This window comes from Lygodium microphyllum, chromosome 20 (genome assembly GCF_053477565.2).
Source record: "Lygodium microphyllum isolate KBCC chromosome 20, Lygodium_microphyllum_v1.1.10, whole genome shotgun sequence".
In the NCBI taxonomy this organism is placed as follows: domain Eukaryota; kingdom Viridiplantae; phylum Streptophyta; class Polypodiopsida; order Schizaeales; family Lygodiaceae; genus Lygodium; species Lygodium microphyllum.
The window spans coordinates 57,969,938-58,114,116 of NC_141154.1; the positions used below are offsets into that span (position 1 = coordinate 57,969,938).

Below are 144,179 nucleotides of genomic sequence, written 5' to 3' on the forward strand. Positions count from 1 at the left end.
TACGTCTTAGAAAGAATAAAAGATAACCATCAAATGCATGACCGACTGAGCAAGGGTAATGAAGCTCAATACATAGCCAAGTAGTGTGTATACATCACTAACATCACACTAATAGAGATAAGTGCGAGTGTTCAAGACATGAATCAAATCAACCCACTAAAAGGTAACTACATCCAATAAGCATAAAGAGAGCATGCACATATGCTATAGACTCCCACTATCTCAATGGACTAAGCTCAACAATCACATCAAAACCCAAAGCTTTTCTCGAATGTAAAATATCCAAGTAACCCAAGTCACTCCCATTGGAACAAAACTGAATGCCAACTAAGCAATACAAGCTCAATACATGAAGTACATAAGCATCCAGAAGCTAAGATACATCAAGACCATACATTTGGGAGCAATACATATAGTAAATCCTCAAGCATGTGAGTGTAGAAGCATTATGTCAAGTAGCCACAGTCAATACAAATATAACCAAGATTAAAGTCAAAGCTCAAAAGATTTTAATAGCATATTTGGGTGTAGACTATCAGTGGCATATGCCAATACATTGAATGAAGTACATGAATGGCATCCAATAGCAATAGACATATACTTCCCTATGCATTTAAATGCTTGTTGCCATGTTTATTAAAATAGTAAATATCTATGTATAAACCTGAGTTCTTTTAGCTCAAAACAACCCATAAAGCATTTGAAGATGTCATATAAGCATATTTGAATAATCCTAGCATCAAATAGGCATCAAACTGAGCATGAATGGGTGTTAAACACTGAGAGTATGTTGTCCTAGACCTATGAACGGTAGATTTTCCATATATTACAACAAACATAGAGGTTGGGGAGATAAAAAATAATGCTTCGGAGCCAATGCCAATGTTGAGGAGTTGCTATAGTGATTGCCAAGGTTGTTCAGGAGCTTGAGGAGGAGGAAGACTCATGGGGCATCAGTATAGCAGATGCAAATCAAGCAATTGGGATTTCCCTTTCCAAATCTTGTATAGATAGGATCTCCTTTCCCCATTGAAGTTTTTTAATCCCATTTTTAAGTTTGAAAATTTGAAGAGACTACTAGAGAATATGGAAGTAACAATACATTAGGTTGCTCAAAATGGACCAAAAGCCTATGCAAGTTGGAAGAGGTCAAAATGGACCTTCAAGAAATGCGACATGGTCTTCTAGAGAGTTCAACCCAAGAAGAGTTCACTAACCCTTGGAAAGTTAAAAATGCTAAGACTAATATGTTGCATAACTTATTGAATGAATAAAAGCTTATGAAACATGCTTATAAGCTAGAACTTCATGCTCATCTGAAAGTTGATTATGTATTTCATGTAAGCATGTCAAGTCTCATGTACCCAATCCAAGTCATATATTAGACGATGAACAAATTATATGTCTTTCAAAGGAATTATTGAAATACAACTTGAAAGGGTACTTGATGTCAAGATAAAAGATATTAGAAACATAACTCTTTAGGAATATCCAACTAACTGGAATGATTTCTTGAAGGATGATGCAACTTGGGTCATAACATTTCCCTCTTAAGAGAGGATGCCCCAACTTTCTCTTGAGATGAGGACATCTCAAGTTGTCTAAGGAGGAGAGGATGTAATGTATCCAAATTCTTCATAGCACCTTTTAAGTTCATCTACACATTCCCCTAAGCTAAGTTTAGTTGCAATGATTTCTATACTATGAATATGAGTTCATTTTGTTAGTCAAACCAACGAGAAAAAGGGGATGCAAATATTTTTGTAGTAAGAATAAGTCATGGTAAGTTTAGTACCTATGTCATGGAAAGTACTTTATTGGAAGTTGAGTATAATGACAAAAATACTACCCTTGGAAAAAAGAATGCACTAGCCCTTCCAAGGAAAAAGAATGAACATATGATTTCATTTGGAAATTTTGGACTTCTAAATTTCACATGTGAAGATTGTCTTGTTGAATGTAATTCTTCTCATAAGAAGATCCTAAGGGGAGGCAGAGCTAATTTGATTCTCTCCTAACGAAGAAAAGTTCGCTTATAATATGGACCCCCCTAGATAAAAGAAATGAGAAGGGATCAAATCCCCAATAGGAACAACCCTATAGATACCCTTGCCTTATCTTGAAAAAGAAAATGCACATGAGAACTTGCTTGAAGTTGGCAACTCCACAATGATGAAGTGGGGGAGGGAGGGAAGAGACTTGCATGATGCAACCACCATCTATCACCTCTCCCCCATGCAAACTATGGGCTAAGATAGAGGCAGAAGATATATACATTAATGAAAGTGGAGAGATGGGTTGATGGTTTAATCTAGCCACCCAAATGCCTATGCCAATGGTGGAGAGAGAGAGAGAGAGAGAGAGAGAGAGAGAGAGAGAGAGAGAGAGAGAGAGAGAGAGAGAGAGAGAGAGAGAGAGAGAGAGAGAGAGAGAGAGAGAGAGAGAGAGAGTTTTGGAAAATTGAGTGCCAACTACTAGCCCATTAGTACTCTAACTAAGATCCACCTAGTAGTTGAGTTAGTGTTGTTGTTAGATTCTAGCTAGGTAGGCCCTTGTCATCATATCCATTTGCATGGAGATTTCAATAGGCCCATTATCCATGACAAATGGTACTTTGATCGTTCAACAAGAACCACCCATGTTAGATTTTGTCCTTAGATAAAATATAATTTGAATTATTGAAAAAGTGAGGATGTTTAAGTACATACTAAGTAATTAAGAAACCCATATGTAGGTCATGGTTATTCTTAAGGATATGATCCATGTTAGATTTTGTTGTCCTTAAATAAAGCATAACCTAAAATATTTAAAAAGTGAGGATATGGAAGTAAAGATTAGGTATTTGAGAAACCAGTAGGTAAATCATGGTTATTCTCAACAACGATCTTCAATATGCAATGTTGATCCAGGTTAGATTTTGTTGTCACTAAATAAATGATAATCCTAATTATCAAAGAAGTGATGATGTTTAAGTAAAGATTAAGTAATTAAAAAACCACAACTTAGATCATGATGATTATTAAGCATCCTTAGTATGAAGTGTCAAGAGTGCATTTATGGGGAGATTCAAATTAAGATAGTAAAATTCAAGAATACCCATGCTCTAGGATATGATAGAAAATTGTCAAACCTTGGTGATTGGATTGAATTGATTGAAAAAAAGAAACAAAGTCAAACCTGACTTAGTTAACATTTAAAGTACGATAAGTACAAATGTATAAACTACCTTGAATTGGTGTAAAGTAGTATTATAGCAAATGGATCTGATCGAGCCATGCATCTAATGTGAATAAATTATGGCCGTTGATAATATGATCGAGTAAATGTCAACCATAAAAGCTTTCAAAATCCATATTTTTTGGCTAAAAAATGTTGATGTTGGAGGTAAAGGCACCTGTGCCTATGCTACCCATGTATTACTATGTTAATAGTACCCACATACCTGTACACTACAAGTGGCAAGCACCCATCACTATTACTTCATTCTTTATTATTTTAGTGACATTTGAATAAGGGAAGGTCGATCATACATTGTGACTGTTGGAGATCCCGCATTTTGAGTCTATCTCTCTCTTGCTCTCTTGCTCTATCTGTTGTAACTCACTCCTCCATTGCTTCTGCTTCCTTGTACTCTCACTCAGGATTCTCCCTTCAACTGGTATCAGAGCATTGGTTTGAGGAGCTTCTCTTCAATGTGCTTTAGCCTAGATTTGAAACCTAGATCTCAAGGTTTAATGGTTGCCCCTCAAGAGGGTATGCATCAATCCTATGCTTCATAGGCCTCTTCCCTAATTTTGTGGGCTCCTTCTTAGCTAGACTTGACTAGGCTTCAACAAGTGCTCCAGTGTGGCTAGCAATAGCAACAAATAGGATAGACATACTATTTATTCTATGTAGGATATACTTGATGTTTACTATTTTGTGCATGATAGACTTGCTATTTACTATGTGCAAGACAGACGGGTTGTTTACTCTGCACATGAGAGACCTACTATTCATTGTATTGTAGACAAACTTGTTGTTCACTACATTGAGGACAAGACCTACTATTTTTTGTGTGCAAGACAGACTTGCTACTATTAACTAGTGTATAGGACATACCTCCTTTTAACTAGTGTTCAAGACATACATGCTATATACTATCACATCAAGCTAATTGATTATGAAAGTCTATGCCTATTGCCATGTCATGATATTTAGGTACTTCAATGGATGTATTAATATATGACATTGATGCTATTCACCCAAATATGCTTATGGAATAACTTGAGCTTTATATTTGAGCTCGGTTACATGTATTGTAACTTTGGCCAATTGCTACATTGATAATTGACACTATGGGCTTGAAGATTCTCTTGGGTTTTATGCTTCTCGTTCTATGCTTGATGTATTGGGGTTTTGGATGGCCATGTACTAGATATTTTGAGCTTGCATTGTTCATTTGGCATTTGGTTTTGTTCCAGTGGAAGTCACTTGAGCTACTTAGCTATTTTACATTTGAGCTTAGCTTTGGGTTTATGAAATTGAGTTTACTTCAATGAGACTGTGGGACTCAGTTGAGTTATGTCTATACTCTCTTGAACCTATTTGGATGCATTTTTTGCCTACTAGACTAATTTGATTCATGCTTTGAGCCAATATCTATCTCTATTAGAGGTTGTTGTCTGCGATATATTCATCCAGCTTGGCTATGTATTGAGCTTCTTTACACTTAGTCAGTTGTGTATCTTGCAATTCTCTCTAGTTAACTTGAGACCTACTATATGCATGACAATTATGCCTATTGGATGTATCCCACTCTGACACATTGAGTTTGATAGTTCTCGGTACTAGTTGCATACTCAGTGACTACTAGTGGTTTGTGCATATCCCACTTCATATAGGATATACCTGAAAATTATAGATTGGATTCTATTAGTTGATTGCTCACACTTGACTTTGGATTTACTACTATCATTAGTTTAGCTTATTGTAATTGCAAGTTTATGCACCATTTATGAGGGCAAATGCTTTCACTTGATCACCATTCTTTGGCAACTAGTGGACAACCCTATTCTTTGCAGCTTTTCCTTTGTCAAGCACTATTTTGGATGTGAATTTGACCTATTTTGCTATCATTTACAATAACCAGTTTGTCTTGGACTATACTTTCATTCATTGCACTTTGGGTGGTGGGTCGAATGATAGTGCTATCTTCAACATTGACAAGTTGGATGACACAAATTACAACTATTGAAAAGCACAAATCTGGTAGGTTCTAGTGTAGAAATTATAGATTGAGTCATCGAGACATGAGGGTGTAAGGCTCGAATGCTTTAATGCAAAGGATTGGGGTAAACTAGATGAGTTATATAAATCTATGATCATTTTGTTACTCTCTGAGCAATTTTTCTATAATGTTGACTTAGAAGGGTCCCCAAAAAAAGGTTAAATGACAATGACAATGTTTGGCAAGTGTAGGTAAACTGTGGAAAGCAATCACTAGCCTAGAAATGCACACATGAAGTTGAAAAATAAAGACAATTCACCTAAATTGCCAGAGCTCCTATGACTCTGTTAGACTTTGATAGGATCTCACAACCAGGAAGATGATAGACTAACATAGATAGGCTAACACCCCCTCTCAGATCTTGGGAGTGTCAGAAGACCCAACTATCTCATGTGATGAAGCATAGAAGCCTTGGGCAAAGGGTTTATGAAGAGATATGCTGCATTGTCGTTTGTGTGACAATAGGCCACTCCTAACTAGGAATCCAAGATCTACTTGCAAACATAGTGGCACTAAACCTTGATGTGCTTTGGTTGTCCACATGTAGCTCCATAGGTCTAGGCTAAGAAAAGCAAATCTCCATCAACATGCAGCAAAGTCAAACTGACTCCATAGCTGTAGAACATAATACATGATATTTGGCCTTTGTAGAAGAAAGAGCCATAATAGGTTGCTTCTTGCTGCTCCACGAGATAACTCTTGATCCAAGGGGGAAGGCATAACTTGTAGTGGACCATCTCGAATCCATATCACTTGCCCAATCACAATCACTGCAACCAAAGAGAGTAAACCCCTCTCCATATATGATCCTGTAGGATTGAGTCCCTTGAAAATAACAAAGAACATGCAAGGCTGCTCTCCAATCCTCCTGAGTTGGAGTCTTCATGGAAGAAGACAACAATGCCACAACTAAAGAAACATCCAGACAAGTGTGAAGAAGCTAGATGAGGAAACCAACAAGACACCTATTTCTTGCCCCATGGACCCGAAGTCCAAGCTTTTGGTAGCGTGAGTTCCCTTAGGTACCACTTGTTTACAAGATGAGCAAAACACACCTCACCCTATTTGTTTACAACTTGCAAGCCATGGTGGAAAATACAAATAAGGAATCCATTAAGTATGGGGATGACATAGATGGGATTTCTCATTATGAGATTGGAAATTATTAATGGTGGTTAAACATGCCTCCACCTAATGTGTTGCCAAGTGAAAGGCAAAACTTTGATGAGATCAAAAGGCTTGGAGATAGTGTTCATTCACAAGCACAAGGTGAGATGAAGTATAGGTTGGAGTGATGAGTTGATCAATGGAAGCCACTCTGTAGAAAGAACCAATCAATCCTCTGGTATTGTTAACCCCAACACGAAGAAAGCAAAAGGAAATAAAAAAGACGCAGGGCAAAGGCCGAAAAAATGTAGCCTGACAGAAGAAAGAAGAGGAGAAAAGGCCAAAAGAGCAGGGGCAACCTTAAAAAGCCCAAGGCAAATGCAAAAGGGAAAATGTGCATTTTAAAATACAAAGGCGCACCCTGAAATCTTGTAGAAGAGTGCCAGGCGGTGGAAAATCCGGAAAGCTAAAACAGAAGACAAAGACACAGGCTAAGGCAAAGAGAAACGGAAGACAAAGGCGCACAAGGAAAAGCGCAAGTCAAAACTTTTGTAAAAGAGCGCAAGCGCATCATGGTTTAATTCAAGGAGCGTTGGGCTCTCACCCGTGCAATTTGTAAATGTAGATGGGCAGTGGAAAGGAAGCTAGGAAGATAGAGGGACAATGGAAAAAGGGCCTAGGCCACGGTCGGCCATGTAAAAAAGGGGAAAAGGGGATGACCGCCCCAAAAGGGATTTAGGGTTTTGTATATAAAGTTGAAAAGTGAATGAGAAGCTCATTCTTGTCTATGGCAAAAAGTGGCTCTCCTCTTCTTCTTCTTCTTCTTGTTCTTGCTTGCTTGAGCTTATGCTTGAGAGAGAGTGTGTGAGAGTGTGAGGGAGTGGGTGTGTGAGGGTGAGGGACCGAGGAGGAGAAGCTCTTCATCTTCTCCTCTCTTCTTCTCTTCTCTTCTCTTCTCTTCTCTTCTCTTCTCTTCTCTTCTCTTGCTCGCGGTGATGGAGCTTGGAGCGTGGAGTTTGAGGATGGAGCTTGCTTGAAGCTTGCACTTGGATCGTGGAGCTACCGGAGTGCGCAGGAGAGGAGGTAACTCGAACTGCATGGAGGTAAGCTCACTACACTCGTAGATATGGATGGCACGTCGGCTATGTGAGAGGTAGCCATTAATGCTCGGCTTGGAACGCTTGAAACAATAAGCAGTCCGTGGGTCTTGGCGGTTGAGCGAAAGCTTCCACATTTTGGTTCTGTGCCGGGACCAACGGATTCAAGCCTTGAGCGCTTATGCGCTTCAAATCGAGCATTGAAGTAAGGGCTTTCCCCGAATCGGTGTTTGAGATAGGTAGGAAGTGAGGGGATTGAAGATGGTATTTGATCTCCTTGGCAAGTAGGTTTTTTACTTTTTTGAGATTTATGTTGTGAAATGAAGTAGTGTAGGTATTTACTTTGTGAATTGGACGCATTAGAGTAGGAGAAAACAAAGAAAAACAAAGAAAATAAGCATTAGGATTTACTATTGCAAAACAAGGTAAAACAGGGTAAAAATTGTGTAAAAAATGGCAAAAAGCTTGCTTGTGATGCCTAAGATCAGCAAGTGAGTGATTGGGGGCATCAACACCTTACCAGAGAAGGGGCATAAGAGCCAAGAGGCCAAGGGAGAGCTCATTTGTGACCATTTGAGAGAGAGAGAGAGAGGGGGAAAGAGAGAGAGCCATCGCACGATCCGCTTCGATCTCGCCATTGAAGAGCCTACCGTGCTAGTCAGGTACATGAATCCCTTCCCCTATCCCCCTAGATAGGATCTGGAGGTTTGTGAATGGTATGATTGGGTGAATCGCAAGAATTGAGTAAGATCGACATCGTGTTGTTGCCGTCGCGCCACATTTGGCCCATCCGAGTGGCCTTTTCTGGGCCGAGTCCCAGAATCGGCCCTCGGCCCCTTACCATTCGGCCCTTGGTCCAAGTGCCTCGGCCCAAAACCCTAATCGGCCCTCGGCCATCCGAGTCCATTGTTCGGCCTGTCCGAGTCAACCCGCCCGAGCCAACAATTCAGCCCTCGGCCCTTGTCCGAGTTTAACATTTAGCCCCCGGCCACATGTCACATTCGGCCCTCAATCCAAGTGCCTCGGCCCATTCGAGCAACCCCGTCTGAGTCTGCTCTGTCCGAGTCGAGAATTCGGCCCTCGGCCCTGTGCCTCGGGCCGTCTGAGTGACCCACTCGGACCCTACAATTCGGACCAGTTGGGCCGAGTGTAGATTTTTATCAAATTTTTAGAAATTTGACCTGACCCGGCTAGAACTCAGCAGCGCAAACTATCGAAAGCCCTTAAGATGCTCAGAACTTGATTCTGGCACACAGAATAGACGAAATCATAGGGAGCAACCGCTTAGCAGCTTGAATTAGGCAGCAGCAAGACCTAGAGACCTAGACGCAAAGCGCTGAGCAGTTAAAACCTGATTAGCAAAAAAAAAACACGGCAACATATTAGAAAGGCGTTGAACCCTGTCAGGGTGGCCAGAAAAGTGACCAACAAGCCTATCAGGCCCGAACAAAGCAGGAGTGCATAAGACGCTTCGAGTAGTTTGCTACACTCACTGCGAATTTCCGCACTTGAATGCACTTAAAGAAAGTGAAAGCTTGATTGAGCACCAGTGCACGAGGAGTGATACGCACACTGAGTGACCATAAAGTGAGGGTTGCATTCAATAATTGAAAGAACTCACTCAGATAAACCACTCAAGGACCCCACCAGTAGGAGAGGACCCCACAGAGGGGGTCTGCACCTTCACTAAGTAGGTTGGAGAGAAAACGCGCGCCATGACAGGTCCTCCAAGTTCGACCCTAGCGTAGTGATGGCTCTACACGAGTATGGATTTTCACTTGCAAGAGAGCAACCAAAAGCCCGTACCCGACTGGAGACAAACATAGACCCTAGAACCTCAATGGGCCCATCTAGCCGACAAGGGCAAAAAGGCCACACTGCAAAAACACATACGTGTTGCATTCGGACTGCATCTAGTCAAAGCGGAAAGCAAAAATATCAAGCTACAATAGTGAGAATGACTAGATATGACATTCCTGACAATGGATGCTCCTTGAATAGCACTGCACTGATGAGCCAAAACATCAGTGGAGAATCCACATCTGATCGTGCAGTTGGGGACTCAAGGGCGTTTGTCAGAAGGCTTAAATTTACAAGCCAAGACCCGGAAGATGAAGACATAGTACCACCTGCTTATCTTAGGGTCAAACTCACCGCAAAAAGAGAGCATACTATCGATGCTCTGATTGATGAAGGAGCATATTTTAATGTCTTGACCTATGAGGCATGGACCCTACTAGGCCAACCAGAGCTAACACCGACTATTGCAACTCTTAGCCCTTATGGGGGACCTCCACAAACACTCATAGGGAAATGCAATATCCTTGCAACAATTGAGACTAAAAGCTTGCCTATCCTATTTCATGTTCCTCCAAAGAGTGCTAAATATGGTAAGGAAACCCTCTTGGGAAGACCCTTCAAAAGGGCAACTAAATGTGAGGCTGACTATGTAGCACAGAGGATACACCTGACACTACCGAGTGTGAGGATAGTCACAATCTTTAGCAAGGGTGATCCCATCAAACCTCGAGGGAAAGGCAAGGAAGGTGCTGATGTAACAGTCAAGCCTGCTATCGAGAGCAAGGACTTATTGGAAGAGCTGATACAAGCACGGGTTGAACAACGAGAACCAGTGAGTAAGGCCATGCTTGAAACAAGAAGGTCAAGAGACAATGCCAAGGACGGGCTCTGGACTTACAAATATCGTAGAAGACCCCAAAAGAAGCCCAAGCCTTATAGACGAATGCATCGATGGAGGGTCAGTACAATGCCATGATGGATATCCAAAGCGTTGCTACGTGCTCAAGGGTATTACAAAGGTAACCGATGGATTTGGGTACCAAAATCCCCTGCTAAACCATCTCTATCAGCTTAAAGCAAGATTGCATCAAAAGCGACGAAGCACAGGAGGAAATGTAAGAGAAACTCTAGGTCCCAAGGCAAGAGACCGGACATGAGTGTTCAAAAGAAAGAGCCTCAGCCCAACATGCTTACTAAGCAGATGTCATGTGTGGCCATTGAGCGCGCACAAAGGCCATTAGTGCCCAAAGAGCCTTTGATTCTCCAAGAGGATAACAAGCATCATAGGCACGACATTGATCATGGCAAGGTTGATTGTTCAACAAAGCAAATGGCACCATCGTCTAATAGCCTTGAGCAAATCATTCAACCAATGCCAAGCCCACTAAGGAGTCCTAGATCTCCTACATCCCCTTTTTCCAAACGGGCACAGGAAGCACAACAGCGGTCGTCAATGGCGGCTGCTCACTCCCAATCTCTCTCTCCATCAAAGCTTCCAGATGCCCAAGAGGCAAGACACGACACCACCCTTAGCTCGCAACCTAAGGATATGCCTGTGCAATCCACTGTGGCTAGCTCAACTGGTGCTCGATCTACACAAGTGAAGGCTCTAAAGGCAACAAAAGACACAACCACCCTTAGCTCGCAACCTAAGGATATGCCTGTGCAATCCATCGTGGCTAGCTCAACTGGTGCTCGATCTACGCAAGTGAAGGCTCTAAAGGCAACAAAAGACACGACCACTTCCAATGGCCCTAAGGACTTGACACCGCAATCCACCAATAGTAGCAAGTCCACTGAAGTAGTTGCTAGTACTTCAAATCAGGAATCATAGCAGTCACAGCCCTTGGCCATGACAATACCCCTGGCGAAACGTGTCGTTAGTAGTGTACCGGTGGAGGAGGTGTCGCAACCAACTTCATTAACAACCCGAGCACTTCCAAAGCGCCTAAAGTCTAGACTGGAGGACTTAAATAGAAGGGGAAGAGCTAGACTCTCCAAAAAGGGAGACAGTTGTATCCTCACAACCTGGCAAGGCCATTCAGCAGGCCATGGCTATGCCCCATGAGGACACGCTAGAGAACGGAAGTGCTGAGGCCCAACCAAGCACATCAACGGTTGACCTAGTTCAGGGTCCTGAGTCATTGAGAGATGCACCTTCACGGACCAAGAAAAAGAGGAAGAAACAACGAAAACAACAGTTGCCGGCTGTTGTGGACCATAAGAACATTGGGACGCAGAGCGTCGAAGAGCTGATGAATAATGCATCGAGTCCATCCGCCAATGAACCCATTGACGCCTCTCCTAATAGTGGTGAAACCTCAGACGCATCCATGTGCTCTAAAAAATCAAGGCAGTCGTTGCCATCAATGGCTGCTTGCAACACTCAATCCACCGACAATAGAACTTGCATTGACCAATCAAGAGTGGATATAAACGCTGTCACAACAGGGTGTCAAATCTATATCAGTCACATTCAAGAAGGACCATGAAAAAATAGCAGCAAAACCTCAGGAAAAATGCACAATCCCCGAGAGCATAAGCAATCCTATCGTTGACCAATCTTGCTCATCTAGGCCTGAGCCCCCAGCTATGCTAATGCCCAGGCAAACTCCTAGAACCTTGCATGAGATAGCAACCGAGCAAGCCCTCGCGGAACATAGAAGTGTCGCAGAATGCTTAACTGAGTTGGATGCTAAGCTCAAGGTGTTTGCACGTGTCTATGTCCTTGCGGACATGGGGGCATTCCCTAAAGAGCAGCTCGAAGAACACTTTCCAATTCCCTTATCTTGAAAAGAGCAAGAACATCTTGACGAGTACTATAATAGGCTCCTGTATGAACGCATGCGACTCATCTTTGGTGAGGAAACCGACGAACTGCGCTTAACGGTCACATTCAATGATGCGCTCTGCCAACCAAGTCTCTTAAAGGTAGAGCAACTAAAGCGACTATCAGAGGGCCGAAGTCAGTTTGAACAGCGTTGGTGTGAACGCCGTGTTGCAATGGCCGAAGTAGGAGCCCAGATCATGACAGTCTCCGAGGAGCAATTGGCCAAATGGCGGTCTCAAAGAGACCCAACCTATGTGGCACCAACTTCCCTTCGAGTGTTGACTACCATTCGGGGTACAGACTTAGTTGAACCTAGCTAAGAGAACTCGTTGTTTGATAAGGTTCTCACTGAGGAGGAGTCACATGTTGCCAATAGACTTGGACAAGGTTCCATGCTACTCGATGTCGCAAAATATCTATCGGTATTGAGTAAGCTACCACAAGTACTGGGTGCATGTGCCACACTCCAGTACAATCCGAAGTTCTATAATTGGTTTTTATCCTCATGAAGCGACATGGATTCATGGATGTGTATATAAATAAACAATGACTTTTGTGACCCTGTATAGACACTATCAACACACACAAGCAATAATAGTCAAGTGCAGGCAGAAGAGTTAGGGTCAACAGGCTAAGCTCGTCTGGTCCCCCTCTCACCGCATATTTCGAAGTGGCATGACCATTTCCACCTCCGGGAGAAGGACATGCATCCTGCTTTGCCCTGCCCAAATCCATGACCACCAGCCAATGTAACTGGGCGTGAGCCAAGATCTGCTAATGGCGAGAGGCTCAGTCAACATCATCACGAGGGCCAACACTCTACAACGAGCATAGCACGTCCCACCCCCTCCCCTTTTAGTCATATGCGCTTGATAACCCACACTATAACCCCTCTCATGCGAATGGTTTTTTCTGTAGCAAGGCCTAACCCTTGGTTTGCATCTTGCAGGTCCCCCTACAAGAAAAACATGGAGAGCCTAGGGCAGCTGGCTTGCAAAGACGCTCTCCACGGACGAAGGGAACATGCAGCACACGCCCCTCCGCTGGTGCACTATGTACCCACTCTCAAAAGGTATGCAAAGAAACAAGGTCCTAAGCGACACCGCCCCGGACAAAGGCCGAAGAATCCCCGGGCCAAAAAAGTTGAAGCTCAAAGGAACGCGCAAGATGTGGCAACACCAGTTGCACAAACCCCCAATGTACGATCAAGCACCAGGTGCTTAAGGGCAGAAAGGGCAGCTCGGGACAGGGAGGAATTTAACGAATTATTCAAAGGCATTTTGGAAATGGTGGCGGCCCGAGACTACACCATTCATGTCCCGGCCGACATGTTCCCTGCCCAACCTCACGGGAGCCCCGCACCAGCAGAGCCCTAGTCGCCTAACCACTGGGACTCACCCCGCCTAGTGCAAATCGACTAAGCCCCTATGATGTACAAGTAGCTTGACAAGTCATCATGCCATAACTTTTGTCTTTTGATGAGTAAAGGGGCAAGCTTCCCACTTGTACACACTTCCTTTACCTATTGTTAATGTATGCGACCTTAACAAGCAATGGAATAGCATCGCAATAGACATCATAGCATTCTGCAAAATTATGTCTTAACATGATTGCATTTGTTTGATGTACTTAACGCAAGCGAGCATATACTCTCATGAAGTGACAAGTGGATGCAGGATGACACAGGTCTTCGTGCAAATGTGTTCAACGGCTAGGCCACCATAAGACCACAACCACACAAAGAACCGCAACAAAGCCACGCTGTTGAATATGAAAAATCACCCTTGCGAGTGTCCACATCGCATGAACCAAAGCATAGTCATGGGCTACACTCTCTTCTTGGGCCAAGCTCTACAGTGAGCTCACGACGGGTGTCACTGCAATCGCACCAATATCGCAACAACGGCTTCCCTAACAACGAGGCTAGGGCAAAATCATCACGGTCATATCCATTTCTTGAGCCTCCGAGGCTTGACAATTCCCGACCCATTGAAAGGCTCATAGCCTCCGCATATTGCAATGGTTGTACTGTGGCAAAAAAAAAAAAGAAAGGAAGAAGAAGAAGAAGAAAAGAGAAGAAAACAACAAAACAAAAAAAAAACACCCACGATCACAGCCCCGCACCTAGGGTCCTCAGATTAGGTGCGTCTAGTGCCCTTGGCCGGTTGGCTCCGCCCCTAGTCCCCTAACCCCCTAGCATCCCCCACAATAGTTCAAGGCACATCAAGGGCAGGACAGACCTACGGAGTTTGTCGCACCTATGGTTAGACCTATCACCTTGACCCCTTCACACAATTCCCTCTTACACTCTGCCTTAACAACATTGCAATCAATTGGGGCACGCACTGCACAAATGGCCATGAATAGTACACCGTCCTCATCGCACAGGCCCAATGTCTACCACCTAAGGATAGTACACTATCCCTGTGTTCTATCCTGCTACGTCGTGCAATCACAATGCATAAGATGTCACACCCACCTTCACATGTACTTCTTTCCATCATGGACCACTTTGCTTCATCCACATGACGTTATGAGAAACCAGCCCACGGTCTTCTACCTACATAATATCTAAGTATGCACGTGCACTCACATAATATCTGCATTGAAGTCTATACACAATTTGGGTCCTCAAGTACATGACAATACTCCAGGCTTGCTTAAGAGTTCGACCTGTCTCCCAAACTAATCAAAATATGTCTTGTGCACGCTAAGAAGACTAGCACTACTCCTTAGGGAGAGACCACCTGAGAGGTTTTCCAATTGCAGGTATTAAAAACTCCAACGAAAGCACCGTCAACTCTACATCAACACTCAACTCTGACCTCTTGTCCTTTACTTCATCATGCAAGACCATCAGAGAATCATCACGAGCAGAATTCACCATGAGTATCCCAAAAACACCAACACCCGTGCCAGCTATGAGTGACCATTCCCAACAAACAGTAGCCCTATCACCACCTACAACCATCATATCACCAGTCAATCTGAACAGCCAAGTGCCACTCACGACCTTTATCCGCACCAACATCAGAACTCCTCCAAGGCAAACCACAACAGTCCCTTCTACCCACGTCTTCGATGCAAGCTCCATATGCTACCTTCGACGAAGAGTGCCATGGGACTGGCACTTGTCTAAGGAGGGGGATAATCTTAACCCCAACACGAAGAAAGCAAAAGGAAATAAAAAAGACGCAGGGCAAAGGCTGAAAAAATGTAGCTTGACAGAAGAAAGAAGAGGAGAAAAGGCCAAAAGAGCAGGGGCAACCTTAAAAAACCCAAGGCAAATGCAAAAGGGAAAATGTGCATTTTAAAATACAAAGGCGTACCCTGAAATCTTGTAGAAGAGTGCCAGGCGGTGGAAAAACCAGAAAGCTAAAACAAAAGACAAAGACGAAGGCCAAGGCAAAGAGAAACGGAAGACAAAGGCACACAAGGAAAAGCGCAAGTCAAAACTTTTGTAAAAGAGCGCAAGCACATCATGGTTTAATTCAAGGAGCGCCGGGCTCTCACCCGTGCAATTTGTAAATGTAGACGGGCGGTGGAAAGGAAGCTAGGAAGATAGAGGGACAATGGGAAAAGGGCCTAGGCCACGGCCGGCCATGTAAAAAAGGGGAAAAGGGGATGACCGCCCCAAAAGGGATTTAGGGTTTTGTATATAAAGTTGAAAAGTGAATGAGAAGCTCATTCTTGTGTGTGGCAAAAAGTGGCTCTCCTCTTCTTCTTCTTCTTGTTCTTGCTTGAGCTTGTGCTTGAGAGAGAGTGTGTGAGGGAGTGAGTGTGTGAGGGTGAGGGACCGAGGAGGAGAAGCTCTTCATCTTCTCCTCTTTTCTTTTCTTCTCTTCTCTTCTCTTCTCTTACTCGTGGTGATGGAGCTTGGAGCTTGAGGATGGAGCTTGCTTGAAGCTTGCACTTGGATTGTGGAGCTACCGGAGTGCGCGAGAGAGGAGGTAACTCGAACGGCATGGAGGTAAGCTCACTACACCCGTAGATATGGATGGCACATCGGCTATGTGAGAGGTAGCCATTAGTGCTCGGCTTGGAACACTTGAAACAATAAGCAGTCGGTGGGCCTTGGCGGTTGAGCGAAAGCTCCCACATGTATTAAGCACCAGAAGCTTGCTTCAGGGCCATAGAGGGCATTTCACAATCTATAGACATGGTTCTCCTTCCCTTACACAAGAAAACTAGGAGGTTGTGAAACATAAATCTCTTCCTCAAGGACACCATTCAAGAAGGAAAACTTGGTATCCATATGATAAATAGGCTAGCGGCGGCCGAGTGGTGGGCTGCAAGAGCCAAAATAATCCGAATAATAGACATCCGAGCTGTAGGTGCAAAAGTCTCAAATTAGTCCAAACCTTCTCTCTGAGCAAAAGCTTTGGTAACAAGCCTAGCTTTGTGCTTGTCCAAGGATCTATCTTTTCCTACATGACCTGATACCGAATATCTTGTGCAAGAGTCTCCTCAACTATAATAGGATCATTGGCATGAAGAATTTGTGACATAAGAGCATAGTTCACACAAAGTGAACTATTCCACTAGGCCTGTAAGTGAGTTGATCTACGTGGACTTGAAGGAGTAGCAAGAATGTGAGAAACACTTGAATCGTGCATGAGCGATTGGGATCAATGAGAACCCAAATAGGCTCATCCTAGTCTCTGGTACTTGTAATGCATCAATTTGGGGTAGGGGCTCCCCCTTACTAAGGGAAGGTAAATGCTCCTCATCTGAAGAAGGCGATGGCTAATCAACCCTTGAAGACTTCGGAGGGGGGAAGATTGAAGGGGTGGAAGTATGAGATGAAGAAGAAGTGGTAGTCACATCCATCAAAGGTGGTACAAAAGCTGAAGTAGAGAATAGAGAAGGAGGAGGGGGAGGAGCCAAAGATGAGAAAGTGGTGTCTTCGGTTGCAAGACTTTCTCCCATGTTCCCAAGGACATGTCTAATGAGTTAGATCCTAAGTCCATGAAATGCATCTTTCTTGGTAATGGGGATGTAGGTAAGATGGGCTATTGCCTATGGGATCTGTAGGCTTAGAAGGTCATCTGGAGCCATGATGTTGTTTTCCATGAGAAGAAAATGCATAAGTAGCTTAAACAAGTTGTTAGGTACACATGGCGGTATTTTAGGAGCCTTTTGTTACTATATGGCCAACTAAACAGCCTATAGCAGCTAATGCTCCCGTGGTAGTGATCTTACATATGATGAGGCCATGTGCAAAGGTGATAGTCACTCTTAGGAGAGAGCCACAAAGTCAGAGTATGATTCATTGTAGAAAAATCGTACATGGGATTCGGTTCCTTGCCTAATGGAAAGCGTGCTTTGCTATGCAAGTGGGTGTACAAGTTGAAAAGTTTTCTGGATGCCCCAAGCTAGCCTATAAGGCCTAATTGGTAGCTAAGGGTTTTAAGTAGGAGCATGGTATTGACTTCGATGAATTCTTCTCTTATGTCATCAACCCTACACTTGGTTTTGGCTTTGGTTGCGCAACTAGATCTAGACCTCTATTAGATGGATGCCAAGATAGCTTTCTTACATGGAGACTTGTATGATGATATTTATATGCATCAGGCTAAGGGCTTTGAGAAGAAAGGCAAGGAGCACCTGGAGCACAAGTTGAGAAAGAGTCTTTATGGCCTTAACTAAGCACTTAAGGAATGATACCATAAGTTTAATACTTTCATACATTCACAAGGATATACACGCAATGATATAAATCTGTGTTTGTACATGAGGAGGGCTTGTGACGTTAGCCTTATGATTTTGGTACATTGTTGATGATACGTTGATTGCAAGAGCACTCATGGTAAGTTGGATGCCTTGAAAAGTCAGCCCAAGAATAGCTTTGAGATGAAAGACATGAGACATGCCTCACATATTCTTCGGATGCGCATCATGTGCTATCACTCTAAGGGGATTCTTTACTTGTCGTAGGAGTACATCTAGAAGGTCCTTGAGCAGTTTCATATGCAAGATGTTAAGCCTATTGGCTATCTTTTACCTTCTCATGTGAAGGTTAATTAGGCCAATTGTTCACACTTTGATGAGCAAAAGACCGAGATGGCCAATATGCATTCATAGTGGGCAATTTGATGTATGCTATTATGCCACTCGTCCTGACATAGCATTTGCAATGGGAGCTGTGAGGCATACTATATGGCTACACCTGGTAGGCGTCATTAGGATGCTATGAAGGGTATCATTAGGTATCTTAAGGGCATTGTAGATATATGCATATGCTATGGTGGCTAGGATACAAGAGTCATGGGGTACACTAACTCTGATTATGCAGGACATGCAGATAGTAGTAGGAAGTCCACCTGTGGAAATGTCTTCACCTTTGTTGGATGTACTATTTCTAGGATGTCTAGGGGATAGAAATGCATGGCCCTATCTACTACAAAGGTAGAGTATGTTGCAACCAACACTGAGGCTTGCAAGGAGGCTCTCTAGTTAGGTTGTCTGGCTATTACAAATGTGGTTCCTACATTGCATTCGCATTCTATGAGTGCTATTCATCAATTGGCCAAGAATCCAATCTTTCATGCGAAGACAAAGCACATTGAGGTGCATTATCACTTTATTAGAGTGATTGTTGAGAACAAGTCCCTTGAGCTTGTCAAGATCTCAAGTGACCAAAATATTATAGATTTGCTCACTAAAAGTCTCTTAGCGAAACGTTTTGCCTTCCTTAGGAAGCTAATGGTGGGCATTGAATGGGATGACATCTTTCCTTTCATCTTGTTGTACTTTATGTATATTTATACTTTGTCACTTTTTTCTTATTCTCTCCTCATTAGGGATATATTCGCCTTTAAGTGGAAGGTTGTTGGGGGTAAAGGTACATGTGCCAAGCCACCTATATATTACTACACTGATAGTACATTGTAGGTGATGAGTGCCCATCATTGTCACTTTATTCCTTATTCTTTCAGTGACATTTAAATAAGGGAAGACTAGTCACACATTGTGACAATTAGAGTTTCCACATTTTCAGTCTCTCTATCTTGCTCCCTTGATGTAGCTCACTCCATTGCTTTTGCTTGCTCGTGCTCTCACTCGAGCTTTTTCCTTTAGTTGAAAGGTTGATCTGCTATAGCTCACTCCATTGTTTTCGCTTACTTGTGCTCTCACTTGAGATTCTCCCTTCAACTGTTGAAAGGTTGATTGAAGGATACTCAAAGTGAATATAGACATAATCACAACTGAAGCCCTTCAACACTACTACAAATAAGCTCTATTTTATTAAAGGAGACAACAATGGTAGATAAAAAAATTTTCAATGGTGGAGGAGCCATGTTAAAGCAATTATCAAAATGTGAAAATTAAATGCAAATATTTGAGGGTATTAAAAATTGAGATAGATATTCCTAAGGTAGGGAGGCTATTAACTAATACTTGAAAAAAAAAGATAGGCCAATACAGTAGAAATATAGCACCCATTTCTCATCCAAAGGTGAGACACCGTGGACCTACCAATAGTGGGTTTGAAACCCATCAATAAATACTATAAAAGAGGCACAATAACTACATTACAAAAAGAAAAACAAATGATAAGTGAAACCTTATCATAAGACCTATCCATCCTCAAGAATATTCAAATAATTAACTCAAATTTTACAGGGATAATTACTATTAAGTCATTAGCAAAAACAACAAAACAGACAATTGAAAAAGAAACCTTTTGCAAATTGCAATTGACTAAGAATGGAAGGAGATAAAAATGGCAGTCTCATGGCATCCTTGTGTTAACATGGGGGAGATTAATCATTAGCAAAAACAACAAAACAGACAATTGAAAAAGAAACCTTTTGCAAATTGCAATTGACTAAGAATGGAAGGAGATAAAAATGGCAGTCTCATGGCATCCTTGTGTTAACATGGGGGAGATTTGTAAATGTTATTCAAACAACCAATGAAAATTCTCTAATTTTTTAAAGAATCTATTTAGATAAAATTCTTCAAACCCTACAACAATCAAATACTATAATAGATATAGCCTCTGGAGTCACGTGGGAGAAACAGGCCAAAAACGACATTAATATGAAAATAACCCATAGAATAAATGCAATAAATTTTAGACAATTTCCCATGTGGGAAAAGGGGTTCTCTTGCCTTGTTTTCCATATAATGTTTTGCACAAGAGGCATTGCATAATTAGCTAGGCGCAGTTGGGGGCAAGGGAATGCCGGCCTCCACCTATGCAGTGCCTCTTGAGGAGAAGCTGTGTGGTGTTGGGACAGCTCACAAGGTGGGAATTTGTCTAAAACTTCTTGCATGCCCACATGGCAGAATATAGTAAAATTAATTTAAAAATAGTACGGCAGGATATAGTTAAATAAAAAATAAAAAAATTTGAGATTAGTCGCTCATTCACGAGGCCCGAAAAGGCACAAGGGGATCTTTCTTCTTGGAAAGCAAATGTCTTCGAAATCCCGAAAAGAGAAAATGACTATGACCCTTTCGACTGGCTTAGCTCTACAAATTCACACAGACAGGCACGCCCGGGTCGAAATACCGTGACGATGCCCTGTTATTTCCCGCAGAAGGCGAGATGGGTCGTATCTCATCTGTGCTCTGCGACCCACCCGGGACTTCCCGTCGATAGATACGAAGGCCCCAAACAAAGATGGCATCGAAACGGGCATCATGTCACATCGTATTCCCCTTGTCACCATCTGGCTTGTCCCTTATCGCCGAAGCTACACTGTGTTTGGACATGGTTCTCCATTTGGAACAGGATTGCTTCATCCTTTGACAGCCTCCGATGAACCAAGACTCCATTTGGAACATAGATTGCTGCATCCTCTAGCAAATCCTGTTGAGCCAGACATACATCCTCCTTCCTTGAGCGTTTTTTAACTGTCTCTGATGAGCCCATACTACATTTGATTGCTTCATCATCTAGCAAATCCTGTTGAGCCAAACATACAGCATATATTTTGATTGCTTCAGCATTTCGATCGTTTCTGATTAGCCCATACTACATTTCATTGCTTCATCATTTTGACAATTTCTGATGAGCCAAGAATTTATCCACGAGTGGTTATCTGTTACCAAACACTACACATGCGTTCAGATGTAAGCTTGCACTGAAGGGGCTTTCTTTGCCTCTCTTAAATAATGGAACTGCATACATGATGCGTTGGTTCTTTTTGGCAAACCATTGTGTAAGAGTGATGCAGATTGGTAGCCACAGCTGAACAGAGGAGAGTTCAGCACTTTGAGCCTCATGCTATCGGTCCAAACATGCTGGGCCTGCTGGTATCCAAGACTAAGGACAGAGGGCATGCTGTTCACTTCTGCTTCCGAATTCGAGTGTCAGAGATCAGGCCTTGGCTAGCTTCCCAGGCCTCCAAGCTGTCAAGCCCCTTAGTATTGAAATGGCAGCGGGGAGACCGTCATTCAGGGACCACTAGGAGTGTCATGCCCCTGCCCCCCACAAGCTTTGGTGATGGAAAGATCGTGTTTAATGAGTCATTTGAGCTTCTTGCCACTCTCTACTGCAGTCCCACAAATAAAGGGGGCTCTGGAATCACCCCATTCCAAGAGAAATTGCTTGTTTTCAGTCTTGCAGAGACCAATAATACCACCCCCCAAACTCTGGCACGTGCAACCGTGGATTTAGCTGGCTATGCTGCAATTGAAGAGCCAAAAAGTATAAGTATTCCCCTCGTTCTATCCAAGAATGTACCTGTTGGAGCAGCACTTCCCAATCTGCTCATTGTCATTGGATCATATATGCATACTGGAGCCTGCTTTGGTCAAGGAAACTGGCACAAAGCTCCAATTGCCAGCTATTTGCCAATGCTTTCTACAGCAAGAGTGCAATCGTGTAAGTCCTCATCTTCATCTGGCTTGGATGGCCAGACACGTGAAGCACTGGAAGCAGCATTGCTGGATGAAGATGAGTTGGAGATTACATCCTTTACTGATGAAGAGAGCCCTGAAGGTCCAGGCACACCGCAGCATGATAAAAGTTTGAAAGAGAGCAAAGAGGTGAGACATTTGTTATCACAAAGCCACACCAAATGTATGCATTTGCATGCTTTGGAGAGGCTTGCATTGGAATGCCATGTTTTATCCTAAAAAAGGAGGAGTCCAGCAGCGGACATCCTACCAGAGTTTCTTCCACAAGTTTCTGCTATGTGCACTATACTTCTGATACAGGAGACTGTTGTTGGTTGCAGGGCAAAGCAGAACATGCAGCTCTATCTTCAAACTTATCCTTTGTTGATTCAGTCCTGGATGCAAGGCACTCTGATTCAGAGCTTTCTATATCAGAGATTTCAACCTCAGGCAAGGATGCTTATCTCACTTGTCTTTGTGTCATGGGAGAGACCAAAATCTCATCTCACATTGCATCCTGTAATGCAGGCACACAAACACCAAGGGATACAAATGTACTGGAGGCCCCACATATTGATCCATTGTGGAGCATTGAAAATGATGGAAGTATGTGGGAGGAGAAAGTGCCAAGTTCTGATGTAGATGAAAGAAAGTTCCTCAAGAAGTTTCAAGAAAAGGCTGATGCCACTGCTGAGGGCAGAAAGTTACAGCAGGAGAGTGTTTTAGAAACACAACATACTTACCTAGTAAGCAATGGGAAACTGGCAGAAATTGTGAGAATGAAGGAGTTGGTGCAAATAAGCAAGCCTATGATTCAGAGCTCCCTCATGGGTATGGATGACAGGGAGACACAAACAATGCAGACCCCATGGAGGAGCCTCGGCTCCAAGCAACTGACTCAACTCGGATCCAAGTTTTGGAGGTTTGATGATCTGGATACAGAAGATATTGAAGAATTTGATGGCGATCTTTCATCTGAACAGGAAGGATTTAGTGTTTTGGAAGAAGCCCGTCTCAAGTTTGCGCAAGGTGCTGAGAAGAGAAATGAAAAGATAGGAAAGAGAGCTTTGGAAGATGCCAAGGTTAAGCTAGCAGAGGCAGAAGCAGAGTATAGTGCAGCTTCTGAAAAAATATCACAGTTGCAATTCTATATTAGCTCACTTACAGGAGAGCTTCAAGATGTGGCTGCTGTAGAAGCCATTATACACAGCGCTACCGCTGAACATGGGGGTGCTCCAGAGGCATTACTAGTTCCTGCTTGTCTCTTATTCAAACTTCATAACTTTGTTAGCACCAACTGGAGCACAGAAAGAAGAGCAAGTTTTATGGATAATCTGGTTGCAGGTTTCATACTTGTTACCAGAGCCTGTGGTCAGGATATATCCAGGTGTTTTAACAAACTGCCCAGTAGAAGTTTGTAAGATTGATTTGTTGAGTTCAAACTGATACTATGAATGGACTTTTAACTAGTTTCAGGCAAAATGCTGATGTATACCTCCTCTTCTAACTTTCGTTTGCTTAGGTTTATGTAGGCTTGCATTCTGGTGGTCGAATGTAGTAGCGCTGAGGCATGCCATGATGTTGAGTCAGGATTCTTTACAAAATAACAAGTTAAAACCTGGAGATCCTAGCAAAGTAGCTCATAGTGATGGTTTCAATGTAAGAAGTACTTCAGAGCTCTCTGCACTACATCAAAGCTCAAGTGCTGATCCTAGTGGTTGTAATTTCGAAGGCCACTGGGAAATATTGGAAAGAGTGGAGGCTTGGATTTATTCAAGAATAGTAGAACTGTTATGGGGGCAGGTTAGTTTCCTGGTTTGGTTGCTTGTTTACCAATTTTGTAACTGACTGGTATAGTTGCAAAACACAATGACGTTCTAGGGTCTTCTTTTCGAGCATCAAAGTCATGCATTCAGTGTTATTCAATGAAATAGAACAAGTCATGTCTGACTGATAGAAATGTTATGCTTGCAATTTTTGTGTGCTGTTTGAGCTCTAGCCTTCTGAGCAAAAAGCCTGACAGGCATGCACTACAATAACCTCATTAATCTGACTCTGCCACAAGGACTGCACACTTTAAAATCTGCCGTTTACTAAAATGACCTCATTATTCTTCCATAGGAAGTGCACATTCAAAAACCTACTATTCACACCATATCACACGAGCTGCAGCTGTTGAATCAGAGCTCAAACACAATCATTCCATGCTACATCTGGCATATACCACCGCCACCTCATAATCTGACTCCACCATAAGAACTGCAGCAACATTATTCCATTTACATTATCCTGTGCCTCATAAAATTGCAACTTTGACAAAGGAAAACAAAACACCAGAAAATGCTGATTAGAGTCGGATCACTTTAGACCAGCCATATTATTGCACAGTGTGTATATAACCGGTTTCAGTACATCTAAAATTCCGCAACAAATGCCCTTTTCTAGAATCACAGAATCCCTGTTCAGTTAAACAAAATCATCCTCAAGAACTCTACAACAGCTAATTATGCAATCATACATTCCAGTAGGATGAGGTACAGCTGGATTCATTCAAATCTACCTTTTCCTTGCCTTGCCTAGAGACAAACTTTTGCAACCCCCTAGGTTGAATTGTAGAGTACAGACTTTCAAGAGAGTTCTTGGAGCTTGAGCATTGCATCATGTGAGGTGCTTGGGGAGGTGGAGGGGAGCTAGGTGGTGCAAATAATGCCTCAAACCTCCACACTCGAGGAAATGAACCTTACATGTTACCTGTTTGGGCCCATAAAACTGACTTTCCACCTGATCATATGGCAAAGTTGAGACTTGTCCATCTCAGGAGGCAAATGCCACATATGCAAATGGAACTATATCAGTACTGCTGTATAATCTTTGGTCATCACTAAGGAAGCATACGCACCATGTGCCTATCATACAACAAAAACAGCACTCTCTTATGCTTTTGCCCTTGCACGCCATCACAAAAAAGATGGTTTGCCATAGTTACGTGCTAAACCATTGGCTATTTTGTTTCCAACCATGTTCTTACAGGCTAACCTGTGACGACAGACCCCCCCTTTTGAAATGAAGCCTCAGATGGCCTTATCTCATCTGCAGGTTTCAAGACATGAATGGTCAGGTCTTTGTTTGGTTTGGATCACGAAGTAAAAGTCTCAGAAGCCTCAGCCTACAGTCAAAGTCCAATCTACAAGCTTTCCAGGACTTTTTCAAATGCATTGCCTTGTAACGTTGTAATGTGAGTATGATGTGATTCTCATGGTCTTGTCCAAACTCATGCTTACAGATAATACCCGCCAGGATAGGAAGAAGCAGAGAATTGACGTGGATAAGGCACAAAGACACTCTGCATGCACATTCATAGATTTTTTGGGTTGGAAATGTTTCAATCTGGGGTGATTCATATGATAGCAATCAGAAAGAGGGTCAAAACAAATCGTGTTGTTGGGGCTCAAGCTGCTTTAGCTCCATACTATCACCCAAAAAGAATGGCAAAAAAGTGGGTATTTGTCAATGTGCTGGGAGCAAAACTTGGCTTTTTCTTGTAGGAAACAGCGTACATATGGCATCCAAGTGAAAAGCAAACATTATTGTTCAAAGTGAGTGCTGTTTGCCAAAGAGCTTATCACAAAAATGTCTCTTGGGGATCCAAGTGAAAAGCAAACATTATTGTTCAAGGTGAGTGCTATTTGCCAAAGAGCTTGTCACAACAATGTTCCCAAGAAACGATTTGTCAGTTTGGAGTTAAACTGACTAATAATTTCTTTGTATCCACCAGTCCTACGATGGATCATGCATAGTTACCAAAGATGAAGTACATGGGGGATGATAATATGTGCTACTTGTCTTCCAATAAGCAATACCCTCGTAGATATGATCCCAAGCATGAATGTGACAAAACTGCTCTTTGCTCGGGTTGGAGTGAGCTTTCCAAAGTCTTGAAAAGTTTGGTTGAACCAAGCCAAATATATTTGCATCAGCATATGGTACTCTCCATTTACTGTGCTAATCTAGTGGGAGGGGATAATGAGATGATACATAATGGTTGCCATGAGATTGGACAAGGTAACCTTGGCTGAATTTCAAAAAATCGTTCCTTTGTAGAACTTGTGATCTTGTGGATTTGATGTGATGAAATGGCTGAAGCATTTGAACTTTCATGACACCAAACCCATGCTTGAACCAAGAAGAGCACTCGCTCATCCTACCCAACCACATCCTAACAGGATTGACAAGAGGGGGAACGGTGGAAGCAAACAAGGTGTAAATGAGCTGAAAACAAAGTTGGATACAAGATAGGAGAGTGCAGAAGTCAAATCAGGGACCCAAACAACTGCCTACAGAGGGCAGCATCTGCCAACTTATTAAGTTTGCTCAGATAATCTGGACTTGGATACATTGATGATCAACCACACAGAGCTGAAAGTAAGACCAAGATACACAGCTGCTGTGAATGAAGGTCCCTTGACGTATCTAAGATACTTCTAGACGTAGAAAGAAGTACAGGAGACCCAAATTTGTCATCTGAGTCTGTGCAAGAACTCCTTTGTATGAGGTACCTGCTCACATCGAGTCTTCTATGACAATCAAATTACAAGTATAGAGAATATTGAAAATAACCAACCCACCATCTCAGTAGGTAGAGGTTGAGGATCACAACAAGACCTCTTGAAATCATGCAAATAAAGAAACTATCAGTTGTGTGACACAAGTTGGATGCCTTTGCTTCAGTCCATAAAGAGCATTCCTCGATCAGTGTACATGATCCTCTGACCCTTGCACAAGAAAACTGACTAGTTGTTCCACATATACCTTCTTCTCAACTTGACATTCAGTTAGAAGCCAAGCTGCCAAAGCAATGACCATCCTAATGGTAATCATCCTTGTTGCAAAGGCAAAGGCTTCTATGCTTATCCAAGGTCCCATTAGCCTGTTAGTCTTGTAGAGCCATTTTACACCATGCACTGCATGTTTTGACTTATCATGTGTAGACACCTCTTGAAGAGAGTAGGCTTTCTATATCCCATAACACAATCCATAACTCCATTGTCCACTCCAAGTGAAATCAACATGATTTCTTGCTCAAAAATTTTAGCATAACCCACTTTTTTTCCCTCCAAAAAAAGGTGTATCTAATAACATTGCCTAGAAGAATTTCACAAATAAGTACATGTGCTCAACAGTCTAGTTGGAGCTATACTTGGCCATGGCCCAAGTGTAAACACATCAGCTCTTGCATGGGATCCTAAACCATGAAGGTATGTGAATTTGAGACTGTGAAGGGCTGCAAAGGTGTAATTGTGAGCAACCTCCTTATCTTCCCTGCCACCATTGAGGGAGACTTAGTGGTTGCTCCATAGATAGTAAGGGTTGGCAAAGATGGAGGCGATGATGAGGAAAGATGAAGCCTTTATAGTGTAGAAGGCAAAGGCAAGATGAAGGGAGAACCAACCCCTCTATCATGAGGACATATATTTTTGAAACCTCACTTCACATGTGGATTAATTTTTAATCACATGATTAAGTAAATGATGCACATGTGAGATGCAACTGAGGTTAAAGTAAATTTACGAGCTCGGGACCCGAATAAATCACGGGATGTCAAAGGCAAAGGTTGCCATAAGTTATGTGGCATAGGTAATTGGTAGTATCTGGTGCCAGTTGTTGGCTTAGGTCATTCATTTGGCCATAAGTGTCAATTGGTGACACTAGAGAAGCGGTGTTTAATGGTACTTAATGCCAATCTGATGGTCCAAGATGGCTCAAAGACACTCCGGAATGGAAGTTGCCTAGCCAGTTTAATTATTGGCTAGTCAGACTATTTTTCAGGGCACCAAAATAATTATTAGATTAATTTTCAATATTTTAAGGCTGAAAATTAATATTTAATTATAAAAAATGTTGAAAAAACCATTCGGAAAGGTTGCTACTTATCAAAAATGCCCATGCAAGACTGAAAAACGTCTTTAGAGGCTGGAGAGACATTTCTATAAATTCAGCTTGCAAGAGAGAGGGAGGAGAGTTCACTCGTCTAATTTGCAGCCAGGGAGGCAGGGTAGTAACAGTAAATGATTGATTTTCTTTAGTTCCTTGCATCTACATGCTGTTGTGGCAGGGCAGTAGCTGCACTTGACTGATTTTAAGTCATTCTTTGCGACAAAACTCTGAATTTTCTCTCTCCGTACCCCTTCATGAGCAAGTGGAAAAATATGTTTGTGGGCTGCCCAAAGGAATCAGGGATTTTTATATTAAATCCACCGTGTCTAGCATGTCTCAGGTTATAGAGCGTGCTGCTACAGCCGATGCGTGGAAAGGATTCGGACTTCCAAGAGAGTGGAGAGAAGCCGAATAAAAAGTTGTTTCAGACTGAGAAAAGGGGCAGATCTGAATATCAGCTTGAAAAGAGGCCAAAACAACAATGAAAGGGCTTGAAAACATTGGCACAACTTAGGGAATTGATAGCTGTAAATAAATGTTTTATTTGTGAACAAGAGGGTCACATTGCAAGGGACTGTCCCAATAGGTAGCAAGCTGAAAAATAAAAAAATTAGGGAGATTCTAAAGGAAAGAAGCCTAAAATATCAGTAGGATTGGTACTCGATGTTGTTAGTGATCAGCCCAATGATGATGCTACCTAGTTGTGCAAAGTATGGGGCAAAATTAGAGATCAACATACATTATTTTCTTTGATAATGGTGCACGAGCCAACTTCATCTCTGTTGACATGGTCGCCCGTCTAGGCATCAGAGAGGATGATATGGGATCCATGGGGAAAGTTGGAATGGCATGTAAAGGCCATGCAGAGCTTGTCACACCGCTCATTGGAAAGCTTCGGTTGCACATACAAGGATATGTGGACAATGAAGAGTTCTTCATTGCTCCACTTGAGGGTTGTGATGTATTGCTTGGTATGCCGTGGTGTCACCGTATGCATGCAGTGATTGATTCTTGTGCAAAAAAGATCACTATTCAACATAAGGAAAGGTACTCACACTTGATGTAAAGTTGAAAGGTAAATCTGTCCTTGTTATATCTGCAGCTGCCATTTCTAAAGTAACAAAAAATCATCTTTCAGCGTACTTGGTTTTTACTAGGGATAAAGATGATAGTGAGAATGTTGGGAACATGTCTAAGTTAGAGAAGGATCGCATGTCATTTCTGAAAATGTATGTTGATTGCTTCTCTCAGTTACTTCCAGGGCAGCTACCGCCTGAAAGGCCAGAAGATCATGGCATAGATCTTATCCTTGGAATTAGCCCACCTAATAAGCCACTCTACAAAGTCAGTGTAGCCCAATAGGAGGAGATTATGACTCACATAAATGAGCTGATAAAAAAATGGTTGATTCAACCCAACTCGTCTTCTTTTTGTTCTCCAGTGCTTTTGGTGTAAAAAAATGATGGTTCATGGTGTATGTGCATTGATTATCGTGCTTTGAACAAGATCATAATAAAGAATCGCTTTCTGATTCCTCGGATCGATGATGTTATGGATAGATTGCAAGGGATAACCATATTTAGCCGTATAGATTTGAAAAGTGGGTATCATCAGATACATATTAGACCAGAAGATGTGCCTAAGACAGCCTTTACGACATCTTTTGGATTGTATGAGTTTCTTGTTATGCCTTTTGGACTTACGAATGCTCCTGTCACTTTTAATCAGATGATGGATCGTATCTTCAGGCCACATAGAGGATTTGTGAGCACTTTCTTCGATGACATGATTGCCTATTCAAAGAACGAGGCAGAGCATAGAAAACACTTGGACATGGTATTCAATGAACTACGTGACCATAGGCTGGTTATCGATGATAAGAAAAGTGAATTCTTCTTGTATGAAATCCACTTTTTGGGGCACATTGTATCTGCTAATGGTATTCGCATGGACCTTGCAAAGGTGGAAGCAATACGATCATGGCCACCTTTGAGGAATGTGCATGAGATCCGCAGCTTCATGGGTTTATGTTCTTACCACAGGAAGTATATACGTGGGTTTGCTGAAATTGCATCTCCATTGCATGCCTTGTAGAAGAAGGATGTGCCATTTAGATGGACAATAGTGAAAGTTTCAGCATTTGAAAAGTTGAAGAAAAAGATGACTTCAGATCCTGTGCTTCTGTTGCCCGATCTAAGGAAGCCATTTATAGTTCAATGTGATGCATTTGGTAACAGCATTGGAGCTGTTCTTATGCAGGACAGCCGAGTTGTGGCTTATGAGAGCCAAATTCTCCATGGTGCAGAAAAGAATTTGCATGTCTATAAGAAATAGCTCTTGGCTGTAATTCATGCACTGTTTACGTGGAAACATTATTTATTGGGAGTTGATTTTATAGTGCAGACATACCATCAAACTTTGAGGTACTTTCTGACACAGACAAAGTTGTCAGAGAAGCATATGAGATGGGCAAATTTTCTCTCTATGTTTCATTTTCAAATTGTACATATTGATGGTAAAAGAATGTTGTGGCTGATGCACTATTACATAAGCCACAAATTTTAGTTGTTAGCATGGTTTATGTTGCTGATTCGGACTTTGCTAATGTTTATGATCAACTTTGCAATGGCCAAAGGCATAAACACTTTGTGCTAAGAGATGGATGTCTGATGATGCATAGACGACTATGTGTCACAAAGCAGTTAAGGCCTAGAGTTATCACTGAAAGTTATGTTCCTCCGTATGTAGGATACAGAGGTATTGATACCACGGTCAAGGCAGTGGAGCATTTCTTTTATTAGCCAGCTTTGAGGCATGATGTAGAACAGTTTGTTAAGACATGCATCGTATGTCAGAAGGCAAAGTACAATAGGCAAAAGATGTCGGGTTTATTGCAGCCATTGCCTATTCGAGATAGGCCTTGGCAGAACATTGCAATGGACTTTATTTTTTAGCTTCCTAAGACACCTACAGGGAATGATGGGATATGGACTATCATTTGCACGTTTATCAAACAAGCCCATTTCATTCCGGTGAGAAAGAAAATAAAGGCTGATTATATGGTACGATTGTTTTTGTAGCACATCTTTAAGTATCATGGTATGCCAGAGTCGATCATTAGTGATCGAGACCTCCGGATGACTAGTTTATTTTGGAAAGGGTTGTTTGAGAATATGTGTACTACACTGAAATTCTCATCATCCTTCCATCCGCAAACAGATGGTCAGTTTGAGGAAGCAAATTCCATAGTGTTAGATCTTTTAAGGTGCTATCTTTCAGACCACAAGACACAGTGGGAGCAGTATTTGCCCTTGGTTGAGTTTGCTTACAACAACACAGTGCATAGTTCTACGGGCAAAGCTCCATTAGAGGTGGTTGAGGGTGGCAAGAGGGTACCATCTATTCTGCAAACTAAGGATAAGATCTTTGAGGTTGGTCGTTATGTGAAAAACTTGGATGTAGCCTATGCAAAGATAAAATATGCACCTCAGAGATCGCAAGAAAAGCAAAAGAGGGCAGCTAATCGACATAGACGTGCTTTGCAGTTTGTAGAGGGTGATTATGTATTGCTGCGTTTTGAAAATGCAAGGCTGAAAAAGATGAAAGGAAGAGAAAGATTGTATCCGAAGTTGAGTATGAGACACTATGGGCCTTTCCAGGTGTTGGAGAAGATTAGCACAGTAGCTTATGATCAGTTCTCAGATTAGCAAGTGATCAGTTTATGATCAGATTATGCTCAGCTTTCAATGATTTACATCTAGTTCCATGGACAACAGCATATGTTATGATGCCATTGATGTTTTAGCCATGGTTTATGCTTGGTTGTGGTATGCTATGGTTTGGTTTTGCTATATGAGTTGAGCTCATGAGAAATAGACATGTCACATGATAATCTGGCAATGTTTTTGAGATTCTTTGCGAGTCTTATGCTATGTTAAATTGGCTGGTAATTTTCAGCATATGTTGGACATATGGAATGGTTGAACAGCAAGGCACAATGTTGTGTTGACTATGATGTCCAAATTCCAATGTAGTACTTTGGCTTTGATGCATTTGGCATTGCAATCGAGGACGATTGCAAGGATTTCAAGGGGGAGGGCTGTCATGAGGACATGTATTTTTGAAACCTGACTTAACATGTGGATTAATTTTTAATCACATGATTAAGTAAATGATTCACATGTGAGGTGCAACTGGGTTTAAAGTAAATTTACAAGCCCGGGACTCCAAGAAATCACGAGATGTCAAAGGCAAAGGTTGCTATAAGTTATACTGCACAAGTACTTGGCAGTATCTGGTGCCAGTTGTTGGCCTAGGTCATTCATTTGGCCATAAGTGTCAATTGATGACACTAGAGAAGTGGTGTTTAATGGTACTTAACACCAATGTGATGGTCAATGAGAAGCTCATTCTTTTGGTGTGTGGTAAAAAGTCTTCTTCTTCCTCTCTTCTTCTCTCCTTCTTGCTTGTGTGTGCTCTTGAGAGAGGGATTGTGAGTGTGAGGGAGTGAGTGTGAGTGGGAGTGAGGGATCAAGAGGGTGAAGCTCTTCACCATCTCCCCTTCTCTTCTTCTCTTCTCTTGTGCACGTGGCTATGGAGGATGGAGCTTGGAGATGGAGGAGGCTTGAGGATGCTTGAGCTAGCATCAAGAATCGTGGAGCTACCGGAGTGCAAGAGAGAGGAGGGTACTCGATCAAGCATCAAGATAAGCTCACTACACTTATAGGATCTCAGTATTTTAAGGCTGAAAATTAATATTTAATTATAAAAAATACTTAAAAAACCATTTGAAAAGGCTGCCACTTGTCAAAAATGTCCATGTAAGATTGCAAAATGTCTTTAGAGGCTAGAGAGACATTTCTATAAATTCAACCTGCAAGAGAGAAGGAGGAGAGACTGTTGGTCTGATTTGCAGCCATTGGAGGACCTTCTGAGGCAGCTAGGAGCAAAAGAAGACTCATCAACAGCAAGAGACAGCATCTACAGGCCGTTGAGGTAGAGCAACAACAATTAATGAGTGATTTTCTTCAATTCTTTGCATCTACATGCTGTTGTGGCAGGACAGTAGTTGCACTTGACTAATTTTCACTCATTCTTCGCGACAAAACTCTGGATTTTCTCTCTCTACAGCTGTCCCTCTCATCTCCAAGCCATTTCATAGCCTTGCTCTCCGAAGATCTCAACATTTGGACCCTTGGAGACTGAGAAATTGCAAATTTCTCTACTGTAAACCCTAATTTACAGCAGAAATTAAGATTTAGCAATAGCCTTGGGAAGCGTGCCAAAAATTGGAAGCTCCAAGACTTAGATTCAACAAGACTGAAGGTGAATTTCAGCTAAATTCAAGTGGAGGACTAGCTAGCCATTGAATTTGGGGCATTTCCATCGTCTATGAAGTGGGTGAAGGCCAATTGAGTGCCCGAATCAAGGGGCAAAATAGATTGAAGACTTACTGGTCACTTTGGACAAGGGGAGTTGAAATACCGAAAGGGATTGGGAGAACACTATTGTAAATCAACTTTTTCTTTAATAAAACTAAAGAAATACTGAAAGGGGCGCTAATTTGGGGCCAATCGGGTGTGCATTGTCGAAGATCAGTAGGTAAATTTGTATTTTCAGATTTGCATTTATTGTTTGCTGCTGTAATTAAGTTGTAATCAGGGATTTACCACCCTATTCAAGGAGGAAGGCTGGTTTCACCCTCTCAGCCCCAAAAAGGGGCCCCAAAAGGAAATGATATATCGATATATTTGGAGTTAAATAAGCCAAGGAGATAACCACCCTTAAGGCTATTGATGACAAGGGCATGTTGCCGTGAGTGAGTTGCTTGGGATTAAAGGTGGAATCTGCTTGATGAGAAGAAGTAAAAGGGAGAATGCTGTGAAATATGAAGGGGTTGCTAGATTATTTTTGACCAACCAAACACCCAAATCAGAAAATACAATGCTAATGCAAAGGGAAATGCTATTCGGGGAATGTGTACAATGGGTTTTCAGACAAGTAGTGCCCTCATCGTTTTACAAAGAACATATATGTATCATCAAGTACAAATGAGAAAATACGTCGATCTTCAAGACAATAGAAGACAAATAGATCTTGAATGTACAAAGAGGAAATGTGCCCCCTCTCAATATTAACGTGATGCAAAAGCTGGAAGAGGAGCAACCATGTCCATGTAGAAGGGGGAGTATGAACAAGGGTATAGGCTATGGTAAAGAGAAGCAATGCCGCTTGTTCCTTTAGCATTCCATTAAGGTACCGGCAGCATATTTCGAGAGCAAGCAGACTGTAGCAAACCTGCATTTTTAAGGGATTGGAGCAGTTGTGTGGCAGCAGCAGGACGTTCACTGTTTTGCAGCAGTGATGAAGCTCCTATCCTAAAGATGATCCCTGATGCAGCAGGCAACAACACGTATCTCTGGTGGTCAATCATTGACAGCTTGGGATGGCTATGAAGGCTGATGGCAGTGATGAGGGAGAATAATGATGGCAATAGATGCTGGGGCAATTCGATGTTGAAGATGACAGAGTTGGGATGTGATATGGCCAACTTGAGTTGTCTACCAAAATTTCTACTTTATTGATATTAATACAGGAGCGCATTGTTTTTTAAATTTTCTATCCCCCTTCCCCAAAAAATAGAGTTTTGATTTTTAAATTACATTTCTTTTTGGACTTAAAGAACTCACAGAAGGATAGAAAGACAGGAGCATAAAACCTACAACAGAGCCTATACCTACTTGACATGAAGGACAGACACCTTAACTTATATAAGGGGATGTGATGGAACCTAGATGCAAACAAAGAAAAGGTGAGGGGGTAGATTTTGAGATTGGTATGGGCATGGTTTTCTACATTGACTTGCAACCAATACCTACACATTAGTAGGTGTAACAAAGAATGGATACAATCCGTAGATGATCAAAATTCTAGGTGGAATCAAAGAGTGTAAAAAACATTTCATACTTACCTTTTTTTTTTGCGGGGGGCGGGAGGCGCGGCACGAGGGCGAATCACATGTAGTTATTGGTTTAGTTCCCCCCCAGGGAAAAAAAAGGGCATGCCTAATTATATTACTAAGAAGAACTTTACAAAGCTGTACAAGTGCTCAACAGTCTCACTGGACCTGCCTGTAAAGAAAAAAATCACACATATATACAAGCCTCTGAAATGGTCAAGGGGGATATAAACCATGGAGGGGGAATGCAACATCACTGAGGACAACCCATCTGTAATGTAAAAAACAGGCAATGGTTGCCCTAGTTGTGAATGAAATATTGCCAAAGCGCTGCTTGATGCCAAGAGTCATCTTCTAGTTGCTCCTAGCTGCCACGGAGTGAGTGGATGATGGACAGCCAAAACTCTACCAAAATAGTGCACACCAAAAGCCCTCACTGCTGAGGATCCTAATGATCTCCTAGACCTTTGATAGTGATGCCGTAGGCCCTATTACTTGGCAGTTGGGCAAAGCCTCTAGGCCTACCATGGTACATGAACTTGCCTCAATGATGAAGATTATATCATGCATCTCTAACATCTGTCTCGTACATTGAGTGAGGGCCCTGGATGGTTGACTGCTAGCAAAAGGTCCCCCATGAAATGCACCCCATACTTAGGTGCAACTAGACGGGGCAGTCAACAAATTCCTCTCTACACCAATTTGCATGACTATAGGCAATGCGTTGGGAGTCTCCAAAAACTATTTTGGGTAGCACTTGTAGACTCCATCCTGCTGCATTTGCGCAAGCGAACTCACAGCTACTAGGCATCAATGTGCTATAAGCCATATGAAGCAGGATACTCTCCTCAACCACCAATAATCCCAAAGGCATCACCGAAAGGTCCTACAAAGAGCATTTTTAATGCTATGCTTTACCCAATGTCTGTTGTGTCAGGAGGCCCAATCTACGTTAGCATCATCATCAAGTGTCTACCAATCTGGGTTGTTTAAGCAAAGAAACTAAGTGGCTGTTGGCCAGATACAATGATAGAATAGTAGAAAAAGGTGAAGACTAACTTAGAATGAAAGAACTCTGAACAAATCCCCAATATCAATGGGCAGCATACAACTAAGTTACCAACTGCTGTGAATGGTAGAAAGCAATTCTGCAACTTGCACTATCAAGAAAACGCAAGGTTGAACCTAGAGAAGACTGATACGATGAAGTATGTAGCAGTTCTTGAAACCAGACTTCCTCCTTGGATAGGGTGGTAAATAACCTGATTAAGTACTAATTACAACAAGCATAAAATTCACATAAACTGAAAATGCACACTTCACCACTTTAGTCTTAGACGTTGAACACCAAGTTTGTCCCCAAAACTAGAGGTCCTTGCGATATTTCTTTATCTTATATTGTGGGAGCTTTCGCTTAACCGCCAAGACCCACGGACCGCTTATTGTTTCAAGCATTCCAAGCCGAGCACTAATAACTACCTCTCACATAGCCGACGCGCTATCCATATCTACGGGTGTAGTGAGCTTACCTCCATGCCGATCGAGTTACCTCCTCTCCCGCGCACTCCGGTAGCTCCATGATCCAAGTGCAAGCTTCAAGCAAGCTCCATCCTCCAGCTCCACGCTTCAAGCTCCATTGTTGCGAGAAAGATAAGAGAAGAGAAGAGAAGAGAAGAAAAGAGAAGAAGATGGAGCGCTTCTCCTCCCGGGTCCCTTACCCTCACACTCTCACACTCCCTCTCTCAAGCACAAGCTCAAGCAAGCAAGAAGAAGAAGAAAAGAGCCACTTTTAGCTACATACAAGAATGAGCTTCTCATTCACTTTTCAACTTTATATACAAAACCCTAAATTCCTTTTGGGCGGTCATCCCCTTATCCCCTTTTTTACATGGCCGGCCATGGCCTAGGCCCTTTTTCCCATTGTCCTTCTATTTTTCTAGCTTCCTTTCCACTGCCCGTTTACATTTACAAATTGCACGGGTGAGAGCCGGGCGCTCCTTAAATTAAATCATGATGCGCTTGCGCTCTTTTACAAAAGTATTGACTTACGTTTTTTCTTGTGCACCTTTTCCCCTTATTTAGAAATTTTCTACGCTTCTTATGTTTCTAGATTTTTATTGGCGCGCCTTCGTCTTCCGTTTCACTTTGCCTTGGCCTTTGTCTTCTGCTTTAGCTTTTCCATATTTTCCACATTGTTCGTCTGACGGTTAACATATATTATAAATGGAAGGAGTAAAACTGAGATCCTCTGATCTCCTTTGCTAATCCAAGTGTCTCTTGCTCTCAAAACTGACTATCAAGCCTCCAAACCAATTTGCCCATTGGTTTGCTTGGGGATTGGCCTTCACCTTGCTTCTTAAAAGATAAATTCAACCCCAATCTAATATTGGCTGGCTGGCCTCTTGAGTCTTCCTGAAATTGCTCAAATTCAACCGTTGGAATTCAAGTCCTAGACCCTCAATTCTGAGCACATATCCCGAGGCGACTGTCAAAACTCTAATTTTTACAGAGATTGACTGAAATCTCTTCCTCAGATGGCTCAAACTACTAGAAAATGCTAAGATAACTTGAGAAAATGGCTGGAGAGAATTTTGTAGAGAGAATTTTCAGAGTTTCATCACAAGAAACATTGAAAAACTCTTGTTGCCCTGCTCAAACAGCCATGGAACCTATCGTCTAGAACTTAGGACTACCAGAAAGACTGTTGCCCTCTCCTGCATATTGTCACTTGCACCAAAAGGACCTTGGGCTGCTATCACTTATTCTTGAAGGGCTTCAAATTATTGTCACTTGCTGTATGACTGATCCCTAGTAGCTGCAAATCACATTAACCATCTCTACTTGCTCTCTACTAGTCTCCTTTTCTCTCATAATGGCTAGAATAGACTCCACGAATCCCTAAAAACGTTTTTCTCACTTACATAGGCAAGATTTGCCAAGTGACAGCCTTTTAATCCCATTTTCTAGCATTATCCAACTTATTAAATTATTTTTTAAAATACTAATTTTAAAATTTAATTTAATAATTATTCTAATGCTCAAAGACTTAATTCCACCATCCAATAATTAAATTGGCTAGACTAAAATGTCTTCAAAGTATCTCTAAGCAGTTATTGACCCTTAGATGGGCATTAATTATTTAATTAATACCTAGTCTCTATGTCACCACCGATATTAGTGGCCAATAAATTGGTCTAGGCTCATATCTGACATTGGGTACCACCTAGTATCCATCAGGCATAACTTATTATAACTTTTGCCTTTGACACCCACTGCATCCTCGGATCCTTAGTCCGTTACCATGAAATAATTGCCATATGCATCACATGTTATCGATAACCTTGTACATAGTAAGTACACAATTGACAGTTTGGAAGGTGATATCAGCAACTGTAAGGACAAGCTAGGCTAGAACTACAGCCCCAAAAGCTGTTGCCTAGTTTTAGACAATTCCAACTCCCAAGAAGGTTAAAAAGAGGTCGTGGGCAGCAAATGCAACTAGAGGAGATGGCTGATCATGACACTTGGGTGATGGATAGCACTACGAACTAAGATATCCACCAGAGCGGTGTGGACAACAATGGAACAAATCACAACTGATGACAGTGTATCACGAGCGGTGATCAAGGATAACCTCTCTCATAACCCAAGACACGAATGCAAAAGGAGCACCATTATAGGTAAGTGGCTTGGTGCTAAGGCTCTAATAATCCGAAAATACAGCTCCTTCAGTCCAAGTAGCAATTTTTGTTGTGCTTCGCCTAACACAAACATCCAGCCACCCATAAAAACTTCAAAAATTTTAAGAGCAATAGGATTGAAAAAACTCGAGTTTGGTTTTATCCACGATACACAAGGAAAAAATCAGAGCAATGCCTCTTGTAACTCAAAGAGAACATCAACACAACCAAGAGAAAAATATCTTCTCTTCCACAAGCTTTGCTTTCAATCTCAAATGAAGCTTGTAACAAATCAAATGTGCCTGCTTGTAGCCACCATAGTACTTGGTTTGCTTTTCATATCGCTCTTTCTATGCAGCCACATAAATGGTCACCGAAATCATAATTTAACGCTAGACCTCCACTACTCACCTACGTCGCTCAAAACTTGTTAAGTCGAGTCCTCGGTTCAAAACACGCGCCCCAAAACATATCTACTATCTTCTTTTACAATATACAATGGCCCCTAAACATGACAGCAGCACCCTAGCTCATATTGCCTTCCTCGAACACGCGGACATTGCCCCCAATTAGTGATGCAACCTTGTCTCCCCGAAACATGTGTCGTGAGCTTTTCTGCTAGTCGATTTTGCAATCGTGCCCATGATCAGCTCTCGTAAGCCTCCAGAAATATGCAAGCCGCCATGCATCATTCGTCATTCCCCCAAGGTCAGATCACAAATCTCCCACTGTCCAGAGACGGCCACCATAAAGCACCTTGCTTTGACAACCACCTTTTGTAATCATGTCCACACTCTTGGGGTATATCCTCTAATCACATCATAAAGAACTCCCCCATCACCACGTGAAATACGGATCAAACTCCTGTCGATTGTTGAGCCACAGCGAGTTCGTATGCAAATCCCATTCTCGAATTGTCGTGCCCGTCTCCATAAATGGCACCTCCCTCAAGAATGTTGATTTGTGCTGAAGTTCCTACCCCCATCTTCAGTTTTTCTGGCACAGAGATCATGGTCTTTATCCACAAGAAAGATCCTTGTCTTCATGGGCTTTCCTCCTGCTTCACCATCTTGTTCCCCTCCCCAATCACGTTCACCCGCATGCTATTATATCCTCCTCCAACCAAATGCCGCTTGCGATTTTAATATCAAAAGCTTAGCTTTTAAAGCTTTTCGTAAGTTTAAGAAGCTTTTCCTTTTAAAACGATTTTTTTGCACCCTTCAAGGCTTTTTTTTGGAAAAAACACCCCCTTCATCCCAAACACACATTTTTACCTCACTCATTTAAGAGTTGATAAACACATTTATCAAAGTGTTTTTCCTGCACATTTTCTTCTTCCTCGTGTCTAATAAACTTTGAAACATCTGCATACATCTTCGTTTCAGGACCAGTCAAAATATCCATCATCCAATATGGTCCGTGTAGTGTCACTATATTCCACACATTCCAAAATTAACCTCAAGACCATTTAAGTTGCTCAGGCCATGCCAATGCAAATGGTTGACTACCACGATAATGATTCTCTTAAACATCATTTGCACTCTTGCTTGTGCCAGCTTCACTTTACCCAGATGTATTTTCCAACTTTTTGGTCTAGACTGAGCTATCACGAAAATGTTTGACATATTTAGCCCTCCCCAAGTCCGCAAACATTTATGTGCAATGATCCACCTGGATCAAAGATTTAGATAATGCCACTCTCATCGTGATAACCAACAAGAAAAACCTTTCAGGTACCTAGATCGAATACAAAGATAATTCCACTCTCATCAATCTCTCCTGTAAAGCATACGGACTGAACTTCTGGATCAAACACATAGATTATATCCTCTTCGTCCCATGCAAGATACTTCTGTAGGCCTAAAGATAACATTAAAAAACCATATAATTCATATGCATATGAAGTCTCCAGCTTGCTATCCCAAGTATAATGCTCCATATGAAACGTGTCCACAAAAATTACTTCATCATCTTGCTATCTCCAATACTTGCCTCCAAACTTCATAACCACTTTCTCAAAACCTTCAAGCTTTGCAAACATATGTATGCATCTAAATACAAAATTCAAGAAGTCTTGAACAAGCTTTTGCATCCCTGTAGGCATATACATACCAATAAATACAATTGCTTCCCTTGATCTAGTCTCCACAAAACAATAGATACGATCACACCTCAAATCCCATATGACTTCCTCATCAAGTAGTAGTTTCCGTGGCTTCATCATGTAGTCTTCCTTGATACCTTGGACACCACACATTGCTGTATACATCCAATTAATACTTTGTCAAATACTAGGAATAGCCTTCTCTATCAACATACCTTGGTCCTCTTTTATAGACACATCCTGCGCTGCCTTTTCCAACAAGAACATAGTACCAGCATCTTTCTAAACATACTCATGAGCACCAGTAGATGAGAACCTCCACTAGAAATATCCATAGCAAGTTCTTTTCCAGAACTGCAATCTGTATAGTCATCTGAAAACATACCCTACAAGTACAAGTCATAAAACATATCTTCATCAAAAGTAGAGGAAAAGATAACAAGTGGAAATTTTGCTTCATGCATATCACTTTGCATCAGCTCTTGACATATAACAAGCTTATCATCATCATCACTTCCCAAATTATCCAAAAACATCTTTTCAACACAAGAAGCATCATCCAACTCCAAGGAGAACTCGTAAAAAATTCCCTCATCCTCTAACATACAAGACAGGTGCTCTAGTCTACTTCCTTCAACAACCAACTCATCACCATCAACACTAAATAAATCTCCACGACCATCATGGATACCTTCATCATGATGACTCAACATTACTCGACACATCACCATATCCAGAAGAAACATCAAAATCCTTCTTATAAACCAAGTAGTCCAAACCAAAGTTAGTAGATATAACACCTCTTGTATCACCACAAGATGTAGGGAACTCATCGATGCCCTCCCCCTCTTCTTTATTATTGCCACAAACTGTCATACTTGAAAAAACATGAGCATTTTCCATAGCTAATGAATAATCCACTGATGTACATCCTTCCCTCTCATCTTTATACATATATGCCTTCTCTTCAACATACTGAACACTGCTTTTCTGATATATCCCATATGCCAAATCTTGTACTATTTGTCAAATCGGATCCAATACATCCATGTAATCCTCATAATAGCATCCCATCTCTCTAATGTCATTGAATCAAAGCTGCTACAATCCCTGAAACTTCCTATACGTCTGATCACTCATGCCTAAACCTGCAAGTCGATTTCCAATAGTCGTTAGTACTCGGGAAGGTTTCACGGGCAGGGCAGTGCCACGTAGGCAGGCCATATTTATTGCAGCTGTTTAATTGGCCATTTTTGGTGGCTTACGACCAGATTTGGCAGGTCGGCCAAATCTAGCTGCAATCAGCCAGATTTGACTGGCTGACTTGCCTTATTTCTCCCTTTCTTTTTTAGCTATTTATAGCCCATTTTCAGCCTGCCCTCTTCAATTTGTCTTTGCAGGGATTGGTGGGAGAGATCTGGCTCGAGGAGATACGTTGACAGCCCTTGTATGTCTGCCCTCTTCATTTCAGCATTCATTCACTGCAGATTTCTGCATTCTTCTGTATCTTTTCTCTCTCCCTTTCTCTCGTGTTCATTTTCTTTTAGTCTTGTCCATACACTTCCGCATTCGTTGCACTTTGACACGGTATCAAAGTAGCATAGAAGGGATGATTTATTGTGGGGAGACCTAATCGGGAGGATTCTTCGCAACAAAAGTTTGAATTTTCAGCCATTGGAAGCTGCAATGAACAGGTTGTGCAGGGAGGAGCGAAGTTGCTGTTTTTTGTAGGTCCTTGCTGCTCATGAAGGAAAAAAGGCAGCGTTTTTCAACCTTTTGCTGCAGATTTGAGTTTTCATCCCCTACGGCAAGTGAAAATCTATGAGGAGCAAAGGAAGATGTAGCAGGCATCGACACCGTACACAGAGTCAGAGTACTTACAATGTGGACCAAAACTGATGCGGAGTTTCAGGCTACTATGGACCATAAGGTCCCTTGTTGCCGACTCTTCCTTCAAATCAAAAGCTTGATGGGGAGAATTACCACATATGGTGCGTAATGATGCTTGCCATCTTGGAGTCTTATGATTTGGTGGAGTTTCCATCCTATAGCTCGTGATGCCTCCAAGATTTTTTCTGATGAGAAAGCCAAGTTAATGAAGGTACAGGTGCATTGGGATAAACTAAATGCCCGTATCCGTTCTTTCCTCTTTCTCTTCTATACTCCAGCCATCATTGCTCACATCGAGCACTTGACCATGGTTCGCAACATATGGCTAGAGCTTGATCAGATGTACACTCGGATGACTGTGATGAAATGGGTGTCTCTGGAGATTCAGATGAGGACTTTGAGTCCTAATAAGTCTTTCTCTATGCAAGAGCATGTCAATAAGCTTCAGCAATTGCAAATAGAGGTCCAGAACATAGGGAAGGTGATTACCTCAAAGGACAAGGCAATAACTCGTCTTTCTTAGTTACCGCCCCGATTCAGTGCATTTTACTCCACCTTGATTGCTTCAAGGCGATCAAAGATTCTTCATTGGAAATAGTTGGTTCCTATGGTTTTGGACCAGGAGGAGCAATTGCTAGTATGCTTCCTAACCAAAGGCATTGACAAGTCAGTCCTCTCAAAAGAAGGAGGACAAATCGAAGGACAAAGAGAAGGATTCCACTTGTCACATCTGTGGCAAGACAGGTCACTGGAAGAAGAATTGTGCTAACAATGAGAAGAATGACAAGTCTTCAAAGGATTCAAGAGCGGTGGTTGCTCCCTCATCCACTAACTTCTTCCACTTGGAGATGATTGAAGAATTGGCCACTAGGGCTTTTGATGTTGCATTGATGGCCCCAAACCCTCATGAGTGGATTGTTGATAGTGGTGCCTCTCAACACAACATGACTCCTACTACATGTGTTACACATTTGCCGCCTTTGCATGGACAGATTCTCATCGAGACAGCTCTTCAATCCCTATTCAAAGGAGGGGTAATATACAGCTTATTCAAAATGGGTACGGTGGTGCTCATACTTTAGAGGTGCTTTATGTGCCAAGCTTGGGTTACCATTTGCTTTCGGTACACAAGATTTGTACCCTAGGCCTCTTGGTTGAGTTTGACAAAGATTCCTTTCAGATTCAAAAGAGCCGAAGTGTGATTGAGATGGCTCATACCATAATGGAGCATAGATAGACACCTCCGTGTCTTTGGGCCGAGGCTGTAGCTACTGCAATCCACATCCCTAATCAATCCCCCACTTTGGTCGTTATTTGTATGACACCTTATAAGGCGTATTTTGGGTCTAAGCCTAATGTTTCTTATTTCAAGGTTTTGGGGTGTGACGCCTATGTCCACATCCCAAAGGCATAACGTGATAAATTTGAAGCAGCATCTCAAAGATAGGTGTTTGTGGGCTACAACTCACAATCCCATGGTTACCAATTGTATGATCCTGCTAAGCAGGCTATCTACACGAGTTGAGATGTTCAATTCATGGAGATTCAAGCCTCAAAGGGGGGTGAGCACCCCGTGCTTGGAGATCCAAGAGATAGTTAAACTCCAGCAACTATACCTTTGGAGCCTGTGCCTCGTGGAGATGCTCCCTCTTCACATGAGGATATTACTTTTCCATCGGCTTCCCCAACTGAGCCGCCATCGGTGGATATTCTAGAGACTTCAGCAAATGGTGCGTGTCAAGGACAAATCTAGCCTCCTCCTCATTGGGTACAAGGCATACTCCATGATTCAAGAACCGAGAAAGTCCTTGAGGAGTGGTAGCCACACAATGGTCCACGGCAGTCTTGGAGGAACCAAACACATGCTACCAAGCTTGTTTGTACTAATTATTGTTTGATGACCCATGCCGTGTAGAATAGGGAGCCCACCTCTGTGAAGGAGACTTTGCAGTCACAACATTGGAAGAAGACTATGGAGCAAGAGTTGGATGCTATTGAGTGGAATGGCACTTGGGATCTTGTGCCTTGGCCCGTTCATAGGAAGGTGATTGGTGTAAAATGGGCCTTCAAGACCAAAGATCACAGTGATGGTACTTTGGATAAGCACAAGGGGCAGCTCGTTGCAAAGGGCTTCGCACAACAGTCAAGGGTGGATTTCCATGACACCTTTGCACCTACAACTCGAATGGCTACCATTAGAGCCATTCTTTTCTTAGAGAGCCATAGGAGATGGCCAGTTTATCAGCTTGATGTGATGTTTGCCTTTCTCGATATGGTGATTTGAAGGAGAAGATCTATGTTGAGTACCTTCCTAGTTCTTCCTCATCAAATGGACAAGGTATAAGTTAAAAGAAGGCCCTTTACGGCCTCAAATATGCTCCACGTGCTTGGAACAAGAAGATAGACTCATTCCTCCAAGGGAAGTTAGGGTATCGAAGTTCCTCTTCCAATCCCTGGTTGTATGTCCACATCTCAATTGGAGGACACGTGTTATTCATGCTTTATGTGGATGATCTTATTTTGACAGGTAAGCATACCCAGAAGGTCAAGGAGACTAAGACGACACTACACGAGATATTCGAGATGATGGATATGAGCCTTCTTCATTTGTTTTTAGACCATGAGATTTACCAGAATCCAAGGGGGATTTTCATCTCCTTGCAATGGTATGTGCAAGAACTTTTGGCCACGTTTGAGATGGAGGGATGTAAGGCCATTTCTACTCCTATGGATATGAACTGGAAGTCAATGGTCCATGCAACTCCTTCGATGGCGGATATTATCCACTACAAGCAGTCGATTGGGTCCTTGATTTGGCTTCTTAACACTTGGGTTGATTTGTGCTATCCTGTATGTCTATTGGTTGGATTCATGAGTGAACCCAAGATGGTACATTGGAAGGTTACTATGAGGATTTTGCGGTTCTTGCGTGGGACTCCTAATCTTGGTATTCATTATCCAACAAGTACTCGAGATTCACCTTTGGTTCTTACAAGCTAGATGGATTCAAATTGGACTGAAGATGATACCCACCAGAGGTCAACGATATGATATTGTTTTACTTTGGGTGTAGTTGTTATCTCATGGAGTAGCAAGAAGCATACATTGTTGCCCTTTCTTCCACTGAGGTGAAGTATCGAGCGGTATCTTCTATCACATGTGAGACAATATGGCTTGGGAGGTTACTTGGAGAGCTTGGTTGTTCTCGGACAGGTCATATGACACTTCATTGCGACAATGAGAGTTGCATTGCTTTGGCACAAAACCCAGTATTTCATGCTAGGTCGAAGCACATTAAGATTCAGTACCATTTCATTCGAGAGAAGATCTCGGATGAGACCATTGATGTGGTTTACTACAAGAGGGAGGATAATCTCACAAATTTGTTCACAAAGGCACTTCCTCAACTTCTTCTCTGACAATACTCCAAATCCCTGAGTCTTATGCCACATCCAAGATCTGAGAGGGAGTGTTAGAGATTAGTCATCCCTTGGACTAGCATTTCTCAAGTTACCATTGTGCAGTTCTCTCAGAGGTACTCATGGAGGGCATATTCATTATTCCTGTTAGTTTGGGAATTATTTCTCGAGGCAGGTTTCATGGGCAAGACATTGCCATGCAGGTTTAGTCGGTCATTTTTTGTGGCTTATGACCAGATTTTTGGTCAGCCAAATCTAGTTGCAATTGGCGGCCAAATTTGGTTGGCTGACTTGCCTTATTTCTCCCTTTCTTTTCTGGCTATTTATAGCCCATTGTCAGTTGGCCCTCTTCAGTTTGTCTTTGTAGGGATTGGTGGGAGAGATTTGGCTCAAGGAGATACACCAACGATAGCCCTTGTATATCCCCCCTCTTCATTTCAGTATTCATTTACTTTAGATTTCTACATTCTTCTGTCTCTTTTCTCTCTTCCTTTCTCTCATGTTCATTTTCTTTCAGTCTTGTTCATACGCTTCCACATTCGTTGCACTCTGACACAGAGAAGCATTGTTCACTTGCCCAAGTGTCCTTTTACAATCATAACAATCAAGATGCAAATGGATGATGATACAAAGTACAAATGTAACTAATAGAACACATTGTAGAACCTAGAGGGGTTAGTGCCAAACTAAAAATACACTGAGCAAAGTTTGACACATAAGACTAAAAAAGATACATACCTCAGTTTCAACAAAAGTGCTTTTAATATTGAGCAAAGGTTTTGGGTTTCTTTAATAAAGATAGTTCCATTACTAATAGATAGGGACACTAAAGATGTAGAAAAGTAAGAGGAGAAATGTGCAGCGGAAGACAGAATACAAGCTAGAGTAGGCCTTGCAAGAATCAAATGATATACAACTAGAAAGAATGGTAGGACTTTGGTTAGTATCAACAACTGAACTAGAGGAAGGCTCCAGGATGTGCTAGACCAAAGGATCCCTTGGGAAAGTGGGCTCAATCGCTTTTCACTACACTAGATTGAGATAGAAACTCAAAAATAGTAGTGAACACATCCAATGTATCCTAAAGGGAGACAAGGGGTCCAAGAGGACCAAAGTCCAAAGTAGTGGTAGCAAACCAATTAGATAACCCCTTGGGTGTAATGGGGGTGGCCTGGGAAGGTGGTCTAGAAGCCATGTGACTAGCAAGTCACCACTCATCAATGTGAATATCCTACTGGCACGGAGGATGATCCCCTCTCAGCTATGGAGGAGCAGATGTACTCTCACCTAATGTGCTTGAGTTTCTAGGTGGGGAAGAGAGTTGAGTCTTGGGCAATGAGTCTCGGGCAAACTGCCCTTGGCCTTTGAGCAACACTCGTTGTCAAAATGACCGGCCCTTTGGAAATGTTGACAGTACCTATTCCTCTTGGCAATATTTTACAAATCTAGTTTCAATTCTACATGGGAGTTACTTTGCTCCTCACTATCCAACACGATGTTGGTGTTGGTCTTTCCACCTCCCTGCTTCATCTTTTAGGAAGCCATGGCCCCTTTGAATATGGAAAATGGAATTTCTTATGAAATTGATCAAACAACCTTGAGAAATGCAAAAGTTACATTCGAACTCATAGAAGGTGGGTGGATAAGTGGGGCTATGAGATAATTTGTTGGATAAGATTAAAATATTTGTGGAGCCCATCCTTGTTGGAGCCTTTGACGGTCTTGCAAGATCTTCATATTTGTGCACATTATCTAAAGGGAAATGATCATTGTTACCTTTGAGATTTGTTGGACTCGGTGTGTGAAAATCAAGTTATATTTGGCGTGAGAGATTTCAAATGGTCGGTGTCCAAGTAGTTGTATCTCCACCTGTATTGGACTCTTTGGGAGCCAATTGTGAATACCACTCGTGTTCAATTCTTGGCATAGATTGACTTGGAGATTGAAATAGTGATGAAATGTTTTGAAGTCATCTTCACTTTGCGTCCTTGCTTCTCTCTATTGTCAAGCTTTTGGATCAAAGCTTAGGTTTGTTCAATGATCACCTAGCTCTCATATCATATAAAGAAATACTCGAGCATAGAAGATACACACAAAATGTACCACAAAACACAATGATAGAATAGTAGAACTCAAAGGTGAAGAGCACCTCAGAATGAAAGAGAATGAATGCTGAAAACATGAGTACAAAATCTCAACCTTCCATGTCTCAAAGTGGACTGGGACCGAGATGAATTGGAGATTGTCTAATACTCCAAATGGACCCCAAATCGCAGCAGGCAGCCTCCAGCCAAGTGAATAGCTGCTGTAAATGGCTGAAAGCAGTTGTGCAGCCTGCACTATCCTGAAAATGCAGGAGGGCTGAACCTGGAGAAGATTGATCTCACAAAGTATGTAGCAGTTCCAAGATAGGAAACAACTCCTACAGGATGTGGAGATGCTGGATGGTAGGTGCAGACAGCAAACACATGCAGTAAATGTGCAGCCGACAGTCAGGAAGGTGACATCAGCAGCTGTACAGACAGGCTGGGCTGAAAACGCAGCCCTAGATGATGTCACCTAGCTGCACATAGCTTTGAGAAGGCCAAAAACAGGTCGTGTGCAGAAAATGCAGCGGGAGATAGCTGATCATGACACTTGCCTAATAGGCAGCAGCTGATGATGAATCTACAAAACAAGGATAGAGCAAGTAGCTGGGAAGCCTCCTATTTATACATGTGGATCCTCCCAAAAGTTTGGGCGCTTGCTTATGGGACATAGAAACTTTAATTGCGAGTTTTTGGGCTGTTTTAAAAGAGCTAACTAAGGTCTAACTGGTAATTCACCTTATTTAACTAGTAATTGACCTTTTTGGGTTCACAAAGATAAGCTAGGGTTTGCACTAAGAAAACACAAAATGTACAAACACAACAGCTCGACGAAAAATGTAAAACCATAAAATAGGGTAGAAGAGAATATGATAAAACTGAATGAATGTCGAATGTAAATGAATATATATACACAATGCTCAAAGGTAGAGCTGTCCAATAGTTGATGGCTCTGGAGGGAGTGGGCTGAGGTACCTGTTGGAGTGTGTTGTCAAACAAAGAAAAACCTCGAGTGTGGAGGCCAGCAAACGGAGGTGAGGGATGATAGAGAAGCGGGCAGGCAGCATAGAAAACATAGCATTATGGAAAGGGCAGAACGGGGCCTTGGAACGCCAGAACATCTTCCCTAACAGGCAAGGATGGGAACCTATTCCACCAAACTGGAACATTCCGTACCTCCCATTCCACAACACTCCAAGCTGGCCATGCCATGTAGGGAATGGCCGTTCCAATGTTCCCTGCCCCCCATTCCACAATGTTCCAAACTGGCCATTCCATGTGGGGAATGGCCATTCCAGCGTAGGTTTTTTTTTGGGTGTGGTCCCTTTCTTTTGGTGTTGGTAGAGTATGATATATGATGTATTTTTTTGATGTACTAGAATCTAGTAGGATGTATCTTTTTCACAGTTTATTGAGTCCTCACTCCTCCGTACATTAGTTTGTATTCAATTTGAGTTCTCAGTTATGAGCCTTGAGTCTTGACTCTTGACTTTATTTTTTCATGTATTGTTGGCCTTGCCACTTGGGCCTTGGCTCTTTCATGATGCTTTAATATGTTACTCAACCTTCAAACGTTTATGAATTATGGCTCTTAAGTCTTTAAACTTTAATCACTAGAGTTTTAACTTTTTATGGTTTTGCACTCTATGTAAAGCTTTATTTGCAGCACTGATTGGTCCTAATATATCTTGCACCATCCATGCAATATGATGTTTAAAGTGTGCTTTACGAGTGCCTTTGAATACTTGTGAAGTTTTTTACTGCAAGTTATTTTTTAAATCCTAAATATTATCTATTTTTTAATTTCCCATTCCCCCTCTTCCCGAAATGGGGCCTTCCTGTTCCAATCGGGCTCTCGTTCTCATTACTGTTGTCCATTTCCCATTCCATGTGGCTATGATAGAGAAGTGTTGGAGCAATGCGTATCCTCCAAGAGTAGTGCAGCAGCAGGGCAACTGATCAGGCCTGAAAATGCATTTTACCACCATGATAATAAACAAGGTAGCAACTAGGAATAGCTTGGCAGGTGCTAGGGCACTGAATGCAGCTATCCAACATGCAAAAAAATAGTGACTCACAATCAAAGCTAAGGGATGATGGAGCAGAAACCACCAGTCAAAGCTGAGGGATGATGGAGAAGTGGGCAAACAGCAAAACTGTGACATGTAGAGAAGTGTCAGAGTAGTGTGTATCCTCTAGAGCTATGCAGCAGTAGGGTGACTGATCAAGACTGAAAATGCAGCTGTCCACAATGAGGATGAACAGAGTGGCAGCTGGGAATAGCTTGTCCAGTGCTGGGGCACTCAAGGTAGCTGGCTGTCCAATAGGCAAAAAATAGCGACCAGTAAGCAGGCAATGGCTAAAACTGTGAAAATGCAGTAGCCTGACTGGTCATGGAGTAGTAGGAGGGGCTGACATCAACAACTCCGCTGAAAACATAGCAAGTAGAAACCTCCAGAAGGGCAGGCAGCAGCTGTAGATCACCAAGCAAGGAGCTAAAGAAGGTGGCAGCAAGGAAACAATGAGGTTGGCAGCCACATTATGAGGTAGACTGATGGGGTAGAATGGAATGGGAATCGGGATGCAAGTAACTGTGCACACCATCTATTTATAGGTGAGGAACTAATCAAGGTGTGAGGGATGGGATCTAGTACACAAAAGCACAAAATTTGAGCTTTGGAGCTGTTTAAATGAGCTAATGAAGGTCTAATGCATCATGCACCCTTTTTAGCTTAAACACCCTCTAAGATCCAGACGCATCACTACTAGATGTCTAACTAGGCTATGTGTGGATCCAACCATCATTGTCTTCATTGGAATCTATGACTCTGATCCTCCTCTAAGGGGTGTCACGGAAGTCTAGGCCCTGATGTCTTTTATGTAGAAGTAGCTAGCAACCCTCCTGTACAGAAAAGGAAGTATCTAGGGGCACACCACTAACTCCAGTGCCATGTACAATGGAATATCCATCAGTGAAAATTGAGCTGTCCATCCCTCTCTTGACTACCCCTTCTTTTTTTTGGGTTGCAAGGGTATTTCTACATTAATCTCCACTGCTTGACCTTTGGATTCTGCTCCCACCAGCATCTTGTTGCCTGTTGTAGAACCTCCAAATCCACATCCCTGTAGATGTCTCTTCATACCTTGATGGATCAAGTAGGGCCAGCCTCCAACCAACCCACTAGATGTGAGTGTGCTCTCCAAGCTGCATCTTGTCACAATCTTGGATTTGTGGGTCCTAGATGATTGGTTGTCTGTCAATCTTCTCTTGGCATACTAGGGCCCATTGTTGTAGGGCCTTACGTAGGCTCCATTAGACCCATGGCAACCTACAAAGGAAAGATGATTTGGGCAAGGTGGTGGATGTTGCAGTGAAAATCCATCTCATAAACGGTCTCCACTCCCCTCCTAAGCAAGGTTTGCATTATTGAAAGCCCTCATAAAGGATGATTTTCTAGGTTTGGCTGCTTGGAATGAGCCCTCGGATCTAGCCTGCCTAGCAAAGCTTGACTCTGATGCTCGGATCAACCATCCCTAGGTCCCCCTCTGAGTGACATTGGATGATGGTCTACCGAGCCACCTTAGCATTGGAGTCCCTAGACCCATTCGACCTGAACCACAGGAAATTTCAAACTAAGCAATGTAAGCAACACGAGGGTGAGAGACGCCAACAAGAAGCAATATACCCAGTTGTCACCATTACAATGGGTTTGACCACTAGAGTCCTCAGAAGAAAAATGCAAACATTGCTTAGTAGGTCATCTTTTGTCATATGAAATCAAGCATAGGTATGAGCTACTAGACTACTGTGATGTCAAGTCCCACATGGAATCCAATGTACCTTACAGTCTGTCCCCTGCTCACCTATAAGAATCTCAAGTGGATACACCAATCAATGTTAGAATAAAGGTCTTGAAGAATATCAACTGACTTACACTCATTGATTTTTGCACGTGTTGCCATGGAAAACACCTCTAGTTTACATGACACAACATAGAGAATTTAAGCAAGGAATAGAGACTACATAATAGATTAGAGAAGAACATTAATTTCTTTAATTCCAAATAGACTGATACAAGATGGCTCTATCCACACATGTGCTTCAACTGTGAAGCTTATACGACAATCTAGACAAACTCTAGGTAAAGAGTTTAAAGCTAGCTAGAAAAACTCTGACTAGGTGAAAGATAGATGATCATGGTTTTGCAGGGGTCTCCTTTTATAGACCGCAAAGGTGGTCAAGCCGGCCTAACCAACATACCATCTTATTAACCTTTGCTAGCCAATGATCATGGTTTTGAGCGGGTCTCTTTTTATAGCCTGCAAAGGTGGTCAGGTCAACCTGACCAACATACCATATTATTAACCTTCACTAGTCAAATAGGGAATATTCCCTTTACTATTGAGTCAAGGGTGGTACCCCTGAACCTCACCAAGAGTGTCCTTGGCCCCCTTGGATCTCCTAGACAAGTCCTTGATAACTCTGCATGCTATAACTCACTGTAGTATGCCTCGAGTTACTTAACTACTCTATCTAGCCCAAAGGCTAGACCCACAAAAGTCACCTTTTTGCCATTCGGTTACATAGACCTTATCTAACATAGAGGTGAGGACCCACCAAGCTCTCATATGGCTTCTCCTCATAATGGGAGCTTTACAACTTTGAGCACCATGCATCATTGTGGTGGCACCTTGCAAGGGTGGGACATTTAGCATATCTAACAAGTCTCACTTTCTCAAGAATCATCTCATCATCCTCAATATAGAATGCCATGTTGTTTACGTACTTTGAATCTAGGAACTTTGTCTCATCCTACATTGGTAGCCTGAAAGCCACTGACTCTCGAATAAAGAAAGTAGAATAAGCTTTTACAAATAGTAGAAAGAGGTAAAGAGCTAGGGGGCAGCCTTGTCAAACTAACCACTCTAGTCAAAACTCTGCATCTCTTCTCCCCCTATGATCACGTGACTATTGACTGACTTGTATAGTGCCGAGATGTGGCTAGAGGGAAACCCAATCACACTATGGTACCCTCTCAAAAGTCCTAGTTGACCCTATCACAGGCCTTCTTGAAGTCCAAGAGGAGCACTACAACCCTTTATTGCTATGCTAGGTCCACTTTGTAGCCTCAAAGAAGGTGAAGATGTTGTCAAGGATGGATGGAGCTTGTTTGTGTATCATGCATGATATGTAGGAGATTGGAGCAAGTTGATTGCCAATCATCTTCACCAATGCCTTATAGGCTACTGACAATAAGGTGATTGACCACCACTAGGTTAGCTCCAAGAAATCCCCCCTTTGTGGAGGAGACGCACTAGACCCATGGATAGAGAACCTGGCATCTACCTTGAGCTAAAGGTCTTCTAGAATGCTCCTAGCAAGATCCTTCACCTCCTCCTAGTAGGTGAAGAAAAAAGCCATGGATAGCCCATATTCTCTTGGGGCACTTCTGCCCTTCTTGTGACTGGAAAGCACATACCATCTCTTTCTTAGGGGTGAGGAGTGACCATCCCATCTCCTCTATGCTGGTTTAGATATTGGAGTTTTGACACCCGTGAAAAGTTGAATAGTTGATATGTTGATCATGAATCTTCTGTTTTGGGAATTAAATGATTCAATCAATTTTGTTTTGACAAGGTCATTTTAGGCTTTCTAATAAATAAGTTATACTGAAGTGGACTCTGAAAGAAGCTGTAAGAATGAAAAGATGGCTCTCCAAAAACAGCATGATTGTGAGATTGCCGAATTGCCCAAAAAGCAGCACCCCCCCACCACCGCATCCCCATTCCCCACCCCACCCCCCAACAACAACCACATACACATTTCACTACCTATCTCTTTGTTAAAACATTTTTTCGAAGTCATATGTTTAAGGCATCACTCCAATTGTGTGATGGGGTTATAACACTTACGTATGCAAAGAGCTTATGCTTTGAACTTCTTCTTTTTTTGGTGGTTTTGCTAAGCTTGTAAAAAAATAAGATGATCTTTCAACAAAATTTAGACAAACTTATTCAGTTTGAAAAACTAGGTTGTTTGGCTATCAGACCAATGTAATTTACTTTCTATCATTGTCATTGAAATAATTGTTTAAACACGTTTAAAATTTTCTTCAAAACAGTATTCAACATAAGATGACATTGCTCAATCCTAAATGTAGGCTTTAGCACCACAAATGGAAACACAAGTGAATGCCAGGTTGGAACTTTCTCTTCCAACTGACAAGCTGGAGAAAGAGGGCAACATAGATTCTGACAAAGAAAACCTGGCATCAGAGCCTTTTGATCTTGAAGAAGGATTACGACAAAATCTCTCTATTGATATTTGGAAGCAAGCCTTCTTAGATTCCTTGCGAAGACTTTGTCCAGTTCGGGCTAATGGCCGTGAGTGCGGCTGTATTCCTGGTCTATCTAGACTGGTAGGTGTGTTAATTTGTGGTAACTACTATATGAACAAGCAGCTCAAAGATAACAATCGCATCTTTTTCCAAGTTATATTTCTTGCTTTTCCCATCTTTTTCACTACTTTACCATAATGTAAGCATTATGCTACTAACGATTTTCAGTCATATCTTTAGGGGTTCTCATCCTAGTTGTTCCCAATTGCAAGGCAACCAAACATTGTTCTAATTTTACATAATCTTTCAGTTTATCTTTGTCTACCCTCCAATGTTAGGATAAGTTGGTAGATCACACATTTGTTAATAACATCTAGAATATCTTTCACCTTGGTTTGTAGTTGAGTTCAACCAACCTTTAGCTCTAGGGGACTAAGTGCAGGTTGAAGACAAATCCAAGCAGTAATTAAATGGTGGAAGTGCATCTATCCTCATCCCATGTGGGCTCAGCCAGTTGCACATCTGTGCATACCAACATTGGGTAATCGCACTCCAGCCTCTCTCAAAGACATGGGTGCCAAGCAAGGGTATCTTTGCCTGTGGAAGCTTCCGAAGTTTCTGAAGTAATGTCACTACCTTAATGAGGACCTTCGTAACCATAATGATATCATGAGGTATTGACAGCTTACTCCTGCTGATCATATGTGCTATCATTATAACCAGTTCTCTCCATGGACTGCCATCCATTAGAGAAATCTCTTTCTGATCTATCCTATCTTGCAAGTGGCTATCTCCTTGTGTGGTACATGTGGACACCCAGTGATGCAAAACCCCATCCTATCCTGGCCCTGCCACCTCATGCAGTGTGCCCTCTCCTGAGACCAGCTGCACCATAGCTCTATGTCAGTGTGTCTTTGCCCAGCTTACTCAGCTCATGCTCAATGATAGAGCAATAAATCTTGGCTAGACAGCGGTCAATGATGATGGTCGTGTAGGATCATGGGGTCTCCACTCCCAAGGAGTGGCAGAATAGGTTAATCTTTCCAACTGCCTGAAAAACCCTCACATGAGGCCCTATTGAGCATGTGTACAAAGAGCAGGACTAATATATGAGACTTGATTATCAACATTATTTCTTGGCTCATCTAGACTATGAGATGCAATCATTCCATAGGCCTGCAGGTATTATAGAGTGACTATGAGGAGAAACCTTTTTTCGCAGCTTGGGGAATCCAAAGTCTGGCACCATCTTTCACAAATGAAGTTACAACTGGTTTGGTATTACAAAACACTTTATTGGCTATTCACTCAACTCTTGTAGCATGTTTTAACTTCTTCTACACTTGATGTACTTTTGAAAACCTAAATGGGCTTTATAGTTTAACTACAAGTTCCTTGTGAGGTGTTTGTTAAGGGATTTCTCTCTCTTTGAACAAAGAAAAAGATGTCTACTGTCTGTGAGGTTCCTCTATGTGCAAAATTTGTGCTATGCATCATCATGTTTCCAAAACCCCTTTGTTGAATTTCGTATGAGTACAAGGTTTCTAGTGCAGAGCAGTATGCGGATAAATACAGATCTTAGTTATCTGATTGCAGCAGATAGGAAGCGGCACCCCTGTTTTACCAGAAGGGTATTTTGTGTTTCCTTTGATACCCTGATAGTAGCTCTTATCTTGTCCAAAGGGAATGTCAGTAGCTTGTAGGCAACAAAGTAGGCATGCATTTCAAAATGCCATGTGTAACCAATATTCCCTCACCTCCCTTGCTCATAGGCCAAGTTTCAACTTCTTGATGTTAAAGAGATGAGGGAGTTCAGTGCCATTCGACAAGCAGATAATGAACAAATGTATCTTTCAATTGTTTTAATTCTGCAAATCCAAATGCAGCTGAGGTTCCTTTTAACTTACGCATAACAAGAATGCAAACAAGACAAGAGGGAGTATGAAGGCCGAAGGGTGGAAAGGAGATGGAGGGATGCTAGCAGTATTGTTTGGCCATATCATATGTGCTCACTTTTGTACCACTTGTATGCCACTCTATGGTTGTAGTGTATGCCTCAGAAAGGAGACGTAAGCACATTCCATGTCGCATCTTGTCATGTGCTGGTTGTATCTCATTGATCATTGCTAGTGGATTTTTTCCCCAAAGAAGAGAGAAATCATTGCTAGTGGATTTCTTACTGTGTTTCAATATATTTCTTGCATTTCTTGTGTTCTTTGATTATTATGTTGTGTTATTCTTTTGCTTATATTCCTCCTTAATTCTGACATGTCGATATTGTTTAGCAAGCAGCTTATTAACAAATGTGCATACCAAGTTTTTCTTCATGCAAATGTAAAATTCAAATGTGGTTGATAATGTCTCTCCGTTGAATTAAGTGTAAATAGAATGTTTGCAAGAATCAGTCATATAGACATAATTCCAAGGGGTCCTTTCTCTGAAAAGATGCAACACAAGGAATTGTTTTAGTTACATGAAGCTTCTGCACTTTGTAACAGGTTTTGGAGGCTTGTGTTGCAAGGTTAGATGTATCCATGTTCAATGCCATTTTGCAGAGCTCTGAAGATGATCCTATTTCTGATCAAGTAAAAAATCTCAAAGTACTGCCCATTCCTCCTGGAAAACTGACTTTTGGTGCTGGAATGCAGCTTCAAAATGCGGTGAGAAACATAAATCATCTTTCCACTAGAGATCATTTTGCAACTTTGGGGTGCCTTTCTATTTCCATATTGCATGTCAAGATTTGAAAACGACATAGCCAACTTTCTTAGCTAAACATGTCTATCTTCTAAATTGTATTCCCTTGACATTCTGCAAGGTTGGCACTTGGTCTGCTTGGCTTACCACTCTTCTGGAAAAGCATAGCAGTGGCATGAATATTCTTGTGTCTGATGAAGATAGAAAATTTATCAAATTTCCTCTGCTGAAAGAACTTGCCAACTTATTGATGCTTCCAAGGGATATGGTGGCTGATAAGACAGTCAGGAAGGAGGTTTCATTTTTATCTTGATGCAATCCCTCATGTTTTTTCCGAATTTTAAGCTGACTCGTTATTTGTGCTGCTGAGCTAAAGGTCATAGAGTTAACTACTTTGTTGTGGCTACCCTCCACTTTCTGCTCCCTAATGCATGATGTTGGTTGTATTCTTCCTGCACATTTGGTGTATATTCATCTCCCTTTGCAATCTTGTTAGTTCTAAAATATGCTAAAGTGACTACCTCAAAAACATAAATGGCTGCAATTTGATGCTGGTTGTCTGCAGCATTATCTGTCTTTTTACCCTTTTTGTTTGCAAAATATACAGTGACCAAGCTTGTCAGGGTTGACAATAATAAATATGTAGAAGAATAGACAGGTGTGGCTTACTGATTACTCTCATACAAGAAACTACCAACAACATAGTTGGGTGATCTTAGGCCCTTTGAGAGTTGGGGACCAATTGGAATGCAATGGCATGGTTTTAGGACTGATGACCCCGGCCACAGGGATAGACATATATAAAGACATGCCAGCCTTTATTTGGGCCACATGCTGATCTTTGTATAAACTAGTCCTAGTACATGAACAAACACTTAAGTTGTGATAGGATAAGTGTGTGTGGTGTGTCAATAATTGAGTGACTTGAGAACATTTGGTAAGGCTTTCAATGCATTTGAAACATTATACTTGCAACTTGTAGTCAATTGAGCTATATGATATTTGCCTGCGTCATTTTCAATTATTCAGTTAGCATATCTCATTTGATGAGTTGCACTTTTTTTAAAGCATTACTTTTCCTGAGCGGAGGTTCAGTCATTCATGCCATGTCAGATGAGTAAGATATGTGCAAGATGGGAGGACTTGTCATTTTATTACTTTTTATGTATGCTATGATGCTTATAGGGAGTTCATTTTTTGTTGAATTTCTTTTTATCTGGATTTTATTCTAAAGATGCAATTTTAGAGCCTGCCTAGAGGAGCCTCAAGAATACCATTTTTGGTTTTACAGAACCAAACTAGTGAGAAGGATCCAGATTAATAAATTTGGGCTTTTCTAGGGCAGCCCTTACTTGTTGTAGCCAAGGTATTGCACAGCCATTCCTCACAGACTTGTAGAGGAGATTAAGTAACAGCTTCCCCCTTCGGAAGATATGCTAATTTTTGTAATCAATGGCTTGCTGGAGTTTGAAGGCTGGGCTATGGCAGGAATTAAGCACCTTGTTCAAGATTTGGAGCACAGGAGATTCAAAGACTGTATCTTTGGGATTGCGCTTTAGCCCAATTGGTTTGGAGGAGAGACCTTAGGATAGTGTTTAGAGGCACTCAAGGGCAGACTAAAGCAACTTTAGGTGCAACTTCCTTGGTCACTGACAGAGGACCATCTTGTGGCAATTAAAGACATTCAGTATAATGCCCCCCTAGGATCCAACCTGCACGCGAGACACGATACAAGTCAAACTCAACATAAAAGGGACTGGACATCAAGCTCACCTCCTAGCTATAGAGCCAAACAGGCTCTAGCAGCTCTCTAGACCACGACCGCATCCCCAGGATCGGCATCCCATACCACTAGCCCACACCATCCCGATGTACAAATGCATCAGCCAACAAGCCAAGAGTCCAAGAGTGGTGATCGCACAATGAACATGCTCAATAGGGCCATTAGTCCTATAAATAGGACTCCGCTACCCTAACCCCAAGGTGCCCTTAGTGCAGTCGCACTACGTCACCTCATGACCAGAGTGACCAGTGTTACTAGCACCCATCGGAATGTCCAGGGACATAACATTCCCCCCTTATGAATGATTGGTATCCTCAGCAATATCCTCACGTATGAAATGAGGAAAACGACTCTTCAATGAATGTACGGACTTCCAAGTAGCATCTATCTCCATGCAGTTTTTCCACTTGACCAAATATTTGGGATGAATGGTCCAATGGGATCATTTAGTCCTAAGGTCAAGAACCCATTCGGGTTTAAGTGGAACATAACAAGCAATATCCTCAAGCCGTGGAGCTTCCTCATTCGAAACAATTTGCTCACCTTGTCCTAGTAATTCTTTCAAACAACTCACGTGGAACACAGAGTGAACTCAAAATTCCGAAGATAATTCTAATTCATAGGATACACTACTTATCTTCTTGGTAATTTGGAAAGGACCACAACACCTTGAAGACGATTTATAGCACTTGTTGCTAGTCATTGAATCTAAGTCCTTTGGGACTTTAAGGTAAACCCACATACCTTCCTGGCTCCCTAGGAGTATAATGTTGGTTAGCATGAAACATGGCACGATCCTAGGCCATTTTAATGCTTTTCCTTGTGATCATCAACATCTCTTGCATATCATGCAAAAAGTCGACTACAAACTGCATTTTCAAAAAGCTTCCCCCCCCCAAAAAAAAGCTCTATGGCAATCGATGATTTTGGCTCATAACTATACATAGACATAAAGGGGCTATAATCAATAGCCAAATGCTTAGCATTGTTATAAGCAAACTCAATCTAAGAAAGATAATGCTTCCAATTAGATTGTCTACGAAAGACATATGCATGAAGCATATCCTCCATGGTTTGATTCGTCCATTCGGTCTACTCATCGATTTCTAGATGTTTCGAGACAACATGGACAATCAAGTTTCTAGTTTTTGGAAGACCGTGTGCTAGAAATGGTCAATAAACTTAGGATCCCAATCACTAACCGTTTCATCAGGTAAACCATAAAGTCTATAAAGGTGTTCGACAAAGAGACTAGCTATAGCTAGTTCATGGCTTTTCACAGATGTCTTTGTAGGAATAAATCGAGAAATTGTCGTCAATCAATCGACCACAACCTTGATTGCATCATGACCTCAATTCATACGAGACAATTCTACTACAAAATCCATAGAAATACTACTCCATTTCCTATCAAGGATTTGTAAAGGTTGCAACATCCTCGGATATCTATGACATTCATCTTTGTTAAGCTAACACTGTGGACACTCATCCACATAAGACTCAACCATAATCTTAATATATAGCCAATAAAAATAATGGGTGACCAAGGCCAAAGTCTGATGTATACCAGGATGTCCGGTGCTTGGCACATCATGATACTCATATCAAATTTTTTTGCAGATATCTTGATCAGCAAGCACACACTTTGCCTTGTTTAAAAAGTAATCCATTTCAAATGAAATACTTTCCTGCTATCTTTCTCTTAGTAACCAACCTTCGGGCTTCTGAGTGGACCGCTAAGCTTCCTAGGCTACTAGATCCCTAAAAATCCTGCAATCTACAAGCAAGTTGATACAAGGTGCACCACAACTAAGCGCACTGTCTTCTCCACTGATTGCACAACAAGAACTACAATCTGCAATCTGTATGCAAATACCTTCTATGTTTGCAACCTAGAAAACACTTGAAACCTTACACATTCAAACTCCATAGCATGTGCACTTGTAAATGGCCAACACAACCAAAACTACAATATACCCAAAAACTGCTATCGGGACCACTTGCAAGTCCAAAATAAAGGCCGAAATGACCTTAAATGCCAAAAACCACAACGAAACAGCCCTAAAGGGCCTATCTACAATATATACAATGTTCTTCCTACTCGCTAAGTTTCACTGCAATCGGAGACTGCGAACCTCAGGAGACCCCTACAACTATAACCCAAGGCAAATCGAGCAAGATGAAAGAGCTTCTTACCCGTTGCTTAGTTGCTTGCTTTTGTGCTCCAATGCCTTTACCTTAGGCTTCAATCAAGCTCAACACAACTGTGGGACGGCTTTGATATCATGAAAACAGACAAGAGGGAAGAGAGATGAAGAATCAAGAGCATAAACACAAAGACAATGGAGACTTCAGCACACAAAGAGATAGGGCTGAAATCTTCTTCTTCTCCTTTCTTCTTTTTTCACATCAAAGAACTAAGTCCACAACATGATAAAAGACTAATATGAAAGTACCACAACATATGTACACACGGTTACGCAATGTGAACCTGCTAAGGAAAGAAGAGGTGGCACAATGAATGTGCCGTAGCCAAGGATGGACTACGTGGGTGTAGTCCAGCTGTAGAATCACTAGCATATCCTCATGTCGGTCGCCTAACATACCAATGAATAATATCCTCCCACATCACCAAGACACGGAGTGGATGCCAGCTCATGTGAGCTTAACATATCAACACGTGGACCCATCCGACAGACAATCCATTAGCTTTCCTTCTGTTAGTAGTTTTGATTGCCATGCCTTGTCATCTCCTACCTATGAACCTCAATCTAAGTCAAACGAGGACTTTAGGAGCTCTGAACTATCTGTCACTTGTTTTGATAGAGGAGATAGCTCATTCTAGAGCAATCAATTTATTGCCTTTCACTGCATTTTCTCTTCCAATCAGGATTTTTTGTGCATTTCCTGGGCAATTTCTGCATACATCAATCTGCCTTACCTGCCGAACATTGTCCACTATTTCCAAGATTCTTCTAAGCACTTCTAATATTTTTACCAGCATTAAATGCTAGGTGGCCATATTTTTTGCCCCAAATTGCAGTCAACCATTTTTTTTTGGGTGTGCCTATTTTGGCACTCTTCCCACTTGGTAGACACATTCTCCCACATCTATCTTCTTCCTTGGCAAGTGCACACTCCGACTCGGTCATCTTCCTCCATCTCCGGTGTTGCCATCATCATCAGCCTAATCAAGTGCCCTTGGTGATGTTGTGCGTTGTGTGCAAGGACTGACCGGTCCTCCTGTATTCAGCATTTGTTCCTTGTTCAGTGCAAATTCCTTTCTTCTTTACTTGCAATCCCTCTCTATTCCTTTGTTTATGTGTTCATATTCCCTTCCATTGCGCACTCTCACATGGTATCAGAGCCAAACAAGAGGACACAAAATTGTGTGGAGCTGCAACACTCCCTCTATTGCTGAGGCAACCACTCCAGAGTGTAGGTGATCATCTCAAATTGCTCTAGACACCTCCCAAATCTGCATTTTGTTGCAACTGACCTGATCAGCAGGCGATAGGTTTCTGCATTATTGTCTTCAGCAAACACAGACTTTTTTGTGCAAGGGACAGTTATTTTATCTGACCATCTACATTGAATTCTTCATTATCTTGTAGTTGTTTTCCACTGTTCAAGGGTCTCTCTAATCTAAACACCATTTTTGTGGGTGATTCTTTTGCAGGATATCAAAGATGTCTTATAACCAATTTCACGGCTTTGATGATACAAATGAGGAGCCTTCTCAACATTCCTCCAAATGGCTGAGAGATTATTGCACGGATCATAAAGAACAGAGGTCACCTAGCCTGTTTGTTTAGGAACCCTCTCCTCCCCGTTCTCTCCATGTTTCTCAAAAGAATGTTCTACTGACCTCAAAATATCATCCATGGCACCCTCCATACAAATGCCCCTACTTCTTTGCCCAAAGAAGACTAGCTTGATAGCTCAAACTACTCACTTTGATTGCGTGAGGTGAAGTGTATCCTTGAGACCTTTGATCTTTGGGAGTTTGCTACCCACACTATTCTCCATCCAATGGAGGATCCCACTGTTGGCTAATCGATGGATTATGCATCCTTATGGAATTGGCTCAACTCTCGAGCTTGATCTTTTCTCTTTATGAGCTTACTGGATTTTATCCTAGCGCATGTGCACAAGTTGCGGAAAGCACTAAAGTGTAGGTCAAGCTTGCTTCTTTATTTCATAAGAAGACATTTTCCCACCAAATCACTCTCGAGAAGAAGTTACGAATGCTCACTATTAATGATTCTTCTTCCCTGAAGGATATCAATAGGTTGGAGGATATGAGGGATGATCTTGCATTCCTTGGCAAGATGATCTCTTTAGAGGATATGGCCATGATTCTTTTGACTTAGTTGCCACCCCCCCCAATTTGATGTCTTCTACACCAACCTTCTTACATGGAGGAGTGAGAAGCTTCTATGGGAGAAGCTTGCCCTGCTTGTTTTGGAGCATGATGAGTGTGCCAAAGAGATTGCTAGTGGATCCACCTCCACCAAAGCTTTTGTTACAGGTTCGAGAGGGGGGAAGAAGAAGAAAGGGAAGTCATAGGCTAAACGATAGAAGAGTTCTTCATGCTCTGACTTCGACTCAGAGAAGCCTAGATGCCGATACTGTGGAAAGGGGACACATCCAAAGGAAAAATGTTGGAAGAAATACCCTCACCTTCATCTAGGATTAAAGGATGGAGCTAAAACATCCGAGCCTTCTACCTCTACTCCAACGGTTACCCATGAGTCAGTATTCCTTCATATTGTTGAGTCGAAGAAGCCTTCTTCAATGGTAGCCTTGTCTTCTGAGAAGCCTTTGTTGGTTGATAGTGGAGCTTCTAGCCATATGACTTCACGAGGTGATTTGTTGTAGGATCTATGCCCTTCTGAGGATTCAATCACTGTTGGTGACATTGTATCAGTGCCTCTTTGTGGTGTTAGCAATTTGCCTTTGTTTCTTGACTCCGTGTCAAGCTACCTTTCCCAAGCCCTTTATGTTGCGGACTTGGGCTTTCCACTCCTCTCAAATTATGACCTTACTAGGCTTGGTACCCGGGTTGTCTTCACAAAGTACACCATTTGTATTGAGGATTCTTCTACAAGAAGTATTATCGCAACAAGTTGGTAGAAGAGTGGACTTTATAGGCTTCATTCCCCTTCTCTTATGCAAGGTTCTCTGAGGCAATTGTCTATTGCTACCCCCATTCCTGCTTGTGCATCATCTATCTCACAGGTTCCTTCTTATCCCCCACCCTCTCCTTTGGTGGTTCCCTCATATCCTCCATCCCTTCAAGAGGGGGACGATCTCGGTAAAGCGACTATGGATTCCCTGTTGCCTAGTGTTTCAAAGGGGGTTTCCCATGATCATAAGAAGCTTTTTTGGCACTCTTCATCGATGGACTTCAATGACATTGGCATTCCTCTTGCCACCCTAGGATCCATTTCTCCCTTGGCCTTTTGCTACATCCAAGATCTGAGAGGGGGTGTTAGCAATCATAATTGCCATGCCTTGTCATCTCCTACCTATGAGCCTTAGTCTAAGTCACATGAGGACTTTACAAGCTTTGACCTATCCGTCACTTGTTTTGACAGAGGAGATAGCTCATTCTAAAGTAGTCAGTTTATTGCCTTTCAATGCATTTTCTCCTCCAATCAAGATTTTTTGTGCATTTCCCAAGCAATTTCTGCATACATTGATCAATGCTTACCTATTGGACATTGTCCACTATTTTGAGAACTTTCCTAGCACATCTGACATTTTTGCCAACATTAAATGCCGGTGCCACATTTTTGACCCCAGATTGCAATCAGGTAATTTTTTATAGGTGTGCCTACATATTTGGCACTCTTCCACTTGGCAGACACATTCTCCCACATCTTCCTTCTTCCTTGAAAGGTGCACGCTCTAACTCCATCATCTTCCTCTATCTCTCATGTTGCCATTTTCATCAGCCTGATCAGGTGCCCTCACTAATGCTGTGGGCTGCGTGCAAGGACTGATCAGTCCTTTTCAGAATTTGGTCCTTATTCAATGGAGATTTCTTTCTTCTTTCCTTGCAATCTCTCTGTTCCTTTGTCTCTGTGTTCGTGTTCCCTTCTGTTATGCACTCTCACACCTTCATCCTTCTCATCCCGAAGCTGCGGACTGTCCCATATTCTTCCTCTTTGACTATCATAGCAACGAGACGATTCTCTCTCTCTCTCTCTCTCTCTCTCTCTCTCTCTCTCTCTCACACACACACACACATTGATTGCAGAGAAAATATTCTCTCCACTCGCAATCATTTCTTTCTCCTCTACTACGAAGAGACAATATTTTCTCTCTCTCTCCTCGATTTAGTACATCGATTCCTGTTTTGGATTCTAGTATTCATAACAATGTTGAAGTAACATCCAAGGTTAATGTTAAGATCAAAATAAATGCTAACATTAAATGGTAAAACAACAACAGCACTTAATGTCACATTAAGATTAAAATTAATAATAACATTCACATTAAATGCTAGCTTGATAGAAATTATTGTCCATTAAACCTCTAATGCCTAATTGGGTTACAAGATGTTGGCCGCCAACGGCGGTTTGCCATAGCTTTGGAGTGGCAACTCCACAGACTCCAATCATCAACACCACCAAAAATTCTTGCACACAAGCATCACCTCAATACAAGACCCAAGCATAGGTACAAAACAAAGCACATATCTTGCTCTCATACCCACCACCTGCAACACATGTCCCCCATGCACGCCTCTCCCACCAATAGTATCCCATACCACCCTTAACAAGATAAAGGCCTACCTACCAAGCACAAACCATCACAGTTCCATGAGCAAAAGTGGTTTTGTGCATGTCATCGGATCTTGCGTACAATACTCTGATACCAATATAACGTCTCCCCGAACTTACACACAAGACATGATGCAAACCAAACTCAACATAAAAGGGGCTAGACATCAAACTCACCTCCCAATTGTAGAGCCAAACATGCTCACCCCCGAGCCTAGGAGCTAGTAGCATTTCGAGCCACAACCACATCCCAAGGGTTGGTGTCCCATACCACCAATCCACGCTATATTGATCATCAGGCTACCATTGCCTCAAAGGCCACTCTTGCAAATTTGAACAAAGATCCTTGACACCTTTAAAGGTAGATGTGACACTCCAGAATGATCCTAAGAGTATGCAAAGGAGATGGAAGGCTTTTTAAGCTACATGGGGCTCTCGCACATAGCTTATGTAGCTAGCACTTTGAAGATGCGGGGTCAATAGAAAACTCTCCTTTTACTTGGAAATACTCACTATTCTACGTAAAGCATGGGCTAAGACTTTTCCATCTTACAAAGTATTCTAGATCTTTGTGTTGATCTTTTACCTTTGATCACCCCCTAACCTGTCCATGGAAAATCATTTGTATCAATTACAAATTTTGGACTAAAGCTAGGAAAAAAGGGGTGACAAATTGCTGGCCTCTCTTCTCTATCCTTTTCTGCAAGGATGGATTGTCACAATATGGGAATTGTAGATGGTCTTACCAACCTTTGCTTCGAAGAGGGATTTTTATAGGATCTTATTGCTTTAGTGTATGTTTTTTCTTCCCATGGTAATTTTGGTATTCCACACTAACAGTTTGTACTTTTCTTTGTGGTGTTGGCTTACTTAGTTGCATCAACCCTTGTAAATAAACTTAAACCAAATAATCAACACATTGATTTTGGAGAGAGAGAGAGAGAGAGTGTGTGTGTGTGTGTGTGTGTTTTTAGGAACATTGGACTGCAAAACTCTGTGATTGATTTCCAAACAAAAGAGTGATCAGCCTCTCTATCCATAGCCACAACCAAATAGTGGTCCACACAGGCAGCAATTAAAGAATCCACATGTTTGCGCTTTGTGCTTCTGCATCCATCTCTAGGTCCAAAGCTTTGAGGTAAAACTCCAAAGTAGCCATTGAAAATATCATGGACCAAGTTTCGAGGTGGTGAGAATATCTGGTGTGGGAACAACTCCTCAGTCAAGATCCATGTCCTATAAAGTTTGATATTGACAAGGGCCAAGATCTCACTTCACTGGATGAAGTCTACTATGTCCCCTAGCTTGGGGTGAACTTCTTGTCTATTCAGTAGCTTCATGTTAGAATTTGCCAATTCTATGGGCAATGCCCAATGTTTCAATTAGTTGGTTTGTAGTGTGAACACAACTACATTAATAAGTTGTGTCACCACTTCTAGCATTAGTTCTAGAGTTAAATTAACTCTAGTTAAGTTAGGGATAGATGTAACTTACTTAAGACCTATTGTACTTTCATTCCATCATTCAAGCACTTACATCTTTTGAGTATGGAACTACTCCCTACTCTCTCTCTCTCTCTCTCTCTCTCTCTCTCTCTCTCTCTCTCTCTCTCTCCACATTTGGTATCAGAGCTAAACACATGGGTTCTATCTCTCCACTACTCCAATCGATGCTACCCATGCGAAGTTCACTCAATCAACAAAAGAAGAGGAGTTGTTGCTTTGGAGGAAAGGGCTGGTGTTTTGGAAGAGAAGTCGCTATTTTGGAGGAGGTGACACTGCTGTTTTTTAGCATGCATGCGGTCCCATACACAATCTTGCATGTAACTCTACACATGCAGCCTCTTTCAACGAAAGCAAAAAATAAGGAAGAGAAATCTGCACTGACTGAAATGAATGCTGAATACAAACGGAAAGGCGGAAGGAGACTGATCAGTCCCTACACGCAGCCCACAGCGTCAGTGAGGGCACCAGATCAGGCTGATGATGATGGCAGCACCACCACGGGGGAGAAGGAGTGTCGGAATCTACAAGAAGACAAGTGATCAAGTGGGGAGGGGGGCTGCCTATAAATAGGCAAAAGTACAAACCCAAACCCTAACCCTAAAATGGGCGAAAACCCTAAAAATGCCCTAAAATGGGCGCCCCACAAGAGTGACCCAAAAAGTGGCCGAGCAGCTAGTGGCTGCCCACTAAAAGAGGCCAAAAAGAAATACACATACTAAGACAGCCAGTCAAGAGTGACTAGCCTCCCCCATCATAACACATGATAGACATGTCAGAGCTCCTAATGTCCTCATCTGACTCAGACTAAGGCTCACAGGCAGGAGATGACAAGGCATGACAAACATGACTGCTAACACCCCCTCACAGATCCTCGATGTGGCTGAAGGCCGAAGAGGAAATAGATCCTGGGATGGCAAGAGGAATGCCAATGTCGATGAAGTCCGTCGATGTAGATTGCCACTGAAGGAGCTCCTCACGATCCTGGGAACCCCCCTCTAAAACACCAGGGGCAAGGGAATCCACAGCCGCATCACCGAGATCGTCCCCCGCTAAAAGACAGGGGGGGGGGGGGGGGGGGGGGAGGGGGGGGGTACGAGGGAACCACCGGAGGAGAAGGTGGGGAATGGGAAGGAACCTGTGGAATAGAAGGCGCAGAAGCGGGAACGGGTATAGCAATAGACTACCTTGGAGGTCCCTGCATCAAAGAAGGGGAATGGAGCCTGTAAAGCCCACTCTCCTACCAACCTGTAGATAAGACAACTCCTGTAAAAGAATCCTCAATAACAACGGCATGCTCGGTGAAGATCACTCGTGTGCCAAGCCTCGTAAGGCCATAAACTGAGAGGGGAAGGCCCAAATCTGGATTATGTAGGGCCTGTGAAAAGGAGCTCGAAGGTCGGTCGGTAAACAAAGACAATGTGCCAACACCACTAATAGGCACCGATAAAATGTCACCAATAGTGACTGAACCCTCGGATGTATGGAGATCCTGTAATAAATCACCTCGGGGAGTCATATGACTCGAAGCATCACTGTCCACTAACCAAGGCTACGCAAAAGACATTGTAGCCACGGAAGAAGGATCCTCCTCCAAAGCATGGATATGAAGGAACACGGACTCATGGGTAAAAGCTGGTGTAGAGGTAGAAGAAGGCTTCAATGTAGATCCACCCTTCGCTCCCGGACGAAGGTGAGGGTACTTCTTCCAGCATTTCCCCTTGAGATGTATCCCTTTCCCACAATGTGGGCACTTCGGGCTCTCTGAATCTGTGTCAGAGCCTGAAGAACTTTCCTTCTTCTTAGCCTTTGACTTCTTATTCTTCTTCTGTCCTCCCGAACCTGCAACAAAGGCTCTAGTGGAGTCGGATTCACTAGCACTGACCTCTCTGAGTCACTCGTCATGCTCCAAGACAAGCGAGGATAGCTCCTCCCATAGAAGTTTCTCACGGGTCCTCGATGTAAGAAGGCTGGTGTAGAAGACATCAAACCAAGGCGATGGCAACTGAGTCAAGAGAATCATAGCCATGTCTTCAGAAGATATCGTCCAACCGAGGGATGCAAGCTCATCCCTCATATCCTGTAATCTCTTGATTTGGTCCTTCATGAAAGGACTATCATCAATAGTGAGCATCCGCAACTTCTTTTCGAGAGATATCCGGTGGGCAAACGTCTTCTGTTGATAGAGAGACGCGAGCTTTCTCCACACGTCTGCTACAGTCTTCAACCTGTGAACATGAACAAGGACAGAATCCTGTAAACTCAGAAAGAGGAAAGATCTGGCTCTAGAATTGAGTCGATCCCATAAGGTTGCACGATCCATAGATGTCCCATCTGCGGGATCCACCTTAGGCCGGGGAATAGGAACAGAAACAAGCTCCCGAAGATCAAAGGAGTCTAAGATACACTCCACCTTGCAGGACCATAGAGAAAAGTTGGAGCCATCCAACCGGTCCTCTTTGGGCAGCTGAGGAAGTACGAGTACCTGTACAGGGGGTACCAAAGGCTGCATCTTTGGCCCACTGGAAGGGGCTCGCCGAGATACATGAATAGAAGGGGAACGGGAAAGAGGAATAGACTCTGGACGACGGTCCTCGTGATAGAAATCACGCCTCCGTTCAGATGAGTGTCGAGACAAAAGCTCGTCATCTAAGTCATCAAAGCCCGTAAACTGATGAGAAGACATCTTCCAATCTGCAAAACACCAAAGAAAACTTTGCCGATGCCGAATAATGACCAGCAGTATGGTCACCAATTACCAAAACGCAGGCGGGGAGGCCTACAAACACCTGGAGCTGCAAAATGCAAGGTTGTCTGATGAATAGCACCAAGACAGAAGCCGCCAGCACCAAAATGCAGCCTGGAAGGAGGTCGCCAGTAGGAGAAGAGCCGCCTGGAGATGGAATGACAGCCAGATCAGCAAAACGCAGCCTGGAGGAATGTCGCCCAGCCGGAGGAGTGGCCGCCCTGACTGAAAACGCAAGTAGGAAGTGGTTTGTGATGACATGGGAGCCTCTGGAGGGGGGCGCCTGCAGCAAACGCAAGGCTGGTGACACGTGGCAGCCTCTGGAGGGGCGCCTGCAGCAAACGCAAGGATGGTGACCTCCTAGAAGGGCCGCCTTGACTGTTGGGGATGAGGCCAGTAGCAAACGCAAAGATCTCCCGCGTAAATCTCAGCTCGGTGTACTCTCCTTCGGCTCTGATACCATGTGAGAGTGCGCTGCGGAAGAGGGAATACAAACACGAAGGGAGAGAGAGAGAGAGAGAGAGAGAGCAGAAAATAAGGAAGAGAAATCTGCACTGACTGAAATGAATGCTGAATACAAACGGGAAGGCGGAAGGAGATTGATCAGTCCCTGCACGCAGCCCACAGCGTCAATGAGGGCACCAGATCAGGCTGATGATGATGGCAACACCACCACGGGGGAGAAGGAGTGTCGGAATCTACAAGAAGACAAGTGATCAAGTGGGAAGGGGGGCTGCCTATAAATAGGCAAAAGGACAAACCCTAACCCTAACCCTAAAATGGGCGCAAACCCTAAAAATGCCCTAAAATGGGCGTCCCACAACAGTGACCAAAAAGTGGCCGAGCAGCCAGTGGCTGCCCACTAAAAGAGGCCAAAAAGAAATACACATCCTAAGACAGCCAATCAAGAGTGACTAGCCTCCCCCATCATAACACATGACAGACATGTTAGAGCTCCTAATGTCCTCGTTTGACTCAAACTGAGGCTCACAAGCAAGAGATGACAAGGCATGACAAACATGACTGCTAACAGTAATATTCTCAGCCCTGCCTACCATTTTCTATGCATTGCTTGCCATTTTCTCAACCATGTCCGCCATTTTCTATAGACCTAAGAAAAAAAGTAAAAATCCTAATTTCCAAATTTGGGGATTTTCGAAAATTTCTGCAATTTTCATTAGTCTTGCTTGTCTCATACATTTTGAAGAAATTTTCAATTTCTCACACTCTATTTGAAGAAATATGAAAATTCTCAATCCACTTTCTCAATTTCTAAAATTTCTCAAATTTTCTTCAAGGAAAGTTGGAGACTTTGCCCAATTTGAGTTCCCATACGTGAATCTCCATCAAAATTGCCAACATTGTGCAACTTCTTCAATATCAGTACCAAACATTTGGGGCTCTTCAGTTTTTTTGCTCCAACACGCATCACAAGGTGGATTCAAGCTATTGGCTACTATTAGCACGCATCCCAAGGCGACATTTTTGCAAAAAAATCAAACTATAAGGTGTAAATTCCTTCGATTTCTTTGAAATTTTTTGCAAAAATCTGGGGCTTTTACCAAACATGTACTCCAAGGCTTATTTAAGGTAAGAAATAAGAAGCATTTAATTGGTGCTATAGTCAGATTGAGTAGAAATTTTTGGAGAAATTCAATAAATTTTGGTGAGAATCGACATTAAGTTTTTTGCAATTTGTGCTTTTAAGAATATGCATTTCAAGGCAGATGTTGTACAGCAGTCCATTGCTGTTATTTCTTGGCTGAGTGCTAATTTGGGTGACATTGTGCACACTTTAGCATTTGTATGACAGTTTGGTACTTGTTTCTTAATCCCATGGGGATTTTTGGTACTTTGGATACAGACCATTCTTCAACATTAAAGTATTTGACAGCAAATTTTTGTCCATTACTGACAGCGTGGCACATCAAGGGAATAATAATCAAAGCAACATTCTTGGTGTTCTCACTCAAGAGGACAAACTTGATGGCACGAACTATCTGCTCAAGAGTTTTATGGTCCGCAACCTTCTTGTTGCGAACGACTTATGGGACTATATTGCAAGTAATTTGCAGTGACTAGGAGATATTGCACCTCAAACACCTCAACATAATAGTCGAAGACAAGTTGCTACTTGTGGTGGTGGTGCTCCCACCCCTCCTACCAACAATCAAAGGAAATGAAACTCCAAGGATGCACATGCACTTTCTTTAATTGCCTTGTTAGTGAAAAGGGCAATTATTCCACACATTTGGTCTTGTAAGACCTTAAAATCAGCATGGGACATCCTTGAGTGTATACTTGCAGCTCACAATGAGACCAAGATATCTTATCTCCATAGAGCGTTAGCCAATGTAAACATAGACGAAAGTGATAGCATGACATATCACCTTACATACAAGATTTGCATAATCAAATGCTTAATGTTGATGAGGTTATTTAGGATGCTGAATTGCTGAATATTACACCGAACTCTCTTCCACAGTCATATCTTGGTTTCCACACCTCTTTAATATTGTCTTTTGGGGTGGGGGGGGAGTAGCTCCTTACATTTGTGGAGTTGGAAGGCCTCTTGTTGCAAGAGGAATAGACTCAAAAGGATGTTGCATCACATTCAGCTGATGCGGCTATGCTTTCCAAGTTCAAAGGCAAAGTTAAGCAAAATGCAAAAAGTCAACAAAAGGGTGATACTAGACAACCATCAAATAAGGTTGTCCAAGACTCAAAAAAGTCTAAAAAGAAGGGAAAATGTCATTATTGCAAGAAGCCCGGTCATTATATTGATGAATGTAGAAAGAGATTGGCCAAAGAGGACTCTGGTTTGGCTATTCAAGGGACATCAACTAGCAAAACTACGAATGGTGATGCTTCAACTAACTTTGTGGAGAATGATTATGCATTTCTCACATGCACTTATGATTCTTCAATGGCTAATTTAGTATTTAATGTTGCCGAAACACAACAAACATGGTAATTTGACAATGGAGCATCAAAGCATATCACTTCCAAGAAGTGTTTGTTTACTTCCTTGCATTTAGCCCTTGCTAGGAAGCGTGACACGTGCAAACACCAACAATTATGATATATGTGGCATTGGGACAAATACTATTACTGCTGCAAATGGTTGTGATTTCATGCTTCTCGATGCTTGTTTGTGCTTGGCATTACAAAAAACTCATTGTCTAATTCTGCCTTCAATAAACATGGCTTCCAAGTCATCTTTGAGTTACGAGTATGACAAATGCATTGTCAAAGACAAAGAGATGGATTATGCACTCAAGCTCTCTAGCACCCTGTTTGTACAAGAGTTTATTCTCGTTAGATACATATAACACTCGGTCTCATGATACTCTGGCAATCACTAGTCTTACACCCACTATGCAGAATCCGGAGCTTTGGCATACCCACTATGGACATATGAGTTTTGGGAGTTTGATGACCCTCCAGAGTTGTTATATGGTAGATGCATTGCCTCCAATGGGGACTCCATCTCCTCATACATGCAAGGAATGTATTTTGGGCAAGATGCGCAGATTTGCCTTAAAAAGAATGGTGCAATGAGTATTGTCCGAAAAATACAAATTATTCACTCTAATGTTTGTGGTTCCATGAGGACGTGCATTAGGGAGTCATCTTTACTTGGTTACATTTATTGACGACTACTCACGGTATATATGGGTGTATGGGCTGAATGCCAAATCTAATGTATTCATGCATTTTAAACAACTTGAGGCAAAGCTGGAGGTTGAAACCGGCTTAAAAGTGCAGACACTTTGCATGGATAGAGAGGGGAGTACATGTCTTGTGCTTTTCAGACATATTTGCTTGATCATGGCATCACACATCAAGCCACTATTAAAATGACTCCTCAACAAAATGGAGTTGCTCAAAGGAAGAATCACACTCTTATGGAAATTACTCGTTGTATGTTAAAAAGCAAGGGGATGCCTCATAAATATTGGCTAGTAGAAGGTCTTTAGTGTGCAAATCATGTGTTGAATTTTGCACCCATTAAGTCATTGAAGATGATCACACTGTCCAAAGCTTGGCATAGCAAGAAACCCAAAGTTGAGTACTTTCAAGTGTTTGGTTGCATAGCCTATGTGCATGTTCTAAAAGAGCTTTGTGGGAAGCTTGATGACAAGGTTGTAAAATGCATATTTATTCGCTACAGTTCGAAGAGCAAGGGCTATCACTTGTATGACCCACACACGAAGAGTCTTTGTCAGTAGAAATGTCATATTTGCTGAAAATGTTGCATTTTCATATGATCAGTTTCAAATGTCAACCACCCATGACATTGGTGATGTCTTTGAGAATATTTTGCCACTTTCTTTCAAGTCTATAAATACTATAAATGATAGGACAGACACAATACAGCAAGGTGTTTGTCATCAGGACATGAAATTTTATTGTTTTGCTTAGCATTTGATTAAAAGATAATCAAATGTGTTTATGTGACTTGCACGTATGAGATGCAAGTCAATATTTCACAGTGTGGGATCTACAATTCCGAGATATCAATTAGTGCCAAAGGTAAAATCTATAATAAGTTATGCTTGACAAGTACTAGGTGGTACCCATTGCCAAATTTTGGCCTATACCAATTTAATGGCCACTAATGTCAATGGTGACATTAGAGACTAGGTATTAATTAATTAATTAATGTTGGTCTAAGGATCAATAGCTACTCAGGTATCCTTGGAAATCAAATTGACCTAGCCGCTTTAATTATTGGCTAGTGAAATTAATTTTTTGAGCACTAGAATAATTATTAAATTAATTTTCAGGATTGATATTTTGAATATTAATTTTATAAGGTAGATAATGCTTGATAATGGGATTAGAAGGTTGTTACTTGCCAAAACTTGCCCATGCAAGTGGAAAAAACGTTTTTAGGGGCTAGTGGAAATTATTCCAATAATTGTAAGAGAGGAGAAGATTGTTAGAAAGCAAGGAGAGACTGCTAATATGATTTGCAACCACCATGGACCAGTTCTACAACAAGTGACAACAATTTGAAGCCCTCCAGGTGACAGTAGCCCAAGGTCCTTCTAGTGCAAATGACAGCATACAAGAGGAAGCAACAGTCTTTCTGGTGGTCCTAAACTGTAGGTGACAGCTTTCATGGCTGTTTGAGTAGGGAAGCAACAAGTTTTCAATGTTTCTCTCAATGAAACTCTGAAATTTCTCTCTCTACAGCATTCTCTCTCATCTCCCAACCATATCTCGAGTTATCTTAGCAATTTGAGCTATCAGAGGAAGAGATTTTAGTCAATCTCTACTATAAACCCTCATTACAGCAAAAATTAGGGTTTTAACAACCGCCTCAAGATGTGTGCTCAAAATTGAGAGCCTAGGACTTGAATTCCATCAATTGAAATTGAGGAATTTCAGGAAGATTCAAGAGGCTAGCTAGCCAATATCAGATTTGGGGCTGAATTTGTCTTTCAAAGAGTAGGTTGAAGGCTAATCCCCAAGCAAACCAAGGGGCACAATGGTTTGGAGGCTTGCTGATCAGTTTTGATAGTAAGAGACACTTGAATTAGCAGAGGAGATCAAAGAATCTCAGTTGTATCCTTCCATTTGCAATATAAGATAAAGAAATACCACAAGGGGTGCCAATTTTGGGACCAACCGTGTGTCCAATGTCCAAGATTAAAGTGATAAAGTGTGCATTTTCAGTTTTTGTGAATTTTATGCTTGTTGTAATTAGTATTAAATCAAGTTATCTACCACCCTATCCGAGGAGGAAGGCCGGTTTCATGGTTCCATTGCCGCGATACCACTCAATCCATTGATTTGTTGGGCCCGAGATACCTGATTGAAGGTGAGAAGCTTTGCTCTAGTGCTGAAATTGTATTCTGGTGAGCATTACAGCAAGAATGTTTTTAGATAGTGAGATGGGATCAAGAAGGGATTATGCCTCTCAATTTGAAAATTCACAAAGTGTTGGAAAAAATGCAATGCCTAATCTTGGACAAGGCATGCAGCATGGACAGCAAGCTGATAATGTTGGTTTATACCAAAATGTGGGTCCTTCTAGGTCTCTTGAAGTTGATGACCAACAAGAGGAAGAGGAATTTGATGACCAGTGTAAAAATCAGCTGAGGACAACAGTTGAAATGTTTGTGCAATTGGCATCTTTAAGAGCGTTGGGACAGCAAGATGCACCCAATGAAGAGCCAATATAGCAGCATGATGGTCCAAACGTGGGTAATGAGCATAAGCAAATGATGCAAGTGAAGCAATTGATGCATATGCAAGGCCAACTAGGAAGGGCCAATCCAATGCTTTTTGGACAGCAAGGTATACATGCAATGATGGGGCAGCCACAATACTTTAGTGGTGGCACAAGCTATGATGGACTTGGGACCACATACCAGGATATATGGCACAACACCTTATGGTATGCAACAACCAATGCATAGTCTGCAAGGCCTCATGTATCTAGGTATAGCTGGTAAAATGCAAAACTCCATGTATAGAAATGTTGGTATGTTGCTGGGACACAAGGTGACAAGTTTGGCAATGCATATATGCACCCCACTATGTTTGGGACTCGTGATATTAATGCTAGTCATGCAAATGCTCCATATAGTGTTGGTCATAAGGAAAAATAGTAAATACTGCTAGTAATGCATGCAATGTATGGGAAAGTGTATCTTGGTATGGCTGGTACTAGTATACAATTTCCCATATGTGGTCACATTATAATGGTCCAAAGTATGCAAAAAAGAATGTTTTCTAATGCATCTGGTGCTCCTAACATGTCAGGTACACATGAGAGACTAGTCAATTGGATGCAATGTTGCATATTAGTAAGTTTGAATTACAACAGTGTGAAAGTATAAAGCATCGCAATGCTTAAGGGGAAGAAAGGTCTACAACCTAGTGGAGGTTTGAGGCAAGTAAAGTTAGAGGTAAGGTTTCTATATGCTTCTTAGTGAAGCTTCAACATTGTTTCACAAATAGATGCAAAATGCATGGAAGAGGATGACTTGGCAGACCATCCTCAATTGTTACAACTTTACCAAGATGCCTTTTAGTTAGAGCCGACTTTAGTTCAGGCTCAGTCAAGTTCAAAGGAGCAGGGGTTTGGAGTATTGCTTAACGCTCAAGGGAGACGTACCACTTCCACTCCGCCAATTGTTAACAACTCTCGTATGTAGTGGATCTCGGATATATTCAGCATCCATCCAAGGTATTGTGTTGACAGTATGTGTGCTATGAGATCACTACTCAGTATACTAGTCATTGTGAGATGTATGCAAATGAGTATGAGTTTCACCCGTGCACATGACCTATACTTTTGCATGAGCTTATGATCAATTTGGCATGAATTTTGCCTCAATTTTGTGATAAAAATTCTAATCAGTTTCAGCTCTATTTTTTATCAATTTGAGAACGATTTATGGTCAGTTTTTACATTGATTGCTAGTCAGTTTTTGCAATGAGTTTGTGATCAGTTTAGTGTCACATTTGAAACAGTTTGTGATTAGTTCTCAAATCAGCACAGTTTATGATCAATTCTCAAATCAACAAGTGATCAATTTATGCTCAGTTTTCAATGGTTTACAGCTGGTTTCCATGGATAGCAACATGTTAGTAAATGCAATTGAAAGTTTTAGTCATGGTTTATAATAAAAATATGCTTTACAATGGTTTTGAAGTCAGAACAGATGCGAAACATGACTTATGGATGTATCCAATGGGTTTCTAGCAACAGTTTTGGGCTACTTCTAAATATTATCTGATGTTTATGTTGGCTGGAAATTTTCAGCAAGGTTTGGGGCAAGCATGTGGCATGGTTGGACAACAATGGCTAGTGTTGTGACTATGATGTCTTATGGAAAGTCCAATGCAATATGCTTTTCTTTTGGTACAATGCAATGTAAGCGAGGACAATTGCAAGGATTTCAAGGGGAAGATTTGTCAGGAGGATGTGAAATTTTATTGCTTTGCTTAGCATTTGATTAAAAGTTAATCAAATGTGCTAATGTGACTTGCACATGTGAGATGCAAGTCAATATTTAACAATGTGGAATCTACGACCCCGAGATATCAGTTTGGTGCCAAAGGCAAAAGTTGTAATAAGTTATGCCTGACACATACTAGTTAGTACCCGTTGTCAAATTTTGGCCTAGACCAATTTATTGGCTACTAATGTCAATGGTGACATTAGAAACTGGGCATTAATTAATAAAGTAATGCCGGTCTAAGGGTCAATAAATACTCAAGGATACTTTGAAGACAAATTGGTCTAGCCAATTTAATTATTGGCTAGTGAAATTAATTTTTTAAGCACTAGAATAATTATTAAATTAATTTTCAGAGTTGATATTTTGAAAATTAATTTCATAAGCTTTAAATTTGATATTCTGAAAATTAATTTCATAAGCTAGATAATGCTAGATAATGGGATTAGAAGGCTGTCGCTTGCCAAAACTTGCCCATGTAAATGGAAAAACGTTTTTAGGGGCCGGTGGAAGTCTATTCCAACCATTGTGAGAGAGGAGAAGGTTGTTAGAGAGCAAGGAGAGGCTGTTGATGTAATTTTTAGCCACCATGGACCAGTCCTACAACAAGTGATAACAATTTGGAGTATGAGTACAATGAGATGGACTGCTATGGTTGCAAATTATGGTTGGAAAGTACATCAATGGAACATTAAGACAGCACTCTTGAATGGGGATTTGCATAAGAATGTTTATGTGTCACAACCTTAGGTGATTAAAGAAAAAGAGCACATGGTAAGCAAGCTACTTAAAGCTCTTTATGGTCTTCAACATAGAAACATGAAACGGGGAACGGGAACAAGGAACAGCAATGGGGACAGTGACGGGGATGCCAAACGTAGGGAACGGAAACGTGGGAACAAGAACCGTAAACAGCATTTGAAAAATTAAAATTCATCAAAAAATTTTAATATTTCACTCATAATCCATGTGGACTCTGGAGTGTTAAAACCAAGGTATATAATCCACAAGGACAAATCATTTTAAGTTTTAAGTTGAAGATATAGTGCATCATTCTAAAACTAATCATTAGAAATTGAATTGCAACTTACAAGGCTCAAGAGGTAAGCTATTCAATTATAAAATGCATAATAAATATGCCATAAATTATAAAACAATGAACAATGAACTAAAATTTAAAGTCTAAGCTGAAAGAACATGCCTATGGTCCCATTGCCAAAAAACTTAAAAGATTACAAATATGAAGTCTAATCTTTAAAAGAACATGTTCATTGCTCCAAAAAAGACTACAAATATAAAGTCTAATCTCTAGACTGAAGCAAAATGCGGCATGCCAAAATAGCCCAAAGGGCAACTGCAAGACTGTAAGTACAAATATAATATCGGCATGGCACAACAGCCCAAGTGTCACACTATCATCAATGATTATAATATCATATACAATGTACATGTGTCATATATCACGAGACTCATGATAAGTAAACTAAATCAAAGATCATCATGATCTGAGGCTACTCTAGCTACTCCTGAAGTGCCAGCCTCATCATCATGTGTACCATGAATTGTTGCATCTCCCTCAACATCAGCATGTGTCTCCTCTTATTGCTACATCTCCCACTCTGTGAATGGATCGAGCTTTGTTGTCATACTGTTACATAACATCCTCAAATTAGCACTAGCGAATACTAGATCATTTGCTCTCTGCACACCAAGACGGTTCCTCTTCTTTGAAGCAATGTGAGCGTGTGCACTCCACAATTGCTCCAAACAAGAGGAGCTAACTGACTGACTCAAAATATGGATGGCTAGTTACTGCAACTCAGGACCATCCGAACCATAGTCCTCCCACCACAAAGCTGCCCTAATCTTACAGTGATTGTCCTGTGCATCCCCACAACAAAAAAAAACCCCGAAATGTTCTATAACATGAAAGCTGATCTCTAATCTTTCGTCTAATGCCATGATCAAGCACTAGGGGAGACAATATAAGTCTCCATGCATCCATAACCTCAGTGTCATTCTCCTGACCCTTGCCCTGGAACTCAGGATCCACAACAAATGTAGCTGCATGCATGGGTGAGCTATAGAAGTTCCACCTCCTCACAACTAAATGGCGTATCTCCTCATACACCTCATCATTTGGTGCCAACTCCTACAGCTTTTCATTCAGCCTATCCATAGCCTCAAATACCTTGCTAATGCAAGGTTACATAGCATCCATAACCCTCAATAAATGTACAATAGGTGATACCATAGTATCTATCTGCTTTACATTATCCCAAAAAGTGAAGCTATTTGCTTTCTCCAAGCATAAGATACCTATAGAAGTATCTGCCAATGTTGATGAAGTGAACTCATCACTAAGAAATAACTGCCGCAAGGCACCACTGCATTCTCTTAATCTGCCTAGCATCAAGAAGTTAAAAGGCAAATCTAGTATCAGAGTATTTTAAAAGTGTCTTCTTCGACAGCAAAGAGAAGTGATGGCAAAGAAACTGGTGATTCAAAACAAAGCTAACCATTTGAGCTCCTTCCTCTATGACAAGTGCAATCCATGACAAGTTACCAATATCCTTTAGTACGTTGTTCAAGGAATGAGCCAAACAATATAAAACTGTGATATGCAGATAATATCCCTGGATAATAGCACCTGCTGCCCTTTTTGCAGGCTCTCCATCTGCAACAAATCCCACAATATGCTCTGGGCCAATAAGTTCAATACATGTAACCCACTCTGCTACAAGTACATCTACTAACTTTCCTGTCCCCGATGCATCATGTGAAGATATGAAATACATTTTCCCATGAGAATAAGCAACCATACCATGAATGGATCACTTACGTGTATCACTCTAACCATCAGCAATCAAGAAAACTCTATTTTTTATGATGGAGGTTCATACGAAGGGCCATACTCACCAATCTTCTTGCACATCAATTTAAAATACTCTAACCTAGTTGCACGAAATTGAATGTGGTCATGATAAAGAAAAACGTGCTACTGATGTATCCATCTCTTCCTTCTTCTTGGGATTCCAACTAGCTTCAAGTGTGCTCTATCTACGTGCAACATGTGGCGTTGTTGATGCCATGGCCAATGCAATGCCTGCAATAGGTGTGGAGATAGCACTTCCTGATACCGACCCTGCTCTAGACACATCTGATGGGGATGGTGTCACAGAAGTTGCAGGGTTAACTACAACATGTCGTGGTTTAGATGCAAGATAAGCTTGTTGACCTGCTACACGGTCACGAAGTTTCCTTTTCTTCTCCAAGGTCACATTTGGACAAAACTGTACCTCTGAATTTGACTCATGTAGGAGATGAGCTCGAACCTGATTATGCATGAAACGGAACAAGTGGCAATTGGTATTCCATATTCTAATATTTAAGTAGCTTTGAAAAATTAAAAATACAAATTCGAAATACAAATGCTCGGCTCAATGGATTACCTTGTTTGCTCCACTAGTTCGCTTGTATAGGCAAAGTTTGCAAGTCCATGGTTAAGATCCTCCACCACTCAATGGGCGGTCAGCATTTACTTCTTTCCACCATGACCAATCATCGGACCTTCTTTCTCAACCACCAGCCTAACAAGCGGGGCAGGAAGATGAAGCCATTTAGGCTGAAATTTGAAATAAAAATGGCTCGAGAGAAGTGAGAACTCGAGTCTCAAGAGAAGAGAGAAGGCTCAAGAGTCAAGAGAGAAGGGAAAAGGAGAGAAGGGAGAAGGAAGAGGAGAAGAGAAGATGAATGGAGAACTTGGAAGTTGAAGAAGAAGGAAGACTCAAGAGAAGAGAAGAAGAAGGAAGAGAAGGGAGAAGGTCCAAGGAAGAAGGAAGAAGAGAAGAGAGAAGTGAAGAGAAGGAAGAGAAGGAAGAAGAAAGAAGAGAGGTTGGAGGCAAGGCGGGAGGAGATGGGGGCGGGGGGATTGGCGACTGCCAGGTGCAGTGCGGATTAGTCACGGGGGGTAGAAATAGGATTGGGCAGGAGCAACAGGCAGGAAACATGCAGCAAACTATCAAGCGCAGAGTCGCAGACGATCGAGGGTGGGAGCAATAGCCGGCCGAAGGTAAGTGGGTGCCACGTGGCGTTCCTTGTCTGTCTGAAACGGGACAAGGAACGTTCCATTGACTTGCAACGCGTCCCATGACGGCTTCATGCCAGGGACGGCGATTCCACATGCCAAGGGGCTGTTCCGACTGTTTCATGTTTCTATGGTCTTAAACAAGCTCCTCGTGCATTTGTACTCAAAAATTGATGCATATTTGCAAGCAAAGGGTTCAAAAATAGTCTATTCCTACTCTACACATTAAGAATGAAGGAGAGGACTTGCTGATTATCATTCTTTATGTGGATGGCATACTACTCACTGGACCTACAGAGAGAAAATTTGCAGATTTTAAGGCTGAATTAAAACATACATTTGCTGTGTCAAATACGGATTGTCTACACTATTATTTGGGGATTCAATTTACCCAAAATCAGCATATCATCATGTCACAGTCACAGTGTGAATAAGCTGTTACATAGGTTTAATATACAAGATTGCAAACCTATGTGCACTCCTATAAAGTCAAGCTTAAAGATGCCTACACATGATGGTGAAGAGATGCATGATGTTGCAATCTACAACCAAGATGTGGTTGCCTTATTTACCTTTGCAATACACGCCCTGACATTCAATATGCAACATTTGAAGTGAGCAAATATATGCACACTCCACAGATCATACATCGGCAAGCTGTTAAGAGCATCTTCAGATACTTGCTAGGTACTCAATCACATGCATTATTATTTCTCAAAAGGTGCGCAGGGGGAGGGGGGAGGGAAGGAAGGGGAATTGCACTTACAGGCTTACAATTATTTAGATTGGGTTGGTGATATAGACACTAGGTAGTCTACTAGTGGACATTGTTTCTTTTTGGGCTGCTCATGCATTTCATAGCTGACTAAGAAACAACCTATAGTGGCTACCTCATCTTGTGAGGCTGGGTACAAGGCAGTCTTCACTGCAAAGGTGGAATGTGTATGGCTACGTAGATTATTGGCTGATCTACAAATTTCTTTGGAGGGTCCTACACCCATTCTTTCTAACAATCAAAGTGCTATTGCAGTGGCACGGAATCCTGTGTTTCATACTCGCACGAAACACATTGAGGTACATTACCATTATGTCAAAGAGAGATGCTATGCAAGAGAGATCAATTTGATGTATGTCCCTACACTAGAAAATGTTGCAAACATTTTCACCAAAGCACTTTCTCGTGAGAAGTTTGAGGCTTTTTTAAAGTCCTTGAACTTGCTACCCTTTGGTGATTAATCTTCATGTACCTCTACCACATTGGCATTGTAGGGGGGTGTTAGAATTTGCCAATTCTATGAGCAATGCCTAATGTTTCAATTAGTTGGTTTGTTTTGTAGCGTGAACACAACTACATTAATAAGTTATGTCACCACTTCTAGAGGTAGTTCTAGAGTTAAAATAACTATATTTGAGTTAGGGATAGGTCTAACTTACGTAAGACCTATTGTACTTTCATTCTCTCATTCGATATGCATCTTGAGTGTGAAGCAACTGCCCACTCTTGCTCATTGTCTAGTGTTCACTCTCTCTCTCTCTCTTTCTCCACTTCCAACACTCTGCTAATTGAGATGAGTAGTTTTTCTTTGTAGTGACCACAGTCAAGTTCATAGACTCTCAAACTGGTTTAGTTATTGCTCGTAGCGAGGCATAGTAGAGTGACCTCTACATATGACCTAGTTTCTTTCCCAACCAACAATCAAGGACTCAGAGCTCCACCGCTTCCAAGCTTTAGCCACCACACACAAGCTTGCGAACGATTGAGTGTCTTTGGCACTATTGCTTAGGATATCTTGGGTATAACTCACTCTATGAGCTGTCACATTGACACATGATTAAGGGTCTTCTACGCCTTACATTGTCCAAGGATGTTTGTTTTATTTATCAACTAGGGAAATAGCACCACAATCCATTTCCTCGACACACCATACATAGAGTTGGGGGACCCCTTAGATTAATTCATGTTGATCTGTGTGGGCAAACATCCACCACTACCGCCCTTAATGGCGCTTTGTGCTTCGTTTAGATAGTGAATGATTATTCTAGATACATCTGGGCATATTTTCTAAATCATAAATTTGATGTATTCGCCTACTTTTCATCATGGATGCTGCTTATATATAATCATACTAGTCATCTTATAGAATGTATGAGTGATTCTAGTGGTAAGTTTATCTCCCACACTTTCACCAAGTTTCTACAAGAGCATGGCATCTCATGCCAGCTCACCTCTACCAGCTCCCTTGTCACGGGGACATAAAATTTTAAGATGCTTTAATTTTGCCAATAACATTTGATTAAGTTATTAATCAAATTACAAGGTTGTTTAGCACATGTGATGTACATGGCAGTTATTTCATGGTAACAAACCAATGACCCTAAATGTGATGGGTGTCAAAGGCAGAAGTTGTAATAAGTTATGCTTAGCAAGTGCTAGGTGATACTTGGTGTCAAATTTGGGTCTAGACCAATGTATTGGCCACTAATATCAATGGTGACATTAGAAACTAGGCATTAATTAATTAATTTATGCCAATCTAAGGGCTAGTAACTGCTCAAAAATACTTGGAAGACAAACTAGCCTAGCTTATTTAATTATTGGCTAGTGAAATTAATTTTTTGAGCACTAGAATATTTATTAAATTAATTTTCAAAATTAATATTCTTAAAATTAATTTAATAAGCTAAATAATGCTGAAAAATAAAGTAAGAGGGTTGCCACTTGGCAAAACTTACACATCCAAGTGGGAAAAATGTTTTTAGGGGTTGATGGAGTCTATTCCAGCCATTGTGAGAGAGAAGGAGATTGTTGGAGAGCAAGAAGAGACTATTGATATGATTTGCAACTACCAAGGATCAATCCTACAACATTTGACAGCACTTGGGAGCCCTCTAGGAGCAGGCGATAACAGCCCAAGGTCCTTCTAGTGCAGAAGACAGCAAACAAGAGGGGGCAGTAGCCTTCCTGGTGATCCTAAGTTGTAAGTGACAACTTCCATGGTTGTTTGAGCAGGCCAACAATAGCTTTTCAGTGTTTCTCACGATGAAACTCCGAAATTTCTCTCTACAACATTATCTATTATCCCCCAACCATCTCTCAAGTTATCACAACATTTTCTAGCAGTTTAAGGTATCAGAGAAAGAGATTTCAATCAATCTCTGTTGTAAACCCTAATTTACAGCAAAAATTAGGGTTTTGATAGCCACCTCAAGATGCATGCTCAAAATTTGGTGCGAGTGTGGCTATCAAGAAGCATGAAGGTTTGCAACAGGAGACGTGTGCAAGTGAGTGAGAGTGATTGAGAGCGAGTACGATCTGATTTAGGTATACCAACAATGTGTTGGTACAAAAAGAATAAAATGTATTTACACTTAGGGCACGTAAGGGTGCATTCACATGTACAACATAATAATATACGCGTATGATACACAAAGGTGAATAAAGAACCTTTACATCCCAACAACCTCCCACTTAAAGGTCTAAAGTGAACCTTTAACCAACTCCCACTAGTCGTATACAATACTCACGCTGAACCTTGCTTATACTTTTAGTGAAGACATCTGCAGGGTTGTCCTATGTTTTGATCTTGGTTAATGTGATTAGATCATCTTCCAAAATCTGTCTGATAAAGTGATATTGCACATCTATATGCTTTGTGTGTGAATGATACATGGCATTCTTAGCCAGATACACAGCACTCTGGCTATCACATCTCAACACTGGAGTACTCATAGACATACCAAGATCCTCTACAAGTTGTACTCAATAGTACTCAGTGCTACGATGTTCTGTAACTTGGAGCACCAAGAAATTGCCCCACCAGCAACTATTAAGAAATACCCGCTAGTGGACCTATGAGTATCCAAGTCACCTGCCATGTCTCCATCACAATAACCCTATAGACTAAGTGCACCCTACCCATAGCAAATACACTTTCTTTATGTACCTTTTAGATATCGAAGAATACACTTGATAGCCTCCCACTGTGGTTTGCCAATATTTGACATAAACTTGCTAACAACTCCCACTACATGAGCAATGTCTGGACGAGTAGCGACCATAGCATACATTAGAGAGCCACAAGCTGATACATAAGAGACTCCCTTCATAGCATTGGCTTTCATGTCATCTTTTGGGTTGTTAGCCTTACTAAGCTTAAGATATGGAGGTAAGGGCACCCCAAAAGGCTTAGCTTCAGCCATGTTAAATCTGTCGAGTATCTTTTCAATGTTCTTCTCTTGAGATAAAAACAACAATTTCTGTGTTTTATCCCTACAAATCCTCATGCCCAATATATGCTCTACATTCCCTAAATCTTTCATGGAGAAAGTTGATTTCAGCTGATCTTTGAGAGCATCCAAGCTAGTCTTTCTTTTCCCAGCTACCAACATATCATCCACATACAAAACAAGAATGATGGGGTTGCCATCTGTATCCTTTTTCATGTACAAACAATGATCTGCATGGCTGCGTGTAAACCCATGAGAGTGTCAGAGTGCAGCGGTGCGGAAGCGTAGGACTGAGAGAGAGAGAACGCAGAGAGAAAAGGGAGAGAAAGAGACAGTGTACAATGAAGATCTGCTATATAAAGAATGCTGAATACAAAGATATACACGGGCGCAGTGCGCTGGACTGCGTGTCTCCACCTCGACGATGCGACCTGCTGTCCACCTCGAAGTCTGCTGCAGTCTGCACTGTTTGCTGTCTGAAATCTGTGAACAGAGACAGAAATCTGCACGGCACCAGTCTGTAATCTGCGACAGAGAATAGTGGCCAGACTGCTGAAAACGTCAGCAATAAATAGGCGAAAAATCACCTAGAACGGGGCTCAAAAATGGGGCGCAGCCTGATAAAAATGGCTGCAGGCAGTCGGACTGCCACGTGGCAGTCCGACTGCACAGTCCGACTGTGCAGCTGGTCCAACTGCTGGACCAGCTGTGCTGCTGCCTAAAAAACAGGCTATGAACTCTAACACCCCCTCTCAGAGCCTAGACAAGGCAGAAGCCTGAGGGATCTGGAATGTTGCCGAAGTAGAGCCTGAGGAAGAGCCTTCGTAAACAAATCCGCAAGATTATCCTCCGTCTTGCAATACTCCACAGTGATGGTCTCATCCAGAAGCTTTTCTCGAATGAAGTGGTACTGAATCTCAATGTGCTTCGTCCGGGCATGAAAAACAGGGTTCCTTGCCAAGGCAATGCAACTCTCATTGTCACATCGCAGCAATGTAGGACGAGTCTGGGGGCACCCAAGCTCCTCCAACAATCTCCGAAGCCACACAACCTCGCATGTGGTGGAAGATGCGGCCCGATACTCCGCCTCAGTAGACGAAAGGGCTACCGTGGGCTGCTTCTTGCTACTCCATGAAATAACACCGCCACCCAAAGTAAAGCAGTAACCTGTTGTAGACCGCCTGTGGTCCACGTCACCGGCCCAATCCGAGTCGCTCTAACCTGCAAGTACAAGATCTGACCCATCTGTCCCTGCGGGGTAATGAATCCCCAAATCAGACGTCCCCCTCAGATACCGAAGTATCCTCCGAGCAGCCTGCCAATGCACCGTCTTAGGTTCACTCATGAACCCTGCCAAGAGCCCAACAGCAAAACATAGATCAACCCTCGTGTTGAGAAGCCAAATCAAGGACCCTATCAACTGTCGATAGCGGGAAGCATCCGCCAAAGGAGAAGCTGAGTGGGAAGTGGCCTTCCAGTTCGGATCCATAGGAGTAGAGAGGGCCCGACAATCTTCCATCTCAAAAGACACCAAGAGCTCCTGTACATATCTCTGTTGGGAGAGAAAGATCCCCCTCTGAGACTGATAAATCTCATGTCCTAAAAAGAAATGGAGTAGCCCCAAATCCGTCATCTCGAACGTCCGATGTAAAGCTGACTTTGTCTCCTGGACCTGCTGTGCATCATCACCTCTGACAATCAAATCATCAACATATAATACAAACAGCACACAACCTTCCCCGGAAGTGTGAACATACAGCTGCGGATCGGCCTTGGACCGCCGATATCCCAACTGAGTTTGGAGGAACAAATCAATATTCTCGTTCCAAGCTCGCGGGGCCTGCTTGAGACCATACAGGGCCTTCTTCAACCTGTAGACTTTCCCATCTGAAGAACCAAAGCCAGGAGGCTGCTCAACGTAGATCTCCTCCTTCAAATCACCATTCAGGAAGGCCGACTTCACATCCAGCTGATAAACAGGCCATCTCCTATGGCCAGCCAAAGCAAGAACAGCTCTAATGGTTGCCATACGAGCTGTAGGGGCAAAGGTGTCATGACAGTCAATCCCTGGGCGCTGGGCAAAACCCTTAGCAACAAGGCGAGCCTTGTGCTTATCCAAAGTACCATCACTGAGATATTTGGTCTTGAAGACCCACTTGACTCCAATCACCTTCTTCTTCGGGGGGCGTGGCACAAGTGACCAAGTGCCATTCCGCTCAATAGCCTCCAACTCAGCTTCCATAGCTTTCTTCCATGGGGCGGACTGTAAAGCCTCCTTCACGGAGGTGGGCTCTCGATCCTGCATAACTCGGGACATCAAACAATAATTGGAGCAAACAAGCTCCGAAGAATGCGCCTGGTGCCTCCGTGACCGCCGCGGACCATCCTGCGGTCCCCACTCGTCAGGAACCCCCTCGATCCCTGAATCACGGAGTGTGTCACGGGCCCAGCGAGGAGGAGGCCGAACCTCCCCTCGTCGTTCTCCATCAGTAGAAGACTCTGGAATGTCCACTGGTGGTAACTCCTCAGAAGGATCCGGTGGAACAGTAGACTCTGTGTCAGAAACAGAATCATAATCAAACGGCACAGGCTCCAGTGGAACTGTAGAAGGAGCCAAACTCTCCCCTGGATCTCCAAGAACGGGATGCTCCTCACCCGTTGAAGAAGCCGGAACCTCCACAAACCGCACATCACGGCTAGTATATACATCCCGCTTGACGGGATCATACAGTCGGTAGCCTTGGGACTGGGAGCTGTAGCCAACAAATACCTGTTTTCGGGAAGCCGCTTCAAATTTGTCACGGTGAGCCTTGGGAATGTGAACATAGGCATCACACCCAAAGACCCGAAAGTAAGAAACATCTGGCTTCGTCCCAAAATAAGCCTCAAATGGGTCATCCCTTCCACGGCCGAAGTAGGGGATCGATTAAGGATGTGGACTGCAGTAGCCACAGCCTCGGCCCGCAGAACCTGAGGGGTCTGTCGGTGCTCCATCATGGTGCGCACCATCTCGATCACATTGCGGTTCTTCCGTTCTAGAATACCATTTTCTTGAGGAGTATTGGTATTGGCAAACTCCTGGTGAATTCCTCTATCTGCACAAAACCGAGCAAATTCATTAGACACAAATTCACCTCCCTTGTCGGATCGCAAGGTCTTCAACTTCCGGCCTGATCGGTTCTCCTCAAAGAGAAGCCAATCCTTGAAGTGCGAGAAAGCTTCTGACTTTAGTGCCAAAAAATAGGCCCATGTCATCCTGCTGTAGTCATCCACAATCAGCATGAAGTACGAGCTCCCACGCAGGGACTCATTCCTCATAGGGCCACATAGATCCGTAGATACTAGCTCCATCGGTAAAGTAGACCGCCGCGAAGCTGTGTGGGGAATGGCATCCCGATGCTGCTTCCCCCGTATGCAGGAGACACATGGCAGCTGACTCACCACTATATCCGGCAACCCTCGAACAAGCTGTCCACGTGACGCCTTCCGAAGATAGTCATAGTTCAGGTGACCAAACCGAGCATGCCATAACTCAGACTGTGACTGTGAGGTAAGAAGAAGAGAAGAGAGGGCAGTGGAAGACTTCAGTTTGTAAATGCCGTTCTCCTCATATCCAGATGATAGAACCTTCCTCGATTCACGATCAAGGACTCGCATAGTAGAACTGTCAAATTCCACTAAAAGACCAAGGGAACAAATCTTATGAACTGAAAGGAGATGGTACCCCAATCCTGGTACATGCAAAAACCTCTGAGGTATGGGTGCCACCTCGTCCATCCGGAATAAGCTGCATCTTACCCCGACCTGCAATAGAAACTGCAGAGCTGTCTCCAATGAGAACCTGCCCACGCGAAGGTCGCAGCTGGGCAACACCATCTGATGAAGGAGTCATGTGCCGTGAGGCACCACTATCAATAATCCACTCTCGAGATTGGGGAGCCGCCATCGCAGCATCAGAAGCATTCGGTGAAGCGTCCTCAATGACAACTAAATGTAGAAATGCAGCTGATGAGGGTGCAGCCACCACTCCAGAATCCTTGGTTTCCTTCTTCTTGGTGTCCTTCGAGTCTTTGTCAGGGCAATCCTTCTTCCAATGGCCAGTCTTTCCACAAATATGGCATGTGGAGTCTTTGTCCTTGTCCTTCTCCTTGTCCTTCTTGGACTTGTTATCCCCCTTCTTCTTCTTTTGGTCCTTCCCCTTCTTCTGAGAGGCTTGACCTGTCAACACCTCCGTCTTGGAAGCATTCTGTCCCTTTAACTGTTCCTCTTGGTCCAAGACCATAGGAACTAACTCTTCCCACCGAAGAGTAGACTCTCGCCCCGAAGCAATAAGGGCAGAGTAAAATGTACCGAATCGTGGCGGCAACTGGGACAAGAGTGTAATTGCCATGTCTTCGGAGGAAATTGGCTTCCCCGCATTCTGAACCTGCATCTGTAGCTGCCTTAGCTTGTTAATGTGTTCCCTTAGCGAAGAAGACTTATTGACGGACAAGGTCCGCATCTGTACCTCCAAAGAAACCCTCTTCATCAGGGTCATCCGATTGTACATTTGATCAAGCTCCAGCCATATCTCACGAGCCACCGTCAAGTGCTCGATGTGAGCGATCACGGCTGTAGTGCATGATAGAAAGAGAAAGGATCGAATCCTGGCATTCAGTTTGTCCCAATGAGACTGGGCCCTGGCCAACTCCGCACGAGCATCGGAAGAGAGTTTGGACTCATCTCTTACCGAAGGCCGGTCAATATCTTCCTTTACCAACTCCGCCAAATCATAGGACTCCAGAATGGCCAACATCATAACGCGCCAAATGCGGTAGTTGTCGTCGTCGAGCTTCTGATCTGTAGGAAGAGCCGATAGGACAGGCACCTTCCGGTCCATAATCGCCTGGAACTCCAAGTCCATCTCTGTAGACATCTTCACCTACAATGCCTTCTCAAACGCAAAAGCAGCCCCCTCTGACTGGGTAAACTCAACCTGCTAAGGCTCTTCCGCGTCCCGAAGCTTCTTCACCCGCCGGAGGCGATGAAAAAGCAAAACCTGCACTTTTAGGTTGAAAACTCAAACTTTCTCCGCGTAAAACAGCAGTAAACAGCAGCAAATCCACCACCTGTACTCCTTTCCTGTGCGCCCACACTCGTTTCAGCCTTGTTCCAAGGCGCAGCCCTCCTGTCTGCCCTTAAACGCAAAAAACGCAAATTTGTGTCGCGATGGAAACTCCTCTTCAGGTTGATTCTGCGCTCAGTCAGCCCTCAAACACTGCTCTGATACCATGTCAGAGTGCAGCGGTGCGGAAGCGTAGGACTGAGAGAGAGAGAACGCAGAGAGAAAAGGGAGAGAAAGAGACAGTGTACAATGAAGATCTGTTGTATAAAGAATGCTGAATACAAAGATATACACGGGCGCAGTGCGCTGGACTGCGTGTCTCCACCTCGACGATGCGACCTGCTGTCCACCTCGAAGTCTGCTGCAGTCTGCACTGTCTGCTGTCTGAAATCTGTGAACAGAGACAGAAATCTGCACGGCACCGGTCTGTAATCTGCGACAGAGAATAGTGGCCAGACTGCTGAAAACGTCAGCAATAAATAGGCGAAAAATCACCTAGAACGGGGCTCAAAAATGGGGCGCAGCCTGATAAAAATGGCTGCAGGCAGTCGGACTGCCACGTGGACTGCCACGTGGCAGTCCGACTGCACAGTCCGACTGTGCAGCTGGTCTGACTGCTGGACCAGCTGTGCTGCTGCCTAAAAAACAGGCTATGAACTCTAACAGAGAGAGCATAAAAGTATCAAACTTTTTGTACCACTGATGTGATGCTTGCTTCAACCAATATGAGCTGCGTTTTAGTTTACACACCAACTGCTCTTTTCCAAGAACTACAAAGCCCTCAGGTTATTTCATGTAGGTGTCCTCATCAATGTCACCATGTAGAAAACTTATTTTCACATCCATTTGGCACAGCTCTAAATCCAATACAGCAGTGAGAGCAAAAAGCACACGTAGAGTGGTCATCTTCACAACAAGTGAGAAGACCTCTTGGAAGTCAATCCCTTCCTTCTGTGCATACCCTTTGGCAACCAGTCTTGCCTTGTACGTGGGTTTCCCATCAACTATCTTTACTTTGTAAACCCATTTGTTTGGAAGAGGCTTTTTTCCTTTGGGCAACGACACAAGATCCCAAGTATTATTAGCATACAGAGATTTAATCTCTTCCTGCATAGCTAGCTCCCACTTACTGCTGAATTCGCATGACTTGGCCTCTTTATATGTAAGAGGCTCACCCTCATCTATAAGAATCACTTAGTGCAAGAGGGGTCATACCTATGTGGCTGCCTTCTTAAGCGTGTAGACCTATATACCCAATGATCTACATTCTCAGGAATCGGATCTACATCTGGAGGTATGTTATTTTCAACATTTATTGTGACTGTTGTAAGCCATTTTCAGCATGTTGTTCATGCTATACAGCACCTTCATTTTCGTTTCCAGCACCTGCATTTTCATAATCAGCAAGTCTATCTTGTTGTCCATGACCTCCTTGTGCTTGTATTTGCTGTCCATCATCATCTGGCTCAAAAATAACTGGCTGTTCATCAGTTTCAGCCTGTGGTACAGCATCATGAGGCTCATCATTCGAAGTAATAGGTGGCTGCAAATTTTGAAATTTGACCTTTTTCATATCTTCATCAGAGGCTAAAGTACTTTTTAGCAACTTTGCCTCATTAAACACAAATTTTCTTGGATTGTGGTAACCACACTCTATAGCCAAATTCACCCTCATCACCATAGCCCATAAAAATGCCTTTGGTGAATTTTGGGTCAAGTTTACTCCTCAGCTCATCTCTAACATGCACAAAAGCATCACAACCGAATATCCATAAATGGTCATATGAGGCCAATTTGTCAGACCAAACCTTCTCAGGGATGCCATTATTTAAGGACCTGTTTAGAAAGCGGTTGCAAATGTGAACCGCGGTGCCTCTCCCCAAAATTCATGAGGGAGATTAACGGTGGGCAGTATGCACCGCACTTTCTCACATAAAAAACTTAGTAGATGTGAACTCAAACCCATTATCAGTTCTCAAGCATTTCAGCTTTCTACCTATCTGAGTAGTCACAAATGCATGAAAAGTTTTAAAAACAGCAAACACTTCACTTTTCTTTTTCAACAAATAAACCCAAAACTTCGTGAAACAATCATCAATAAAAAAGAGAAAATACGTAGCACCACCCAACGATTTCACGGGCATACTACATACATCAAAATACACCAAGTCCAAGACATTGGACTTACGAGAGCACCATAGTAAAAGAAATTTTTCATTTGCTTTCCAAACTAACAGTCATTACAAAAATCAAGTTTAGAGCCTTTTCCATCAACCCTCTTCAAAGAGGCAAGGACATCAAATCCTTTATGGCTCATATGGCCTAATCTCTTGTGCCACAACTCCAAATGATAGCCAATTTCAGCAATTGCAAGAAACTTGCCATTCAAAGCTTTACAGTGCAAACAATACAAAGTGCCCTTCTTGGTTCCTTTTGCAATCAGCATGGAACCCTTTTTCGATTTCCACAAACCACCACCAAACAATGTAGTGTAACCATGCAAGTCAAGCTATCCAACAGATAGTAAACTCTTCTTGATGCCAAGCACATATCTAACATCTTTCAACACAAGCTCTTGCCCATTATCCAAAGACAAGTGTATAATGCCTATCCCATCAATGCTGCAAGCATGGTTATTTCCAAGATATACTTTTCCATAACTGCCTGCATTGAACATAGCAAAACGCTCCAAGCAAGGAGTCACATGGAAAGAGGCACCAAAGTCTACAATCCAAGTCTGAGTGACACCAGCATCAACTGACAAAAAAACATCAATCGCATCAGCCTTGGTAATCTACATATCCTACATGTGACATACAAGAGCATCATAATCTACTGCACATAGTACATCAACCTCTGCATTCAAGAGCTCCTCTACGACTACACTGGAGGCCACATTGGCCTTTTCCTTGCCTTTGGCTGCCTCAGATACATCTATCTTATCCTCTTTCTTCTTTTTGCCCTTCTGACCACACTAATAGCAAGTAACTGTCAGATGGGAGAGGATCGAGGTGCAGCTGAAGTGCAGTAGACAGTGTGAGAGTGATAGACAGAGTTGAGCACGACACCCAATGCAATAGTACTGAATAGAGTGTAAGATGAAAGTACAAATGATAACCCTTATACCTTAGGGTTATAAGGGGCTGTTCACACCCGAACACAGTAAGTGCCCGTAAGTGTGCACCACAAGCACATACAAAATAGTACACATAATCTGGGGGAAAAAACCTCTCCTACCGAGAGTAAAAAGTGCCCCAGTGTCCTAGTGATCACCCGCACACTCCCATATGAGCGTAGGCGTAAGTAAGGCGTGTGAGATACCCAACAAACCCCCCTGGAGTGAAGAGTGATCAAGTGTACAAGGATCATCCGCCACCAAAGGGTGTCAAATTCAAAGCGTCGCGAAATGCTTCAAATTTGTCTCGTGGAAGAGCTTTGGTGAAGATGTCTGCCACATTGCTGGTGGTAGGACAGTAGACAAGGCTGATATCACTTGCATGTAGCCTCTCTCTGACAAAGTGGTAGTGAATCTCTATGTGTTTCGTGCGAGCATGAAACACAGGGTTCCGTGCCACTGCAATGGCACTCTGACTGTCAGTATATAAAGGAGTAGGCTCCGTAACAGATACATCCAAATCAGCAAGTAAGCGTCTAAGCTATACGCACTCAACTGCAGTAGTGAAGGCTGCCTTGTACTCAGCTTCACATGACGACGTGGCAACAGTGGATTGTTTCTTGCTAAGCCAAGAAATGCATGACGAGCCAAGAAAGAAACAATTGCCACTAGTGGAGTGACGAGTATCAAAATCACCAGCCCAATCAGAGTCACTGTAAGCATGTAACTGCAGTGGTCCCCCCTTGGCATAAAGCAATCCAAGAGCTCTAGTACCCTGCAAGTAACGAAACACACGCTTCACAGCTTGCCAATGCGACATACGAGGCTGATGCATGTACCTGCTCAAAACTGAAACGGCAAACTGTATGTCTGGCCGAGTGTGGCATAGATAGATGAGACATCCCACTGCTGGAGCATAAGTATGGATATCAAACAAATCACTGTCATCATGTAATGACAGTTTGAGCCCAGGTTCCATGGGTGTACAAACTGGCTTGCAATCCTGTAAGCCAAACTTCTCAAGAAGTTGCCCAATGTACCTTGACTGACATAATCCAATGCCTCTAGCATCATGTACAAACTGGATGCCCAAGTAATAGTGCAAAATACCCAAGTCAGACATGTCAAAAGTTTGCTGTAAATTATTTTTGAATGCTGAAATCTGATCAGCACGTGTTCCAGTGAGCAAAAGGTCGTCTACATATAGACACAAAATCAGCATGGATCCCCCCTCTTTATGTACATAAAGGGTAGACTCGGATGGGCTGTTTACAAACCCCTGACTAAGCAAGAAGGCATCTATCTTTGCGTACCAAGCTCGTGGAGCTTGTTTCAAACCATATAGAGCTTTTTTCAGCTTGCATACTAAATTTTCTGAGCCTTCAACTGCAAAACCAATGGGCTGCTGTACATACACTTCTTCCTGAAGTTCCCCATGTAAGAATGCAGTCTTTATATCCAGCTGATGCACTTTCCAACCAAAATGTGCAGCCAAGGCAATCATAGACCGAATGGTCGTCATACGGGAGGTAGGAGCAAAGGTCTCCTCATAGTCAATGCCCTTTTTCTGTGCGTAGCCTTTAGCTACCAGCCGTGCCTTGTACTTATCTATGGATCCATCTGCATTCCTTTTCAATTTGTAGACCCATTTCGTACCAATGGCACGCTTGCCAACTGGTAAAGACACCAAATCCCAAGTATGATTCTTATGAATAGAATCCAATTCAGCTTGCATGGCTGCCATCCAATGCACACTATGTCGTGCATCCTCAAAACATTCAGGCTCCTCATTATCATGAGTACATGCTGCCATAACAAACTCCATGGAATGTGCTGAATCATGCAGTCGAGTTTGCCTTCGAGTACGACCAGCCAAGGGTGTTTCCAAATGACTATCTCTCATAGTCTGCGTGTACCATCTAGGCACCTGTCTTGCTTCCTGACTGTGTACAAGTTCCTGCTGAATTTCAGTTTCAGCAATGTGCTGATTTACTGCATGTTCCATAGGAGCAGCTGGCTGAACATTAGGTTCATTTGCTGAAGTACCAGCTGAATCACCAAATGTGATGGGCAGCAGCCCTTCAAAGACATCACGGGCAGCCTGATATGTATCAAAACCAGCCAAGGATAATTCTGATTTTTCATCAAATACAACATCCCTGCTGACAAAAACCTTCTTGGTCACGGGATCATAGAGTCTGTAGCCTTTGCTTTCGCTGCTATATCCCATAAAGATGCATTTTACAGCCTTGTTGTCCAACTTCTTTCGAAGTACCTGTGGAATATGGGCATATGCAAGACACCCAAAAGTACAGAAGTGGCCAACAGAAGGTTTGCGGCTGTGCCAAGCCTCAAAAGGTGTGACGGTTTTCAAGGCCTTGGTAGGGCATCTGTTCAAAATGTGGCAAGCGCACATGACGGCTTCCATCCAAAAACTATGAGGCAAACTCTTTGCCTTCAGCATACATCTGGCCATCTCCATGAGTGACCGATTTTTCCTCTCTGCTACCCCATTCTGCTGTGGAGTATATGCAGTAGTGTACTGATGGATAATGCCCTTCTGCTGCAAATAAGAATTCAGCATAGAGGACATGTATTCCCCCCCTCGGTCCGAACGGAGAGTCTTAATCTTGCAACCAGACTGAGTTTCCACAAGTGCACTGAAAGCCAAAAATGCATCATACACTTCTGACTTCTTTTTCAAGCAGTAGACCCAGCACAAACGTGTAAAGTCATCAATAAATGTTACAAAATAGTAACAACCACCCAATGACTGTGTCTGCATGGGCCCACAAACATCCGAATGCACAAGCTGCAATCTGGCTGTTACTCTAAAAGCAACATCACGGGGAAAAGAGAAACGATGCATTTTCCCCAAAATGCAACCCTCGCATAAATGCTCAGGAGGTCTCTCCAAGAGAGGTAATCCATCCAACATCTGAGTACGCTGTAACAGCATCAAGCTGCCATAGTTTACATGCCCCAAACGAGCATGCCATAACTCTGCCTCTAACATAGCAGGAGTAAGAGTGGATGTCAAATATGCAGACTGATCTACCGAAAGAGCATCCAACTCATATAACCCATGACACAGAGAACCTGTCAAGACCAATGTCATGTGTTCCTTGTCACGGACCATGCAACGGTCATCATCAAAGGTGACCTGCAAACCACAACGTGCCATAGAAGAAATGGAAAGCAGATTCTTCTTAATGCCAGGCACATACAAAGCATCCTGTAGGCGGAGAATAGAGCCATCAATGGCTGTAAGCTGAATCTCCCCAATACCACGAACAGGGTATGATGCATTATTAGCACACTGAACAGACTTCCCAACGGGAGGTGCACCAAGAGAAGCAAACAAATCTCTACGAGATGTGATATGCCGTGAAGCACCACTGTCAAAGAACCAAGTGTCAGCATCTTCTGTAGACCTAAATGCTCTATCAGCCCAAGAGACATCATAACTGCAAGTGTAAAAACAATAGTCCCTGTCTGCAACAAAGGACGTGGACTCACTAGCAGTGGAAGGAGCTGCAGAAACAGACATCCCTGACTCCTTCTTCTTCTCTTTGGCGATGCGCTTCCTGCACTCAGTGATGTAGTGGCCAGGCTTCTTGCAGTAATGGCATTTTCCCTTCTTGGCTTGCGTGCCCCCCTGTTTCTGACTTGTCTGTGAAGTGTTACTACTACCAGAACTCTGCGAAGCATTTTTCCCTTGGCTGTTTTTACCCTTCTGCCTTGACATAAAAGCCTGCTCAGAGGCTATACCATCCACACCACTGTTCCGTCTAGTTTGTTCCTCCTCTAGAAGCAAACTGACAAGCTGAATGAAAGTGATGGGCTCTTTCGAAATCCTCATAGTGAGGTTCAAGGCAGTATGAAAAGCCAAGTAAGAGGGAGCCAGTGAATTCAATGTCGTAGAAATCAGCTGCGCATCTGAGTAGTACTCATCCACATTCATGAGTTGCTCCCGCAAGTCCTGAATTTTGTTGAGATGATCCTGCATAGAATCACCCTCATTCATCTTTAGAGTCTCTAGCTCTTTCTTCAAGAAAGAGATGCGAGTCTCATTCTTTCCTGCAAACATCTGCTCCAATATCAACCAAGCTTCTTGTGAAGAAGCTGCTGAACGAATATGAGGAATGATAGAACGCTGAACTGCCAATGCAATCAGCGACATAGCCTGTGCATCCCGTGTATCCCAAGTTTTCTGAGCTGCAGTTCTTGGGGGAAGTGGCTGAGCGGGGTGAGGTGGAGGGGGCTGAGGTTGCCCTCTTGCACGTCCTCCTGGAGGAGGAGTAGCGGGAGCCACAACTCCCGGTCGTGCTTCCTCTCCACTGACATAATCCCACAAATTTTTTGCCACTAATACATTCTTCATCATGAAAGACCAAAGGGAATAATTGTTCCCATCCAATCGGTCTTCCTTGGACACATAGGTGAATACATCTCCTCCCTGATTTGCCATTATTTCCCAAAAGGCAATTGAGCAATGTCAATGCAGTACGGGCTGGAAATCTGCAAATTTCCAGAAATTGCAGCAAACACAAGTCTGCAATTAATGTGCAAAGGGTACTCTGTCAAAAAAAAAACTGTCACTGATGCACGCTTCCCAAGGTGCAATTAGTGCTCAGCAGCACTAAAACATCAAAAGCCCCAAAATTTTCTGCCCAAAATTTCTGTCACAAATGTCTATTATAAAAGCCCCAAAATGTGCATTCAATGTGTCACAGACAGACACAGCACGTTTCCCAATGCTGAAAACTGAACCTGCTGTTCAGCACGTTTCCCAATGCTGAACCTGAACCTGTTGCACGAACTCCTGTGTAAAAGAAAAGTGCAGAATGTTACCTCTGCGTGTTGACGACGGGCACGATTCCCGAGATAATGACTGCTGGGTACAGTCGGACTGACGCACAGGTACAGGCGTGCAGGTCCAGTGACACGCGCAGGCAGGACTGGGCGCGCGCTGGGCAGAGGAGGCGGTACCCAGGACTGGGTGGTGGAAACAGGTGGCACGCTGGCAGCTGGAGCTGACGGCACAGTCTAGCTCAGCGCAGGGAGGCTGCGCAGGCAGACTGACAGGCGAAGGGGCACGCTGGGCAGACACAGGGCAGAGGACACGCTGGGCAGAGGTGGCAGCACGCAGGTACAGGTGGCGCGCTGGGCAGGGCGCGCTGTGCAGGACACGCACAGGTACAGGCGGCTGGGGCAGAACTGGCGGGGGCTGGCTGAACTGGAGTGGGCTGCAGACTGCAGACTGAAGACTGCTCTGAGCTGAGCTCTGATACCAAATGTCAGATGGGAGAGGATCGAGGTGCAGCTGAAGTGCAGTAGACAGTGTGAGAGTGAGAGACAGAGTTGAGCACGACACCCAATGCAATAGTACTGAATAGAGTGTAAGATGAAAGTACAAATGATAACCCTTATACCTTAGGGTTATAAGGGGCTGTTCACACCCGAACACAGTAAGTGCCCGTAAGTGTGCACCACAAGCACATACAAAATAGTACACATAATCTGGGGGAAAAAACCTCTCCTACCGAGAGTAAAAAGTGCCCCAGTGTCCTAGTGATCACCCGCACACTCCCATATGAGCGTAGGCGTAGGTAAGGCGTGTGAGATACCCAACAGTAACATCACTCTTTTCCTTTCCTTTGCTCCTGCTTCTGCTCCTCTGTCCGCCATTTGCATTTTTCTTTTCAGCCTTGCTAACATTGTAAGCTGAGTTGTTGCCTTCTCCACTAGACTTACGTCTAATTTCTTCATTCAAAATTGAACCCCTCACACCATTATATGAGAAATTGGGGTTATTACTGAGAGAAACACCCAAGGTCTCCCAGGAATCACACACTGTCATGATAAGAAAGATCGCCCTCAACTTATCATCAAAATCCAAATTAGCATCCTTGAGCTGATTTAAAATACTAGTAAATGCACTCAAGTGCTCAGATGCAAGCTTGGACTCATCCAACTGCATATTTACCAACTTGTGAATTAAATGCACCTGATTACAGGTGTGGTGATCTTGTAAGTAGTTTTTAATTTCTCCCATATTGCATGGCCAGTATCTAAGCCCTTAATGTCTGTCAAAATGTCATCAGTGACACCCATCTTTATATAAGCCACAGCCTTTTTGTTGACTTTGGCCCAATCTGCATCAAACATTTGTGCAGGTTTATCTTCCTGCAAAGCATCCTCACAATCCTTTAAGAACAATATACCCTACATATGGTCTTTCCAAAGGTCAAAACCCTGACCATCAAACCGTTTCATTTCCATCAAACTCTTAATGTCAGAACTGGAAAAAATTGCAACCATTTTTATCACAAACACAACTGTAAATGCACTGAATTGCAAGAGCAGAAGCTAAACCAGTAAATACACTGCTGTTCTTGCCCAACCAGCAATAAACCTCTGCCGTCTTTACATAAACAGCCACCACACGAGCAAATACTACAGAAATTTGTCAAAATCTGCACAAAATCCCAAATTTCCAGGTCCAACAGTGCGTAAATATCAGCCAATCTGACCCAACTAAACAAAATTTCATCAATACATGAAAAGCCCCAATTTTTCCAAGTCCAATGTTAAGAAATTTTACTCGAATGAGAAAAATTCCAACAAATTTGACAACATCCCAAATCTAACTCAAGTCAACATGCACAATGTTTGCATTTTCAGACACAAATGTCACTGTCAAGCATAAACACCATCAAATCTGGAAAAAGCCCCAAATTTCTCGAAGCATATTTGCACAGATTTGTAATCTGTGCTTATGCGAATGAACGGCCGAAAGGGGAAAAATAAAAATGAACTGACATTTCTGATTTTTAAAATTGGGGCCGGGGGGGGGGGGGGGGGGGGGCGGGGGGGGGGGGGGGTGTGTGCGGGGGGCACGGCATTGACCTATCCGTCCCATCATGACCTGTCGCACAACGCCTCTTGTCACCTACCCGTCACGCAACGCGTGACCAGAAATGGCCCACGTCACCTGCTAGCCTGGAGCCCACATCACTTGCTGCCGTTGAGCTTCCACGTGCTCCCGTTTCTGCCCGTCCTGTCACCCACACGCTAGCCGTCAGCCAATCGACTGGTGCTGGTCCTGGTCTGGTCACGAGTGCTGTTCACTCCCCGCTAGTCACGTCAGTCCTCAGCCCTGTCTCGCTGGACCTGGTCACGAGTGCCATTCACTGCCCACTAGTCCAGCCATCAGCCTTGTCGCTGGACCTGGTCACGTGTCAGTCGCCTAAGCTTGGTCTCGGAAAGTATGCAGAACCTTCGCTCCGATACCAGTTGTTGCGAGTATGGCTATTGAAATAGTGAAGATTTGCACCAAGAGAAGTGTGCAGCTGAGTGAGAGTGATAGAGAGCGAGTACGATCTGATTTGGGTATACCAACAATGTGTTGGTACACAAAGAATAAAATTTATTTATACTTAGGGCACGTAAGGGTGCATTCACATATACAACATAATAATGCATGTGTATGAAACACGAAGGTGAATAAAAGGCCTTTACATCCCAACAAAATTGAGGGCCTAGGACTTGAATTCAAGAAACAAAATTGAGGAATTTCAAGGAGATTCAAGAGGCCAGCCATCCAATATCAAATTTGGGGCTGAATTTATTTTTCAAGGAGCAAGGTGAAGGTCGATCCCCAAGCCAACCAAGAAGCAAATTGGTTTGGAGACTTGCTGGTCTGATTTGATAGCAAGAGGCACTTGGATTAGCAAAGGAGGTCAAAAGATCTCAATTGTACTCCATCCATTTGTAATAAAAGTTAAAGAAATACCAAAAGGGGCGCCAATTTTGGGGCCACCAGGCTGTCTAGTATCCAAGGTTATATGGTAAAGCGTGCATTTCAATTTTGTGAATTTGTTAATTGATGTAATTAGTACTTAATCAAGTTATTTACAACCCTATCCGAGAAAGAAGACTGGTTTCAAGTTCCATCACTGCAATACCATCAATTCCCTCAAATTGGTAGACCTGGGGCACCTAATTGAAGATCAGAAGTTTTGCTCTAATTCTGAACTTGTATTCAACCAAGCAATACAGTAATAATGTCTTCAGATAGTGAGATGGGATCAAGCAGGGATGATACCTCTCGATTTGAAAATTCACAAAGTGTTGGGAAAAATGCAATGCTCGATCTTGTGTGGGTCCTTCTAGGCCTTTAGAAGCTAATGACCAGCCAAAGGAAGAAGAATTTAATGACCGATGTAAACATCAACTGAGGACAGCAGCTGAAATGTTAATGCAATTGGCAAATGATCCTTAGTTCATGCGCTTTTTAAACCCTTAAAGGCAAGCAGCAAAGGCAACAAGAGTCTTCAAGAGCTTCGAGACATCAAGATGCACTAAATGAAGAGCCAATACAGCAACATGATGTTTCGAATGTGGGTAGTGAGCACAAGCAAATGATGCTAGTGGGCAATTGATGCATAAACAAGGCCAACTTGGAAGTGCGAATCCAATGTTTTTTGGATTGCTAGCAAGGCATGCATGCAATGATGGGACAGCCATGATACTTTGGTGGTGGCACTAGTTGCCGTGCTATGGTGGGTCAAGAACCACATATGGGCATGTATGACAACTCCTTATCATATGCACCAACAATGCGTGGTGTGCAATGCCTAGTGTATCCAAGTATGGCTGGTAATATGCATAACCCCATGTATAATAATATTGGCATGATGCTAGGGCACAAAATAGCAAGTTTGGCAATGCATGTATGCAGCCCACTGTGTTTGGACTCATGGTATTAATGTTGGTCATGCAAATATTCCATCAAGTGTTGGTAATGAGAAAAAATGCTGCTAGTAGTGCATGCAATGTATGGAAAAATGTATCTTGGTATGGGTGGTACTATAAAAATTCCCGTGCACAGTCACATTGCAATGGTCCAAAGTGTGCAAGCAAGAATGTTTCCTTATGCATCTAGTACTCCTAGCATGTCAGGTACACATGAGGGGCTCGTCAACTAAATGCAATGTTGCATATTAGTTAAGTTGGAATTGCAACAACGTGAAAGTATAAAGCATCGCAATGCTTAAGAGGAAGAAAGGTCTACAACCTAGTGGAGGTTTCGAGACAAATAAAGTTAAAGGTAAAGTTTCCATATGCTTCTTTGTGAAGCTTTCCGCATTATTTCACCAATAGATGCAAAGTGGATGGAAGAGGTGTGAGAGTGCGCAACGGAAGAAGGAACACGAACACACACACACACACACACACACACACAAACACACACACACAGAGGAAGCAGAAAATGAAGGAAAAAATACTGCACTGACTAAAATGAATGCTGAATACAAAGCTGTGGACTGATCAGTCCCTGCACGCAGCCCGGAGCGTCAGTGAGGGCACCAGATCAAGCTGATGATGACAGCAGCACCGAAGACGGAGAAAGATGGAGTCACAGTGTGCACCTGCCAAGGAAGGAGGGAAGATGATAATACAACTAACTGCCAAGTGGGAAATGGCTATAAATAGCCAAAAAACCCAAAAACTAGCCGACCTAAAATTTGAGACCAAAAATATGTCCGACCAATATTTAATGCTAGTAAAAATGCCAGAAATGCCCAGAAAAATCTCGGAAAGGGTAGACAATGTCCAGTAGGTGAGGCAGGCTAAAGAATGCAAAAACTACCCCGGAAAATGCACATAAAATCCCGACTAGAGGAGAAAAGGCACTGAAATGCAATAAACTGAGTGCTCTAGAATGAGCTACCTCCTCCGTCAAAACAAGTGATAGACAAGTCAGATCTCCTAAAGTCCTCGTCTGACTCAGACTGAGACTCATAGGCAGGAGATGACAAGGCATGAGAAACATGACTGCTAACACCCCCTCTCAGATCTTGGATATGGCCGAAGGCCAAGGGAGAAACGGATCGTGGGATGGCAAGAGGAATGCCAATGTCAATGAAGTCCGTTGATGAAGATTGCCAATGAAGAAGCTCCTCACGATCCTAGAAAAACCCCTCTAAAACACTAGGGGCCAGGGAATCCACAGTCGCATCACCGAGATCGTCCCCCTCTGAAAGGGATGGGGGGTACGAGGGAACCATCAAAGGAGAGCGTGGGGATGGAAAGGAACCTATGGAAAAGAGGGTGCACAAGTGGGAACGGGTGTAGCAATAGACAACTGCCTCGGAGAACCCTGCATAAGAGAAGGGGAATGGAGCTTGTAAAGCCCGCTCTCCTGCCAACCTGTCACCATAACAACCCCTATAGAAGAATCCTCAATACAAACGGCCTACTCGGTGAAGACAACCTAGGTGGGAAGGAGTCATTAGACAACTGCCTCGAAGGACCCTGCATAAGAAAAGGGGAATGGAGCTTGTAAAGCCCGTTCTCTTGCCAACCTGTCGCCATAACAACCCCTGTAGAAGAATCCTCAATACAAACAGCCTACTCGGTGAAGACTACCTAGGTACCAAGCCCGGTAAGGCCATAAACTGAGAGTAGTGGAAAGCCCAAGTCCGAAACATAAAGAGCTTGAGAAAGGGAGCTCGACGCGCGGTCGGAGAATGAAGGCAAAGTGCCAACACCATAAATAGGCACCGAAACAATATCATCAACAGTGACTGAACCCTCAAAAGCGCATAGATCCTGCAACAAATCACCTCAGGGAGTCATATGACTAGAAGCTCCACTATCAACCAACCAAGCTCTCTCAGAAGATGAGGCAACCATGAAAGAAGGCTCCTCCAAGTCAACAATATGAAGGAACACTGACTCATGGGCAATGACCCTGCAGACTAAGTGCGCCCTGCCCATAGCAAATACACTTTCTTTGTGTACCTTTAGATATCGAAGAATACACTTGACAGCCTTCCAATGTTGTTTGAAGGAATTTGACATAAATCTGCTAACAACTCCCACTGTATAAGCAATGTCTGGACGAGTAGCAACCATAGCATACATAAGAGAGCCACAAGCTAATGCATAAGGGACTCCCTTCATAGTGTTGGCTTCCATGTCATCTTTTGGGTTGTTGGCCTTACTAAGCTTAAGATATGGAGGTAAGGGCACCCCAAAAGGCTTAGCTTCAGCCATGTTAAATCTGTCGAGTACATTTTCAATGTTCTTCTCTTGAGATAAGAACAACAATTTCTGTGTTTTATTCCTACAAATCCTCATGCCCAATATATGCTCTACATTCCCTAAATCTTTCATGGAGAAAGCTAATTTCAACTGATCTTTGAGAGCATCCAAGCTAGTCTTTCTTTTTCCAGCTACCGACATATCATCCACATACAAAACAAGTATGATGGAGTTTCCATCTGTATCCTTTTCATGTACAAACAATGATCTGCATGGCTGCCTGTAAACCCATGAGAGAGCATAAAAGTATCAAACTTTTTGTACCACTGATGTGATGCTTGCTTCAACCCATATGAGCTGCGTTTTAGTTTACACACCAACTGCTCTTTTCCAAGAACTACAAAGCCCTCAGGTTATTTCATGTAGGTGTCCTCATCAATGTCACCATGCAGAAAACTTATTTTCACATCCATTTGGCACAGCTCTAAATCCAATACAGCAGTGAGAGCAAAAAGCACACGTAGAGTGGTCATCTTCACAACAAGTGAAAAGACCTCTTGGAAGTCAATCCCTTCCTTCTGTGCATACCCTTTGGCAACCAGTCTTGCCTTGTACGTGGGTTTCCCATCAACTATCTTTACTTTGTAAACCCATTTGTCTGGAAGAGGCTTTTTTCCTTTGGGCAACGACACAAGATCCCAAGTATTATTAGCATACAGAGATTTAATCTCTTCCTGCATAGCTAGCTCCCACTTACTGCTGAATTCGCATGACTTGGCCTCTTTATATGTAAGAGGCTCACCCTCATCTATAAGAATCACTTAGTGCAAGAGGGGTCATACCTATGTAGCTGCCTTCTTAAGCGTGTAGACCTATAAACCCAATGATCTACATTCTCAGGAATCAGGTCTATATCTGGAGGTATGTTATTTTCAGCATTTATTGTGGCTCAGAAAAATCCCGTAAAAAGGCCCAACAAATCACCTCGAGGAGTCATATGACTAGAAGCTCCACTATCAACCAGCCAAGGTCTCTCAGAAGATGAGGCAACCACGGAAGAAGGCTCCTCCAAGTCAACAATATGAAGGAACACTGACTCATGGATAACCGTTGGAGTAGAGGTAAAAGGCTCAGATGTTTTAGCTCCATCCTTCGCTCCCGAACGAAGGTGAGAATACTTCTCCCAACATTTCTCCTCTGGATGTGTCCCCTTCCCACAGTATGGGCATTTAGGCTTCTCCGAGTCGGAGTCAGAACCTGAAGAACTCTCCTGTCTTTTAACCTGTGACTTCCCTTTCTTCTATGTCCCTCCTCCCAAACCTGCAACAAAAGCTTTACTGGAGGTGGATCCACTGGGTACCTCTTTGGCACACTCGTCATGCTCCAAAACAAGCGGGGCAAGCTCCTCCCATAGAAGCTTCTCACGAGTCCTCGATGTAAGAAGGCTAGTGTAGAAGACATCAAAACGGGGAGATGGTAGCTGAGTCAAAAGAATCATGGCCATATCCTTGGAAGAGATCATCCTGCCAAGGGACGCAAGCTCATCCCTCATGTCCTCCAACCTGTTGATATAATCCTTCATGGAAGAAGAATGATCAACAGCGAGCATCCGCAATTTCTTCTCAAGAGGAATCCGATGGGCAAATGTCTTCTGATGGTACAAAGAAGCAAGCTTTGTCCACACTTCCGCTGCTTTCCGCAACCTGTGCACATACACTAGGACAAAATCCTATAAGCTCATAAAGAGGAAAGATCGAGCTCTCGAGTTGACCCGATCCCGTAAGGCCGCACGATCCATCGATGATCCAACGGTGGGATCCTCCACTGGACAGGGAATAGGGTGGATAACAAACTCCCAAAGATCGAAGGTATGAAGGATACACTCCACCTTACACAACCAAAGCGAGTAGTTGGAACCATCAAGCCGGTCTTCTTTGGGCAAAGAAGGGAGTATGGGCACCTCTATAGAGGGTGCCATGGAAGGCATATGAAGGCCAGCAGAACGAGTCTTCTGTGAAACATGGAGAGAACGGGGAATAGAGAAATCTTGTACAAATGGGCTAGGTGACCTCTGGTCGTCACGTGAACTAGCACGAAAGTCTCTCTGTCTCTTAGAGGAAGGAATAGGGACCTCATCCTCTGAATTAGCAAAGAACTGGTGATAAGACATCTTCGTATATATCTGCAATCAGCAAACAATCTGCAACCAACAAAAAGTCACGATGGAGCTATCTATGTCAGAAAAGACCTAGAAGATTCTGTCGCCTGCAAGAGGAGAGAGAAAATGCTGCTGCCTGGAGAGAAAAAACTGCCGCCTATCCTCTAGATGATGATACCTCCTCCTCTGCTAATGTGGACGACCTCTTGTTGGCTGCGTTTGATGCAAACGCAGGCTGCAAACACCTAGAAAACTATCGCCTACTCCTCCTGATGCTGCAAAACAACAAAACGCAGGTATGGAAGGCTATGTTTCAGCCTAGACAGCACTGCCAGGGGCTGGAAAGGACTGAAGAAGGGCTGCACTTGATGGTGTCCTCCTCTGCAATGGAAGCTCTCTTCCGTGCTCTCAGGTAGGCTTTGATATCAAGTGAGAGTGCGCAATGGAAGAAGAAACACGAACATAGAGAGAGAGGAAGCAGAAAATGAAGGAAGAAATACTGCACTGACTGAAATGAATGCTGAATACAAAGCTATGGACTGATTAGTCCCTGCACACAGCCCGAAGCATCAATGAGGGCACCAAATCAGGCTGATGATGACGGCAGCATCGAAGACGGAGGAAGATGACGGAGCCGAAGTCGGAGTATGCACTTGCCAAGGAAGGAGAGAAGATGATAATACAACTAACTGCCAAGTGGGAAATGACTATAAATAGCCAAAAAACCCAAAAACTGGCCGACCTGAAATTTGAGGCCAAACCGACTAGCATTTAATGCTAATGAAAATATCAGAAATGCTCAAAAAAATCTCGAAAAGGGTGGACAATGTCCGGTAGGTGAGGCAGGCTGAAGAATGCAGAAACTGCCTCGGGAAATGCACATAAAATCCTGACTAGAGGAGAAAATGCACTGAAATGCAATAAACTGAGTGCTCTAGAATGAGCTACCTCCTCCGTCAAAACAAGTGATAGACAAGTCAGAGCTCCTAAAGTTCTCGTTTGACTCAGACTGAGACTCAGAGGCAAGAGATGACAAGGCATGACAAACACGACTCCTAATAAGAGGATGCCTTGACAAACCATCCTTAGTTGTTACAGCTTTACCTAGATGTCTTTCAATTACAACCAACTTCAATTCAGGCTCAATCATATTCAAAAAAGTAGGGGTGCAAACTATTACTTGATGCTCAAAAGGAAGGTAGCACTTTCACTCTACCAGTTGTGGACAGCTCTCATATATAGAGGATCTTGGATGTATTCAACATGCATCCAAGGTATTGTGCTGACAATATGCCTACCATGGGGTCACTAGTCACTGTGAGATATATGCAAGTGAGTATGGTTGTTACCACAGCTCTAAAACTATACTTTTGTATCAACTTATAATTATTTTGACACAAGTTTTTGCCTCAGTTTTGAGATCAAATTCTGATGAGTTTCAGCTACGTTTTTAATCAATTTGAGAACTATTTATGGTCACTTTTGGGATCGATTTTGCATCAATTGCTGATCGGTTTTTGCAATCAGTTTGTGATCAATGTGAGGTCATATGTACAATAATTTGTGATCAATTCCCAAATCATCAAGTGATCAGTTTATGCTCAATTTTCAACGGTTTACACTGGTTCCATGGATAGCAACATGTTAGTAAATGTCATTGATAGTTTCAGCCATGGTTTATACTGAGAATATGCTTTACTATGGTTGCGAAGTCAAAACGGTTGAGAAACATGAGTTAAGGATGTATCCAATGGGTTTCTAGTGACAATTCTAGGCTAATTCTTAGTATTATCTGATGTTTATGCTGGCCGGAAATTTTCTGCAAGGTTTGGGACATGTGACATGGTTGGACAACAGTGGCTAATGTTGTGACTCTGATGCCTTATGGAAACTCTAGTGCATTATGCTTTTCTTTTGGCACAATGCAATGCAATTGAGGACGATTGCAAGGATTTCAAAGGGGAGATTTATCACAGGAACGTGAAATTTTAAGATGTTTTAATCTTACCGATAACATTTTATTAAGTTATTAATCAAATGTACAAGGTTGTTTAGCATATGTGATGCACATTACAATTATTTCATGGTAACAAACCAAGGATCTTGAGGATGGAGTGGGTGTCAAAGGCAAAAGTTGTAATAAGTTATACCTCACAAGTACTAGGTGATACTTGTCAGATTTGGACCTAGACAAATTTATTGGCCACTGATGTCAATAGTGACATTAAAGGCTAGGCATTAAATAATTAATTAATGCTAGCCTAAGAACTAATAACTGCTTAGGAATACTTGAAAGACAAATTGGCCTAGCTAATTTAATTATGACTAGTGAAATTAATTTTTTGAGCAGTAAATACTTATTAATTTAGTTTAATAAGCTAGATAATGCTGAAAAATGGGGTTAGAAAGCTATCACTTGACAAAACTTGCCCATGTAAGTAGGAAAAACGTTTTTAGGGATTGGTAGAGTTTATTCCAACCACTGTGAGAGAGAAGAAGACTGTTAGAGAGCAAGAAGAGGCTATTGATGTGATTTGCAGCCGCTAGGGATCGATCCTACAGCATGTGACAATAGTTTGGAGCCCTCCAGGAGCAACAGACAGCAGCCCAAGGTCCTTCTAGCATACATGAAGGGGCAATAGTCTCTCTGTTGGTCCTAAGCTGTAGGGGACAGCTTCTATGGCTGTTTGATCAAGGCAGCAATTTTCAATGTTTCTCACGATGAAACTCTAAAATTTCTCTCTATAGCATTCTCTCTCATCTCCCAGCCATCTCTCAAGTTATCTAAATATTTTCCAACAATTTGAGCCGTTAGAGGAAGATATTTCTATCAATCTCTACTGTAAACTCTAATTTACAATAGAAATTAGGATTTTAACAACCACCTCGAGATGGATGCTCAAAATTGAGGGCCTAGGACTTCAATTCTAGCAACTAAATTGAGAAATTTCAAGGAGATTCAAGAGACCATCCAATCAATATTAGATTTGGGGCTAAATGTGTCTTTAAAGGAGCAAGGTGAAAGCCAATCTCCAAGCAAACCAAGGAAAAAACTCATTTGGAGACTTACTAGTCAATTTTGACAACAAGAGGCACTTGGATTAGTGGAGAAGGTTAGAGGATCTCAGTTGTACTCTATCCATTTGCAGTAAAAGTTAAAGAGATACTGAAAGGGACACCAATTTTGGAGCCAACAGGCTGTCCAATGTATGGTAAAGTGTGCATTTCAGTTTTGTGAATTTGTTAATTGTTGTAATTAGTGATTAATCATTTATCACCCTATCTGAGAAGGAAGGCTGGTTTCATTCCCTCTCAAAAGGGAGTTGCAAAGCATAGAAACGGAACTATGATGAGCATGGCGCGCTCTATGTTGTTCACAGCAAAGCTTTTTGAGCGCTTTTGGGTTGAGGCTATTAACATTTCAATGTATATCATAGTTACCTGGAACCGTTCCAGCGCTTTTGGGTTGAGGCTATTAACATTTCAATGTATATCATAGTTACCTAGAACTAGGAACGGGAACGAGAACGGGACCCCTGGAACAGAGGAAACGTCCAAGGTCGGGGAACAAGAACGGGGGGAACGGCACATGTCTTAAGTGTCCCAAATATGCCCTGCATAACCCAAATTGCCCCAAAGAATGTCCCTCTAATTGCCCCAATACCCGTAAATGCATGAAATTGACCCAAATGTCCCAAAATTGACTCGATTACCCCCATAGCTCCAAATTGCCTTGAATTGCCCCAATTATCCCAATTTCCCTTGAAATTAGACAATATAAATGGATGAATACCTTGGAATTGAGGACTGGCTGAAATTTGATTCTGATTTGCAAGAGTTCATAATGCATCAAATTTGAACTTTGCATGGACTCCTAATTAGCTTGTGGGTTGTCTTGACGCTTTGAATCTTCAACCCGAGAGAGAGAGAGAGAGAGAGAGAGAGAGAGAGAGAGAGAGATTAATGTGTGCACATTAGGCAATGGAGATGGATGAATATGTGATAGAAGGACTGTGACCCAAGCAAAAAAAAACCGGAAAAAAACGTCAATTTTCAATCAACAGGCCTGGAACGGCCGTTCCAAACAGGGAATGGCAGGGGGAACGGCAGGGAACGGTAGGGAACGGCAGGGGGAATGGCAGGGAACGTTCCCTTGCCGTTTCACCTCCTTGGAGGGTTTGGAACGCATTAGGCCGTTCCTACAGGCCGGAACGGCCGTTCCCTGTTTCTATGATGTATATCTTTAACCAATATACGACAGCTCAGAGACACTCAATGACTTTGAGGCCATTATCTTGAGCAAATTCTTTGGAATCATGACTTAAGCAATATCAATACCTAACTAAGTCTAAGGACACACGTGCTTATGAGATAGTCTTTCTTGGAGATCTTAGAGTTTTGTGGCGGAGTACTTAAGAGGCCATATTTCTTCCATGAAGAAGCTAAGTAGGAGGAGATGCCTAGTGGATCTTGCATTATTACATGCCATAGCCATTGGAGAATCATGTGTGAATTGGAAGCTTGTACATCAGTTAGTTTAAAATAGGATTGTCTTATCTTATGCCTCAACATGTTTTGTATGCATGTGGTTTTGAAAGTAATACACACTTAGAATACATAGGCTCATTGGATTAGTTGCTATAACTCTTTGAGAATGGAAGCATCCCATCCATTTGTTTTTATGGCCAAGTCTGTAGCCCTTTGAGTGTTTTTTAAGTTTAAAAAGTATACATAGTTTCATTGGGCTAGCTACAGCCCTTTGAGAATGGAAGCGTGACATCCTTTGTTCTCTCCTGTTTTATGTGGCCAAGTCTGTAGCCCTTTGAGCATTTTTGAGTAAAACGGAATCCCTTTTTAAAGTCCCCCGTCCCCCCCTTTTTTCCTTAGGGGGAGAGGGAGGGGGAGTGGAAAAGCTGTTGGCTTTTTTACTCATCACGAAGCTTCATAACTTGGTGAGTCGGTGTCACGAACAGGTGAGCAATCAGGGGGAGGCCAGTATTTACGTGTGCAAGGCAAAACTTTCAGCCCTGTAGGAGGCTTAGATACCAGCTCACACTCCGCCCAGTTTGGGCAGTGGAAACTTGAAAGAATGAGCCTACAACATAACCTAATTGCATTCAACAATGGAAATAACCTGATGATGTTACAATGCTGAAAATAGCCATTGCTACAGAAATCTCACCCCAAGATAGCAGTCATGGTCCCAAAGTACAGGCTCAGAATATACTGGACATACCACACAATCATGGACACATGGTCATTGGTCAAAAGTGTTGCTGGTCAGCATAGACTATGAGAGGAGTAGGATTCTCATCTGCAACATCAATCTCAGTAGCTTAACTCCAATCTATGTGCCTTTCAGAGAGCTGACCCACTAATAGATTTTGAGCTACAGACTTGTCTCGCGATTGTACCACAGATTGCACTCATGAAATGTTCTTGTGATTTCTTGAAACTCCTTTCTCATCAAAATGTTATTGATTGTACCATAGATTGCACTCATAAAATGTTCTTGATTTCTCAAAACTCCTTTCTCATCAAAATGTTTTCAGTGACAACATTGTATAATTCCTCACGACCGAACCATTCTGTGCCTACAGGTTTGCCCAGTGCTTGCTCTTTCCGTTATCAAACGAGTTTTTTCAAGTATTCAAACGGATGAATTTGCACCAGATCCTGTCACTCCTTCATTGCTTGCTGCCATCAATGCAGAGGTATATGTCTAAAAATATACAGCAGTCAAATGACATATGCTTGTAAATGTGAGACTCAATACAATGCTTCATGCAGGTATCATTGGAGAAGCAAATGTATGGAGATGTTCCATCCAATTTTAGCTTATCTGGATTAGCTTTAAATCCTCACCTAATTTACAGCTCTCAATCCAACATATTCAGAGATTTAGTAGAGCATGCAGTCATTGGTGCTGTTTCAGATTGGAGCCCTGCATTTTCTACGAGTGGCAGTTTCACTGACAGGCATGATGAGCTGAGAAGCTCAATTCTGTCACCAATGCAAGAATGCCACAATGTGCTTCTAGGTGCACATAAGTGTATCCATGCATCAGGTCAGTTTGATGCAAGTCAAGCTGCAAACGTTCCTGTATCTATCCATCGGTTTGAGTTGTTACAGGAAATATTCGCTACAAAGGTCGCAGACCAATCTTAGATGGGCAAGCAGGTCTTTGAAATCAGAAGATTGAAGGAATATGCAGTTGGCTGTCATCAGATTTGAGATTCATCTCAGGAGGTTGTGGATTCAGTAGTCAACAGTACTGTTGGGGTGAATAAGATAACTTTGGGTCTGGAAGTATGCAGCATAACAGTGTGAAGAATGTACTGAACTGTCACACATCCATGGACTTCATCATTCAAGCCACATTGGTGCAAGAAGTACTCAGATGATGTGGTTGGAAAAGCTCTGTTTTAAGTTTGCTGTAAGATAATCACTGGATGCAATTACCGATTAATCTCCTACAGCATCAACATAATACAAATACCATGGACATCAGGATGGGCCAAAAAGTTGTCTCAATTGTGATTCTTGACAGAGTCCAACACAACATACAAAAAAATGGAGGACATGGGTTCTAGTGTTGTGCAAAGAATGAAAAAATATGAGACATTTGATGTGTCCTCATTTGCCATAATCACATCCTTACCTTGCTGTCAGAGCTAGGTACCCATTGCAGCCTAAGTGTGTAGGGAATTTCTAAGATTTCCTGAATTTTTGTACTGGTGTACTAATCTCCATCAATTCAACCTATGTGCGTACACAAGTGATAAGCGAAAGCTTTATCATGAGGCCTGCCTATTCCAAGAAGAATTTAAGTAATAACAATTGAAAAAAGCTTGAAGACCAAGGAAAATGTCTCTCAAGTGTGGCACCTAGTTGCTGTTGCAGCTCTCTTTAATCCAGTTAGCCAAAAGTTTCTAATTGTATGGAATGGTGAGTACACTTCAATGATTATCAAGAATTCATTCTAAGTTTTACGATTCAACTTATTAGAGTACACGTAGGCTTACATAAATTTTGAAATGCTTTAAATATCTAGGCTCTAAAGTAGATCTTATTGATAAAGTTGGATGATACCAACCTTTAATATTTAAATATGAAGAGCTCTTCAATATGCATAATCCATTGAAAATTTGGATAATGATCTATAGCACTATGTGGAGATACCTCTCCATTTGCCTTGCTTGATATGATCTTAGTAACCATCAGACATCTTGATTATTGTTAGCCCAAGTGTGAAGTAATTGTGCAATTAATTGATAGAGAATGAAAAATAATGTGAGAATTAATCGATGCACAATGATACTCAATCACAAAATGATAGACAATGTATTAATGATTGAAAGAGAGTACAATGCTCAAGGCAACCACAATGAATAGTGCCACATTTACGTGCTACTGATGCACAAAGTATCTTTTTATAGTAAAATCAAGCGCTAAATGGCTTAACTATCATAGGAACCCTAACCCTAGTGTCACTTAGTGTCTGGGAATAAATGCCTAGGGAGCCCATTAACCTGCATCAACACATAGCCCATGAGATGGCCTTCAAATTCCCCTCCATGAAATCGGCGGATTAGTGTAGAAAAGATGATAAAATCATACTATATGTGGTTGTGGTTGCACATGTTCATCTTCATGGACCTATGGCAATACAGTGAATGACAGATCATGTTTTAAAAGGTATCAAAGTTAAGATAGTTGAATAGCTCAAAACTTTGATGGAGAAATAGCCTTCATAAAAAGATCTATCGAAATGTCTTCTAAACAATCACGATCCTTGAATCTATGCATATGTGAAGAAAGGCTCAAATCCTTGTTGTTTTTGAGGTGTGTGAAGACACTCTTCACTAACTGCCAATGATTCACAAAAGGATTGTCAATGATGAAACTTGATTGGGCAGCTGGATACTTCGTCGTCAGTGATGGAAGTATGCCCCCCTTAATGGTGACAAATTAGGAAGCTAGAGGTGGATGAAAAACACCAACATAAATGATAGTAGGTGGCTCCTACATGCAATATAAATCAGCAAATCTGAAATATATGCCGCTGAAGGAACATGTGCCATAAAAGGATCACCACTAATGAAGCATGATCAAGAGAGTTCAGTATACTGATGATCAGTAGTATCAAGACAATAAACTCTTGGTGTGAGAGTGCCGGTGGTCAATGCAATGGAAGAAGATACCCAATCATCATAAACACCAAGGGCCATCCAAGAGAGTATGAAATCCCAAAGTAGCAATGACTAAGATGGAGAGAAGATCCTTCTTAATGCATGGCATATAGAGGACATCTTGCAATGTCATGGAAGTGCCAGAAATAGTAGTAACCTACACATTACCAATGCCTTCAACTGCATAAGAGGCATTGTTTGCACGCACAATTGTGCTCTCCTTACGTATATGAGAAATAGATGAGAATAATTTTGACAAGGAGTGATGTGCTTCGAAGCACCACTATCAAAATACCAAATAGAAGTCAAGTTTGGCTTTAATGAAACAAGGTCTCTTTGCATGATTTCAATTAACAATATTGTGTGGAGCTCTTATCATCATACCATTACTATGGGTCTACGGCTTAAGCATATTTTTAAAAACACCAATGTACAATTAGTATACTTGTAAACTGTCCAACTATGGTTTGTGTCTATGCTTCAAAGCACAAAAATCCACTACCAATTCTTGATGTCCAATCACCCATCTTCCTTACATCATCAACCCTTTTGAAAGAAGGGGGAGACGCTTCTTAACTAACTTGGCTAAAGTTCCAAAAAAGGACCTGTATACAGAGGATCTCTTGCCTATAGACCTCTTAAAACTATCAAAATGTATTTTTTACAATCAGATCAAAGTAGAGTATCTCGCATTATAACTCACATTATTATTTTTTAAAAATCACCCATCTTCATTTATTGAATGAGGAAAGAAGTTAATGAGTTCTCATTTCAATTTGAATAACTAACCTCGATCCTACTCTTGAAAATAGACTATTTAAACGCAAAAAAAATTACCTTTCAAATTTTTCTGTTAATGATTCATTGTCTTTCAAATTCGAACGTGAATTAATCACTCGAGTGTTTGCATCATCTAAAGGATGCAGTGTGGTAGAAGCCAAAACAATTAGGTGCATGCTCTTTTTACAGGCTGATATCCTAGGTCCTATCTTATGCACATGTTCTTTTTCCTCAAGGCTTAAAGTTCAAAACTCGGTTTCTATTTTGCCAAAGATACTGAATCACTACCACCCTAGCTACGTTCCATGATAGGGCCTAAAGCTCCCTTGTCATCGAGTGGGCTTGTTTTCGTGGCCACCATGGTATTAAAGCCTGCTAACAAGAACCACTCTTAGCCTTCTTCGACTGCAATTTGACACTACTACAATCCCAAAAGACATGAGTAATGGATTTCCTTTGTCTGAGTACATTTCCATACACATGAGATCTTGCATTTCTAGACTTTCCCATTGGCTGTTAGGAACTGCTTTCCATGCCTCCTTAGCTCCGAGGATTAGACCATAGTGTCTTCCTTCAAAATCTTTCCTTTTCTTTATATTCAGCATTGACTCGCCAGTGGAATTTATCAAAGTGTTTTAGGGGGTGTCCAGCTTGGGTGATTTGTGATATGGGCCAGTCTTCCTTACATTTCAATATTACCAACTATAGCCAACGTGCTTCTTGTAGGGATTAAAGGTAGCTGCTAGCTTTCTTAGAAAGTTACACTTCACCTCTTCTTGGATCTCCAGCATCATTTCAAAGGCATACGCCTTTGTCAAAAAGGGCTTTGGAGAGCTTTAGCTCATTCTTGGCAAGCATCAATGGTGGGTTGAAGGCTTTGGGAAAGAGCCAAATCACCTGCATGAGTGACAAGTCAATGGTCACCCTTTCTTTTCTTAACTGTGAACGAGTTGACATTTCTGATCCGACTTCTCCAGTCCTCTAGAAATGCTTGGGCTGCTTTGGAGGAGGCAATGTGAATTTTGAGATCTATAACTAAGTTCCTAGTTGATACCCTCCCATCATCACATGGGATTTTGGAATTGGCCACCCACTAGCTCAAAAATCTTGCCCACAAGTGCATCCCATCTAGGTTCCTTAACACGCTATATAAAAGTTTTTTGGCTCTCATCTCTAATGATTAGGCTTCAAGGCCACCACTACTCTTGCTAGCTGTCACTAATTGCCAAGAAACGAAGTGCCATCAGGCAAAGTCCCCTCGCCCCATAAGAAGTTCCTCATTGGCTTCTCAAGCTGGCCCCACCCAGGTTTAGTAGTAAAAGCACAACTGTTGAGACAAAGGAGATTGAGGGGGATAAGACTTGATTTAGGCTAACCTATTTTCCCCAGAAAATCCAATGGGATGGCATTGCATTTCTTAACCTTCAGTTCCACCTTCTCAAGCAACCAATAGAAACTTTGCTTGGCTATGATCCCCTCTCCTAGTGAACAGCTATGTTGATCTCTTTAAATCCATACTACTGCAACCACAGAGCTAGCTCATCATAGTTTAATGCCCTTCTAAAGTTGGAGCCTGAGATAACAGCAAATTGTTCATAAACTCTCAGCACCGTGTCTATATCTCCTTTCTTACCCCATACAATATCAAATTGTCACTTGCGTACATTTGCGTACAGAACTAGGTCCCATCCATGAGTGCAAGCCCTCTTAGGTCACCCTACTGCTGTTTGCAGTCAAACATCCTGAGGAGAGGGTAGGTGGCAATGGCGAAGAGGACTGGTGCCAAGTCTCAAGAAAGCAGATTGGCCTTTTCAGTTCAAAGGTGTCAGAAATCAGCCCATTGACACTCACTGGAGCCACAGCATTAACAAAAGGTGCAGCTATCATATTGCAAAAGGGGGCTCCAATATGCTGTGATATTACAAACAGGGGTCCCAGATCCAATTGCTTTCACCATGGGTAATAGAGATTTCTAGCTTATCCAGTCTTGTACATGTCCGTGTCGAGGAGGACAACTTGACCTGCCCCTCCCATAGCTAAGTATGTTGGCATGCACTTTAGGATCACATCAAGAATCCCTTTTTTTTATTTGGAGAAAAGAAAATTTCTATTAATAACACCTCGGAGAAATCCCCCTAAGGTAGAAATACAAAGTACAAGGAACTCTGTAAAGAGTGTCTAGCTACATCACAAATACAATGGTCATGTGAACAACCAATACAGTGAGCTATACTGCCAAACCATCTAATGGGCCATATAAAAGAAGCTGCCTGAGTCCCAAATCTGGAAGTTGGCCTCTCTTCTTATCCTTATCCTCCTAAAGCCACCCTGCATCCTTTCCCATCTCCTGGGCAGAGTGTGGATGATCTCTATCCAAATCATCAAGAGAGTCCCTGCTGTGAATTATCCATACTGTCCTTGATGGGAGGGTATGGGGAAGGAGAAATCTGACTCTCAAAGCCATAGCCTTTGCTATGAGCTTACAACTGACATTTCACATGGTGAGGGGCCACCAATCATTCCAGAGACTTGGGGAACAGCTTAATCAAAGCATCAACTAAATCATGAGCAAGACTCGATGCATCCCATCTTCCCCTTTCTTCAATTAGCATCGTATGAGATCCATGTGACCAGTCTAGTTTGTTGCACGTCATAACGTCTCCTTGAAGGATAGTACAGCTTAAAGACATCCTTTCACAGAGGAACTCTGACTTCCTTGCCCTAGCAGCAAAAGAGTTTGGTCCATACACAGAAATCACCACCACCTCCTAACAGTTTCCTTCTTTTTTTTTCCCATTAGACTCGCACACGTGAATGCCCACAAGGAGTGGGGGGCGCGGGGGGGCACCTCCCCTCCAAATATTGGCCATGAAATAACATAGGCATATCCTATGGACGCCAAGGATAATCCATGAGCCAAGCGAATGATGGCAGAGCTTGATTGCAACTAGGACCCTCTTCCTCGGGACACCTGCCAAGTAGGAGGGTTCAATCACCAGAGTGTTCAAGGGACAAGAGTCCAGACCTCACGAACACCCCATGTGAATGTAGGTGTCCCTACCCATGATGCACTTTGTGGGCCCTGAACCAACAACCTCTACGTTGTGAAGCACAAGCTTTACCACTAGTCCATCACTTTGGGGACCTCCTAACAGTTAATATCAACATGACTACAATTTTACCTTCTTCATCTTTCTATTTACTCACAGGCTTCACCACTAGCATCACGCCTCCTGAAGCAAGGGTAATGACACAAATCTTCTTCTTTGATATCATTGGCTCCCAACTCCACCCCCTGCAAGGCTAAAAAATCTCGCTTACAGGATTTCAAGATGCTGTTACAGACTACCTTTCTCTTGTCAGAGCACAGCCCTCTCACGCTTCAAGTGAGCACCAAGATTTTCTTTGAAAGTTTACCATAAACAAAATCAAGATCAGTATCTGCAAAGATATCATCATCCCTATTCAGAGCAGTAGAAATGTCCCTATCTACCAGAGGTAGCCTTGCATGCTTTTTAAGACACAACTCGCCATTGCATTGCCTGTGCCTATCCCTAAAATTCCCATGAGCTTGCTCCTCATTTTCTTTCCCTTTCTAGTTCTGAACTTTCTTCAATCATTCTGAGAACTTTTAGGGGAGAGATTCTTACCTTTGTTTGGTGTCCAGGGTTTGGAGCAGCATTCTACTAGCCAACACACACTTGTAAGCCTTATCAAGAGGAGCCAATTGCTTCTCAGCCTGTTGCTTCTCGGTCAAGGATGATTTCTCTGGACTGCTCCCTTTCGCATCCTGTATTTCTTCCTAATTCTTCTGATTCCCCTCATTTCTGTTCGGGCATCCCTTGGCAAAGCACTTGACCCCATGGCATAGGCACCAGGAATCAGAGAATGTGGGAACTTAACTTTGATGACTATCTCTGGGTTATTGGCATCAAATACTTCAAGGTATTACAGGGCCTTCCCGAGTGCTTCCCCCAACGAACTAACCTCCCCCTCATGCAGTCCAGCAGGCCGTTGGCATCCAATACTTCAAGGTATTAGGGCATTTCAGACCTCCATCTGATAAGATTATTATCTCTGGGCTGTGGGCATCAAATACTTCAAGGTATTAGGGCGTGGCGTTCAGACCTCCATCTGACAAGATGCATGGCTGCTGAACAGACGATGCCATCCAACGACAAAGGGGACATAGACAACCTTCCAAAGTGCTTCTGCCAACGAACCGACCTCCCCCTCATCCAGTCCAGTAGGCTGTTGGCATCAAACACTTCCAAGGCATAAGGGCATTTCCGACCTCCGTCTGACAAGATGATTATTTCTGGGCTGTTGGCAATCAAACACTGCAAGCTATTAGGACGTTTCAGACACCCAACTGACAAGATGCAAAGCCAGCTTCTCAGAGCGGATGATGGCATTCAACGATGAAAAGACATATGGGGCCTTCCCAAGCGCTTCCGCCAACTAAACAGCGCCCCACTAAATGCAGTCCAGCAAGCTTAACATAATCCACAGCGGGCACTCGTGTAGCAAGGCATCCTGAGACTGCACTTAGCACACTGCACTTTCATTGATACGCTGACACGCGCTCGGCTGACAGAGGGAAGCCCCCACTATCCCATGGAAGCTCACTACAGAGGACCAGGATCCAGTCTGGAGGCTGACCAGATTGAAATCGAACCCCTTTCCTGTGAACCGGAATTTGAAGAGCTTGAGGTCGTTCCAACAGGACTTCAAATGTCTGTGTTTTTTTTGCCGTATCCGAGAAATCCATGTCCATGGCTTCTGCATTTTCTTCATCTGCCATGATCACCATCTGTGTTTTCTGCCGTACCCGAGAAATCCATGTCCATGGCTTCTGCATTCTCTTCTTCCCCCATGATCACCATCCTCACCACCCTGTGCAGATCCCATACAAATGCCCTCATCCTTGACAATTTGCAAGTCCTTTTTAATTAAAAACTCTGCAGGTTTTCTATTACAATTAGAGTAACTTTAACAAAATTAAAATCAGAAAACCTTCATTAATGCAAAAAAAAAAACCTTTTTTAAAATTATACCTTTTGATAGGTTTTTTAAGATTCTTTTTCAAATAGTGACTTTTAAAATTCTAAAAAATAATTACTTCTTGGTAGGTTTCTTGAGATTCTTTTTAAATATAAAAAACCTACTTTAAAATAATACCTTTTAGTAGGTTTTTAAAGATTCTTTTTTGAATAATAGCTTTTAAAATAATGACCTTTTGTAGGTTTTTTAATATTATTGATTAAACTAACTTTAAATCTAAAAACAGAAAACCTTCTTTAAAACCTCCAACCTTGATAATTTGCAAGTCATTTTCAAGATTTTGTAGGTTTTCCAATATTATAATTAAAAACCCTTCTTTTGAAGTAATAATTTTTTGTAGATTTTGTTAATATTATAATTAAAGTAACTTTAGGTTTTAAAATCAAAAAAACTTCTTTCTATAATTTTCAAGGTTTTTTCTTTAACTTTCACAATTCATTTAGCATTTAACCTTGATTTTTCATGAATATTGTGTGGATCCAACTTACATGACTTACATGAGCACCTCCCACATATCGGGGTAGGACAACATGGGAGTAATGAGTAATGAGTTTTTATTGCAGTAAAGGCCACTCACTAGCCTTCATGCCACGATGACCATGGCTCTGTAGTCTCCTTCCCCCCCTCCTCCCCCCCTCTCTCTCTCATGTTTCATTGTCTACTATAGCACCTCTCCTCCAAGGAAATTCAAACAAAAATAATCTATTTTTTTGAAGAAAACTTAACTCTGGCTTTTTTTGGTAATTCCTGCCATTTGGCTTATTGGAATGTCATCCAAGATCCCCAAAACTTAACTCAGACTTAGAGCAAGTATCACATTCTTTGAACATCTTAATGATACAAATTAGTAAAACTCATCAAGCTCTCTCTTAGAGAATCACCAACACAACTAAAAGCTAGATCATTAAGTGTGATTCAAACCATTTTGTGGAATAGGCCATCAAGCATTTTCTCACATGGTTAGGATGGACCATTTTGGGAACATCGCAACATACTATGGGGCTAGTTTGACAAACACAGAGCATAAGCATACAGTATTTAAGGGCATTGCAATTGCATACTTTGTGCAACAAACAAACATCAATGAATTTTAATTAAAGAGAATGTAATTTAAGATTTTGCACAACAAAAAGTTGCAAAATTTTATTCATAAAAATTGTTCATCCTATTCATTTAAGCAATAAGAGTATGAAACGGTCACACAATTTTCAGTGAAATGTGAATATGATCAAGGACCGAACAATACATATGAAGGCTATAAGCATTGCACAAAGAATTGAAAGTAACATCTAAAGAAAATCATTGTGGACATGTTACTTTGATCAAATTACAAAATAAGACATGTTACTTGATCAGAGTACAAGATAAACCAACATACATGGAAATTGATAATTCAAAATTTAAAGACTTTTCACAAAGCGAAAATCAAGATACCCTTGGTTGTTTTAAGTTTGATTTGTCTAGACATGTTGCAAAGCACTAAAAGAAACTGAAAAAGAGATAGAAAGAAATGGAGTTTAGGTGTGTTTATCAAGGTTAGTAGAGTCATAGATCAATAGTAGGAGTGGCAAGTTAGTTAGTATATTAGTTGTGGTAATAGGTTAGTATGTCAGTTAGTAATTAGATTAGGAGTGATAAATTGGTAGTGGTAGATTAGTAAGTTAATCAATAGATTAGTTGTGGTTGTAAATTAGTAGGTCAAATAGCTAGTAAGTAGATTATGACGTAGTAAGCATATTAGCAGGTTACTAGATTAGTTAAATTAGTTATACTAGTAGATTAGTAGGTTAGCTAGCTAGTTAGTAGGTTATAAGTAGGTCATGCATAGTAAATATATATTTACAAGTTAGTAGATTAGTAGATTAACTAGTTAGTAAGTATATTATAAGTAGCTCATGCATAGGAAACATATTTACATGTTAGTATATTATTCATAGTAGCATTTTAATAGATTACTAGAGTAGCTAGCTAGTTAGTGGACATTAGGAGATAGGTCAGTGGATTATTCATAGTAGTGGATTAGTAGGTTAGCTAGTTAATTAGTAGACATTGGGACGTCATGGCATCAAATATTTTAAGGTTTAAGTTTCATATTTGTAGGGCTTAAAAGATTTGCCCATTGTCTTGTTTTAGCCCAAAAAAATTAAACGAATAGGTTTAGTCATCTTAGCCTAAGAATCAAATAAATAGGTCAGCCTAAGGCAGCATCAAAACGTACATTCACCACATCAACTTTCAATTCTAATTTAGCAAGATCTCTTGTACATAAAAATTAGATTCCGATTCGGCAAACTCTATAGTAAAGTCAAAGCCTCGTCCTTTCAAGCTTTGACTTAATTAGAGGGTCTGGCAAATTAGATCCCAATTTGGCAAACTCTTCAATAAAATCAAAGACTTGTCCATTCAAGCTTTGAACATAGTGGATAGTCTAGAAATTTAGGATCAAAAGCTAATTTGGTGAATCAACTTCCTAGTTTGTTGACCTCTTCGTAAACAATAAGAACACATAGAAGGAATGTATGGACACCCAATGCTACACTTGGAAGGCTATTATCCTCCAATTCTATGACTAGGATATGAATTAGTTACAACTACACATACCAAGATGTGAATTCTCTACAATTACATACAAAAATTATGGTTGAAGTATTCTTGAAAACAAATGCTTAAGAGGGATTGGTCCTCCAAGTCTCTTGCTTTCAAATAACAAACCAAAACTAGAGATACTTAATGATAGCCATAGATACATCCCATCTTTTATTTCTATTTATTCTTTGAGGTGAACACATGGCCCCAATTTGCCCAAATAAAGCACCTTAGAGCCTAAGAGGTAAATTAGCACCCACATATTTACTTAGAGTAGTCAATGAGAAATTCAAATCATTTTCATTTCGATTCTTGAAAAAAATATTCACTAGCAATATTGAACATTTATAAAAATGCCACAAAACACTATAAGTTTGTCCCTTAACATGTAGCCATCTCACTGAAATAACAGAGAATAAATATGCTAACTAGAACAAATATGAGTTTAACCTACATGTTATTGACTATTTTTAAGGTTCAATAACTTTTTGTTGACAATTGACCGTCAATGTAAGGGTTTTTAAAAACATTTATAAATGTTTGTATCGATTACTAATAGTAGTGAAGTGCATTGAAATAGTACGTGGGAGTGAAAATGGTCCTTAGACTCCTTTTAACTTTGGTTAGACATTACCTTTCAAAGCCATGATTGTTTGCACTCTTATAAGCAACCATGCATTGATTGGATCAATCCCCCAAGTATTTTTGTCTTGAAGCAACCCTGAACCAAAGTCGAGAGGTGATTGATGATAGTTGTAACTACATCCCTATCATGAATCTTATTCCCCATGGAATCTTTGAGGTGAAGATGTGGACCCCATTTACTCAAATAAAGGACATTAAAGCCCAAGAAGTAAATTAGTACCTAGACATTTACTTAGAATATTCAATGAGTAACAAGATTCATAAATGCATATAGTCCTTAGTCTCCTCCTTATGTAAATCCTTATCATCACACGTGTTCAAGGATTAATTTAAAAACCCTTATCTATAAGTTTATCATGAATGAAACACACCCTTTTTCTATTTAACCTATGAATATCACCATTTAATTATACCCTTATGAACATTAAAAATATCTTATAATGGATTTTTTGAATCCTTTCTTTGAAATCCACATGATAGACCTACATATTTATGAGTGACCCCCTTGAGGTCTCCTCGAGACTTTGGTTTGATATCGAGGCAAAGCTTGAAGAACATGGGGCACCTACCAATTTGCTCAAGTGTTGGTTGGAAAGGCACTTCAATAGTAGTCTCTAGAATGTGTTAGGTAGTCAATGCATGTCTTAGTGTTGCACAAGCCTAGTTTATGCAAGTTGCAATGAAAAGCAAAGCTTGGAGGACTTGGGGCACCTACCGATTTGCTAAAGTGCTTGTTGCAAACATGCTTTAACAATAGCTCTAGAATGTGCTAGGATAGTCAATGTATGTCTTAGTGTTTCACTAGCCTAGTTTATCCATGTTGCAATGAAAGGTATTCAAACATATCCTTAGGTGTTTGTTATCCCTGTATACACATCCTTCATTCATTAAGAATCACCTAACCCTAAACCCACTATCAAGTGTGTGCTTTGATGGAGTTGAATGTCATTTGCTAATATTTAATTGTGAATGCATTTACTATTTAGGTCAATCGCGTTAAGAACTATTTAAATTATTAGTAAGCAAATAATGTGCTACATTGTGCAACGATGCATTACATAAAAATTTATTTGAATTGTCAATAAGTAAATGACTTGCAATGCATTAAGGAAACTACTTGAATTCTAGGTAAATGGTGTGCTACATTATCCAATGTTAGAATTACTAGTATTATTTTCTACTAGAAATTTATGCATTAGTGTAGTTCCAATGCTTTCAGCAACGACTATATCAATCATCTGGACATTCCAAGCATTTTTCACAATAGTAATTTTTCCATTAGAGACATCACTATCATTTAGTGGTTGTTCAAGCAATGGCAATTAAATTTGTTATTTTTACTAAGCAAAGGGATGCTCCCTTTTCTTACTTCTACATGAACATTAACACTTGATCTAAACAAATGACTCTATATTTGTTTAATGTTATTGCAAGATAAAATACTTTAAAAAGTTTTATTTTACTTGTTCTTCCATCTTAGGGAGTAGAAAAGCTTTTGGAACACAATGGAAAAGCTCATTTTATATCTCCTTTTATAATATAAGAGCTATTTCTACGAATATGTATTTATACAAATAAGAACATACATACATACATACATACATACATACATACATACATACATACATATATATATATATATATATATATATATATATATATATATATATATATATATATATACATACATATATATATATATATCTATATATATATATATACATACATATATATATATATATGTATGTATGTATGTATGTATATATATATATATACATACATACATATATATATATATATATATATATGGACTCTATTCACATAACTTGTATCAAAATGAACAGTCTGCCAAGTTTGCACACATCGCTAACTAAGCTATGGTGGGAAAAAATTGAACATTGTCATGACAAGATGCACATAAGACTTAGCAAGAGTTGCAATGACCTAGAAGTTATTACAACTAGTATAGGATTCTGCCAATGCTAAGCATGTTGCTCACTCTCACATTCTCTCTTGTGTGTTAAAACTAAAGTTCAATAGCCTTTTAAATAGGTAGGGGCAAGTGGATGGGTAGGTGAAGAGTAACATCATAGACGATGCCATAATTTATTCTTCTCTAAGCAAGAGTGTCTGTTCTTATGAGCTTGTTTGAAGGGCCTATTTTTAACACACTCCCTAGCCCAAATATGAGGCAAAGAACAAGTATGATAAATAAGATAAATACTTAGATATGGCACATGTGATATGTATGGGCTATGTGGTACTCACTTTGACAAGGCAAAAATATCTGAAACTTAAAAATAGCAAGTCCAACATTACAAGACAGCATCTAGTACACGTGAAAACTAGGATTACTAATAAGAAACTTCTAAAGCTCAAGTAACAAGTCCAAGACTACTAGAAAAGAAACATCTAGAACTTAAATAATAAGTCTAGGATTACAAGCAAATAGTGAGGAGATACCAAAACAAAACCTAGCCTCTACAATGATTAAATTAGCCAATGGTTTATTACATATAGAACCTCATATGTTGAACACTTTGGTTGAAGACCCAATGATGTCGAAGCATCCTGTGCATTGTCGCTTTTGATGAAATGACCCAAAGATAATTTCATTAGCCATCCCTTGTGTGTACCACATGCTTTTCTCTTGGTCTACTCTTGAAGTTATAGCTTTTGACTCCATGTTGTCTTATAGAAGCTTCTTGGTGATCTTTGAGGTGTATTTCTTGAGATCAAAGATATCATATCCTCTTATAAAAGTTATTTGCATACAAAGTCCCTTTTAACTTCTCTCACACACTATAGTGTGAAGTGGGGCTAAAGCCCTTCAATGTGAATGGGAGGCTTATGGAGTAGTACAATTTTAAGACTTAATAAATCTTAAAAGGCTTTATTAAGCTCGTTGATTGAAGCCTACTATTTCAACATTGCATTGTTAGCCCCAGTTCGAGACGAAGAAAAAGAAGTTCAAAGAAGTCCAAGAAAACTCCAAATGTGGACTTAAAGGAAGAAGCAAGAAGGTAAACAGCCAAAAGTGCAAAGGTGGCCTCAAAAGCTAAGTCAAAGGCAAATGTGCATTTTTAAATGCAAGGCGCCCCTAAAACTTTTGTAAAATAGCACTAGGCTCCCTCCTGCGTAGATTATAAAGGGTAGACGATGGGTGTAGTAAAGAGAAAGGGCAACTAGAAGGGAATGGGAAAAAGGGGACCTTGCCACAATGGCTGGCCATGTAAAAGGGATGGGTGCCCAAAGGGATAAGGGTTTTGTAAATCAAAAGTGAATGAGAAGCTTATTCTCTCTTCTTCTTCCCTTCTTTTCTCCTTCTTGCTTGCTTGTGTGTGCTTGAGAGAGAGTGTGTGAGAGTATGAGGGAGTGAATGTGTGAGGGCGAGAGATCTTGGAGAAGAAGCTCTCCATCATCTTTTCTCTTTTTCTTCTCTTCTCTTGCCTCGTGCGTAGCTATGGAGGATGGAGCTTGGAGGTGGAGGCTTGAGGATTCACGAGCTTATCTATCACAAATTGTGGAGCTACCAGCTTGCTTGAAGGAGGAGGCTACTCATTTGGGCATCAAGGTAAGATCACTACACCCCGGTAAGATTGAAGGCACGTCGGCTAGGTGAGAGAGAGCCATTTGTGCTCACTTGAAATGCTCGAAGCAATAAGTGGTCCTTGGGTCTTAGCAGTTGAGCATGAGCTCCCTCTACAGGCACCTAATGTGCAAGATTAAATGTTGCCAAATTGGACAATAACTTGTTACAACTTGTGAGATGTTAATGATGAGACTAATTGTTAGATCTATGTTTCTACTAGTACTAGACTAATGGCCACCTTAATAATGTTGTAGCTGATGACTTTGTCAAATGTTGATTAGTATACTATTGGGGGTAAAGGCATCTCCGCCTAGCCGCCCGTGTATTACTACACTAATAGTACCCACCACTACACACTGCAGGTGACAGGCGCCCATCACCGTCACTCTATTCTTTATTCTTTTAGTGACAGTTTAAATAAAGGAAGTCCCAGTCACACATTGTGACCGTTGGAGTTTCCATTTGGTCTCTCTCTCTCTTTCTTGCTCTTGCTCCCCCGCCATAGCTCTTCCAAGCAAGCTTCAATCTCCTCCAACTCCTTCCAGTTATTGGCATCCTCATTTGGGCACTATACACTTGGTTTATGCTTTGCATTTGATCCCAAGCCTTGGCATTGAGCATTTATGTGATTTACTTCAGGTTTGGGACTATTATACACAATTTATAGGTAGCCCACAACAGTGCTACATTAGCATTTTATATCTGGACCACTTTGGCATTGACATTGGTTGCTCGGTTGGTCTCGAATGCTAGGGGAATGTATGCCTATGATATGAGATGATTTTGAGGCTGAATTTGCTCAGTTTTTGATTGTTTTACACAGTCCATAAGTAGCCCAAAACAAGGCAGCCCCATGTCATTACACTTTATGCCATGCTACATAGTCATTTGATGCCCGATTACGCCCGATACATACGGGAAAGTATGCCTATGGTTTGTCTATGATTTTGAGCTTAGATTGAGCCACTGTTTATTCAGTTTTGGACATTTTTTTGCTGCTAGAATATTCAGGGCTAAAGCTCTTTTTCTTATGTTTGGATATGCCTATTGGATTCGGCTATGTCTTGGATGTATACATCGATGTAATGCCTCTCACGGATTGACATAGAGCTTGGATTTGCTCTCAAATCATTAGTTGAGCTTGAGCTCACTTCACATAGCATTTGGATCTTCATCTCTAATGTACTTATGGCATGTACTTTGCCTATGTCTGACCGGTCTTTACATGCTTGGCCTATGCCGCAACTACATGTCTGTTACATTGTTTGGAGTTGGATGCTACTGAGCCTTGCTTTGGCTTGACATTTGATTTCTCGAAGCTTTTATTGGCTATTTCTTAGGTTGCTAGAGTTACAATTTGGATGTACTTGATGTCTATGGATGCTATGTACAGATGCTACACGACCTATATGCTCATGAGGTCTTATTGATGCTTGATCTTGGATTCTCTAGCACTGGTGCTATCATTGCCCTTGTTGAGCTTCTTTGCTTGATATTTACGTTTGTGCCAGTGGGAGTATCTTGATATGCTTGATAGACATTGAGCAAGTAGTTTATGCTACTTGAGCATTCAGATACTTGAGACTAGGATCTTCACTTGGATGTTGTATGATTGATATGCCGTGGTCCTCACAGATGTACTTGGGCTGATTTGGGCTTTGCACTCCCTAAGCATATGCCTATTTGTGTTAGGTCTTGCCAGTGTTGTGTACACTTTGCCCTATATACAAGGGGTGTGTTGGCTTATTGACGGATTCATTTGACATGCTTGGGTGTTTGCTTGATGTTCGTATGGCTATCACATGTTGATTTATGCCCGCTTGATGTTGGTTATGCTCTGACAGTCATCATTGGTTGATTTGGTGCATTCATTTTGCCTGCAGTTTGCTCTCATTATACTTGGCTATAATTTATTACAATAAGTAGGTATGGTTGCTAGAGTTGAAGACCCCACTATCATTAGGTAAGAACTTCTAGGGCAAAATGTATTTTTGCATATGATGAAGAGAAGCACTGACCATGGGGAGCCTAGCTCCAAGAAGCCTAGGATGACAGATTAGATATACTTAGTACCTAATGATGTCTCTTTTGCAATGAAACATTGTTTGTAATGTTCTCTTGTATTAATAAAAATTGAAGTTGTTGGATTTGTGTACAATGTAGTTTGTGATATTGCATGCCATTTATTATTGTTTGTATTTGAACGTAAGGCTTATTTATCGAATTTATATGCAAAATGATTTGTTACTTAAATTTAATACATAATGCTTTATCAAATTTGTGAATAATATTTATTTATCCAAAGGTACGTAAGGATAACTTAAATAAATAAATAAAACAAATAACAAGCGACTAAACAAAAATAAGATGTGCAAAAAAAAAAAGTATTTATATTCATAACAATTTACAGAGGATCCGATACAAGCAAGGTTTTACAAAATCATTTCAAAAGCTAAATTCCATAGATTTTTCACTAGTAGACCCCTATTGTTGTTGCTCTTCGCCAGTTTGTCTCTCCATAACCAAAAGAATCTCACTATCTGTAGATCCATGTCAATGAGAGTGACCCTTCGTGCATGCGCTATTGCATAGATCGAGCGGAATTTTCATGTTGAATCATCCTGATTTTATGTACTTTTGATGGTACTTGGTGGGCAGCATCATTAGCTATCAGTTCGTGGTCATTTTGCCTTGGTTTTGGTGGTATTTTGGCTGTTTACAACGGAAAACAACAAGCAGTTTTGCACTCTTTGCACTTTTTTGGATTGCAGTATGGCATGTTCTTCCACTGATAATGCTATCTTCAATATCACTAAGCTTGATGGTATGAATTATGCCTACTAGAAGAGCCAAGTTTGGTAGGTATTGGTGCCGAAATCTTAGATTAAGCCATAGGATGTATGTCGAGTAGCCTGAAACTATGATTGATGATGAATGGGATGAGCTTGATGAGTTATGCAAGTCCACCCTCATCTTGTATCTCACTGAATAAGTGCATTACAAGGTGGTTGAGGAAGCACAGAGTGCTTGGCAGCTTTGTGATAATATCAAGAACCTCTATGACAAGAAAAGTTTGGCAAGTCAAATGTATTGGCTGAAGCAACTTATGGACCTGCGCATGAAGGATAATATGGCGATGTCTACTCATTTGAGCCAATTACATGCTATTCTCAAGAACTTGACATTGCATGGCATTACCTTTAATGACGAGGTTACTCCATTGTTTTTGCTTGGGACTTTGAGTGAGTCATTAGATGTATTCCGCACTGCCTTATGTGCTCCTGCTACTATTTTGAACTTGCCTGATGTAGAGAGTGCTCTTTTGCAGGAAGAGATCAACCGTAAGAACTTGGATGCCTCTCGTGTGTCGCATTCTTTGATTGTTAGAGGTAGAGATGGTACTCGAAAGAATGACTGTGGGTATGGACGTGGTAGAGATTTGCAGAAGTCTAGGTCTAAGTTGCGTGGTAAGTCGCACAACAAGTCTCATGGGAGAAATGCTAATGTGACATGTCATCATTGAGGCAAGAAGGGTCATATACACCCACAGTGTCATGGGTTGCGTAATGAGAAGTTCAAAGAGAAGGGGAAAGGCAAAGTACAAGAAAAGTCCTTTGATTGCAACATTATGCCTTCAAAATCCAGTGTGAAAATTGAGGAGATAAATGCCATGCAGACTGATGACTCCGATGGGGAGTACATACTTGCAGTTAGTTCTTGTGATGAGTTGACCGAGGTTCACTCTATGTATGCGCAATGCTGGCTTTTGGATTTTGGTGCTTTATTTCATGTTACACCCTGTCGTGAGTGGTTCCATTCCTACCACATTATCTCTAGTTCAGTTCGCTTGGGTGATAACAGGTCACTTGCTATACGCTTACACGTAGACTTATGTCTGCAGGACAGCTTTAGGTTTCATGTTTCATTTGGGGATTATGCCTGGAAGATCACCCGTGGTGGCAAACTTGTGCTTGTTGGTAGAGGTGCCAAGGCTGGCAACCTCTATCTTGTTGTAGTTGATGGGTCCTTTGTTGACCATGTTTTGTCGGTGGGTTCTATCCCACATGTATCTCTTTGGCATGCTTGCTTGGGCCATATGTATTTGAAGGGAATGAAAATGCTTTCTGGTTTGCAGTACTTACCGCCCCTTGACTATTCATATTTTGATTCATGTGAGCATTGTCTTTATGGTAGACAGACTAGGAATATGCATAAGAAGTTTGGTAGGATACATATGGGTGAGCCCTTAGCATTGGTACATTCGGATGTCTATGGGCCCATGCCTTGTCAGACTATGGGTAGGGCAAAGTATTTTCTGACGTTCATTGACGATTTTTCATGTAAAGTATGGGTTTATCAGATTAAGGTTAAGTCAGATATATTGGATGTGTTTCAGAGATGGCTTGCATTGGTTGAGAACCAGACTAGGCATAGGCTAAAATGCCTTAGGATGATTAACAATAGGGGAGAACATGTATCATGTGCCTTTGATTAGCTATGTGACGAGAGGGGTATTAAGCATCAGTTGACCACCCCCTATACCCCACCCGAGAATGGTTTTGGTTGAGTGGATGAATAGAACCATCCAGGAGCATGTACATAGTATGCTTAGCCATGCCGGCCTACCATAGAGCTTTTGGGCTGAGGCAGTCAATATAGCTATGCATGTCACCAATAGATCACCTTCTAGGTTGCAAAGGAGGTATGGATTGGGAAATCTCCATCTTATGCGTATCTACGTGTCCTTGGATGCGAGGCATTCTGCCATGTGGTTTAGATTTCCAAGTTGCAGAGAAGGTATGGACTGGGAAACCTCCATCTTATGCGCAGCTACGTGTCTTTGGATGTTAGGAATTCTACCATATGCCCAAGGACAAGTGGACTAAGTTGGATCTTAAGAGTGTCAAATGCATTTTCCTTGGCTATGGAGATGCATGCGAGATGGGTTACTGCCTCTGGGATCCGCAAGCACAGAAAGTCATCTGCAGCCATGATGTAGTCTTCCATAAAGACAAGATGCATAGGCAACCTGAGAAGGTGGTAGAGATATGCATGGTTATATTCCAAGAGGAGCCACGTGTTCCTGCACAGCTAGTTGGACAGCCTGCAACAACAGTTGCTACACATGGCCAGGGTATTCGATAGGATACTAGAAATGCAACAGAGCCTACAGTGAGATGATCTACTAGAGCTAGATGTCCACCTAATCAAATTGAGCCCTCGATGCATTATGTCTTGGTTACAGATGCAGGAGAGTCTCTCACCTATGAAGAGGCTATGCGCAGGGGTGATAGTCACTCGTGGGAGAGGGCTATGCAATCTCAGATGGACTCCCTATATAAGAATATGACTTGGGATTTGGTTGCATTGCTCAACGGCAAGAAAGCTTTGCTATGCAAGTGGGTGTACAAGCTAAAAAGTATCCCTAGGCACCCTAAGTTGGCTTATAAGGCAAGACTTGTTGCTAAGGATTTTAAACAGGAGAATGGAGTTGACTTTGATGAAGTCTTTTCCCTTGTGGTTTAAGATGACCACCCTATGCTTGGCTTTGACCTTAGTGGCACAGCTTGACTTAGACATGTATCAGATGGATGTCAAGATTGTATTCTTACATGGGGATTTGCATGATGAGATTTATACGAAGTAGCCTAAGGGATTTGTAGAAACTAGCAGGGAGCACCTAGTGTGTAAGTTGAAGAAAAGTCTTTATGGCTTGAAGCAGGCACCTAAGGAGTGGTATCATAAGTTTGATGCCTTTATGTAGTCACAGGGCTACAGTAGGAGCACTATGGATCCGTGTTTCTACACAAAGACAGTTTGTAATGGCTCATTGCTTATTTTGGTACTTTATGTGGATGATATGTTGATAGCAGGGAAAGCTCGTGATGAGCTAGATGCTCTTAAATCTCAACTGAAGAAGAGCTTTGATGTCACAACTCTATAGGAACAAAATTTGTATCCTTTTTCATTAAATTTTCTATATAATGATTTATTAAATTTATTTCCTTTGCACTAATTAGATATAAAGAAAAGTGCATTGGAGCTGGCCACTAATGAGTGGTCACAGGTTATGGTGGACCCACGCGGTGGGTTAGAGAAAAGATAGTTCACACTTCCACCTATATGGCCCGATTGGGTGCCTGTGACTAGAACTCACGCATATCAGGGTTAGACTCGCACACAGAAAGGATTGATGCCTTGAAGTGTGGGCTAGATCTACCAGAACAGACAGTTACAATCAACAAGATGGCATGATCATGAAATGCTTGTATAATGTGCATGTGTGGGTTGAAAGCTTGAAATGCACATTTCTTTGCATAGGAAAGTCACATGAAGATTCGGATACCATTTTTGTGATGTACACGGAAAAAGCTTTCATATGACACCCATATTGGGGGGGTCCCTAAATTTTAGGAGATCCCTAAATTTTAGGAGGTCCCTAAAATTTAGTCCCTAAATTTTAGGAGCCTCGAATTAGCCTAAAAATACTAGTCCTAAAAAATAGGGATGTCATTCTAAAAATAGTAAGTTCTGTACTCTGACTGTGCTTACTAAATTTGGTTGTTTCTATTCTTGACAGTATTCAACCCAAAAAGGAAGGCCATAGAGAAGAGACAAGTGTCGAGACACTTGTTACATCCAAGTGTCCCACCACTTGTCACATCTCATGACATGTGGCTGGACACTTGTCTTGTGCTACTCCACTTTCCCCTTTTGTACTAGCTCTTCCCTCTCCTATAAATAAGAGCTCATTTTTCTTCATTCAGAATCATTTTTCTTTGCTGTAAACTCATGTACAACACCCACAGATAGCCAGAAACTAGCCCCATCCATCCCCATCATCATCCCCCACTTCTCCATTATCAAATTCCTCCATATTCCCTCTTCTATCATTGCTGTTTTACAGGACAGCAAGCCTGTAAATTCATTACAGCACCTCATTTTTCAAGCTCTTTTTTCCATTTTAGCAACAAGAAGCAAGCCCTATCCATGTACTACTGTTCAACGATGGAGAAGGCCGATTTCCCCTTTTTCTTCTCTCATACTGTAAAGAAATCAGTTCTTATCATTGCATAATAGATAATGCATGTGTGTTTGTACATCTTTGCATGATCTTGTGAGAGTGAGAATTACTTCTTCTCACTCTCAGGTTGATTGTAACTGAGCTCTTCCCTAAGGGACTTGGGTTGAGCAGAAATACATTCCTTCGGGGGGGGGGGGGGGGGGGGGGGTTGCCCATCTTCAACCCTCAATCTTGTCTCCATTACTTTTACATTTGCATGGCTATAATTTTGTGAGTAATTTTCATTTTCAGCTTTAAGTGTTCATTCTCTTTTATATTAAATCTCGAAAACAAGAGAATATCATCATTGTTAAGCATACTACGTTGTTTGGGGCGTTTACAGTGGTATCAGAGCTTTGGCTTGGTCCTCACCCCCAACATTGGTAGTGCTTACAATTATAAGTTTGTTTGTTTTCAGCCCTTGCATTGAGTGCTTGAGCATATTTTTTTTCTTAAGAGTCTCCATGGATCAGTCGAGTGCTATCCTTCAAGCCATTCAAAGTCTTAGAGAGGAGAATCAGCAAATTCGTGACCAACTTCTCAAACTAGAAAAAGTTGAGGATCCCAAAGAATTCAAGGAAAGAAGCCCATTTGCTTCAAGGAGACAAAGCCATACCAATGAAAGGAGCCGATCAAGAAGTCCAACTACTTCTAAGAGGCAGTCCCATTCTACTTCAAGACAAAGAAAGAGATCACATCAAAGCTCATCCTCTTCTTCAAAGTCATCTGGCGCCTACTTTAATGGACCCTCTTCTAGTAACGAAGAGTCACACCCTTCTCGTGGAAGACCTCATCATCGTCAAAGGCGTCGACATTCTTCACCCTCGTCTCCATCTTCATCCCCATCAAGCACTTCATCATCTTCAACCTCAAGATCCGGGCATGGACGAAGGCATAAGAAGAAGAAGAAGACTAAATCACTATCTCAACTTGAAAAGAAGATCAAGTTCAGTATGTATGATGGTTCCCGAAATCCTGATCTTCTTTTGAAGTTTATTCGTCAATTTCAAATTTTGTATGGTCGTGACAAGTATAAAGAAAAACAAAAGATTAAGTTTGCAGCTTTACATTTAACTGACTTAGCCCATACTTGGTGGACGGGGTTGGAATATAATCATGCTGCCCCAAAATCACGGCGGTCCTTTGTTCACATGATACAAAGCCAATTTCTTCCTGTTCATTACAAAAGAGATGTAAAAATGGAATGGGATCGGCTTTGGCAAAGGAAAAATGAGTCACTTGGTGACTATACCAAGAGATTTTGGGAGCTACTTTTGAAGGTCCAACATTTCAAGAAGATCAATAGTTCGGAAAAGCTTAGGAAGTTTCAAGGAGGTTTGCATTTTAAACTTCATACTGCTCTTAATCATTATCATTGTTCTAGTCTTAGGGAACTCATTGACCATGCTGAGACATGGGAAATGGAGCACAATGGCAACAAATCATTCCAAAAGAATGATAAGAAGAGAGTAGCTGATGATGAGGAGTATTCAGCCCCAAATGAAGGACAAAAACAGCGGCAAAAGCAACCATCAAATCAAAAGAAGATAAAGCCTTATGCACCTCCTAATGCTCCTCAATTTTGCTCCAATCTATACCCACAAGCAAAGCAACTTTCCAAAGAAGAAAAGCAAAGCTTCATGAAAGAAGGAAAGTGCTTCCAATGTGGACAAACAGGCCACATAGCGAAGCAATGTCCAAACAAGGGACAAAGCAAGGTTTCTGACAACAAGCCTAAGTCGCCAGTGAAAATCAAGGCTATCAGTGATGTAGTTGCAAACATAACTCACACTCCAGAGACGCGCAAATTATTAAAAGCTTGGGGACAGTTGCAAGGTAACCAAGCACTATTTTTGATAGATCTTGGGGCGAATGAAAATATCATTTCCTTGCAATTAGCTAAAGAGCTTGGATTAAAGAATGAAGAGATGGACACTGGCAGAAGTTCGCCAAGCTTTAAATGCTGATGAAGGTGACACAGTGAAGATTGTGATACCCTACATTGGCAAGCTCAAGTTTCAAATTCAAGGCTACAGTGACGAAGATACCTCCTGTATCGGAGACCTTGATGGTTGCGACGTGATTCTTGGCATGCCCTGGAATCATAGAGTAGATTCAACCGTCTTCTCTCAGAAAAAGAAGGTAGAACTCACCAACAAAGGCAAGAAGTACGAGATCCAAGCTGGAGTTTCTGGAGACACCATACCTATGGTAAGCCATATGCAAGTCTCTAGAGCAATTAAGGATTGTGTTCAATGTTGTCTGCTTTATGTCACTGATGTAAAAGATAATATGAATGGTGAAAACCAAGAGCGACTTCAGCTCTTGGAAAAGTATAAAGATTTTTTTTCGGAAGATCTTCCTTATCAGCTTCCCCCAGAAAGGCCAGAAGACCATCATATTGATATTATCCCGGGCAGTTCTCCTCCTAATATAGCACCATACCATGTGAGCCATCCTCAACAAGAAGAAATCAGAAAGCAAGTCAACCGTGGGCTAATTAGGCCAAGTAGCTCACCATTTTGTTCACCGGTTGGTTCTTTTTGTTCAAAAGAAAGATGGCACATTCAGGATGTGCATTGATTATCGAGCCCTCAACAAAATCACTGTGAAGAATCGATTTTCTATTCCCAGAATTGACGACATTTTGGATCGTCTAGGAGGCTCAAAGGTTTTTAGCTGCATTGATCTAAAGAGTGGTTATCATCAAATTAGGATTAACCAATGCACCAGCCACCTTTAATCAAATGATGGAGTGCATCTTTAGAGAGCATCGACAATATGTCGGTACTTTCTTTGATGATATTCTTGTCTTTAGCAAGAATGAAGAGGAGCATCATCAACACTTGGAAATCGTTCTACAATTACTTCAACAAAATCAACTCTTGGTAAATGGTAAAAAGAGTGAATTTTTCATGCATAAAATAAATTAACTTGGGCATGCCATCGCTTCTGATGGGATTCAGATGGATCCTGAAAAGATCAGGATAATCCAAGAATGGCCTCATCTTCATGATGTACATGAGGTGCGATCGTTTCTTGGCTTATGCTCTTATTACCGCCGCTTCATCAAGCATTTTGCACATATGGCTTCTCCACTTCATGACCTTACAACGAAGAATATCTCTTCCCAATGGAAGGAAAAAGAGAAGGTAGCCTTCACAAGGCTGAAAACAGCTCTTACTTCTGGACCTGTTCTTATCATTCCAGATCTGGTAAAACCATTTGTGGTGGAAGCAGATGCTTGCGGTGATTGTATTGGTGCAGTGCTAAATCAAGAAGGCCATGCCATAGCCTTTGAAAGCCGCCATCTAAATGATGTGGAGAAAAGATATAACATTTATGAAAAGGAGCTCTTAGCAATGGTTCATGCTTTAAAGATATGGAAACATTATCTTTTAGGCAATGAATTCCTTATTAAAACTAATCATCAAAGCTTAAAGTATTTTAAGACTCAAAAGCATTTGCAGGAGAAACATGCAAGATGGAAAAATTTATTGTCTATGTTTCATTTTCAAATTATGTACACTCCAGGGAAACAAAATGTAGTTACTGATGCACTTTCTAGAGTACCTCGCATTGCAACTATTACAGTGGCTCATCATGAAGATTTTCAAACGATGAAGAATACTTATGATGAAGATATTGATTTTGCAGCAATTTGGTCAAATTTACAACAAGGAGGTTCTCATCCAGATTATTCCATCAAAGACGGTTACCTTCTCATGAACAATCGCCTTTGTGTCACTCTTCCTGTTCGACAAAAGGTGCTTAAAGAAAGTCATGAACCCCCTTATGCAGGGCATAGAGGGAGGGCAGCCACTCTAAGTGCAATTGAGAGCTACTTTTATTAGCCAACATTACGAAGAGATACACATAACTTCATTGAGGCTTGTCTGGTATGCCAAAAATCCAAATATGATAGGCAGAAGATTCCAGGATTGTTGCAACCTCTTCCAGTGCCCAAAGATCCATGGGAATCTATCACAATGGATTTCATCTCAGGTATTCCAAGAACACCTCAAGGTCATGATATGATTTGGGTCATAATTGATAGATTCAGCAAACAATAACATTTTATTCCATGTCATAAAACATTGAAATCCGCACAAGCTGCAAGACTTTTCATTCAACATATCTTCAGATTACATTTTATGCCTTCTGAGATCATTTCAGATAGAGACTCCAAATTCACAAGTAACTTTTGGAGTGCTTTATTTGAGAATTTGGGAACCACTTTAAAGTTCTCCTCAGCTTTTCATCCTCAAACTGACGGCCAAACAGAGGTGATGAATCTCACTCTTTTGGATATGTTGAAAGCTTATGTTAGTGAACATAAGTCACAATGGGAGAAATATCTTCCATTATTGGAGTTTGCTTACAACAATACAGTGCACTCATCCACAGGGAAAGCTCCAAATGAAATAGTACAGGGTAAAGTGATTCCTCCTCCAATTATTCGCACTAAAGATAAGATTTTTGCTGCTGATGAGTTTGCTTCAAATTTAAAAACCGCAATAGATCAAGTTCGAGCCACTATCAAAGTTGCCCAAGAGCGACAAAAGAAGCAAGCAGATAAACGAAGAAGACCTTTGGCTTTTGAAAAAGGTCAATATGTCTTGCTAAAGTTTGATAAAAGCAGGCTCAAACGAGGTTTTGGTCAAAATTCATATTTTCCAAAGCTCTCCAGTAGATACTTTGGACCCTTCAAAGTGATTGAGAAAATAAATGAAGTTTCTTATCGACTTGAGCTTCCTACTCATTGGAAAATACACAATGCTTTTCATGCAAGTTTGCTAAAACCTTACATAGGACCAGAACCAAAGGGACCCATTATTGAAGATCCCCCAGAAGTTGAAGAAACAGAGCAACTCTTGGAACCTGAAAAGATTTTGTTTCTCAAGGATCGAACCATGAGAAGTGGCCTTGTGACACGAAAATTCTTACTAAAATTCAAGAAACTACCCACAACAGATGCATAGTGGGTAGATGAAAAATTCATGAAGGATTACCCAAACATTCTTCAGCCATATTAAGAAGCTTTTCAGCTGAGGACAGATGAATAAAAGCCAGAGGGCTGTCACAACTCTATAGGAACAAAATTTGTATCCTTTTTCATTAAATTTTCTATATAATGATTTATTAAATTTATTTCCTTTGCACTAATTAGATATAAAGAAAAGTGCATTGGAGCTGGCCACTGATGAGTGGTCACAGGTTATGGTGGACCCACGCGGTGGGTTAGAGAAAAGATAGTTCACACTTCCACCTATATGGCCCGATTGGGCGCCTATGACTAGAACTCACGCATATCAGGGTTAGACTCGCACACAGAAAGGATTGATGCCTTGAAGTGTGGGCTAGATCTACCAGAAGAGACAGTTACAATCAACAAGATGGCATGATCATGAAATGCTTGTATAATGTGCATGTGTGGGCTGAAGGCTTGAAATGCACATTTCTTTGCATAGGAAAGTCACATGAAGATTCGGATACCATTTTTGTGATATACACGGAAAAAGCTTTCATATGACACCCATATTGGGGAGGTCCCTAAATTTTAGGAGCCTCGAATTAGCCTAAAAATACTAGTCCTAAAAAATAGGGATGTCATTCTAAAAATAGTAAGTTCTGTACTCTGACTGTGCTTACTAAATTTGGTTGTTTCTATTCTTGACAGTATTCAACCCAAAAAGGAAGGCCATAGAGAAGAGACAAGTGTCGAGACACTTGTTACATCCAAGTGTCCCACCACTTGTCACATCTCATGACATGTGGCTGGACACTTGTCTTGTGCTACTCCACTTTCCCCTTTTGTACTAGCTCTTCCCTCTCCTATAAATAAGAGCTCATTTTTCTTCATTCAGAATCATTTTTCTTTGCTGTAAACTCATGTACAACACCCACAGATAGCCAGAAACTAGCTCCATCCATCCCCATCATCATCCCCCACTTCTCCATTATCAAATTCCTCCATATTCCCTCTTCTATCATTGCTGTTTTACAGGACAGCAAGCTTGTAAATTCATTACAGCACCTCCTTTTTCAAGCTCTTTTTTCCATTTTAGCAACAAGAAGCAAGCCCTATCCATGTACTACTGTTCAACGATGGAGAAGGCTGATTTTCCCTTTTTCTTCTCTCATACTGTAAAGAAATCAGTTCTTATCATTGCATAATAGATAATGTATGTGTGTTTGTACATCTTTGCATGATCTTGTGAGAGTGAGAATTACTTCTTCTCACTCTCAGGTTGATTGTAACTAAGCTCTTCCCTAAGGGACTTGGGTTGAGCAGAAATACATTCCTTCGGGGGGGGGGGGGGGGGGGGGGTTTGCCCATCTTCAACCCTCAATCTTGCCTCCATTACTTTTACATTTTCATGGCTATAATTTTGTGAGTAATTTTCATTTTCAGCTTTAAGTGTTCATTCTCTTTTATATTAAATCTAAAAAACAAGAGAATATCATCATTGTTAAGCATACTACGTTGTTTGGGGCGTTTACATTTGAGATGAAGGATTTGGGACAGGCCTCTCACATTCTTGGTATGTGCATTAAGCATGACAAGCATTAGGGACTACTCTACCTCTCACAGAGGGAGTACATTCATAAAGTCCTCGAGTGTTTCCGCATGCAGGACATGAAGCCTATTGGCTGTCCATTACCTTCTTATGTGAAGGTTTCATAGGTCGATTGTCCATAGATATATGAGCAGAGAGCCGAGATGGCCAAGATCCCTTATGCATCAGCCATGGGCAATTTGATGTATGCCATGATAGCCACTCATCCAGATATTGCCTTTGTAGTTGGTGTTGTGGCACGCTATATGGCTACACTTGGCAAGAAACACTGGGATGCCATGAAGGGTATCATGAGATACCTGAAAAGCACAGCAGATATGTATATTTGTTATGGCAGCCAGGACACAAGAGTTGTGGGATACATAGACTCTGATTATGTAAGACGTGAAGATAGTAGAAATTCCACTTCTGGCTATGTATTCACCTATGCTAGAGGTGCTGTCTCTTGGATGTCTAGGGTTCAAAAGTGTACAACTCTCTCTACCACTGAGACCGAGTATGTTGCAGCCATTGAGGCTTGCAAGGAGGCCATATAGCTGGCCGTTTGGTTCATGACCTTGGGATTGATTCTATACCTATGCTGTTGGGGTGCGTAAATCGGATGCTATATGCATACGTAGTGAATGTCCGAAAGTCCCCAAGAACAAAGAACTCTACTAAAACTCATAAAGCAAGAAGAAAGATTTGCACGACATGAGACAAAAAGACAAATTGGGTACAATCTCCCCCCATGCCTTGTGTGAGCACTTTACAAGGCATGTATTTATTTATAAATTTATTAATCTCCAAGCTAAAAAATAGCCCAATTTACAATTAATGTGCTTTGACTTTTGTGTTTGCTTTTGCCCAAATAAAGAATAAAGCGTTTGGGCATCCCAAAAATCGGATTGTGCCCAAATACAATGTCCAATAATGAAATATTTAAATTGAGCGCCTATGCATGTTCAAAATAATAAATGTTTGTTAAGCGCTTTAAAAAATAAGTGCGCATAAATAAATATTAGCACCATGCCTTAATAATAAGGTGCGCACCCATCAAACATGATAATTTCTTCTAGATAATCTGAATACATGCCATCACCCGGTGCTTCCCAACGCCACTGTTGTCTGCTCCACACATCAACTGAAGCATTCACAATTGTTAGAATTAAATCGATAAAAGTGAATACCTAGTAGTCTTCAGCTACAAAATAAATAAATATGTTGAAACTCCATCCTAACCTTAATTTAATACGAGTGCACTCTAAACTCATAAACGTCCATTAATTTAAATATGTATTTTGGAATCACCCACATGTACATTAAATTAATTTGACGTTTGAAAAGGACAGGCGTCCTCGTCAACTTCTCACACAAGGAATCCACATTATGTACGAGTCTCGACAAATAAATATAGTTTTATGGAATCCACCGCAAAACCTCAGGAATCCACCATGGAATAAAAACCTCACGAAATCCAATGTGGTCGCACAGAATCCACTGTGGAATATGCCTCCTGGCATCATATCCTCAGGGTGGGATAGCAATTGTCCTCAATTGCTATTAGCTCAATGTGGAGCGAGCAGTGAGGAGTAAGTACTTAGGTTGTGAGCATGCATCCATCGGGTTTCTTCAACATGATGATTTTTAAACTTAACCAAATATCTAGAGTATCTATAGCTAGTTTTGGTGGTCATAAAGTTAGTGTCTAGAATAGTTTTAGGTTCAAGGATTTTAGTTTCTTCTTCTAACAAAGGAGGGTTTTCATAGACAGGGTGTACAAGTAATTGGCCTCTAAAAGGTCGTAACAAACTAATATGAAAAGTATTATGAATTTTCTAGTGTTGAGATAGTTCTAATTTAAATGCATTGTCATTGATTTTGAAAAGTCCATAAAATCTAGGGGCTAACTTAACAACACGATGTTTCTCAACACTTTGCAATTTTCTATTTTCAATGCGTAATCAAACATAATCATCAACTTTGAAACTCATGGCTTTTCTTTTAGTATTCACTTGTTTAGTGTATGATTGTTGGGCTTTCGCAATTATATATTTAACTTTAGCAAAAATAGTAGCATGCATATTG

The 144,179-nt window shown here is 41.8% G+C and overlaps 1 protein-coding gene across 4 annotated transcripts; it reads left to right on the plus strand.

Annotated features, from left to right (window-relative positions):
* Positions 1-21,355: 21,355 nt before the first annotated feature.
* On the plus strand, positions 21,356-114,557 carry LOC148018931 (uncharacterized). 4 transcript variants are annotated; one of them, XM_087701406.1, is made up of 9 exons: positions 21,356-22,105; positions 22,297-22,405; positions 22,484-23,342; positions 23,488-23,758; positions 54,189-54,446; positions 56,864-57,025; positions 57,184-57,357; positions 113,210-113,323; positions 113,400-114,557. In XM_087701406.1, the coding sequence occupies exons 1-9, from the start codon at positions 21,356-21,358 to the stop codon at positions 113,775-113,777; spliced, it is 3,075 nt and encodes a 1,024-aa protein (XP_087557532.1). In that variant the 3' UTR covers positions 113,778-114,557. The 4 variants fall into 4 exon arrangements, with proteins under 4 accessions (XP_087557532.1, XP_087557530.1, XP_087557531.1 ...); XM_087701404.1 differs by having other exon boundaries at positions 22,297-23,342; XM_087701405.1 differs by having other exon boundaries at positions 22,297-23,342; positions 56,921-57,025.
* Positions 114,558-144,179: the final 29,622 nt, after the last annotated feature.

Coding starts and splice junctions, on each gene's coding strand:
- LOC148018931 (XM_087701404.1), top strand. CDS start 21,356: ATGCTGGGCCTGCTGGTATCCAAGACTAAGGACAGAGGGCATGCTGTT. Junction 23,759..54,188: donor TAGAACTGTTATGGGGGCAG/GTTAGTTTCCTG, acceptor TCCTAAATGTAG/GCTTTAGCACCACAAATGGA. Junction 54,447..56,863: donor TTCCTGGTCTATCTAGACTG/GTAGGTGTGTTA, acceptor ACTTTGTAACAG/GTTTTGGAGGCTTGTGTTGC.